General features: G+C 38.7%; 2 protein-coding genes across 37 annotated transcripts; one reads left to right on the top strand and one right to left on the bottom strand.

Moving 5' to 3' along the window:
* The first annotated feature begins 18,785 nt into the window (after positions 1-18,785).
* On the top strand, positions 18,786-86,006 carry LOC18438113 (uncharacterized). Of its 27 annotated transcripts, none has more exons than XR_016056786.1 (21): positions 18,786-19,193; positions 19,636-19,887; positions 23,924-23,999; positions 24,610-24,688; positions 24,773-25,101; positions 27,238-27,483; positions 27,609-27,742; positions 31,874-31,961; positions 32,939-33,013; positions 33,281-33,352; positions 34,290-34,355; positions 34,479-34,596; positions 34,696-34,792; positions 37,929-38,088; positions 38,176-38,224; positions 38,355-38,437; positions 64,744-64,964; positions 77,397-77,483; positions 77,827-77,902; positions 78,020-78,076; positions 85,530-86,006. XR_016056786.1 is itself a non-coding variant. In XM_011626594.3 (20 exons), exons 1-20 carry the CDS (start codon positions 18,957-18,959, stop codon positions 85,602-85,604), a joined length of 2,589 nt encoding a protein of 862 aa, XP_011624896.2. In that variant the 5' UTR covers positions 18,786-18,956; the 3' UTR covers positions 85,605-86,006. The 27 variants fall into 27 exon arrangements, 11 of the variants coding, with proteins under 11 accessions (XP_011624896.2, XP_011624897.2, XP_088724713.1 ...); XR_016056781.1 differs by having other exon boundaries at positions 31,882-31,961; positions 34,469-34,596; XR_016056787.1 differs by having other exon boundaries at positions 24,773-25,086.
* Positions 86,007-89,677: 3,671 nt separating this feature from the next.
* On the bottom strand, positions 89,678-97,697 carry MAP65-8 (microtubule-associated protein 65-8). 10 transcript variants are annotated; one of them, XM_088868595.1, is made up of 12 exons: positions 97,495-97,697; positions 97,052-97,116; positions 96,746-96,949; positions 96,271-96,528; positions 95,541-95,756; positions 92,164-92,319; positions 91,897-92,056; positions 91,644-91,795; positions 91,431-91,518; positions 91,286-91,359; positions 91,002-91,076; positions 89,678-90,267 (listed from the first exon to the last, which is right to left on the bottom strand). In XM_088868595.1, the coding sequence occupies exons 2-12, from the start codon at positions 97,109-97,111 to the stop codon at positions 89,920-89,922; spliced, it is 1,791 nt and encodes a 596-aa protein (XP_088724721.1). In that variant the 5' UTR covers positions 97,112-97,116; positions 97,495-97,697; the 3' UTR covers positions 89,678-89,919. The 10 variants fall into 10 exon arrangements, with proteins under 10 accessions (XP_088724721.1, XP_020525371.1, XP_088724722.1 ...); XM_020669712.2 differs by having other exon boundaries at positions 91,002-91,088; XM_088868596.1 differs by having other exon boundaries at positions 97,397-97,563.
* Positions 97,698-113,323: the final 15,626 nt, after the last annotated feature.

Genomic DNA, 113,323 nt, shown 5'->3' on the forward strand with positions numbered 1-113,323 from the left:
AGCTTCCACCCCAATTAAGCTCAAGTATCACCACATGCAATTGAGAGAGAAAGAGAGATTCTTTACATCTTGTAAATTTCTATTTTTTACACACATAGATAGAGAGAGAGTGTATGTGAGAGAGACTTTTAATAAAAGAAGTAAATATATTCACAAAAAATCAATGGGCATCAACACACTTCACATATTTTACATAAACCTTCTCCCCTTTTGGTTATTAGAACACAAGTGAAGTGGGTATCGAGGATTATAAAAAGTGAGGAGATGGGTTCGTTATGCAGGGTGGAAGGGGATTCGTTAAATACCGTTATATGGTGCAAGGAGCATAAGGTACCATGACAATTGAAGCAATGCTGTCTGCAAATTATGGACTTAGCTGTCTTGTTGAGAGTTTCATTCTTTCACGTCTATAGAGAAGCAAATGACCTAGCGGATGTGTTAGAAAAAACGATGCATCTCTATCGGATTTGGTGATTTCTGATGATATAACCAGGTTGCTCTGACCTGAATTTTGTAATGCTCTGATTGATTAATAAAAGTTTGGAAGATTGTAAAATAAAATAAAATAAAATAAAAAAAAGAGGAAAAAAGTGGGTATCCCCATATTTATGTAAGACTTCCATCATTTAGCTATTAAATGTAGGATAAATAAACCAATTATTTCTCTCTTTACAAATAAGTAAAAAATACAACACTTTCCAAAGCATTACACTTTCTAAAACACTATGGTACAAAGAACAACTAGTAGGTTGTACCTATAAGGAACAATAGTATAGGTTAATTCTCAACAATTAGATATTGATTGGATAGTTGAAATACATGTTGCGAATTAAATTTTATTATTTTTTGTACAAATTAAATCTAGATGAGATTTTGGACATACGTATTACATAATAGGTCGCCAAAAACAAGTATCTTCCAAATTTAAAATGAACAAAATACTCTAAAAATGATGGGGGTAATTTGGTCATTTAAAATTTTAAAAATACTTTTGTTTTATATTTTTGTATATGTGTGATGATGTCAAGGATAAGTACCTAAAAGTTTAGCTTAAACTGATTCATAGAAAAGAATATTAAAATTCAAATAGTCATGTGTATTTTCAACCATCCAATCAAAATCTAACGACTTGGAGATAACTAGAATTATTATTTATTGTAAGTACAACCAATTGTTAGTTTTATCTACACACACATATACATATATTCTTTAAAACCTTGACAACTGCTACCTACCCAAGTGAGATTTAGGACAAGTTATTAAAATAAGGGAAAGTATAAAATGAGACAATTTACCTTTGATAAAAGGTGGTCAAATTAATTTTGACCACTGGGTATGAAATTGAGTGGTTGCAATTATTCCATTGACCAAACTCAAACTTCAAAATAAATTTTCTTAAACTTTGTGACACATTCAAGCTATCAAATTTCACATCAAATGGTTGTAAGGAATTGTGGCCGCCATGTAGTTGTATACAATCTCTTAAAATAAATACAAGGAAATGATGGAGTAGGGTTGGGGCATCAATGCTTAAGGAGGCGTATGCCTCAAAATAACTTATCTCCCTCTATTTCCTCCACTATTAAAATATTAAAAAAAAAAAAAGGAGATGCGAGGACCAAATTCAACTTGTCAAATAATGTCCCTTGAATCTATAACATGAGAAAGAATAAATCACATATGTTATACATTATTTTTGGTGTACTTGTATCCCCAAGGCCAATAAGGAGGGATTCGGTACTAACCTGGTCCCGCCGGTGCCTAAGACGCCGCCAGACCACGGGAATAAGATAACAATAAGCCTAAAATTGGACAACATTTGAAAAAGTGTTAGAATGACCTCAAATTGCATAAGAGGGTAGTTTTGGATACCCTAAGGACACCCACAAATTTTTGTCATGTTCTGACGAGTTTTGATATAATCGAGACGAAACTTGGTTTTCAAATCCAGTTCCTATCATGCTGAAAATAAACTCTAAAACTATAGCCCTATTTTTTGGATCTCAAAATAGTATCAGACTACCTCCATTGGATCCGTAACGTCGAAAAACCCTCAGGTACCAAATTTCGGCTCATTCGAACCCTTTGAGACCATTTTGGGCCTAACTTACCATAAAAGAGTAGGTTTTTCTCATTTCGGGATGATTTTCAAATGCCCATAACTTGCTCGTTTTGAGTCCAATTAAGCTCAAATTTGGATATGAGCTAGATCTCGATAAACTGCTCGTTTTGACATATAGCATGCATCATGACGTAGCTCGAAATGAGAGAATTTTTAGAGAGAAAATGAATTTAAAACATGAAAATTCAGATTTTATAAAGAAGAACATCCAATTGTTTGAGAGGTCATAACTGAAGATCCCGGTGTCCTATCATCGCAAGTATGAGTATGTTACTACCATACTTCGAAGAGCTACAATTTGATATAGTTTTTGTCAATAATCGGAGGCCAGATGACACAATTTTGAAGTTGAAAATGGCATACTTTTTTGGTTACTGGAATCCCATTTTCCGACGACTTCCAAAATTGGAACGTGCTTAACTAGAGACCAAAATGGACGTAATTTATCACAAAATGATCGTGATAGTATCATCTTCAATTTGTTATCAAAATAAAAGCTTGGAAAGGCATAAATCATGTCGGATTGGTGATCGAAGAATCATAAGTTTATGAAACTTGGCCGGATTTTGGGTTCATCCTTAAAAATTTGTTTCAAGACTATCAAAGTGTATCGAAATGTATGCAATAGTTCAAGCATCGGTTCTACAACGATTGATCACCCGAATTATCTCCGTAAGCATCTGAAAAAGCTCTTGAGGCCTAGCAATGGCAAGAGGCCCCTCATGAATGGATGGTTTTGTGAAAAGTGCCTAGGGTATTTTGGTCCTTTGGTCAAAAAATTGGATTAATATTTTAATTCATAAAATGTGTATTTTTTGACAATTTTGATAGTTTTTTAGCATTTCACCCATGTTTTGTGGTTGCTCTATATAAAGAACTCAAGTCATTTGTAATATTTATCTTAGTCATTTTGTAATCAGGCCCTTGGAAGACTCTTTAAACCATTTTTAAATTTTTGAGCATTTGGAGTAAATTCTTGAATTCTTGCTCGTTCTTTTGCTTTGCTCTCAAGTTTAAGAGTCAAGATGAAAGGAGAGAGAAACATTTCTTAGAGAGAGAAAATACCCTTAGAACGCTTCACTCCCTAGAACTTCATGATTCCAACTACTTTAAGATTTCCAACTTCCAATCCCATACACCCTAGAACTTCTAACGTCCATACACCTTAGAACCCCTAGCTTCCAATCCTACTCTATACACCTTACACCCTACACCCTACTTTAGATAGTCTACCCCCTACCCTAAACCATACACCATAGTATCTTAGACACCCTAGCTAGCCTACACCATAGTCTATCATATACACCTTAACTAGCCTATACCTTAACCCATTACATACACCATAATTCTTATACACCATACCTCAACCTAACCCACCTAAGCTAGACACCTAGACCCTTAGACCTTAACCTTGACCCAAGACTTAGACCACTCTCTCTCTTTCTCTCTCATGTGCATGCAAAGGGACCGACGAAGGTGCACCTAAGCTCAAGCTCATTCTAAGTCCGCTCTCTCTCTTCGCTCTTCTTTCTTCTCTCTTCTTCTTTTTCTCTCTTTTTTCTCTCTTCTCTCTCTCTCTCTCCCCTTGCTCGGACCTGGGGTGAGTCCGAGCCCTCACTCTCCCCCTCTCTCTTTCTCTCTCTCTCCCTCTCTCTCACTCAAGCCCGAACCTGTGCTTAAGCAGGCCTGGCTTTCCTCCCTCTCTTTTTTTTCTCTCTCCCATCTCTCTCCTCTCTTCTCCATCCACCCCTGTCCCTCTTTCTTCTCCACCCATCCCTCTCTCTCCCTCTTCTCCATCCGCCCCTCTCCCTCTTTTAGATCCGCCCCTCATTTCTATCTTCTCCACTCGTCCCTCACTCTCTCTCTTCCCCATCCACCCCGCTCCCTCTCTCTTCTCCATCCGCCCCCCTCTCTCTCTTCTCCATCTGCCCTTCTCTCTCTCTTCTCCATCCGCTCCTCTCCCTTCCTTTTCTCTATCTGCCCTCATTTATCTCTTCTCCACGCGTCCCTCTCTCTCCTTCTTCTCCATCCACCCCTCTCCCTCTCTCTTCTCCATTCACCCCTCTTTCTCCCTCTTCCCCATCCACCCCTTCCCTCTCTCTTCTCCATCCGCCCCTCTCTCTCTCTTCTCCACCCACCCCTCTCTCCTCTCTTCTCCATTCGCCCTTCTCATTCTCTCTTCTCCAGCTGCCCCTCATCTCTCTCTCTTCCATCCGCCCCTCATCTCTCTTCCTCCATTCGCCCCTCATCTCCGCTATCCACCCTACCCTCATCTCTACACTACCCCATCCGCCCCATATTCTTATATCAGCCCTATTCGCTCTGTACTTTCTCACCTCGTCTACTCTCTCATCCCCTTGTGAGATCGGGCATGCCTTAGGCAGGTCCATCATCCCCTGACTCCATTCATCAATTTTCTTTCATTTTTAAACATTTTTCTTCTCTCCCCGAGTCGTGTCTTGATCTTGTGTTTTTTTTATTTTATTTTATTTTATTTTCATCATTTCCTTATTTCTCTCTTTTCTCGTTGCTTCTTTCAACTCTCAAACACTCAATTCGGGGTTATGTTGAGATAGTGCTCTAATATTTTGACTCTTAGATTGCTACTCTAACCATCAGCTCGTATAATGTAGTCGAGTCATAAGAGATATTGATTCTCTTACACTCGGTCACTCGGGTTGGGGTCATCCTGAGTCAGTTTTTTTTTAGAGTTCTAACCCTTTCAGTACTCTAACCACCAAGTCACACATTGTACGGGTTGTGAGGAGCTTTCATCCCTCTCTCTTTCATTTTCTTCTATCCCTTGAAGATCACATTTAGGGGGCTCTTTGATTTAGTAATATAGTTATAGGCTCAATCCTGTAACTTCACTTTCCAAATCCTTTGGGTACCAAGACTTCAAACCTGGTGTTTTTCTTTGTCTCCTGTAATACCTCTTAGGAGAGGTTACTTCAGGAGGCTGCCCATTTTCCTTGGGGTCATCCCTTTATTTCTTTTACTTCTTTTATTCCATCTTCCTTTTCTTCTCACAACTCACTTTCATTCTCTTCTTTCTTCTCTTTCTTACCTATTGCTCTTACCACTCTACCCCCAAAACTAGAACCATGAGTCCATAACACATCAAAGAGGAGTTTATTATATTTGGATTTCATTAGCAGTTTTCAAGTGAGAGTCTAAGTGAGGTGTTGAGCTTAGAGAGGGAGTTGAATTCAAACCACGCTACTAGACAGATGGAGGGCTTTCGTTCATTGATCTAAAAGAACAATAGCCCGGGCTTATCCCACGAACTCAAACCACGGTGAGGTAGGTGCTCTAGTCCATATCTCCATCACTTTAAAATCCTTTCATAGTTGGACATACTTATCCGCACGTGACACACGAGCCACACACTCCATGTGTAGAGAGAAGTAATACAATGTTGAGAAGATATGACACTCCATTAAGAGTTATCAATTTGAGAATTGTATAGAAAAGGAGAAACACAATACTTGTGAAAGCATATTGATTTTTATTCGTAAGGAAGTGATGTATAGAGAGCCTTAGTGCAGCATAGAAATTCTAAAGATATGTGGAAAATCAAAATTGTAATTTTTGGAGTGATGACATGAAAAAGAGTCTTTTCATGGTATAAATAAGGGAGAATCAAAATTGTAATGTTTGTTTTATGAATATGTGTAGAGTGTATGGACATTAGTTGATAAGTGTTAACAAGTTTTAAAGACCCAGTTTTTAAATACCTTGTGTTTTTTTTGCCTCCTTGTGCTTGTATGAACTACTTAAGATAGTAAAACACATAGAGATGTGGTTTGATCGAGGTCTATGGACATAGGTATCAAACACGAGAGATGGATATGGCTCATTTAAATATATGTAGCACGAATGGAGTATTTTGATGGAACTCAGTTTTAGTGCTCGTCCTCCCAAAAATGTTCAATGATATGGTGTGCTGCATGTAATGAGGACCTCATGTTAAGGTTTCCAAATTTTTTTAGGAAATATGTGTATTTTGAATTTCATCAGATTTTGATAACTGCCTTTTAGTCACATTTTATGTTGAATAAAATCATAAGATGGACTTTATGCTTTGTTTTTATGGCTATAACATGACTTGGTAAATAATTAAAGGTGTATGTGGTAAAATGATTTTTGAAGACTAAGCATGTTCTTTTGAAATAAGATTGGACCATTTATGTTGAAAAGGTTGGGTCTATGGATATGTTTTTGAGAAAACCTCATAGTCTTGCGAGGTCCACTAAGTCTTTATGAAAAATCATTCTAAACTACTATGCTACTTTGAACTATTGCTTGTGAAATATACCAAGTCAAGGAGTTTTGATAAAACAGAAAAACATTGAGCCTTGAAGGTATTTTATAAACTTAGGAGCAAGTAACTATGCATTGGTTATATATACTCATATGTCTTGACTCACGTTTTTATAAAACTATTTGTGTGACCTAATAGGCAGTTATTTAGAATCCTCCATTACCTAAGACCATAAACCATGGGAAATGTTAAAGGATGGCTATCTTGTTAGGCCTCCTCGACAGATGTGTGGATAGGATCACTTGGCTTGTAAGAATTTACAACCAAGACAATAGTGTGGTCGAACCTTTGTGGTTCAGAAAAGGTTTGCATATTGCGAAAGCAATAGCTATTGAGTTATTCTTGCATGATACTTATTGTACTATCTCATAACATAGATACGAGCATGCTAAGAAAATACATTTTATATATGTTATGTTTGAGTGGGAGCTGCTACAATCCCACTATTGTTTTAGCTGCTTAGATATTAAGATATATAGGTTTTCTATTATGAAAGATTCAGATAGTTTAACATTCCAATGGGAGTATCGACTTGTGTTTGGCGGGCCGGTGAACAACACATTATAACGTTGGGTGAATGTTGTTCACTTATAGAACTTGGATATGTGGCGCTGGTAATATGACTACAGAAGGGAGCTACTTGATTAAAGACCACCCTTGAGCAGCTGAAGATATGATCCCATGCAATGAGGGTACGTGATAGTCTTCTACGACAACGATTTCACGAGTCGCAATGCAGCATAAAAAGATGGATTATGGCCACGTTTGGGATGTGATCCAAGCAGCAAAGAGAAAGAGACTTCAGAACTCTAAATATTAAAATACTGAAAATTTAGAAAAAGGTTATTATTTTATTTTTCTCTCTAAATATGAAAATATTGAATATTTAGTTTTTGACAATTCATAAATCCATTTTGAGAAAATAAAATATCCAAGGACTTCTAAAAATGCATTATATTAATCTAAAAATGATTCAAGGTCAAATTAATTAATTCTAAATTAATTTGGTGGGATGATGGGATTTGGATCCCACTATGTTAAAAAAATATTAATTATGCTAAATCACTCCATCTTCTACTATGAACTATAATACATATCCACTTTCTCAAACTGACCAAGCAGTTCTCATGACCTACAGACCGTTGCATGGGTTCATAATTGGGCTACCAAAGTCAGCCAATAAGTGAAGAGATACAATCCTAGCTTATGGATTATGAGTCCTCCTAGGGACAAGTCCAAGATCGCACAAACCTGTTCATATACAACTCTATGGTGAATATGGGGTATCTCTCACACATTTACAACCTTAACCCTTTATTTCAATAGAGTAAAGCCTATATTTAAGTAGATCGGTCGTACCAACATCATTGAAGTTTACCTCGTTTGCAAAGAAGGTGGTGACACACTCGGCTTTAGCCATCTTAGGAACCGAAACCAAAGACTTCCTCATATCAAGAGTATAAAGCTTTAGGACTGCAGTCTTCCAATCCTTCAATTCAATTTCATAATCCCCAACTCCAAACACTTCGGTCTCCCCCCATAAAGATGTGTTGTTCACCCAGTCCTACGGGTCTAAAATTGCGGAAGCTATCCTTGGTGTTTGACATGTGAGCCATAGTAGTCAAGACACCAAGATGTATCATTGGGGTCAACTAGCAAAGTCTGAAATATAACGCAAACATATTCCTTGTTTTCCTCAGGCTTCCTATTGAAATTACAATCTTTAGCAATATGACAAGCCTTTTTGCATATGTAGCATTGTCTATTCTCTCCCTTTCCCTTAAATTTATTTTGATGTTCTTTCTCTCCCTTTTTCTTTTCCTTAGTCATCTTCTTGTTATTGAACTTTCCCTTACCTTCATTAGACCTAAATAAGGATAAGAGTTTACCATATGCAATGCTTTGGGTGCTAGTACATTGCGATCATTCCTCCTCTCCTCCTTGGCTTTTAGCAAAGCGATAAGCTCCTCTAGCCTAAGAGCGGTCTCCCTAGCAACAAGGGAAGATATGAGTACCTCCCAAGAAGTAGGGAGAGTATTTAACAAGTGAACCAAATGCATGGGTTCAATAGGCCGCATCTCGATCACCTCCAATTCTCAGACTAGTGCTCTGAAGGTGTGCATGTGGTCAGCAATCTTTTCTCCTTTGGCCATCTTTAGATCGTTGTATTTTTTCATGGCCAAGGTTTTTCTCATGAGAGAAGGATCAACAAATTCCATCTCAAGTCGATCATGCATCCCCATGGTTTTAATCGCCTCATACTCAGATGCATACAAGTAATGTATAGACATGAGTATATTATGCTTTGGGAGCATATTTTTATGCTCCCACTCAACATATGCATCTCTTATAGCCTGAGGTGCATTTATTCTAGGCTGAGATGGTGAAGCCTCAATGAGAATATTATTCAAACCCTCCTCATAGAGCGAATAGCCTATCTTGCGCTTCCATGAGGCGTAGTTTGTGCCATCAAATATTACAGTCTTCAAAATCTCAGCAATAAAACTCTTTGCTGCCATGTATTCTTGTCCCAATTATATGAAAGGACAAAAAAAAAAAAAAACTAATGACAAGAAGATATCCTAGCTCTAGTACTAATGAAAGTTGGATAAGTGAAATAGCACGTTGTATGTAGTTTCAAATTTTCGTTTCTTAATTGGCTAAAACACTTACAAAAAGGTCCAAATAAAACAAAATAAACTCAAAAGAAATTAAGGTGAAACACAAAATGGATTATCACTTGTTGCCACTTAATACAACTCTTTTTTTTTTTCCTAGACATAAACCTGATTTGATAATAAGAAACACAAACTACATCAACAAAAATTAAAGTGCCAAAAGATTACCTCAATTGGACTTGATACACCCCATTAGGGTTTTCTCTCCGATGACACACGAGATCAGGGTGTTTCTCATATATTACAAGTATGGGAAGCCTAGGCTAGGAACTCTTAAATGGTAAGAGCAATGTAGAATAATGTAAAGCTACAAACTGTGTGTATAGGTCATGCCCCTCTAAGGTCTATGCTTGGGGTGTGCCCCCTCTTTCTTTCAAGGGAGATCGTAAGAGGAATTGGTGTGAGGCCCTTTGAGGGGGGAGAGAGAGAGAGAGGGAGAGAGAGATCTAATTCTAGGTGTAGAGAATGGGACCCTCAAATGAGACTATTTATAGACTTATACTTAGGGTTAGGCTTTCTAGAGTTAGCCATCTTTATAGAGATTAGATCTAGACTATTGATCATATGAGACCTGTGAGGTAAGATATCTTAACCTTATAATTCATAGATAAACCATCAGGAGCATAAAGTATTTGGTTTCATTTCCAAATATAGCTAAGGCCAGGTTTGTCACCATCTTCTTTGCTAATAAGGTGACAATAAAAAACTATAGTGAAGTTGTTATGAATGGTCTTCTCAAAGACAAACTGTTACTATTGAAATATGTTTATACATCATCTCCCACTCATGAGAATGATGCTTTCCTATGACATACACGCTTAGGGTACATAAGTTACAAAAGAATAAAGAGTAAAGCGATTAAGAAAAGATAGCATTTTACAAACTACAAAGGGGATTTATCAAAAGTGTGTAAATCATGTGTGCAAAGAAAATTCATAAGGAAAAAGTTCACTGGGGCACAAAGAGCTTTTAGTGTTTTGGAAATCATCCATAGCGACATATGCGATCCCATGAATGTGGCAACCAAAAACCACATAAGATCTTTTATCACTTTTATCAATGGCCACTCGCGATAGTATGCACTCAAAATTCGAAGCCTTAGACCGTTTTAAAGAATACAAAGTCAAGTAAGAGAACCAAATAGATGATAGAGGCAGAGAATGCTCCCCGCATCTCTTTAGGGACGTCTGTAGAGCATGGTATTATTCATCACTACACCATACCTTCTACACTCAAGCAAAACAGAGTTCTCGAGAAACAGAATATGACAATGGTAGAGTGAGAAGTATAATGGGGCATGCAAAGCTCGCTCTTGACTTTCGACGAGAATCAATATTTACGGTAGGATATATCTGAAACCATGCACCCACCAAGGCTGCCCCTCTTATTCCTTATGACATATTCACTGGTCACACTCAATCCCTTGAGCACTTAAGAGCAGGGATTAAAAAATTGCCGAGTCGAGCCGAACTCTCCCGGTTCGACTCGGGAATCGCTACCAAATGCGTCGAATCGGCACAAAAAACGGGAATCACCCGTGTCCAGAGAGAAGCGAGCGATTCCCAATAGTAGACTCGCGATTCTGTCCGAGTCCCAGTAGTAGAATCGCGAGTCACCCGGAAGAACACGGTATGAACAGTGTTCTTCACGGGATTTCGATTATTTTTGTCTTTTTTTCATCGATTTCAACGTTTTCAGCCTTAGGAACGAATATTACAGGCTTTAATTCAAATTTGGAATCATTTTCACTCAATAAAAGGAATAAAAAACCACCGTTTTTTATCAAGAAATTTGGTTCACATAGTGAGTTTTAGGGTTTCCTCCATTTTCACGATTCAATCGAATTAAATCTTCATTTTTTGTAAAATTTCAGGCTGAGTGATTGTAAAAGTGTTGGCCACAATTTTGTGTTCATAATTTATGATTATCTTGGAGGAATATATATCAATTTTGAGTTTGAAGGCACGGATGCACGAAGAACAGGTAAAAACTCAGGTTTTTTTTTTGTTTTTTCCCCATGCGATCAAATCCAGTTAATATTTTAGAAATCATGTATTAAATTTATAGGGTTTTGATTCTTTGTAGCGTTGTTTATCATTAGATATATTCAATTTGATTATATTTATCCAATTTGAGTTGGATTTTATAGAAAATAAGAGTGATGTCTGTACACAAAACAGTGGACTATTTTTTGTTTTTTTTTTCTGCCATTTTCACGATTTCAATCAAAATAAAGCTTCATTTTTTGTAAAATTTCAGGCTGAGTGATTATAAGAGTGTTGGTCACAAATTTGTGTTCATAATTTGTGATTATCTTGGAGGAATACATATCAATTTTGAGTTTGAAGGCACGGATGCATGAAGAACAGGTAAAAACTCAAGTTTTTCTTCTTTTTTTTCCCCATGTGATCAAATCCAGTCAATATTTTAGAAATCATGTATTAAATTTATAGGGTTTTGATTCTTTGTAGCATTGTTTATCATTAGATATATTCAATTTGATTATATTTATCCAATTTGAGTTGGATTTTATAGAAAATAAGAGTGATGTCTGTACACAAAACAGTGGACTCTGTTTTGTCTTTTTTTTCCGCCATTTTCACGATTTCAATCAAAATAAAGCTTCATTTTTTTGTAAAATTTCAGGCTGAGTGATTGTAAGAGTGTTGGTCACAAATTTGTGTTCATAATTTGTGATTATCTTGGAGGAATACATATCAATTTTGAGTTTGAAGGCACGGATGCATGAAGAATAGGTAAAAACTCAGGTTTTTCTTTTTTTTTTCCCCGTGTGATCAAATCCAATCAATATTTTAGAAATCATGTATTAAATTTATAGGGTTTTGATTCTTTGTAGTGTTGTTTATCATTAGATATATTTAATTTGATTATATTTATCCAATTTGAGTTGGATTTTATAGAAAATAAGAGTGATGTCTGTACACAAAACAGTGGACTGTTTTTTGTTTTTCTTTCTCGCCATTTTCATGATTTCAATCAAATAAAGCTTCATTTTTTGTAAAATTTCAGGCTGAGTGATTGTAAGAGTGTTGGTCACAAATTTGTGTTCATAATTTGTGATTATCTTGGAGGAATACATATCAATTTTGAGTTTGAAGCCACGGATGCACGAAGAACAGGTAAAAACTCAAGGTTTTTTTTTTTTTTTTTTCCCCATGCGATCAAATCCAATCAATATTTTCGAAATCATGTATTAAATTTATAGGGTTTTGATTCTTTGTAGTGTTGTTTATCATTAAATATATTTAATTTGATTATATTTATCCAATTTGAGTTGGATTTTATAGAAAATAAGAGTGATGTCTGCACACAAAACAGTGGACTATTTTTTGTTTTTTTTTCCGCCATTTTCACAAATTCAGTAAATATTTTGCAACTAATGTGTTAAATTTATAGGGTTTTGATTCGTTATAGTGTTGTTTATCATCTCATGTATTCAATTTTTTCTGATTTATTCAATTTGAGATTGATTTTTGAGATTGAATGACTGATGTCTGTGAAGAACTGCGTTTTTTTTTTCCCTCAATTCAATCGATTTTAATTAATATTTTTATAATAATGTGTTAATATTATAGGGCTTTGATTTGTTTATCAAAACATGTATGAAATTTGATGTAATTTATTCGAATTGAGGTAGATTTTTTAGTTGGAATGGCTGCTGTTAGGTTGGTCTGCGAAGAACTGGGTTTTTTTTTTTTTTTATTCATGATCAATTTTTTTGAGAAATCGTGATTTTTCGAAAAATTGTTTTTGATTATCATGAGGAATTAAACAATATTTTTAATTTTTATTGTTAAAATTCTAGTTCAAAAAATTGCATGTTGATAGATTATTTATGCAAAAAAATACATGTTATTATATTTTTAATGCAAAACTGCATTTTTTAATTTGTTGTTAATGCAAAAAAATACATTAACAAATACATGTTGTTAAACTGTATTATATTTTTAATGCAGTTTTGCATTAAAAAAGTTTTTTTAATTTTTTAATTTTTAAAATTTTTAATACAAAAAATACATGTTGTTAAACTGTATATCATAAGGAATTAAAGTGAATATCATTGTAAAAAAATCGTGGCATGTTGTTATATTTTTAATGCAAAACTGTATTTTTTAATTTGTTGTTAATGCAAAAAAATACATTAACAAATACATGTTGTTAAATTGTATTATATTTTTAATGCACTTTTGCATTAAAAAAGTATTTTTAGTTTTTTAAATTTTTAATGCAAAAAATACATGTTGTTAAATTGTATTATCATGAGAAATTAAAGTGAATATCATTGTAAAATATCATGTATGATAATTATATTAGCTTGCAATTATCAATTTTATTATTAAAGTTTTAATGCAAAAAATGTATGTTCTTGATAATTGAGTTGTAGGCATGTTTGGAGCTTGCTTTTTTTATTATATTATCTTGCATATTTGTAATTGAAATGTATGAATATTTGGCATGTGTGACTTATACAGACTTTTTTTTATCTATAATGTTGCATAAATATATATTTTTCTCAGTAGGAACTAATTCATATTTGTCGAAATGAAGATTTGTGACAAGTCCATATGTATTGCCATTGTGAATTACTATACCTTTGTAAATATATTTTTTATTGATACTATATCAATGTAAATTTATTGTTCTTTATGTAGTGGCTGATATAGGCTATTTTTATCTATAATGTTGCATAAATAAATTATTTTTCCTAGTAGAAATTAAAATATTTTGTCAATAGAAGTATTTTGCATTAACTTACAAATATAACTTCATGAACTACCCCTACATATTATCACTACACATGGTGATTATTTTTTATGTTCAACTGTCAGGTTAATTTTTAACCTTTTACATTTTAAAGTTGAACCATGGCAAGATCTGCAGAAGACCCTGCATGATAACATGGGGTCAGACTTGACCCCAACAAAAAAGACAAAATTATTTGTAATTACTGCCAAAAAATGATAAGTAGTAGGGTACATAGGTTCAAGCAATACTTGGCAGGGTTAAGGGAGATATTTCTACACGCAATAGTGTCCCTAATAATGTAAGAAAGCAGATGGCAACATTTCTCAAGGCTACCAAAAGAAAAAGAAAATGCAAGGCAGATGATGGATGAAGAGATAGCTAGTTTATGTAATCCATCAAGCGGAAATGATCTAGAAGAGCAGTATTATAATAACTTAGAGATAGCCACAAGAATGAGTTTGCATGAAACATACTAGAGGGAACGCGAGTTTAGAATGCCAGGTGGTTATGACATGGGCATGCATGGTGGGCCTAGCCCAGACATGCATGGTGGGCCTAGCTCAGACATGCATGGCGGGCACAGCTCGAGTATGTATGGCGGGCCCAGCTCAAATATGTATTGAGGGGTTGGTGGCAATATGTATCAAGAAGAATCAGACATTGAAGAATTTGTTTTTAGGTTACCTAGGAGTGTCAGTATTGCAGGTCATGGTCGTATATACCCATTTCTCTCAAAGCCCAAGTCAGAACAGATGACCCTCAAAGCATGGTTAAAGGTACAATAAACATGTTAGGGAGATATGTAGGTAAATGGTTCTACGATAAAGGGATTCCCTTTGATGCAGCCAATAGCCTATATTTCCTACCTATGGTCAGTGCAATCCAAAGCGTCGGGCCCAGGGTAAAACCCCCGACGGTATATGAGCTCAGTGGGCCAATATTAGATGAAGAGGTGGAGGAAGTAACAAAGTGGATTGAAGAATATAAACAGAGTTGGCCAAGGACATGCATTACTCTCATGAGTGATTGTTGGTTGAATAAAGTTAGTAAAAAGGAGTTTTTAAACTTCTTGGCCTATTCCCCAAAAGGTACAACTTTTTTGTCTAGCAAAGACGTATCAGGGACAAAGAAGGATGCAAACTTCTATGTACGACTATATGATCAGATAGTGGAGGAGGTGGGAGATAAGCATGTAGTCCAGTTCATTACGGACAATGCGCGTGCATGTGTTTCTGCGGGCAGTAAGTTGATGGATAAGAGGAAGCATCCAGTATGGACCCCGTGTGCTGCACACAACATCAATATTATGTTAGAGGAGATCAGTGAGATCAAAATTGTGAAGGAGACTCTAGATGAAGCAAAGTTGGTGTCGAGATTTATATACAATCACTCTAAAATTTTATTTCTATTTAGAGAACACTCTAAGAAAAAAGAGATAATCAGACCTGCCATAACCCGCTTTGCGAACGATTACTTAGCTGTGGACTCCATTCGGGAATCTGAAGGTGCATTAAAGAGATGGTTTACCTGTGAAGAGTGGTTAAATGACCGCCTCTCGAAGTCCAGTATCGGTATAAAAGTGGACGACATAGTCTCAAATAGGAGGTTCTGGTCTCAATGTTCCAGTGTTGTAGAGGCCACTGCCCCTTTGGTCACGGTGCTAAGAATGGTGGATGCTGATAAGAAAGCTACCATGGGCATCTTTTATGAAGGTATCGAGAGAGCGAAATCAACTATTGAGGAGAAGCGTAGTTTTGCTAGCAAAGTGATCGAGATTATAGAAAAGAGGTGGAACACCAAATTTGGACGTTCAATTCATTATGCTGGTAAATATATATTTATATCATTAGAATGTTTCATTTTAAATCATTTTTTTATGAAATTGTAAATGACATTTTTCTATCTATATATTTTTTAGGTTACTACTTCAACAAAATTTATCTATTTGACACCTGAACATCCCCACAAGATTATGGAAGGGGTCAGATACATTATTGCAAGGTTGGAGAGAAGCCATCGAAACTAAGTAGCAACAATACAAGAGGTATTATTTAATGTTTGGGTAAGAACTTCATTGAGTTGTTATATTTGTGAGGAATAATGCACTAAAACGAAATATTTTATTTTTAGGTTGCTATGTATAGGGATGCTATAGGAATTCTCGAACTAAGATGGATCCAGGTTATCCTCTCGCTAATATTTTGTTCATTTATATATTTAATCTTATGAATTGTTCTTGCCCTTACAATGCTTTTTACATTTGAATCCAGCTGAATGGTGATAGATATATGGTACTGATGCACCTCACCTAAATAGGATAGCAATCAAGGTGCTCTCCTATACATGTTCTGCTACTGCCAGTGAGCACAACTGGAGTACGTTCCAATGGTTGCACACTACTAGGAGGAATCGACTTGCTTCGGAAAAACTTCATAAACTAGTCTACGTTCATTATAACTTAAACTTTCGAGAGTGACAAATAAGAAGGAAGCTTGAAGACTATGGACCGATAGACTTAGACACAATATTTGTTATAGACATAGCAGACCAATGGGTAGTAGAAGAGGAGGAGCCAGTGTTGCACAAGAGAGCGTTCCTTGAGGCTATCGGTGAGGAAGATCTTGAAGAAGGTGATGAGCAGCATGAAAGAGAAAGCAGTCAGCCAACGTATCCACAATTCGTCGGAGATGTCGGTGATATTGCACCTAATAAGGGAGAGTGGGAAGGGGGTTTAAGGGAAAATGAGAGACATGATGATTCCGAGGCCACCATATACCAGCCATATTATTCACATATCGAGTCCCAACAGCAACATGATAGGGATGAGCACGACAATGTAGGTGAGCATGAAAGATAGACAAGCTTCGGGGATTTTGGACTGGGAACACAACAGAACACTAATACTCAGGGATTTGGATATAGTCAAACGCCTGCTAATATCGATGATTCGTTTTTAGATCGAATCAATGAATTGTTAAACGAATTCAATCAATGGCACCAGCGTGACCAAGAAGAAGAACAACGTCGTCTGTCATTTTACTTTTAAATCGTATGTTACTAATTGTATGCTTTATTGTAATCCATGTATGTTGATATACTTATTCCATGATAATTCTATGTTTATCTTTCTGTGTGATGTAAATTAAATGATAAATAGTAGTTCATGCAGGAAAAAAACATATCAATATTCGCATATTCATGCAAAGAAATGAAAATTCTTAATGGAGTACCCTCATTTTTTATTGAATTCGTAAAAAATAATATTTATAATGAATTTTAATAATTTTTTCAAATTTTTTTGAAGCTTTATTCTGACTGATTCATCCGATTCTCGATCCGGATCGTCGATTCGCCGATCCGGATCAGTTTTGGAGGTGCCCGATCTGGGTCACCGATCCGCTTTTTAAACCATTGCTTAAGAGTGTGCGGCTATTTTGCCCATGTCTTAATCCCATACCAAAATAAGACCAAACTTAATTCCAAGACTATCAAATGTATCTTCATTGACAACCCTGATTATGGTAAGGGTGTCGATTCTACAACATTGCGAATGAGGTAGTAATAAAAAGTCGGGATGCCTACTTCTTTGAGGACGAGTTCCTTGAAGAAAAAGCTAGTCCTAAGCAATCCCATCTCTATGACATGACTAATATGTCTCATGAACCCGAACCACAACTTAAGAGAAGTAACCACATTAGAGACTACCAGAGTTCTTCACCTACCTGGGGGAATACTATGAGAGAGTTGGGGATGAGCCAGATCATGAGCCTACTACATACCAATAAGCCATAAAATTGTCATAAAAAAAACAAATGGGTAGAAGCCACAAAATATGAGTATAAATCCTTACCCAAAACTAAGTATGGGAGTTAGTGTCTTTACTTTAAAATCGTAAGGCTATTGGGTGCAAGCGGTTATACAAAAAGAAACTGAACTAAGAGAGAAAATTAGATAAAATACAAGGCTAGACTATTAGCCAAGGTGTTCGCCTCAAATGAAGGGATTGACAATGATGAAACTATTTCACCTGTTGTAAAATTTCCATCCGTTAAAATCCTAAAAGCGATAGCTGCCCATTTTGATTTTGACGTCCATGATGTGAAAACAATATTTGAAGGGGAATTAGAATAAGAAATATCATGAAACAACTTAGAGGGTTTCCAAAGAGAAAGGAAAATGGAACCTAGTTTGCAAACTTAGAAAAGCCCTTTATGGACTAAAACAAGCATCGTGAGTCACTGGGAGTGATGTCATATTTATACATCAAATTTCAAGAGACCTTGTCTCAGGCGAGGTTTATCTAGAATGAGGAATACTACTCCACTTATAATAAGGTCACTAAGAGTAATGTCATATTTATATCATCATTCATCAATGATTTATTAATAGTTAGCAGCTCAATGGCCCTTGTATTGGAAACACAAGAATTCCTTTCAAATTTTCCTTGACTTTCTAAGTATGCATTTTATAGTCCGTGACCGAATTTTTGAGTTTGTCCAAGTTTGGGCTGGCTGGCCGATTGCTGACCCTAGGTCTACATTAGAGAAGCTGCGGTTCACCACTATTCATCTCGAGAGCGAACGGCAGATCCGATGGCATACGTATACAACCGCACATCTCATCCGTCTCCCCACTGTACCTTAACTAAAAGCAAATGCTGCACACATAAATGTATGCAACGGACGGTGGAGATGAACAGTTTAACAGACATGACTCTATCCTAATCATGCCACGTCCATACACAATGTGACATTTACCGCTCGTTGTTTGAATTGACGGTGGATGAACGTTTTGTGCACGTTTCAGCTTAGCCTGCCCAGTAACTTTCGGCGCAGTCGAATTTCCGAAATATCACATGGCAAAAATTTCGGCGCAATTAAAAGTTTCGGCGTTCCCCGGCCTTCAAAGCCCAAACGAGAAAACCGACGTGAGCGTCCAAAGCTTCAAACTCACACCTTTCTCCAAAATTGCAGAACTAGGGTTGCCATCAATCAGGGTTTCGAAACCCTAGAAATGCTCCTTCTCTCCCCAAGCTTTCATAGGGAGCTTCATTACGGTTGCAACAATGTCGGAGATCCTAACTCTAGAGAAAGCTCAGGGTGAAGAGGAATGGGAGGCGCGAGCTCGTTCGTGGCTCTCCACTCTTCCAAAACGTCGCAATGTAGTGCTTTCCGAAGTGGAGGAATGGGTTTCCTCTAATGCATCAGTTCTTCCTGATCATGTTCTCACCATGGCTCGATCTGAGCTCTATCAACGTGTGCTTTCACTCCACAAGCTCATTCGTGAGCCAAAACTGGTTACAGTTAGTTTTTTCTCTCCTTATTTCTTTTGGTTTTCTGCAAATTTGTCACATTGTAACTTGAACTATACTCCTGGAACTCTTTAGTTTCTCCTCTATTTTGGAGGCAGGTGCCATCTCAAAGATCTCATTGTTTCCTAATTTTGTTATTCCATATCGACATTGTGAAGTTTCTGCACTGTAATAAGAATTATAGGGATGAAGTCCTGGTTAGTATTTTTATGCCGTTGCTGGCTAAATGAGGATTAGCACATTCTTGACAACACAGGAATCGGCACTGTAATGGGGTTTTTTTTGTTGCTGTTCTTATTAATAGTATCATTCCTTTTATTACAAGAATTGTAATGAAGAAAATACAAGGTCATTGACAGGGTGTTGAATCTGGAGTTGTTTATGAATAGCTGAGCTGCTAGGTTTATGTGGTTTGACATTTTCTTAATGGCAGATGAATGATCCTATTAAGGTTGGACCTCCTCAGCCTCTATTCCAGCGAACAGATCACTGGAGACCAATTTATACATGGTTGGAATCATGGGACACAAACGAGGTTGTTAAACCATCTGACATAGTGAACTGGTTTTCGGAGAACCCTGAAGTAAAAAATGAGTTGTACTCAAGGCATTCTAAGTACCATTTAATGCATTACATTCAGAGGTTGCATGCAAAATTATTGAGGAAGCAAGGAAAATTGCAGAAGGTATGAGTGGTTCGGTTCATCATACATTATTAATATTCTCCAATCTATATAGTCTTGATTATGGTACACTTTTCCGATATTCCTCAAGAAAAATTGCAGAAGGTATGAGTGGTTCACTTCATCATACATTATTAATATTCTCCAATCTATATAGTCTTGATTATGATACACTTTTCAGATATCTTTTATATTCTCTATTTTCTTTTGACCTGATCTATCCCCGAAAAAAATTAAGAGATAGAAAATGTAGGTAACATATGAATATCAAGATTTGGTAGAAAATTCATGGTTGGCTATGAATTAAGGTCTTTATGAATTGTGATTATTCTCTTTTTTCTTTTGAAATTCAAACTTTACAGTGAAATTGGACACTAAATTTGTATTACCCAATCATTTCATAACTGCCTCGCACATGATAAATGATGACCTTGCTACACGCCTTCAAGTCTATATTGTAGAAGACTCGAACAATAATAGTAACTGTAAGAATACATTGGGTAAAGTTATAAGTCCATCATATCTACAACATGTGAGAAGAGTAAAAATCATGCTATTCTGTTGAAGGAGACGAATGAGGCAAGTAGTAATTTGATAAATAGAAATGCAAGCCCTAAACAAAACCAAAATGGTTCCGACAACACAAACATAGAGCCGAAAACATTGCTCGCTAGCCATGAGCAGTTTGTCTGTATTCTTTGGCATATGCAACTTGATGTACACTCTTCCGCCCATTCAATGTAAGGTTACTTGTTAAAAAACTAGAACAACTCGTGGAATGTCAGTGAGTTCAATATTATTTCAATGTAAGTTTGGAGGCAAAGAGAAGAATTCGTAGATTGTTAGGGTAGCACAAAGTTTCAAATTCTTCTTATTTATTGCATAGTGGAAATACTGTTGTGATATGTTGGCAGTATTATTCAAATGCTTCTATGAATTTTCTTCAAGTGCCATCTATGTTTTCCTATTCCTACCAATTTTAAAGTGATGTGAATGCAATTTGAGTCTTATGGTCGATCCCATGTGGAACCACGCGATCCTCACTTTACCCCAACTGACCTTCATTTTGGTATATCACTTGGTGCATCCCCATCTTCATATTCTCCATTGTAGCTCCCTCCATCCCAGCTTAGGACGATATTACCCCTTTATGGGAGACATGCCCTCCATGCTGACTGCGAGCCATTGATACTTGAGCCCCCACTGCCACATAACCATCTTCAGGCTATCAAACCAAAATCAACTTATGACGAACACCTTTAGTGCATCTATTGACAGATCTTACCACCAGTTCTCCCGTTTCAAGCTGAATAGCCTCTTTCTTCTCCAAACTGTTGATCGGTGCCAATCCTCAAAAATAAATTTCCCATAAAGAAAGACCTATTAGAGACCTCATCTATCCTTGAACCCCTAGCAACATTGTTGCAGCTTGGAGCCTCCCATACCCAACTAGGCTCGGAATGACACTCAAAGGAATCAACAGCCGGCCCAAATGTTGTAAATTGGGAATGCATATTTCTTAGCCATTGTGAATCATCATTCAGATGAACAATGAGGTTTGTAGAAGGATAGGTGGCAACAATTGGACACCCTCAATGAACAAACATCCGCCTCCAAAACGTCACCAGGGATAGCTGATGATTGTAGATCTTCCTTAATGTGTTAGGTTTATTTCTTGCTTTTATTGTGTCTTAGCAGCCTTATGATAGGGAACCTTGGCAATATTATGAAAGGTCACTCTTCTAGAAGATCGTGGGCCCCATCGATTGGAAAATTGAGTCTTTAAACTGTTAATGACTTGTTTCTTTCCTAATTTGCATGTTATGTTTGCAAGTTAAGTTATTTTCCTAATTTTGTTTTTAGAGTCCAGAAGGTTTTTTTTCATTTTTTGCAAGGGTGTATTTTCTTAAAACTACGAGGGAACTAGTTACCTAATTTGAACAGAAACTAGAAAAAGTTTAGGAAAGTAGAGATAGCTTGAGTCCACAGGTTAAATGAAATGAAAAGAGAAAACCTTAGTGAATACCCATGTAGGCCTATGATCAGTTAAATTCAAGTTGAGTAATGATATTCAGTTTTCAGTTGTAGTGGGAAGCCAGGATTTGGTGAGAGATTCCTTAACTCTTTTTGCAAAATTCTTTTTGTAGAGAGAGTGATTAGACGACTCCAGCTTCTGATTGGTGGTCTCCCCCTAAAGTTTCAAACCCTTTTTTTTTTTTGTTGTGGGCAGATTCTCTAGAGCCCTCATTCATGGCCCTCGTCTTTCCCTTCTCGTGTGGCACATCCCCATCTAAGTTTCACTGCAACTAAATTCCTCACCCATTCACTACAACTAATTCCGCTACACATCTCCAAACCTTATCTAAACTAGCTCAGTTGCTATGCGAACCATATATTTACCCTCTGAAGCCTTCAACCTAAGTTTAAACCCTAGCTTTCCTTTCATATCAGGGTAGACTACCTGAAAACCTTGAAACGTAACTTCACTTATTACCCTAGTCATAATCCTTCCCATAGACCTATCCTCACTCCTACCTTTTGCATGCCTCCTATAATCCACCCCTACCAAAGGCTTCCAAAACCCAACTATCCTAATTTCTGTAGGAACCAGAACCCTCTATAACTCCTACATCCGAACTTAATTAATTCCCAATCTACTTAATCTATTGTTCAAAACTTCAGCTGCGGCCAGGAGGCTAAAACGCCTATGCAGGCGCCTTGGGCATCCTTGCTCCTAGGCGCCTGCTTAGGCAGGTGCCTCAAGGTGGGTGCCTAGGGTTGCTATGGAGCAACTTGGCCAAGGGCTGAAAAATGCCCTCGGCCAGGGGCAGTTTTGTTTTCTTTCCTTTTTTTTTTCTTTATAGAGAGTTACCCCCCTATTAAGAGGGAAAAGGGTTTGGGGGGACATTTTAGTCCCCCAAAACCCCTCTTGTACATCCTAGAGAGAGAATGAGGATGATGTGCTGATGTGTGTGTGTTTGGAGAGAGAGAGAGAGGACAATTCCCCACTGCGATTGATTGTGTTTGAGAAAGAGAGAAGGGCGGTAGGTGCTGGACCCCCAGCAGTCCTCCTAAGCAGGTGCCTCCGCCTTTTGAACATTGTACCTAATATCTTTCTTTCTAGGCCCAAAGAGAGAAGAGAGAGAGAGAGAGAGAGAGAGAGAGAGAGAGAGAGAGAGAGAGAGAGAGAGAGAGAGAGAGAGAGGCGGGGGTAGGCGGCCAGGCCCCCAATCTGCCTAGGCACCGCCTTATTGAACATTGTACCTAATATCTTTCTTTCGAAGCCCACCTTGTGGTTACATTTGTTAGTAGTAGCCAACCCCCCCCCCCCAAGTCATGCAACACAATATGACAACTGAAAATAGAAGGGCCCTCTCAAATATAGGACGCTCACAAGATGAGCTGTACCTCTCGCCCAAGAGCATCTTTTGTTGACACAACACACATGGGACTCAACTTCAAGTGGAGAGAAACGCCCAACTAAATGGCATCAGACCACACTCATTGTTCTCATTACAATCTCTTGTTCACCCACAATTTGCATTGAAGCCTCCTCTCAATCCGACATTCACCTCCCAGGGCTCTATCTTGGAATGATGAGCCATATCTAGAAAGGGGTCATCTTCTAGACCTTATTAGAGACAAACACATTTGCATATGTGCATTTTGATGATGTGATACAAATGATAAAGAGAGGACATAAGCATTATTGTGATGCAGTGTTGTGGACGAAATAATTGTGGGACAAGAGGGGAAACGGATCGATTCCATATATGTGATGATGATGTTGGGAAATTGGCATAGGAGGCTTCATTCCTTATAGTTGTAATATCTATGAAAAGTCATGTGACTATACTTTGTGAGTTGCATAGTCTTTTACTGATTTTCTTAGTTTAAAACAATTCTTTAATTTGTATAATCATGTTTGCCCTTTTATTTAAATACTGATACACAAATGCTTTTGTCATATACATAGTGAAGATTGAGGAAACTGCAGATGCCAATCTTATGCCAAACTTTTTTATATTGATGGGAGTAGGTTATTCAGCCATCCAAAAGGTCTCCAATAAAGCGCATGGGCAATGGTGCTGCAGCCCTCGCCATTGTGGAACCTGGTAGTGCTCTCTCATATATATAATGTGCTACTGTTCTCGTATATTTACATTGCTGATGTTCACTTGCATAGTTCTTTACATGCTGAGTTTTGTTGTTTTGGTTACTAGATCGTTCTTGTTGCTAATGTTGCTTAACGATTGGACACATAGTTTATACAGGCTTTAATGTTACTTAGACCATTGGATACATAGTTTATACAGGCTTTGCTTCATGTGATTATGGAGGCATTTTATTTTGAGAAGTTTGAGTGGGTATTTGTCATATTTTGCTGTCCTTCTTGATATGAGAAGTTTGGTAATTCATGAACTTACAATATTAAAAAATTGCTTTTTACGTTCAATAAGCAAGTATTGACACATTCTCAAGCGCATGGTCTATCTGAGGATTGGACATTGAAGTGTTTAACAAAGATTAATATTGGCGAGGTGTGGAAAATTGAATTTGAAATGATAGAATAATATAGATAAATTCGTTCCTTCTTCTCTTCACCACAATCATTCTTAAATAGGTGATTGTGGTATGTGATGGTTGTTTGTTATTTCTCTATCCTCATTTGCCCTAGCCATGACCTGTGCTTATACATAATTAGGATGGTTAAACTTGTTCCAGTTAATTGCTCAAGTAATGGATTGGAGGATACTGGATGTTCTTTATTGGGTAAAGATGAAGCCTTGCTTCGCTACGAACTGTAAGTTTTGACATCCATCATGTTTGTTCATCCACAATTGCATTATGAGTTTCAATGCAGGCTTACTGTTTTGTGTTTTTGCAGTTTATCTGATCTACAGAACCAGCTGACAAGGCTTCTTTCTAAACAGAAACAAGTTAATGATTTGAAAGATGCCTCTAGACAAAGGCCCACAGGAAATAATAATTGTGGGAACTCAGATGGGGTTCGTGAGGAAGGGTCTCCCAGGGTTAAGGCTTTGGCCATGTCTCAGCCCCAAGATGCAGGAACTGTCTCTTCAACAGGACAATCGAGGCTTAGATCTTCTTCAGATACAAAACAAGGGAGAAAAAGAAGGAGAACCAAAGATTATACTGGAGCAGTGACCCTTGCTTGGGCATATTGTGAAGCATCCTCCGGTACTGAGCCAAATGGTATTTGTAAAAGTAGTTCATAGTTTTATAATTGGGCTCTCCTGATCCTGTCTTGCCCATTATGATGAGTTTTGATATACATGTGTAGCAGATACATGTTCCCATTAGAAGTAGTTAATCGGAGAGTAGCACTGAAAATAATACCAAGAGGTGGTTTTTCCTTTTTTATGATGCATTATTCTACCTTGCCCATATCTACTTATCTGTTTGATGAAGGTTCTTTCCTCTTTGTACATGGATTCTGATCAATCCTCTCATCCGGTTTGAGTGGGGGCCAAGTACGTGTCAATTCACTGTTTTCCTTCTCTTCATAAATCATGCTTGGTTTGCTATGCATATGCCAATTCTTGTGAACTTGGCTGGCTGTCTCCTCATTGCATCTTAAATTTTACTCACTATAAGGTTAACCGAGACGATATCTTGGCAGTTGAGATACTCATGTTGTCTGTTTTTTATTCTTTTTTATGTTGTTAATTTTTCATCTATGAATAGATGAACAGCATTAATTTGACTGTTCACAAGAATTGACACTTCTATTTAAAGCCCCAGCTCCCCTAAAAGGCATAAGGCTTCCGCTTCCGTGCTCATTATGATAATGCTTTGAGGAAATGCTTCTTTTCATCGTCCTATTTTAGTGAATATTTGAAGGTCTGAGTGATATCAAATAGGCAAGGTTTAGGGGTATAAGCATGTGATTTGGCATCTGTAGAAGTAGAGCATTGAACACTCTAGTAACAAGGATAAATATGCTGATACACAAATTTTAAGAGGATCTTACTGGATGCAACAGTACATTCTTTATGTCCGAATGCTCAATTGCTGACCCATTGAGCACTTAAGCATTATATTTTAGATATCCAATTTGGAGTGCGTCTTTCTTGATCCCTCACTATCAAGCTTGGTGTTTGAAGCTTCATAATCAAGTGAGGTTAACTTGGGGCATGATGGAGAGTAGTGTTATTTCAGGGCTTTTTCAAGATCTTAGAGTCCTACAGCATGCTGCTCCCACAGGTTTGTTTAGTTTTCTTGCTAAGGTATAATTTTGGTGTATATCCTGTTCTAGATATGGTTGTTAAATGGGAAAGATCTTGAGGGTAGAAATCTTGCAATGCACTCTAATGAGTCATAGTGGCCATATTCTTTGAGTGATTTCCAGTCTCCCTCGTGTGGAAACGAACTCCCGCTGGCTTCCCACCTCTGGGTACCTCCACCAGAACCACCCGCTGTGTCAACCCTAGAACCAAAGGCCCATTAATTGGAAAGGAGCCCTGGTTCAATTGAAGCCAGCCATTTACTTGGTGCATAGACAGAGAGTTATTGAGTAATTTCATTCATGATATCTTTACGGGTTGTGTTTTGTATTGATGACTGTATCAACTATTGGACGATTGCAGTGAATTTTTGGAAAGGTATCCACATCACAGTAATGTTAAGGAACAAATATAACTGGTCGCTTTGTGCTAGAGTTTTTATTCTCATGAGGTCAATGGGTTCAAATCCACATGAGCCACCTATTTTATAATGTACAAAGACCCATGACTCTGTCTAACTGGTTGTCACGTTCATTAAATGTATCAGCACTCTATGTCAGCATCCCCACTGCAGGAGATACATGCAGGCAGTGTGTATATACCATGTCAACACTTGTGGAGTTAATGACATGCAACCCCAAGGGAAAACCCATGTGTTGTGGTAGCACTACTCTGCAGGCAACTGTCTTCCAGCATGCTGCAGCTGCTGAGTTTTCAACATGGGTGGCATTGTTACATTACATGCTTTAGTAGCTTAGAAAAGAATATAACATAAATTTCTTGTAGATTTCAAATTTGGATGGTTCTGAAAGATCTTTATACCTTCTGAACCTTTAGAGTTTCTGTATTTTATAGATGATATCCATTAGTGTGTTTAGAAATCTTGAGTTAGCATTTTCCTGGGGATTATCTTTTCTGACGAAGCCTGATTAGGAAAAATCTTGATAGACATCTATCTTACCAGTGTGTATATCTTATCCATGATTTGTTGCATATTTGGCCAATCTACAACTGATGATTATCATCGAATTTAATTGTCTGCTTATGCAATTTGATATTTGGAGATAGTGAACTTCTTTATCTAAAAATTGGCTATTTCTTTCAGGCACTCTTTTGAACAAAGGCCCCCATGTAAATTGTGATGATACTGGAACACAATCTGGTCGGGATGTCGAAGTTTGCTCCTCTACATCTCAGACGTCTTCAGCTGGAAACTCCGTACTAAGAGAGTATTGCAAGAACATTGCAAAGTGCGTGCAGGGGCGAGAAAGAGGCTTTGCTTGGCCATTGACACTTCCATCGGTTGGGTATGTTGGAAGACACCGGGAAAGGTGGATTCCATTTTTTGAAGGTTTGTTTTTTTTTATCTTTTTTGATCTGGAATTTCATGGATTAAAAAAAATATCATGGATCAACTGAAATTTCATGGATCCCAGAGATTAGCACAATACTTACTATCTTGTTACCCTTTAACAGGATGGAATTCTCTTGGCAGACAATTTCTTGGGCCTGCAGTGTTTCTAGAAAGGAAGGGTTATTCATCTTGGGTTCCCACTTGGAATGCATATACTTCAAGCGCTGCTGTTGCACAACCTCTTGGCAGAATAGATGTATGTCAAAACTCTACGATTGTATGAGAGGTTAACAGGAGTTTGACATCTAAATTTTTCACCGTTCTTGTTTCCTAGAATCTCTCTCTCTCTCTCTCTCACACACACACACACACACACACACACACACTCACACACACACACACACACACACACACTCACACACACACACATTACCAAGATCTCCAAACTTAAGAATCTCTTAGATTTGTTGTCTAAAGCCACCGATATAGTTGTAAAAAATAAAAATAAATTCTATTCAAATTCTGATTTTCAAAAAGTAATTATGGAGAAGAAATAGGAGTGAGTGAAAACCGAAAACTCAATAAGATATTTATAAAGGGATTTTATATTGCTAATTATCTATCAAAAATAGGAATTTCTATAATAGTATTTTGGTTATTCAGAAATTAGGAAATATCCGTTAGAAACTTTAGCAACTATATAAATTAAAATAACTTAAACACAAAATAAAATAAAATAACTTAAACACAAAATAAAATAAAATAATTAAATCTTCATTTAAATTAAATATCTTTGAAGTTTTCAACTAATCTTTGTAGGATCATGGGGCAAGCCTGCCTCTCTCTATAAACTCTCTCAATTATTCATCCCCAAAATCTCTCTCTATAATGTTGAGATCAAGAGAACATGTCTCTGACTCTCTGTTACTCTCTATCAACAACTCAGATACAAAGCATGTCTCGCCCTCCTCCCCATCCTCCTCATCGTCCCAGATGTTGGACTGACATCTACAATCTCTACCCCAAAACCCTCCGGTCCTCTCCATCTTTCCCTTCTCCTTTTAGATCCTTGCCCTCTATCACTCATCCTCCCTCCCGTCTTTCTCTTAAGCCCTCTTTCTCTCAGGTAGCAGCCTTCACTAAGCCGGTTACTGCCCCCCTCAACCCCCTCTGCTACAACATTGGCAATGGAAACCTCCACGTTCCGAAAGGTCTCCTTTTCTCCCCTTCTGCATCTCCATCTCTCCAAAAGAGACTGCAAAGTCGAAGCCCAAGCTCCTCGCGGCTCTGATCGGTTCGTTCCAGCTTGGGCATCATAATATTAGAGGGATCGAAAGAGCCGCACAAAAACACTGGGGGGGACCAAACATTACTTGCAGTCGCCTTGCAAAAGGTGATATACTCTTCTCCTTCCCCTCTGTGAGTATTACCCAACTTTCTTTGAAGGATTCCAATACCTTCACCTTTCATGGAGCCCGTTGCCTCCTTCGAGCCTGGACACTCAGTGAGGGGTCCATTAGGAAACAAAGGGTGTGGATTACTTTCAACCACATCCCTCTCCTAGCATGGTCCCCTGGCACTTTCTGGCGTTTAGCGAGTGCTTGTGGTTCTCTTATCTCGATCCACTGGATTTCGTTAGAAACCCTTCCGCTGGGTTCAATATGACTTCTGGTGGAAGTTTTGGACCCCAGCCTTATCCCCAAAACCTTGTGGATTGAAGTCGACTCTGGTATCCAAGAAGGCGCGACTGAGAAGAAGGCAACGACGGCCTCCAGATCTGTCTGCCACCATTGTCCACCATCGTGACCTCTAGCCCCATCCGTCGTTGGCTCTGCCGCTTCAGTCGTCGCCCTCATCGCTTCATTCTGACCCGCCTAGTGGTGAGCAGGTCTTCGCTGGCCCGTCCACTGTTGCTTCCCCTCCCCTCTCCCGCCAACTTGGAAAGGAGGCCAGGAGTGATCTCCTTACTCTCGCTCTTCCTTCTGGCCCACCTTAGGAACCGGGCAAGAGGGTAGCTGCCCTGATTGCTCGAGCGCATAGCATTTGTGCGGATAGAGGGATTCTTGTACCCATTTCTCCCCTTATTCTAACTTTTGCCAGCTAGTCCCCCTCGTTTGAGCAAGCCTTTATAGAGGAGTACCGACGAATCCATATTACAGTTTCCAGCATGAGAGAACGGAGCGACGTGTTAAAGCTTGAGGAGAGTTTGTGTCAAAACCATGATGGCAGATAGCTGGAGGACTTCGTAACTGTTCTAAGAGGGAGAACTGCCCGAGTGTGTCCCCGAACCCCAAACGACGAGGTAAGCGTCCAAACTCACCCCTGTCGTAAAATCTCTTCCTTTGTGGGTTCCTATCCATGCTTAGGAGGGCACGTGTGCGCACACTCACAAACATACTGCACGCACGGACCCTTTGTGGTTGTTTGAGAGAGGATTTTCTCCCGCCGTCCACACGAGGAAAAAATCAGGCCTCAACCACTCTTCTCAAAGAGAATGGTGAACAACATCCTTGATCCAAGCCATGTTGGCGTGCGAACCGGTGGGGGAAATAGCCTTCCAACTTCTTATCTCCCACACCCCTATATGGCAAGATGCAGCCCGTCACACTTAGGAGATACCTGATTTCCTTTGTTTCAGTTGTCAGCCCGTCAAAGACCTCGCCAAAATTATTTCTGAAGATTTATCAGAAGGGCCACCCACGGGGAAGGGGCTCCCACTAGTGAAGAATGAGACAGCCTGTTGGGTTTTGTGGCCTTTGATGACCTAGAGGACTTGTAAAAATAATAAGTTATAGTCCAATATGCACTTCAGTAGGAGTGTGTGTGGATTGACCATGATTGGGATGTTTATAGCCAGGTTATGTCCAAAACCCTTACCCTTGAGCATGTGGCACTATCGAGAAGGGTTTACAATTGGTTATCTCTTGATGAGATCGTAGAGATGCCCAAGGATGATGTTTGTAGGCCAGGAGAACTATGTGGTCTTTTGTGTGCAGTTGTAGGCTTGTGAGAAAGGGCCAAATCTTCAACAAACTTTTGCACGGCTTGTACATATAATAACCGCAGTACTGGGAAGTAGCCTTATAAAGTGTCACATGTACATATGCATAGAAGGAGCTCCCATTATACTTTAGTGATAAGTGTTGGACTTGCTCTTAAAGTGGGGAGGACTATAATCTACAATTCAGGATCATGGTTCCACTATTTATTGTCCAACTTTGAAAAGCCAATCATGGGCTCTTGCATTGAGACTTTGGGTCATGTGTCTTTGTTGGGTTGGATAAGAAGACAGTAGTGGATCATGGTTCTTAGGTCAAGTGGAGTGCCCTTATTGTTGCTAATTTTGATCCAATGGTACCAGTCCACTTCTAAAATATTTTATTTTGGTAGTAAAAATATTTTTGTGATTTTTGTGATTTTTGTAAATTTTTCAGAATTTCAAAAGTTTATTTTTACTATAAATTCATTGAAAAGGGTATTTTTGAAAATTTCATAACTACAAAGGGTACATGTGGAGAACTAGGATCTAGCCTCCACATGTGTGTGTCACCCGTGTAGCCTTGTGGGGCCCACATAAAGTCCCTAGGGTGGCACGGCCCATTTTTTTGTTTATGTGCCACTTTTAGTTAATAGTTTTAGTTAGTTAAAAATATTTTAAAATTAAAAATATTATTGATTCCTATTCAAGTGGAGTTATGTTTTTAAAAGGTTAAAACAATTAGGAGTTTGGTTTGACCGAAACTCTAATTATTTTGACTTGCTATAGATTTTGGAAAGATATTAGGAAGGTTTTGGATTGGTTAGAATTCTAATTTAAATAAAAGTTGGATTTGGATCAAATTATAAGGGGATAAGATTCCTAATAAGCCTCCCAAAATCACGATCGCTGATTTGTGGGATGGATGGCTCGTATTTGATCTCTCACCCCACAGATTTCCTAAATTCCTATTGGTTAAGCTATGTCATTGGATAAGCAATACCTAAGGAAGGATTTCTAAATCCAAATAGAAGGATTTCAAACTATTTAAACACCATTGAGCCTCTTTCTTTCAACACACGTACTTCTCTCTCCTCCATGCACCAAATCTATCTCTCTCTCTCTCTCTCTTTCATTGCCAATTTCATTTTTCTCTTTCCTCTTCTAAAAAGGGTCGTGCCACCTAAAATTTGATAAGACAATGGTCGTACATTGAAACCCTCATTAGGGTTTTGCTGTTTGGAGAAGAATAGGGATACACCCAATGTAGGAGGATTCTATGCATCTAAGCCCAACTCTAATTTGTTCCTAAGGGTTCCTACAAACCCTAGTTACGATTCCATGCTCTCTAAAACCCTAAAGTAAGAGATATTGCCTATGAAAGCTTCTTATCTCTGAAATTCCTGCAAGATCAAAAGGGTGTAAAGCTGTGCCATCGATTAGGGAATCGGGTGTGGGGTGTATCAAGACCTGTGAGGGCTACTCCAAGCAACATCTAGTAAGTTTTCCCAGTTGATTTAATTATTTTTCATTCTGGAATATATATTGTACTCAAAACTATAGTAGAATATTGATTATTGCTCCTGGATGGTTTTTATTTGCTTTGACAATAAACGTATTGTGTTTGGGGTTTTGAATTTAATTTACAGCAGTGTATAGCCCATATAAGTGGAAATCATATATTGAATAAAAGAAAAAGAAATTTTTTGAATTTAATACTTTGAATTCCACTTAGCCACTCCTTTTGAATCCAATGGTACACTTACCAAAAAGAAATATCTATCTCCCCCATATAAGTTTCTTCATGTTTAATCCAAATCCTATTTTTATTAATTAATCTAATATAGAGAAGAAATAAGAGAAAATTTGACAGTTGTATTTGGGTCATGCATAAGAAGAAAAGTTAAGAAAAATTTAGAAATATGAATTATTCCTACCAAAATAGGAACTACTATAATGATATCTAGGTTTTCCCAAAAAATACGAACTACTATAATGATATCTAGGTTTTCCCAAAATATAAAAATTTAGAAAAAGGTTAAGTATAAAAATTGAAAAACATAATATTGGATGACTTAAAAATAAAATAAAATATTGTGAATATTTCCTTTTAATAATTTAATATTTCGAAAATTAGTTTTCATCTAATTTCTTAGATGGAGCATCGTGTGACACACGTTATTGAGTGCTTATATTTAGGCCTTAATGTACTAGATTGCAATCTAAGGATGGGATAGTTATTTGATATGGCAACAAATTTCAAAGGAAAATTTGTTGCTGGTCTTATAATTTTTAAGACTGTGGCATGTTGTGAAATAGTAAAAAATCATGATCATTTGTTTCTTGAAGAAAACTTATCAGTAATCTAAATGTGAAAATTTCTATTCTTTTGAAATTAAAATTTTATATTCATAGCCAGCTTCCTGTTACAAACTTGCATTCTGGTGATATTTAATCTTTTCTAAATGCCTGCAGCAAAGTGTTCAAAAGGTTCTAGATGTCAGGTTTCATCCTGGTGGACTTGCTCAACTCGTGTGCAGCTCTAATGAGGTAAGTCTCGAGTTTGGCTTTTTTTTTCTTTCCTTTTTTCCCCTGTTCCTTGGTGAATTTTATGGCGTGATAGTCTATCTCAAACTGATAGTAGGCATCCAAAATCATAATATTTGTATCGGATCTCCAATATAAGACATTCTCCTTAGGTTACATTGCATAGTGGCAGACATTGTTTTGAACATTTCACCATACCCTGTTGTGCACTGTTATTAATGTGTTTGAAATGTATCTCTTAATTTACCAGGATCTGGATTATTGTTGCAGGCACCTAACGAGTTGCTGTTGTATAATCTTCTTGCTGGCAAGGCAATTGAACTGAGAGGTCATAACTGCCAGGTATATGGTCCATCTGAACTTTGTTGGTCAAATGCATTCGCATTTACCTTCTCTATGTTACTATCTACAGAAATTTTGTTTGAAGAAATAACACTTCAATTCTATTAATATGTGGAAATCATGAAAATAGAGATCCTTTGGATGTTTTCGGTTGGTTTATGGTTTCTGATGCATTAGGCAGTTTGAGATATGACTTCATCTGAGTGCTCAAGTTGTTAATGCATGGTACAGCTAGGCACTTTGTGATGTGGTTTTGACTGAATGTTCATATTCTGAAGTCCTAGATAGTGTTAGTTGATGGCAGTTGGCAGACATATAAAAGTTCTCCATTTAAGGACCTGGAACATGTCTAGAAATTCTTCTATGGTGAGGACCCCACATAGATCTAGAGATTTCTGTTTCTTGATTCAAATTATGCCTAGGACTCGCTTATAGATAGAAGAATAAAGTAACTTTATTGTAGGAGCTGAGTTTTATTTTTTTGGTCTTCGCAATTTAAAGTTGCAACTTACTACTTATTGAATTTTTCTCTCTTTGTGTGCGCATGCATGTTTATGTCTATGTAGTCAATGGACGAGTGGGTAGGACCCTTTGAGCGCTATGACTTATAATGTTGTTAATGATGACTTAGTTGTTTTATAATGTTGTTACACCTGCTGTGAGTTCCAAGTTGTTTTATTTGTAATCTGCATACTAAGTGATTATTTTCTAAGAATTTTCCTGTGAGGAAATTGGATTGAATTCTCATCTCTGTATGTTGGTGTTATGTCACTGTTGAGAAGGTTATTCTCCTTAAAGTTTGATGCTTCTCATTAGATAGTGAGGGCTAGCTTTATGTTTTTGCATTTATAATGCACAAGGATCTGTCCCCTGTTGTGTACCTTGTGTTTTAGAGAATATGCACCTTACACAGTTGGATGATCTGATTGATGGACAGATTCAAGCAGTGGAATATGCCGTGAAGGGTGCTAGCATCGTGTCTTGTGGCGCTAACTTGTTAAAGGTTGTTGCAGAGCTCATGTGCACTAGCATATTTTAATTACATAAAGTAGAAAAAGACCTGCATTCATCACATGGATATATGCATTTAATTAATTACCAATGACCTTTGTAAAGTTGAGTACAGGTTTGGGACTCCACAACTGGTGCATGCCTTTTTACTTTGGGGCCTCTTGGTAATGAGCAAGATGCCGCTGGACACATAAAGAAGATCAACGCTGTTGCGGTCAATCGCTGGCAATCATGTATATTGCACTTATCATACTTGCTTTTTCCACCTCCAATTCTGAATTTGCAATCTCTTTTGACTTGGACTTAAGAGATGTAGTTCTCTTTTTGCTCAGGTCTGGTCGTCACAAGTGGTGGGGAAGGGGATGGAAAGCTCCTTCTATGGAATGCCTTGAATGGAGAATTGGCTGCTGACCTAAATGTGAATTTGAGGTATGCAATGATCTTGGGTATGAATACACTGTGAGCATAATTTTGGCTCTTTAAATGTATGTCAGTCGTAATCATAAACTTGATGATGCACTGCAATGGTCTTCATAAATTAATGTGAGGTGTTCGCTGGTTCTTTTCCCTTATCAATGTTTGGAAGCCGTTTCCGTAAAAATAAACAATGTGTTGGATGCACATATTTTTATATTATACAAGCTATGTATAGATGTGTTAGGTAGGATATGCTTGGGTCTATATCCTTATCCTGAAATTCATGAAATGCTGAGTTTCATCCCTACTAGAACAATTATATAAAAAAAATGTTATGTGGCCTCATTTGGAATCCAAGCATTGAAAGAAGTGGCTATGTGGAATTCAAGGCTATCAAATAAAAAATTCTTCTTTCTTTATTATAGGATCTGAATTCCAATTACAAGTGCTACAATATACTGCTGTAAAAGAAAATTAAAAACCTAAATACAAAATAGGACCTTTCCTTTTACTGTCAAAATAAATAAATACCATCTATGAATAAAAACCAAATTTCTACTATCAATTTGAGTACAGATAATGTTCCTGGAAAATCACAGTACATATTTTAATATGACCAAAAAATAAAATTAAACAGCCAGGAAGACTTGCTCAATTATGCCTAAGGTCACCTCCATAGGATTTAGTACATCCTACACTCGATTTCCTGACCGATGGTGCACTTCAATCCTATTGGTCTCGCTGAATTTTTAGAGCCCAGAAGCTTTCTCTGGCAATACTTATTAAACTTTGGTTTTAGAGAGCATAGACACATAATTAGGGCATGCCTAAAAAAGATACTTCCCTTTTTCTATGGTTAGGCTAGTCCTCTCTCTACAACACCCTAATGGGTTAGGCGTGCCACCCTCTTTAATTTATCCATGGGTGACATGCCACTAATGGTTAGAGAGAGAAGAGAGATGGGCACCATAGAGATGAGAGAGAGAGTTAAGGCATGGAGGAGAGAGAATTAGGAGAGAGGTTGAGGATAGAATTAGGAGAGAGAGAGAGGCTCCAAAATTGTGGGTAATGAGAGGAGGTATATCTCCTTATATAGGCCACATGCCCCCCTAGGTATGCCTATCCAATGACTTATTTGACCAATAGGAAATTAGGAAAACTGTGAAGTGAGAGAGAGTAAATTAGAGCCATCCATACTACAAATCAGCCATCATGATTTTAGGAGGCATATGAGGAACTTTATCCCCTTGATATTTGACCCATATCCACTTCTAGTTAAATTAGGATCAGACCAATTTAAAAACTTTCTAGAACTTCCAAATTTATTTCTAATTGTAGGAAGTCAGTAATATTTCTTGGTCAAAAACCAACTCCCATAAAAATAGGCACACATAATCTTTTCTTTTCTTTTTTAAAAAAATTATCTAACTAACCTTATTTAAAAGAATTTTAGTTAAATCAAGAACTAAACAAATAAACAAGGGGGCTTGCCACCCCTATAGGTGACATGTGGCCCATATGGGCCCACGGCCCACTCTTGGGGTGTGGCACACATGCGGGGCTGGATACAAGGGCCCGACACATGCCCTTCCTTACTCATATAATTTTTAAAACTACCTTTTTTTTCAAGGAAATTACAGCAGGAATAATTTTTTAAAAATTCTAAAATTCACAAAAATATTTTTAATACTAAATATAAAATATCTAGAAGTGGACTGGTACCAATAGGTCAAAGCCAAGTGATTATAAAGGTACTCCACTCGACCCAATGATCGTGATACACAACTGTCTTCTCAAACCAAGCCAACGAAACCCATGACCCACAGTATCATGCAGGGGCTCATGATTGACTAGTCAAAACTGGTCAATAAACAATGGAACCATAATCTTAATATGTGGATTACAGTCCCCCCACCCCGCCCAAGAGCAAGTCAAGCGTGTATCTATAGTGCAAGGGGGACTCTCTTTATACACATGTATACGTATCCCTCTTTAGGGTTTCTTCCCGATAATGTGGTTGTCATATGTTCATGTCGTGAAGAAATTTGTTGAGGATGTAGCCCTCGCTCTATAAGCCTTCATTAGCACACAAGAGACCGCACAATACTCCTGGCTTACAAACTATCCCTGGGCACCTGTCCGACCTCAACAAAGGATGCCCCTCTGTAAACCCTTATTGATAGTGCCATTTGCCCAGGGGTAAGGGTTTTGGACATGACCAGGGCCATAGACCGCCTAACCCTTGGTTAATCAAACAATACATAATGTTCCTCTGTAAACCCTTATTGATAGTGCCACCTACCCAGGGGTAAGGGTTTTGGATATGACCAGGGCCATAGACCGCCTAACCCTTGGTTAATCGAACAATACATACCCCCTCTGAAGTGTATATTCTACTATAAATGTTTTTTACATGCTCTTACGGCCTTTAAAGGCCACAAACCCCAACAGGTATCTGGCTAGGACCCAACAGCTGTTACATGAATAACCCTTGGTCAATTATGATATTACCTTGAAGTCTTTGATTGATATGAGAAAGCATGGGGTGTAGATTTAAGGTTTTGGAGGTCTAGGTTTTTATAAAGAATCACATGCTTTAGCTTAAATACATTAAAAAACCTCTGGTTAAAAGCATCTGATGCAAGAAATGGGGCTTATTGGAGGGGTCCCCCAAGAAGGAAAGGGGGGGAGGGGCGTGGTGAGTACAGGTGGTGGTTGTGGCTGATAAGGTTAGTCAATCTCATATCCATATGGATATATGGGAAGCTACATTTACATAGCATAATTGTATAATTCCAGGTTTTATAGCTTAAAAATTTATCGTATTTTTTATTAGCTTAATAACAAGACTTCCTCTCTTAGGAATTCACTAGATATACAAATCCCATACCATATCCAAACATATATGTGCAAGGTATGCCCAATATCTGATTCTCAATCTGAGGCTTCTGTTAATCTTGTATTAGCAATTACCATTTGATTATCCAAACATATATGTGCAGGGTATGCCCAATATCGGATTCTCGGTTTGAGGCTTTCTGTTAACCTTGTATTAGCAATTACCATTTGATTCTTGCAGTTCGTTTTATTTATTTACTTTAAATTGTGTTACCTCATCTGTCCTGCCTTGTCTTAAATTTTGATGTAGGTTGAAAGACCGGGTTTTACCTTCCATTGATGCGATGGAGTTCTGTAGCCAAAACCTCCTTGTTTGTGGTAGTGATTCTGCATATGGCGGGCCAGCTCTTGTGCAGCTTTGGGATATTGAAGCTTCTCATGATTCAATTTCTTTCCCAGCAAATGACTCTGTATGTTGCTTGTAACTTACAACTTATTGGAGTTATGTTATTGCTTGATCACCAACATGCTAACCTTTGTTGATTGGGTTTTTGTAGTACATTACCTCGCTGAAAATAAATCCAGCTTGTACTACCATAATCACTGGTGAGTCTTCTTTCAACTTTTGTGAGTTTGTTTGTTTTTTGTTTTTTTGTTTTCCTGATTATTTCTTTGAATTCTTTTGTTTTGAACTTAATTTTGACCTTTTGATAATATGGTATCCCCAATGAAAAAGGTGCCGGGGATGGAACTGTTGGACTATTTGATATACGGACATGTGGGGGGATTTCTCGTCTCTCGGTTGGATCAAGTTGTGAGGTATGTGAAGATCATATTTCTTGTCTCGAATTCCTTCTATTTAATACATTTCATTCATACCATTTATGTTTCTATGCCTTTTTTCTTACCATGTTTAAGGTGTCTTTTACCCCAATTTGCTTGTTTACCATGGTAGTGAGGGCATGTGTGATTACCCTATATTATTAACACTTGAACCGATGGTGTTCAACTATGAATCAATTTGGGTCATATGATACAAGATTCTTGTAGCCAAAGGACAATATCGATGTTAAAAAATCACCTGAATACTATAGAGAGAAAACCAAGTTGTGGCACGGTAGAGAGGGATAGAGAGGAAGCCAAAGAAGAGTGATGTGACCCCTAATTTATTGACGAGCGAGGGGCTGCACTCAAAGATGTTATTTGTATTTTGTTTCTAGCACTAGATAAGGGTACAAATAAATTCAGAAATTACATAATTGTCCTTTACAATGAACATGAACTACGAATACTATAATAATTCACAACCATATACAAAATTACCGATATACCCCTGACCAATATGACTGACACATACAGTAAATATGTCTACTATTCGATCTTCTATGCCCATGAACCTTGCTTCAATTCTTTCCCGCAAAAAATGATAATCAATCTGAATATGTTTAGATCTATCATGAACTGCTGGATTTGCTGCTAAGGCTAAGGCACTCTTGTTACAACAAAACGCTCAGGATCTTTGAGTTTTCATGCTCAATGTGGTATCTGACTGCAAATCCATAACATCTCGGATATAACAGTTCCTAACACCCGATATTTAGCTTGAGCACTTAGACCTGGCTACTGTCATTTTTTTCTTACTTCTCCATGAGATGAAGTTTTTACCAAGATAAACACATAATTTGGAGATTGACCTTCATGAATCTGGGTCACCTTCCCAATCAGGATTTGACTATCCCATTGTTGTTTCAATTTGCAAACTCTTTACATCATTTTTATGGTAGACCATGCCATGACTCCATGTTCCTTTAATGTACCTGATTATTCTCTTTTTAGGCTTCCATATGAGATGAAGTGGGCATACGCATAAATTTACATACCTGATTCATTGTATATGACATATTGGGTAGTGTTAGTGTGAGATATTGTAAAGCCGCTCTAATTCTCCTGTACTTCTTTGGTTTTCTTGATGATTTCCCTTCATTCTTACTAAACCTCTTATTCATGGCAAGAGGCGCTCCAAAAGGCCTACAATGCACCATATTAGTTTTTCATGAAATTCTAAGGCATACTTTTGTTGAGATAACTTAATTCCATTAGCATCTTGATCTACTTCTATCCAAGAAAGTACCTTACTTCTCCCAAATCTTTCATTCGGAGTTTATTGTTGAGAAATCTCTTCACATCAGCAATCCACACATATGAACTCTAATGTCATCAACATATAGAAGCACAACTATAATATCGGCGTCACTTCTTTGGATGAACAGAGAGTTGTCAATTGCCTCTCTTTTAAATCCTTGCTCCTTTAATACATTATGAAAACTTTGAAACTGCATTCCGGATGCTTGCTTCAATCCATAAATTGAGTGATTCAATTACAGTTTACATACTTCCTTCCCTTGAATTTGCTTCACTAAATCCTGGCGGTTGCTCATGTAAACCTCCTCTCTTAACTCCCCATAAAGAAATGCATTCTTTACATCCAACTAGTAGAGTGGCCAATCATAGGCCAAGGGTAATGATAAAATAATGCGAAGTGTCACAATCTTAACAACTGGACTGAAGGTTTCTTCATAATCTACTTCGTGTTGTTGACCATTTGGCTGCCAACCTTGCTTTGAATCTCTCTATATTTCCATTTGATTTACATTGCACCTTATATACCAATTTGTAACCTACCATATGTTTATCTTTTTTTTTTTGAAACTGTTCCTACCACATTTTTATCTTTTGGTCTTAGTAATATCTCCCATTTATTGACTTGCATGGCCTGAATTTCTTCTTGCATAGCTTCAATCCACCTCTTATCCTTTGTAGCCTCTAAGTATGTTGATGGTTCTCTGATCTTAAGGATCTCACTCAAGAATAATTGATATTCATGAGTGAAACATCCATATCTTACCCAACTTTCAATAGGTTGTTCTTTTAATGCTAGTTGAGCTCCTCAATAAAGTGGCCACAACCAGCGTTCAAAAAGGCATAATATAATTATTATTTATTCATTAATATTCATAAGATTTGGTTTTGGATATCAAATATTCACAAAATATCAATTTCATCCAAAGTTTATGACTACTTGCAAAAGTATAAGTCCAAATCAGAAAATTTTCCATCTACAAATATGTAGAAATATCAAAAAAGTAAAACAAAACTAATACGGATATCAACACGTCACACATTGTACAAAATAAGAACCAATTATTCATAAGAGAATTTGATATAGGACCAATTTCATCGTCCATACAAGTTAATAATCAGTCAATCACAAAAAAAGTAGAAGAAATTTTTCAACTATAAACATGTAAATATATCTTAAAAGAACACAAAGTTAAAAAAAGAAAAATCAAATGATTCAAAACATAATACACTATAGCAAACAACTCAAATTCCTTATTCAAATATCATAATGGCATAATGCTCTAAAAATATCAAAAAGAAAATGATGTTGGCCCTAACCTCGTCTATTCATTCGCCAAAAGTCCTCACTATTGACCACTAGAAGCTCCGCATGCTACCACAAAGCATTGTATTTGATTTTGGAAGAAATCAAAAGAATCGAAAATTTATCGATCTTTCAATAAATCACAAAGTAGAGGTTTGTGGGTTCCAAGAGCTGGTCTGTGTGTTCATTTGTTGGTCTTTCTGATGTGCTCAGTTGCTACCCCACCGAAGCTCTTCTTTTGTACACAATGACTTCACGTGTTGTAGTTTTGTTGAGCCACTACTTTGGCTTGTATGCTGGTCATCCTCGAAAAATGGCACGAATTCTTCTCCTGGATTACAAGGAATGATATCTTCATCATCTCCACATTTCTCAGCATTGTCTTCAACAAAACTGTCCATCTGATGTCGACTTATTAAGAATGGTTCACTATCATTCTTGTGTTCATCACTTTCCTTTGAGCTCAGACTTTCACTTGCAATGTTATTCTTTGGAGGAGCAAACATTTTCAAGTCATTTAGGCGTGTTTGATAACAGGAAGTTAGGGGAGGAAGAAGGAACTTCCCTATAGCTGTACAAGTTCCGTGTTTGATGCGCAAAACGTATATAGTAAATAAGTTCCCCCTAGAACTTCCTAATTCCCTTGTACTTAAGAAAAAAAGTTCCATCTAAAATGATGGAACTTAAAATAGGAACTTGGTTCCTCAAACCCTATTCTGCTTCCTTCCTTATAGTTATATTTCTATTGTTAATTTATAGTTGTATTTGTATTATATTATATTATATTATATTATATTATATTATATATAGATATTATAATACAAATAAATATTAATAAAATAATTTATTATATTATATATTATATATATTAATAAAATAAATATAAAATACACTATATTATATATTATATTATGTTATATATAATATATGTTTTATATTTTATTGTATAATATGCAATATTTTTTATTGTATATTAAATATTATATATTATATAATAAAATAAATATAAAATATACTATGTTATATATATTATCATTTATGTAATATAATATGTTTTATTATATATTATACAATATAATAAATAGAAAATCCACTATTATATATTATATTATGTTATATATATTATATGTAATATGTATTTATATATTATATATTTATGTAATATAAAATATTTTATTTTATATATTAAAAATAAATATAAAATAGGGAAAATATCTTCATAGACCCTATTTTCAAGTTTCATTTCTTCATAAACCCAAGGTTTCAAACCCTATCTAGTTGCATAAGGATTATATTTATTATATCTTTAAACCCCCTAGACCAATTTTACTCATTTTTTACCTTATTTTTTTGGCCCAAACAAATTTTACAAAGACATCCTTTTTAAACCCCGCTCTCTCCACATTTCTCTCTCTCTCTCTCTCTCCAATCTCCCAAACCCCTCTCTCTCTATTCCCCCAACTCTCTCTCTCTCTCTCCCCCATGTCTCTCTCCCTATTTCCCTAACTCTCTCTCTCTCTCCCGGTGTCTCTCACTCTGTCTCTCCTCATGCCTTTTCAAGTTCCTAGGCTTCTCCCTTTTGCAAAAATCACAGAACCCAAGTTGTAAACTCTGTTTTGATATAGAAAAATGGTAATAATACTACTCTTCTCATTAATCTCTCTTGGGTTCTTCTCTCTCTTCTTTGCCCTCCTCTTCTCACTTTTTTGGTGCCATGATCTTAACTTCTCTCAAGGAAATTTTCTTGCATACTGACCCGACATTCAGTAGTTGGGATTTGTCGAATGGAGATTCAATCTGTTCATGAGCTGGAGTAGGCTGCGAAAGAGGCAGAATTGTCACCCTAGACATCTCAAGTTTTAACCTCTCAGGCTCTGTTTCACCAGAACTCTCATTAGACCACCTAGTTAACCTCTCAGTCTCTAGCAACTTATTTTCTGGTGACCCGCAGATCCACGCCCACTTCTAACCCTCCCTCTGCTCGCCCTCCTCCTTGGGCCTCTTTCTCTCAGGTGGTTGCCTCCACCAAGCTTGGTTCTATCCCCCACAATCACCCCCTACAATAGTCATGCCTCCGGATTTCTCCTCCCGATAGGCCTCCTCTTCTCCCTTTTTGCATCTCCATTCCTTCTGAAGAGACCTTGAAATCAAAGCGCAAGCTCCTTGCGTCCTTAGTCGGTCGCTTCCAGCCTGGTCACCATAACATCAGAGGGATTGAAAAGGCTGCACAATCTCACTGGAGGGAACCCAACTTCACTTGCAGCCGCCTGGCAAAAGGTGAAATCCTTTTCTCCTTCCCTTCTTCGAGTTGTGGCCAACTTGCTCTGCAGAACTCCAACACATTCACTTTCCGTGGAGCCCCCTGAGGGGGCATTTAAGAAACAACGGGTGTGGATTACGTTCAATCACATCCCTCTCCTTGCTTGGACTCCTGAGACTTTCACGCCCCTGGCTGCTGTCTGCGGCTCCCTCATCTCGATCCACTGGATTTTGATTGAAACCCTCCCCTTGGGCTCAATACGAGTTCTGGTGGAAGTTTTGGACCTTAGCCTTATTCCTAGGACTCCACCAAGCCACCCTTGCCAAATCCAAGGATGCTGAGTCTGCCTCTTGGACATTGGTCTCCAAGAAAGCGCGACTGAGAAGAAGATGACGGCGGCCTTTGGACCCTTCATTAACCTCTGTTCGCGACCGTGAACTTCAGCTCCAGCCGTCGTCGATCTCGCCGCCTTTGTGCTCTGCCCCGGCCCTCCTGACCCGCTTCCTGGAGTGCAAGCCCACCTCGGCTCGGCTACTGCCTTTTCCCCCCCTTCCCCTTGTCGACCCGACAAGAAGGCCCGACGCGATTTACTCCCTATCTCGCTCCCCGACCCGGGCCCATCTTTCTCGAATCCTCTGTCCCTCTCCCCCCTTCCCCTTCCATCTATCCTTGTACACCTGTCGCCTCCCATCCCTTCCCCAGGCCATGCGTTTACTATGGCCTCATCCCTCACTGACACCCGTGCACCGCCGTCACTGCTTGGCTATCTGTCCCCGACTTACATGGATGACACCCGTACGACGCTGCCTTTGCTTGACCACCGGTTCCCCACGCCTCTTCCTCTCCCTCTTCGGTCACCAAACGCCCACCTACCGCCGTCTTTGTCTCCCTCGACCGGCACCCCATGCCACCTGTCCTCCTCGATTGCTCCCTCAGCCCATCTGTCACCTGAGCCACCCCCGCCCCCCCCCCTCAGGCATAATGATGCCTCCTCCCGATCTCCCCTCCCTTGCTTTCCTTGTCGGGCTTGACCAGGAGCCGGATGCCCCCTACCTTCCTGACCCCTGCTTCAGCCTGCAGTGAAGAGTCTCTCTCCCCCCCGTGCCCCCCTTCCCCCTCCTCTCTTGTCCTACCCCTTCCCTCCCCTCCTCTCACCATCACCTACCACCCCTTCTGCCTCTCTGCATCCTCGCTCCCTCTCTCACCCCTACGGAACTTTTTGAAATCCCACACCTCTCTATGGACAGGAACTTCCTCCCCTAAGGCTTTGTCACCACCCAAACCTAGGACCTTTCCCCCCATTTGATACCGCTTCCTTATCCTCTTTACTGGCCCCCTACCTCTCCTACACCTCACCAGGGTCAACACCCTCCATTTTACTTGGCCCTTCACTCACCCTGGCCTTAATGCTACCCTTTCCTCAGTTCAAACTTTTCACTATCTCGCTTACCTCCTTGCCTTCCCCCCACCTGTTTCATCCTCCCTTCGAACCTGTTCGACTACAGTTGGCCCGTCTACCCACCTTCTCCTTTTCAGGAGACCACCTCTCTTTCGGACCTGCCCCCTGTGGCTCAAACTTCCCCCTAACGACCCTCATCTCAGGGACCTCTCTTTCGCATCCCTTCTCTCGATCCTGATCTGGTCTCTGAGCCTCCCCCCTCTCTATCGCAACCCCTTTCCCCCATCCCTTCTTTTGAACCTGACCCTATCTCTGAGCTTCCTACTTCTGGATCGCCAGCTTCATCCTTGGAACACCTTCCTCCTTTACCCCCCCTTCGGTCCTGAAGTGCCCGTCGCCTACAGTTGTAGATCTATCGGTTGGTCCTAGCCAGCCCAGCCCTTTTACCCCTAGCTCTGGGGAGGAAGACGCAGCAGGTGATAAGGAGTTGCGCATGGAAGAAAACATGAAGGACATGTACAAAATCATGGGTTTCCACCATGACGGACCAAAAGGACCAGCCCACAAGTTTCTAACTGCTGACGTGCCTTGCAGGTTCAAGGTGAGACCCAAAGGACACAGGGAACTTCTTAGTCTCTTCTCCTCTCCCTCTTTGCAGGACAAGCCCCCCCGAGACACCCCCTCTGTCCCTCTAGTCTCTTGCCTCATGAGGTCTTCTAAGCTGGCCTCCTCCCCCCACTCTTCTACTAATCCATGAAGTTTGTTTCATGGAACATCAGGGGACTGGGTCAAGAGGTCAAGAAGAAAGCTGTCAAAGACCTTGTTCTCAAACTCTCTCCTACTGTTCTGGCACTTGTGGAAACCAAACAACCAGAGCCCACCTTGCAGCTCATCCGCCAAATTTGGGGGCATAAACCTACTCAGCGGGCAGCTTTATCGACGATTGGAGCTTCAAGTGGCATCTGGGTGGTTTGGAACCCATTGGAACATACCCTCATTTCCTCTCACTTAGGGGATTTCTTGGTTACCGTTCTACTCTCTAGTATTCCTGCCGGATCCCTTTGGAAATTCACGGCCGTCTATGGGCCTAACATCTCCTTGCTCAGACCCAGACTCTGGTTCGAATTGGATCACGTTGCAGCTCTGCCACACCCCTTGTGGTGTTTGGGAGGAGACTTCAACGTCACGCGTTGGTCCTATGAGCAAAACTCCTTTACCTCCATATCCCAGGACATGAGGGATTTCACTGATTTCCTCACCAGGAATGAACTCATCGATAGCCCTCTTCAATGGAGCCAATTCACCTGGTCCAACCACTCTCCCAATCCCACCCTCTCAAAACTTGATTGTTTCCTCTTTTCCACCAGCTGGGAGGAATGTTTCCCTGGATCCATTGCTCTCGCCTTACCCAAACCAGGGTCTGACCATTGTCCTATCCTTCTGGATACAAACGCTGTGCAAAGAGGGCCTAAACCCTTCCGGTTTGAACTGGCTTGGTTACAAGAGACGCCCCTTGCTTCTGTAATACCTACTTGGTGGGCCTCTTTTACACCTCAGGTTAGGGGTAGAGCAGGGTACAAACTACAGACTAAAAATCTGCGCCTTAAAACTTCCCTCAAAACCTGGAGCAAAATCCTCCTCGGCAATTACTCCAAAACCAAATCTCTCCGCCTGGACTCTATCCAAAACCTTGACCACCTTGAAGAAACAAGAGCCCTGGACACCTCGAAACTTAACCTTAGGGCTCAAACAAAACTAGACTACTTGGCTACCCTTAAAAAAGAAGAGATCTTCTAGCACCAAAGATCTCGAATAAAGTGGTTAAAAGTCGGAGACTTCAACACCACTTTCTTCCACCGCATAGCCAATAGTCGCAGAGGGGACAACACAATCTCGACTCTCAGAGTTAACAATAGCCTTCTGGACCAACCAACACAAATTGAGCAGGACATTCTAGAGTTCTTCAAAACCTTATACACTGCCCCGGCTGATCCCAGGCCTAGAATGGCCGACCTAGATTTCTTGCCTCTCTCAGAAGACTTAGCTGGCTCGTTAGAGCAACCTTTCTCTGAGGCTGAAATCTTACAAGCTATTAAAGCCCTCGCCATTGACGAAGCCCCTGGCCATGACGGTTTCCAGATTGCACCCTTCAAAACTTTTTGGAGCACTTTCAGAATTGATTTCTTGAATTTCTTCGATGAATTTTCCCTTAGAGGAATCATCCATAAAGCTCTTAATGCCACCTTCATTGCCCTAGTACCCAAAGTTCAAGGGCAGAGGAAATCAAGGACTTTTGCCCTATCAGCCTCCTGAACTCTACTTACAAAGTTCTTGCAAAGGTCCTAGCCTTTAGACTCCAACTTGTACTTCCCTCTGTTATCTCTTCCTCCCAATCCGCCTTCATTCAAAATAGACAGATTCTGGATGGGGTCCTTGTAGCCAACGAGTGCCTTCACTCGAGACAATTAGTCAAGAAACCGGGACTGATTTTCAAAATTGACTGGGAAAAAGCCTACGACCACGTCGACTGGTCCATCTTGGATGAAACCATGGGGAGAATGGGTTTCAGAAATCGATGGAGGAATTGGATGAGAGGTTGTTACTCTCACCCCCATTTGTCCATCCTCATCAATGGGTCACGGAAAGGATACTTCCCTGCTCATAGGGGACTTTGCCAAGGGGATCCCCTCTCCTCATTTCTCGTCGCCGTTGCTGTGGAAGTTTTTTCTAGATCCCTCTCCTGCCTTTACCAGTCTGGCCTCCTCTCACGCTTCTCTACTACTTCTTAGGGGCCCCGGTGTCACACCTGCAATACGCAGATGACACCCTCGTCTTCCTTGATACCTCCTGAGAAGAAACCGACATGCTCAAACTCTTCCTCCTATGCTTTTAGAAAGCTACAGGGTTCAAGGTTAACATGATGAAATCCAAAATGATGGCAGTAGCCATGTCAAAAACAGAATTTGCCACTGTCATCCTTGACTGGGAGTGTAAAGTGGAAGACCTCCCTTCCACTTACTTGGGCGTACCTCTGGGCTTGGGGAAACCTAAAAAGAGACTCTGGTCTCAAGTTTTGGATAAGGTAGAGAGATGCCTAGCAACTTGGAAAGGTAGATACCTCTCCCCTGCTGGAAGAGTTACTCTCATCAAAGCGAATTGGCAATCATCCTAATTTACTTCATGTCCCTGTTTTAGATGCCAGTACAGGTGTCTAACCGCATAGGACAACTCTGGTCGGGACAGGCAGAGAAGATCAAGTTTCACATCGTTTCCTGGGATATTGTTTTCCTACCTAGAAAGCAAGGGGGTCTTGGCATTGGGACCCTCAGAAAACAAAACACTACCCTACGAGGCAAATGGTGGTGGCGCTTAGCCACTCAACCAGACTCCTTCTGGGCTCAGTTGCTACACAGCAAATACCGTATTCAAGAAGGTACATGGGTTCCAAAGAGAATACATAAACACAAAGCTTCAGGGGTGTGGCTGTCTTTAGCCTCCTCGCTGCCCCAGTTCAGAAGGCACCTTAGATTCCATGGTCAAGTTTTGGATTGACCTCTGGCTCGATAGTTTCCCTCTGTGCAAGGTCTTCCCTACCCTTTTCTCTCTCTCCTCTAATATTAACTCTTCCGTCGCCGACGAAATGCCTCTTTCAGGGGGACGGAGAACCTGGACTCCCTCCTCTCGTAGAAATCTCTCAGACAAAGAAAGCATGCTGTTCCAACAACTTTTGGGTGCCCTTTCCTCTCACTTCCTCCCGCTTTCTGAGAATGATAATCTAATCTGGAGCTTCTTCCCCTCTGGTCTTTTCACTGTTACCTCTTTCTACAAGAGACTTACCCAATCCCCAACCTTTCCCCTCAACCCCACCTCTATCTCGTCAAAAGTGTGGTCCACCATTGCCCCACCTAAAATTCAGTTCTTCAATTGGATCGCCTGCTCGCAGAGAGCCCTCACCATCGACCAACTCCAAAAGCGAGGTCTCTCTACACCCAATAGATGTGCTCTCTGTCTTTGTGAGGAGGAATCCAACCCTCACCTTTCATTCACTGTGAACTTTCCCACAATCTTTGGTCCCTCTTGCTTCAATTTTTTGGTCTTACTGGTCAGAGCCTTGATCCTCTATAACTTTGAAACCCAGTGGCCTCTGGCGGGAAAAACCTTATGGAAGGCCGCGGTGGCTGCAACCATTTGGACCTTATGGCTTGAAAGGAACAACCGTACTTTCAACGGTGCCCACCTTTCAGCACTTGCTCTCTTCCACAAGGTTGTCTCGCAGACTACCTTTTGGGCTTCTAACCACAAGACCTTCTCTGGCCTATCTCGGAACACCCTTCTCTCCCATTGGAATAATGGCCTCATTCACATGCCCTCAAAACCTTCAAGAGCGAGCAACTGACAGCCACCACCAGCTGGCAGCATCAAGTTAAACTTGGATGGCTGCTTTCTTGGTAACCCAGGCCCTTCAGGCGCTAGGGGGGTCTTCAAAGATTAGCCAGCGAAATGTTCTCTTCACCTTCTCTGTGCACCTTGGGACCTTTGACTCCCAAAATGCTGACGTTTCGGCCCTTCTTTTTGGCTTGAGATTTCGCAACCCTTCCTTGTGCACTCGTCTGATTGTGGGAGGAGACTCTTTGAACACCATATCTTGGGCAAGTGGCTTGTCCCCCCCACCTTGGCAACTGTCTTCCATTTTTGATAAAATTACCCACCTTTGTAGGGATACGAACGTTTTATGGAAGCATACTTGGAGGGCGTCTAACAATCTTGCGGACCTACTGGCGAAGGAGGGAGCTAGCTTACATATGGATTTCCAGGCCAGGTCCAACTCCTTTTTTGTTTTGGACCACAACCACTCTAGATAGCCCATCTTCTATCGCTCCAAGACACTGCTCAGCCTTTTATTTTTCCTTTTGTCACTGTAAATCTTGTCTGTAGAGCGAATCTTATAAGCCCATCTGCATGTATTCGACTGATGTATTTTTTACTGATTGCCACCCAGTGAGGGTGCTTTAAGTCCTACACCTTTTGTAATCTCTATCTTTCTCTAGTAATACAATGTTAACAATTATCAAAAAAAAAATTTTCGACCAAAATATCCTCGCTTTTAAGCCTTCACTTTCTGAACATCTTCAACAACTTGTTCAATGGAAGCTTGGATTGGGGCTTCTCAGGCCTAAAGAAACTTGAAGTCCTCGATGCCTATAATAACAACCTCAAAGGTAACCTCCCTTTGAGTCTTTCATGGCTGAAGAATTTGAAGTATCTTGACCTTGGTGGTAACTATTTCTATAAGACCATACCTCCAAGCTATGGTAATTTCTCAGAGCTTGAGTTTCTCTCTCTTGCCTGGAATGATCTAATTGGTAGGCAATTTCAACAATTTGAGAGAGCTTTACATGGGTTATTACAGTGATTTTCAAGGTGGAATTCCATATGAATTGCGCAATTTGCTCAATTACCATCACTTGGATCTCTCTAGTTGTGCTCTAGAAGGCCCAATCCCTGAAAGTTTGGGCTCTCTCAAGCTTTTAGACGCACTGTTTTTGCTGACTAATTCTCTCTCAAGTGCAAACTCTACTGCCTTACCAAATCTCGACCTCTCTAACAATGCATTAACAGGAGAGATCCCACAAGAGTTCTCAAACCTCAGAGGCCTCACTCTTCTGAACCTTTTCATGAATGAATTACATGGATCCATCCCTGATTTCAACAGGTTGTCAACTCAGAACTTCCTTATATAACTTCTTTCTTTCCCAGCAAAGAAGAACTTCCAATTTCCAGGGGACATTTACTTTCCAGTTATCAAACAGGCCCTTAACATTAGATGTCAAGAAAATAAAAGTTCTTTTTGTTTGGGGGCATTAGCATCTATAGCCTTTATGATCATTTGGGTATCTCACAAAAATTACATGTTTCTTCCTTAAGATCAAGAGTATTCCTTAGGCTACTATCCACACCAACATCCAAAACTCCTCAACATAATATAGTAAGGAGTTCTTCCAAGTAGTGTATGATTTCATCTAATGCATTAGTTGGAAGTGTATTTATCAAAAAGGTGGCTGTATGGAAAGCTTCAGTCCATAAAAAAATTGGAAATCCACTAAGAAATATAAGAGATAATCCAAGTTCATTTATATGTCTATGTTTCCTTTTTGCTACTCCATTTCGCTATGGAGTATATGGATAGGAAATTTGTTGCCCTATCCCATTTTACTTTAGGTAATTTTTAAACATTTGAGATGAGTACTCTTCCCTCCATCATTATGAAAGTATAAAATTTGCGTATGGAAGTGCTTCAACAAACAACATGAAACAATGTTTCAAAAAGCGGACTGCCCAACGCCTAGGCGGTTCTGGGGGCCTGGGTGCATTGTTTAGGCCTAGGCGCAAAAAAAAAAGTGGATATCCCTGGGAGCCCAGGAACCCGCCTAGACGGCTGCCCAGGTGGGCGGGGCGGAAATACCCCTCGTTGAAGGTATTTTTAGGTCATTTTTTTAATACTAAAGGTGCAAAATTGTGGGTTTTAGGTTCATTTGAAACCTAAAACCCGTTAGAGCCTATTTTAGAGAGAAAAACTCAAAAAAAAAAAAAACAATTTCTACTAGGCCGCCCAGGTTCTGGCCGCCAGCCTAGGTGTTGGGCAGCCTAGACCGCCCCAACCGCCTAGGTCCCACCTAGCACTTTTTGAAACACTGACTTGAAATGTCTAATCTCTTAAACAAATGAGATTCTTTATTAAGGAAGAAAATCTACGTAAATCTAGAGAAGTCATCAACAAATATCACATGAAAGAGGGAATTGTAAGGAGATGCAGTTGGTGTTGGACCCTATACATCAGAATGCACTAACTCAAATGGAGAAGAAGCTCTTTTACTATTACAAACAAAAGGCAAATTGGCATTGACATGTTTACCCAGTTGGCAACCATGACAAATAAATTCGCCAGGAGGATCAATGTTAGAAGAAATAAGCCCTTGTTTACAGAACTTATTTAAGAACTAAATATTACAATGTCCAATCTATGATGCCACACATTGGCATCCTTATTGACATGACTGGAGTTTGGAACCTCTAGCAAACATTCGCCGTGATAGTTGGTTCTTCAATAAAACACAACCAGGAGTAAGTATAAAGAGATATGATTCGCTCTAGCTAGTTGTGACACATAAATATGATTACGTTTGAAATTAAGGACAAAGAAAACATTTTTGAGATGTATAGGGCCTTCATAAGACTGAATGGTGACATTCCCAACATGTGTAATATGGTGAGAGGACCTGTCTCTGGCTATAATAGACCCATTACTTGAGTAAGGGGCAAGGAAAGAGAACATACCTGAACTTCCTGTCAAAATAGTTGGCTGCTCCACTATCAGCAATCCATGCAACTTTAGATGGAGATGTGACACCAAGACCCTCCATAAATGTATTCAACAGAAATATTTAGAGCAACACAACCTTAGCTATAGAAATATTTAGGGCAACATGCTGGTTACTCTCATATCGTGGTCTTGGGTATCCATCATTTCTATTATAATTGTTAGTGGCTGATTAGCTCCGCCTTTAACAGATCTGACACATTATACCACTATTCTGTTGACTGGAGCTCCTATTGTTTTGTTTTGAGAAATGTTAACATTGTATTACTGAGACAGTAATAATTACAGAGGTAGAAGGGACCGAGAGCACCTACTAAGAGTGACTCTCGGTAAAAAATACATCAGTCAATCATGTACAAAAAAAAAAAAAAAAGGGCTTATAAGTCCTGCCCAATTACAATGAATAACAATGATTTTTCAAAAAGTAAACAAGGGCTGAGGAGTGCCCGAGTCGAGAGGGGCTACGTAGTGCTCCTGTGGTCCAAAACAAAAAAGGAGTAGGACCTGGTGTGCTCTTCCACTTGGATTCTAGCTCCCTCTTTCGCCATGAGATCTGCAAGCTCATTGGACGTCCTCCATGTATGCTTCCAGGAGATGTCTATACCCCTGCAAATGTGAGCAATTTCATCAAAAATTGTAGTTAGTTGCCATGGGGGAGGGATCACCCCGCTTGCCCATGAGAGAATGTTTGGAGAATCTCCTTCCACAATTAGGTGTGTGCCCCAAGACGGATTGAACTTTTTCAGGCCCAATAAAAAGAGCCATAGCTTTTGCGTAGTGGGAGTCATTGCTGCCAAGATGCTCATAGTAGGTTAGGAGGATGTTTCGATGGTGATCTCTAAAGACTCCCCCAGCGCCAGTCGGGCCAGGATTCCCTAGGGAGCAACCATCAAAATTCAGCTTGATGCTACCTTATGGTGGTGGTTGCCAGTTGTTAGCTCTTGAAACTTTTTGTGGCTGGTGGTTAAGGATATTTTTCCATCGGCAAAGGAAAAAGTTCCTTGATAATCCTGAGAACGTCTTGTGATTAGCGGCCCAAAAAGAGGCCAGCTATATTACCCTGTGGAATAGAGCTGGTAAATGGAGTTTAAGTCCATTAAAAATTCTATTATTTTATTTCTTTCTACCCATATTATCCATATGGTAGCACCCACAGTAGCCTTCCATAAAGTTCTTCCAGCCAATGGCCAGTGTGACTCCAATTCGTAAGATATCAGGGCCCTGACCTGGAGTTCCTATTGTTATTATTGTTAGTTAGAGGTAGGATGTTGCGCCCAGCAGTTTCCATAAAATCCTCCTCTACTATGACCTCCACGTGCTCTCTCATTTCTTCCTCTGCCTCTACCTCCACGAAACCATTCCCAGGAGATGAGTAATTATTGTTGGTAAGCAAAATGTTATAGGATTTCGCACTTGATTGTTGTCCCGTCTTCTTTTTAGGGAACATAGCTTCATATTGAAGAAGTTGAAGACCCTTCAAGGCAATGTGCACTTTGTTGGTATCACTAACAGATGTTGAATCATAGCAAGTTTTTTTGAGGAAAGGTTAACCTGTATTAAATATTAGAAAATTACATAAGTAGAGCGAAAGAAGATGGCAGCCTACAAGTTAGGTGCTCAGAAAACAAACTAGAGGGAGCGAGAAGAAGAAAAGAAAAAAGAGTCGAGGGAGAAGAGGGAGACAAATAAAATACAGCGAAGGCAATAAAAGGTAAAACACTGTCGGTAGACTATCAGGCATCCTCAGTGGGGTTTTGGTCGATGAGCAAGAAGATAACCACTGTGGACCTGTTGCACTTTCTGCTACGAGCACTGGTACATCAAAGTGCAGGCTGACTTTGGAAGTGGCTTGAGTAGCACTGTGGACCTGTTGCACACTGGTACCTCAAGAGGCAAGGTAACTTTGGAAGTGGCTAGAGTAGGCTCCCCTGAGGGGTCATGCCTTGTATGCAAATTGGCAGCCAACAGTGGGTCAGCAGAGGTAAAAATGACTTTCTAGAGAGGGCTATCTATTACAACCCCAACTTCAGAAGATAAAAACTTGGGCAGGACTATCTTCTATAAGCACTGCTACTACGAGAGGTTGGCTGATTACAGAATAAACTGTAGTGGCCTTCCCTGCAGAGAGAAAGCTTCTGTGAAGGAATTGGCAGCCAAGAAAGAGATGCTGCTGAGCAGAGGGTCTTCAGTGGAGAGGTGAGTGGGTCAGCTTAGCTTAAGGTGGCCCACTAGTTAGTGCTATCGACTACCAGCCCATCCTTCAAGAAATTAAGGCTTGGGCGGTACTGCCTTCGATGAGTACTGCATCTTCAAAAGGCTAGCTGTTCTTCGGTGGGTAGACCAGAGGGATGTTGTAAAGATGATGGGATTGAAGATATCTTCTGGTAAATGTTGTCCTTTTTTTTTTTTTTTTTTTGAGGGTGGGGTGTAGGTAAAGGATGGAAGTTTTTTTTTTTTTGATAATGTTAACTTTGTATTACTATAAAAGTTGAAGAATACAGCAGAAAGAGGGAGGAGAGGATCGAGAATACCTAGGAGACAGGTATCTCAGTCTAAAAACTAAGCCAAAAACCCTATACAATCTATTTCCTTTTGAAGCGGCTTTAACCAAAAAGGAGGATACAAAAAATTGGGCTTATAAGCGTGCCCTGTTACAGAAATGTACAACCAAAAAACTAGTGTCCTTGGAGATCTCGAAGGTCCAGTGCAAAAATGGAGGTGGACCATTCATTGTCTTTCCAGTGTGGTCGTCGTCGCGCACCATCTTTAGCAAGAAAGTCGGCTAACTCGTTCGACGTCCGCCAAGTATGCCTCCAACAAACGTTGGTATCCCTGCATAAGTGGCAAATTTCATCAAATATTCTAGAATGGTACCTAGGAGAGGTGGTGGTGCCTGCTGCCCATGAAAGAATGTTTTTAGCATCTCCTTCCACCACTAAGGATTGGCCCCAAGATGGATTAAAAAATTTTAGGCTCGTTAGGAGTGCCAAGGCTTCGTTGAATTGTGAATCTCCATGTCCGACAAATTCTGAGTATGTCAAGAGAACATTTCGACTGTGGTCACGGAAAACTCCCCTTACTCCTTAGGGGCCCGGGTTTCCAATGGAACAATAATGGCAGTTTCTGGTGGAGGTAACCAGTTGTGAGGTCGCCTTAGCTTGAGAGGCTGAATTCGGATAATATTGTCCCATTGTCTGAGGAAAGAACTCATAGGAATCCCACCAAAGGTCCTATGGGTGGAGGCCCAAAAGGTTTCAAGTGATGTAACCTTATGAAACAGCCCAGAAACTTCATTTCTATGCCCTTGAAAGACCCTCTCATTTCCTTCAAGCCATAAAACCCATACTGTAGCAGCGATAGCTGCCCTCCACAAGTTTCTACCTGCTTTGGGCCAAGGACCTCCAGAATAAAGAAGAAATAAGTATTTTATCGAATGAGGGAGAGGACCCAATTGAGACAAAACAATTGTAGGATCAGTGTCCAAAGCTCGTAAGCCACACTGCAGTGTAGAAAGAGGTGGGGGTTAGACTCCTCCTCTGTCATACACATTACATCTGTTTGGGAGTGGTAGGCCTCTTTTTTGGAGCTGATCAAGAGTGAGGGCCCTATGACAGTCATCAATCCAATTGAAAGATTGAACTTTTGGAGCTATTGTGTTCCACACATTGAAAAGGGGAGAAATGGGATTTAGAGGGAAAGTAGGGGGCTGGATAAGAAGCTTATAGAAAGATGCTACTGAAAACTTACCAGATGGGGATAGTGTCCATACCAAAGAATCACTAAAGGTAGGAACACTGGGTGAAGAGCAGCCGATATAGTGGAGAACTTTAATGTTTCCTCTTCGAAAAGATTCCTTCGAAACGAGGGGTTCCAAGATCTACCCCCCCCCTGCCAAGACCATTTCATCTGCAATACTGGACTCTTTGTTGGAAGTGAGTTGAAACAGGTTAGGAAAAAGGTCCCTAAGGGGAGCATGTCCAATCCACTGATCAGACCAAAAGCGAACTCTGTTTACGTGTTTAGGATGGAAACGAATCACTTTCTTGAACAGAGCAAGAGAGGAGGCGAGGGATTTCCTAATTCCTGAAGCCCTACTCCGTGAGGGCCTTTCAGGAACCCAAATGTGGTCCGGAATGTTATATTTCTTCCGAAAAACTTGTGCTCAGAAGGAGTTTGGTTGGGTGGCCAATCTCCACCACCACTTCCCCAAAAGAGCCAGATTATGCTTTCTTAGATCTCTGATACCTATACCACCTTGGGCTTTGGGTAGTCGGACTCTGTTCCAAGAGATAAGATGATGCCTCGTTTTTTCAGCTTAGCCAGACCACAAAACGTTTCTCATCGGTTGATCCAGTCTCTTAGCCACTGACATTGGCATATGGAAAATGGACATTAAGTAGACAGGGGAGTTTGCCAAAGTAGTCTTGACTAGCGTAGAACAATCGGCCAGGGAAAGGAATCTTCCTTTCCATCCAGCAAGACGCCTATCAACCATATCAAACACTTGGGCCCAATGTCTCTTTTTGGGTTTCCATAAACCTAAAGGGATCCCCAAGTAAGTGGTAGGAAGGTCCTCTACTTTACAGTCGTAGGAAGGAATCATGGAACTGATTTCTTGAAGTGTGTGGCCCACTCCCATCATCTTAGATTTTTCCATAGTTACTTTGAAGCCAGTGGCATTCTCAAAGCATTTGAGGAAGATTCAGAGGTTCTTGATTTGTTGGGGGACCGCATCTAAGAAAACTAAGGTATCATCTGCATACTGCAAGTGTGATACCCATGGGCCTTGTGAGCTACAGAGAAAAGCCGAAAGAAGTCCTTCCTGGTAGAGACGAGAGATAGACCCGCTGAAAACCTCGGCAACTATGGTGAAAAGAAAGGGAGAGAGTGGGTCCCCTTGACGTAGCCCCCTCGAAACAGCAAAGAAACCTTTAGGGCTACCATTTATAAGGACCGAAAATTGGGGGGTGAAAATACAGCCTCTTATCTATTTCTCCATCGAGGGCCAAAGTTCATTCTTGCCATAGTCTCATCCAGTAACTGCCAGTACACATGGTCATAAGTTTTCTCCCAGTCGATTTTGAAAATCAATCGTGGTTTCTTGGATAGGTGCCTAGAGTGGATACACTCATGAGCAACCAACGCACCATCCGGGATCAACCTGTCTTGGATGAAACCTGATTTGGGCTGCGATATGGTGAGAGGAAGGACCTGCTTGAGTCTTGAGGCCAATACCTTGGCCAGAATTTTGTATGAAGCGTTGAGTAAGCTAATTGGACGGAAGTCCTTAAGCTCTTCAACACCTTCTTTCTTAGGGACAAGGGCTATAAAGGTAGCATTGATAGCTTTATTTTAGGTTCCCCCTATGATAGAATTCTTCAAAGAAACTTCTGATGTCAGGTAGGAAAGTACCCAAGAAAGATTTAAATGGGGCCATGGGAAAGCCATCTGGCCCCCGTGCTTTGTCTTTTGCTAGTTGATCAATGGTGCTTGAGATTTCCTCAACTGTAAAAGGTTTTTCCAACTCGTTGAACCAAAGATTAGGAACTGAATGGAAATCCAAAGTGCTCATCCTAGGCCTGAGTCCCACAGGGGCAGAATAGAGGGACATGAAGTAATTCAGGATGGCATTTTCGATTCAACTGGCTGGGTATGAAAACTGTTATCCACCTTAATTGTGGGTATCATATTCTCTCTTCTTCTACAGTTGGCTATACGATGAAAGAAGGCAGTGTTCTGATCCCCTACTTTTAACCATTTAACCCAGGATCTCTGGTACCAAAAAAGCTCTTCTTTCTTGATGGTAGCAAGGTATTCCAGCTTGGATTGGGTTCGTAACTGTTCTTCAGCGTTTGACAGGTGTCTGACTTCCTCAATTTTATCAAGGTCTTGGATGCACTGGAGCCAAGAGCTTTTTAAGTGATAGTAATTCCATGGCCGAGATTGTCTCCAATTTTTCAAGGACTTTTTGAGCAGCTAGATTTTGGTTTGTAGATTGAATCCCTCTCTACCTGAGACTTGGGAAGAGAAAGAATTCCACCAACTAAGGATGAGAGTCGCAAGGGACTGCTCTTCCAACCAAGCTAGTTCAAATTAAAAGGGTTTAGGCCCCCTATTAAAAGCTTGGGTATCAAGAAGAATGGGGCGATGGTTTGAGGTAGGTTTAGGCAGGGTAAGAGCATGTGAATCTGGAAAAGCAACTTCCCAATTCAGTGACAGAAGGAAACGATCCAGTTTGGCTTGAGAAGGCTGAGCAGAGTGGTTAGACCAGGTAAAGGCACTCCCGTGAGTTGGAATGTCTACTAGTTCATGTAGAGAGATGAAGTCAGAAAAATCCAGCATTCCCTGGGAGACATTGGTGTTGAGGTTTCTCTCATGAGACCAACAGGTGATGTTGAAATCACCACCCAGGCACCATGCAGAATGTGGTAAGGCTGTGACAAGATTCTATTCAGACCAGAGACGGCGGTGAAGGGAAGCTGAGTTTGGACCATAGATGGCGGAGAATTTAAGCAGCGCACCATCTGTTGTCCTGGATAGGACAGTGATCGAGAAATATCTTATGTGAGACGATAGGAGATTAAACTCAGTTGGGTTCCAAATAACCCAAATCCTGCCAGAGGCCCCTGTCGTTGGTAATATTTCCCATTGACACGACCTTCTGCCCCACACACTGCGGATGGACTGCAGAGTAGGCGCTGGTTGTTAAGTCTCTGTCAAGGCAAGGATCGATGGAGACAGTTTGGTAGAAAAGTCTCTCACCGAATCCCTTTTGGACTTCTGTCCCAACCCTCTAATATTCCAAGATAGAATCTTCATAAGTTAAGGGGAAAAGCAGGGGGGAGGTAGTCCTGGGCAACCGCCTAAGAGTAGGGGGGGTTTGGGTAGTGGTGGGAAGAGGCTAGTCTTCAGAAGCGAGATTGTCATAATTTATAGAAGAGAAGAGGTTAAATAGTTCACAATGTCCTTTGATATTCACCTTGAACTTGCTATGGGCGTCCGCCTGCAAGAACCGATGTGCCAGGCCTTCGGGTCCAAGATGTTCAAATCCCATAACCCTGCAGATCTCCTTCATCCTGTCAGCTTCTCGAATCTTATCTAGCTCACTAGCTCTCTTTGGGTTGCCTTCGTTCGAGCATGAAGAAGAGGGTGCAAGGGATAGTGATTTAGGAGCAATCACTGAAGGTTCAGAGGAGGAGGAGGACTGTCTAGGGGAAACAGGGGAGAGAAGGACAGACAGCAAGAGCTTAGGTTCCCTTAGTCTAAGATTAGGCGACGGAACTGCAGGAGACACTGAAATAGGGTTAGCCTGGGAGGGAGCAGAAGTGGGTGGTGAACCAAGAGGGTGCCCAGATGAAGCTGCGGGCTGTGTAGGGGTCTAGAGCAGTTGGACACGAGATAAGGGCAGGGGTTTAAAGGCAGAGAAGGAGGGGGGTGTAGAAAGATAAATAGTGATATGGAAAAGGTTGGGGACCAAGGTTCAGGGGCGAGGAAGGAGAGAGCTTGTAAGGGAAGAGAATCGTCATAGTCCTGTCAAGAGGAATAAGGAGAGAGGGCTGAGGGAGCCATGGTCCAAGAAGCTTAGAGAGGTGAGCAGGGTAAAGGGGAGAAGGATGGAGGGAGTGTACCGTGATGATGCCGAAAGGAAGAAGAGAAGGTTCAACTTCCATAGGCAAAGATGAAGCAAACAGAGAAGGGTCACTGTGGCAAAAGAAGGGAAGGGGTGGGAAGGTCAGGGAAAGAATAGAGGGGGACTCAGGGTGAAGAGGGCAAGATGAACCGACTCTCTCGACTATGGTATAAGCATCCTCAAATAGGCCCAAAGAAGACCTGCATGGAGGAGTCGACGGGAAGGAAGCTAGCGGCTCCTGGCTCGAGATGGATGGAGAGCACTGAGAAAGGGAAAGTTCACAAGAAGGCTTGGGTGGATCTTCAAGGTTGGGAAAGAGAGAGAGGAGGACGACGTTAGGTGGACCGTCAGGGGGGTGATGTGTCGGGAGGCCAAGTGGCAGAGGGAGAGACAGGAAGGTTTCTTGGGCAGAGCGAAGCATCATACGAGTGGACAGCACCTGCAGCCGAAGCAATGGAAGGCGGCAAAAAGGTGGCAGTTGTCTCCTCAAGAGAGCCTAGGACACTAGGGGAAAGGGGCGCCTGTCGCGTGGTCGTAGGGACAGACGTCAGGGCGGCTGGTGTACCTTTGTCCAATGAGTTCCTCCCCTAGTGGATCAGGTCAGCTACCGAGCCCCAATTCTCAGCCCTGACTGAGGAAGACAGGTCCTTAAAAAAGGTTGAAGGCCCAGAATCCTCTACTACCTCCTTACCGAGTCGATGGGTCGATGAAACCAGGGGACCCGATGGAAGGTGATAGTTGTTACCAACCCCATCGCCTTCTGAGATTGGGTCTAAGAGGGTAGGCCCAACAGAAGCGTTCGGCGTCGACTCTCTGACATCGCCATCCCCATCGTCCCCAGAGAGCAATGGTAGTATGTCACGCGGTATCCACTGGGAAGACCGGTGACCGTTGACTGGCCGGAAAACTTGGTCGGTAAACTCTCTTGCCAGGAAAAAGGTCATGGAGATTCCGGCGGTGGCGCCGCTTGGCTAAGCCAGATTTCCTAGAGACGATACTCCAAGAAAAGGAAGAAGAGCTTTCCAGCAATGAGTGCGAACTGCTATCTACCAGATTATCCGAGGGGGGAGAAGGTAAAGGATGGAAGTTATGAGAGTATAAGTGGAGGAGGCGTAAAGATGGAGAGGGTGGGGGAAGGATATGAAGTTTAGAAGAAAGATAAGCTGGAACAAAGTTTAAATGGGGGGAAAAGGGGAAAAAGGATATGATTGAATAGGTAAGCTGGGGGGATTAGAGAGGAAAGATAATGTGAATGTAGAAAAGAGAGAGAGAGAAAGAGAGAGAGAGAGGAGATGGGGGGATTAGAGAGGAAAGAGAATGTGAGCAAAAAAGAGAGAAAGAGAGGTGAAGCTGGGTGAGATGTGGGGGAGGAGCAAGAGAGGAGGATATAGTAGCAGAAGAGAGAGAGATGGGGGGATTAGAGAGGAAAGAGAATGTGATAGCAAAAAAGAGAGAGAGAGAGGTGAAGCTGGGTGAGATGTGGGGGAGGATCAGGTGAGGAGGATATAGTAGCAGAAGAGAGAGAGGGAGAGACATGAGGAGAGATAGATGGGTGAATAAAGTCATAGAATTACTTATCTTTGTTGTTGCGGCAGATCTAGGTTCTTCATCTCTTGTTGGAATTCTGTAGCGAGCTTTATGTTCCTTCTTTGTAATTCAGCGGCCACAGCTACTGCAATGGGCGATGACATCCGCCAGAAAGGTGGACATGGGAAGGAGATTGAGAGAGAATAGTGTATAGGGGGGAGATATGAATAGAAAAATGGAATAGATGTGGCAGAGTGAGAAAAATTGGTGGTGAGTTAACCGTGGTAAAAAAAGGTCCCTTGGGAGAAGGTAGAGATGGGTTTAGAGGGTGACTGTAAAGAAGAATAGAAATATTGCTAATAAAAAACTAAAATGGGGTCCAGGGATTTAAGCTTAAAAACCATGTCCTTTTGCTTCCTTTTTTTTTTTCTCTCTCTGCCTTTTTTCTTCTTTTTTTTTTCCCCCTTCTCCTTTTCCTTCCTTTCCCTAGTGAAATCACATTATGCTTACAGACCAAGGATTGCTCCTTCCCTGGCCAATCTGTCTGCCTCCGAGTTAGCCTCTCTGTATATGTGGGTAAAGGACATCTGACGAAGGGAGTTGCATAAATAAAAAATATGATAAAAAATGGAAGAAAACCTCCATGGAGGTGATCACAGTTGTGTGGCTCCATTAATGCTGTTGAGAGAATCTGATTCCAACATAATGCCTTCTGCTCCATGTGCTAACAGAAGCACCTTGTTGAGGCCCACCAGAAGGGCCTTAGCCTCCGCGTAGGTCGAGTCTTGGTGTCCTATGAACAAAATCATAGGAAGTTAATCACATATTCTTTTGATTTTGGCCAGGTATTCAGATATGCACGTATCTTCCTTGTTACAATTAAGAAGTTATTGTCTCAAGTGCATTAGACTTGTTTGAGGCAGCTTGGCATAAGAGTTTTGTAATTCTTTCCATAAATTCTTCAGCACGTCTATATCGACCATTTGTGATAATATATTTAGTGAAAATATAAAATGACAATGTATTTATGAAAATATAAAATTAATCCACCCAATTAATCCTTAGGCCTTCCTAACTGGAATCAAGCTCTTTAATAATTCTTGGGGTAGAATTTTACAAATCGACGGAGATGCCAAAAACATCATAAAGTGGGGTTCTGGTAAAAGAGACCCACCTTGGTACTTGGGTCATATATTTGATGAGATCGATCACTTATGCAGGGACTTGGAAGTCACTTGGAGGCGCACCGCAAACGCAACGGCAGACGCACTTGCTAAAGAAGCGGCCCGGCAACATATCTAACAGGATGTTTAATTGTGTAAAAGGGCATCTTTACTAGCCCTAGCCGTCTTTTGTTGACTTCTTTTCTCTACTCTTGTTATAGTGCGCGAAAAGGTCTAAAGCTCTAAACTACCCTTTTGTCCGCTTTTGTACTTGGGTACTGATATAAGCCCCCTCTCTGTTGTAAGCCCACTCTGCTGTTGTGTAAGTCTTTGTAGTACAGGTCTTTGTAGGTCCTCCTCTCAGGGACCATGATGCTGTTGAGGACATGTATGGAGGCCTCACAGTATCGACAAACTCATGTAAATTATTTTCATTTAATGTTAAGTTAATTTCTATCAAAAAAGAAAAAAAAGTCACCCAATTAATCCTTGATCCTTGAGAAGCCAATCATCATATTTAAGGTTAAGGGTTACAATTTTTCACGCTTCCCTTCTGTACGCACTTCTTCTCTGGCGATGAACTGTGGTGGTGCCTTGCGCGATCCACCAATGTTTTTTTTATTTTTTGGGTAATTCAGTGGGAAAGACAGACCCCTATCCGTATTTTCTTGTAGATTAGGGAGTTTGCTTTTTTTGAAGTGTCAATAGATGGTGTCAGCAGAATTGGAAACCACATCGTGGTAACTAGGTATGGAGGTGCTAACACCATGACCCAGCTCCTTTCCTATAAAAGGCAAGTCAGTGGGGATTTGGGCCCCTATGCTTTTGTGAGAATGGAAGACGAGACTTCATGCCTGGGGGGCGGTGGTTTTACCACCAAGGCCCCATCCCATTCTTGATTCGATCCATCAATGTGACCCATCAATTGTAGGCTTTTGATGAAAGGAATCATAACTCCTTTCCATACAATGAAATTGGAAGAAGAAAGTTGATGGTAACTTTTGGGAAAGTAATATTGAGGAGACTAGAAGATTCGATGGGATCGAATGAGTAGAAAGTAATGGAAATAAGGTGTTACTTCTTCTTTTTTGTCCCTTTTGTCATTCCTCTGTCTTTTGGAAAGGAAAAGGAAATTTTCTGTTCACATGAACAGTAACTAGGGTTTAGTATTCACGTCAAGATAAATATTTAGGGTCAAGAGATTTGAGAAAAGAAGAAATTTAGGGTTAAGAGAAACTCTAATATCGACAATTAGCGCTAGGTAGCTATAGGTAGCTTAAGGAGGTATAATCTAAATAATAATCAACAAGAGAAGAGATGAAAAGAGAGATTTTGGTACCTTTGATCAATGGGTCACACTAATGGTTGTACCTTGCTTTGATACCATATTAAAATATCACCTTGAATACTTGAGAGAGAAACAAGTTGTGGTACGGGTAGAAATGGATGGAGAGGAAGCCAAAGAAGAGTGATGTGGCCCCTAATTTATTCGTGAGTGAGGGACTGCACGCAAAGATATTAAATTCAGAAAGTACGTAATTGTCCTTTATAATGAACATGAACTACAAATACAATAATAATTTACAGCAATATGCAAAATTATGAATACACCCCTGACCACTATGGCTAACAGTAAACATTTGGCTTAAGAGCGTCAACCTTCTATAAAGCCTGTTACCACCTTGAAATGAATGGCTACATTTGCCACGGTTCAAAACACACCAGAACAATGACTTCCACAGACTCAAATTTAGTTCTTTTCTGATGATATTGTTGGAAGTGGCATCCAACCAGGAGTATAACTGTATGAGAGTTCTTGAGGTTTGTCCTCACATGTAGGAGTTGATGGCATGTGATGAATTGTAATTATTATTTGCCATCAATCTGAGACAATCCACAACGTGTGGAGCTATTCATATGAGCATTTGACAAACAAATAGGAAGAGCTTGAAAAAATTCCCAACATGGAAGCAGAGCTTGACAGAACACAACCCAAAGCTAAAGAAAGGACCAGCTTTTGGAATTGACAGTTCAACCTATCCAATACATGACTTTGTCACGGACAAGTATCTTCACGCATGTCATGTCTCTTAATACGTTATTGTTAACACCATTGTCACTTTTTCATAATCTTTTGGGGGTGTTTATGCCAATGTACATACAACTAATCCTTTTCTTCTATGTCTGGTGTGAATCCCGTGCTTCTAATCTGATCTGCTTGTACTCTAGTTTATTCCAGATTTACGTTTACTTTTGAGGCCTTTATTGGTTCTTGTGTTGTTAAAGACCTATTGGAATTAGGATATTGCTTTGATTGTTTCAGGTGACATCTGTTTCATTCAGCAGTTGCGGTAGATACTTCCATGCATCAAGCACGGGGAACAACACATTGGTATGGGATACGCGCATGATCTCAATGAAATGTGGCCAGATGCCTTCAGAGAGGCCCATCCCTGTCAGTGATCTGAGCTTGATGAGGCCTCTACATTGTTTGAGCCATGGGAAACCAATGCCAACTGCAGAACATGCTGGTCAACTTCCAGGGTGAGTTATTTATCATAGAGTGCTTATTTTCTAAGGTCACTCTTTGACCAATGACACCTGATTTTCTAAAAGTGACAGATAATGGAGTCTAAATTGTTGTATGAAATATTAAGCTTTTGTTCACGGAGAAAGTATTACAATCCGACAGATATAGAGAAACCGTAGTCCATTGTGTCATCACCATCTACTGAAATGATGGATGGTGTTAGAGAGATTCTGGGACCTGTCAGAACAAGCATGAACCTGGTGGTGCATCCAACTCTCTCCATCACCATTCATCATTTCATTGGATGCTGATGTTCCAGTGGACTATGGTTTCTCCATAGTCCATCGAACTGTTGCACTACATACCAGTCAAATTTCTGCTTATTCTTAGGTCTATTATTACTTTCTTTGTTATTCATCAAAAAGGAAAGTTGCTTTCTTGCTCATCATAAATTTGATTGTTGCTGTAGAAAGACTTCCCCAATATTTTTACGATGAAATATTTGCTTATACCTGCAGTTTTTGAGAGATGGGTCTTTTTTCTGTAAATATTGGTGTGAATTTCTTAACTATTTTGACTTGCTTTTGCTTTTTATTTTTTGTTTTTGTTGAGTAGTTCATCGGTGATTTACTGCCTTATAGCATTCTCCTACAGGCAGTGACTATGTATAGTGAATGCTATAAGGAAGAATTCTTGGAGAAAGTATACCATAACCTATAATCGTACAGTTTCTGGTAAAAAATTATAGCTTGTTTGTCCATAAGTAATGGATGGTGGTGGAGAGAGAGAGAGGAAGCCTGTCCGGGGGGGGGGGCTTGGCTCTGCATCACTGCCCATATTCTCTATGGAGTGATAATCCTAAGGAATATGATTTTTACATAGTCTTCAGGATTATAGTTTACTTTCACTTGGATATAATTGTTATTGTTATTTCCTTTGAAAAGCGAGATGTACATTTAATAACTTATAAAAATGGATCACAAAAAAGCCAAATAGACTTTTTCCTAGTTAAGAAGGTAGATCGTTAAAGACTGCAAGGTTATCTCAGTAGAAAGTTTGACTACCCAACATAGGCTCGTTGTTATCGACGTCTCCATAAAGACATGGAAGAGAAGCATTGAAATTAATAGATGTCCAAAAACTAAGCGGTGGAATTTAAAAATTGAGAAAACAGACTTATTTATGGATAAATTACTTAAAGAAGGAAAATAAAACTCTGAACATGAGGTCAATTGGAATGAGATGGTTGACTGTATTAAGAAAGTAGTAAAAAACGTTTTTGGTGAATCTAGAAGGAAAAGAAATTCCGATAAAGAAACTTGGTGGAGTGATGAGGTTCAGAAGGCCATTAGCAAAAAATGATGATGATATAAAACTTGGCAGGGTAATAGAAATGATCAAACTTAGAAGAATATAAAAATTCTAAGAAAAATACTAAACAAATAGTAAGTGAGGCTAAACTTAAGGCATATGATAATCTATTCAGTAAACTAGGAATAAGAGAATGTGAAAAAGATGTCTTCAAATTGGCAAAAATGAGAGAAAAGGTGCAACGATGTAGACCATATTAAATGCATTAAGAGTAACTATCTAGACCATATTAAATGCATTAAGAGTAAGGATTAACGGGACTTGGTGAACAATGAAGAGGTTAGCGAAAGGTGGAGAACTTATTTTAAAAATAACAAACACAATGGGAACAAAGCGATAGAAGGAACCGCTGGTATAAAAAGGCGGAGGTCATAGATACATTCGTAGGATGGATGTCGAAGTGAAAGAAACTTTGAAAATGAAGAAGATAGGAAAGGCTTTAGGACCAATTGGTATCTCGATAGAGATTTGGAAATGCATGGGGGAGAGTGGCATTGATTGGCTGACCAAGCTATTCAACAAGGTGTTGAGGACAAAGAAAATGCCAGACGAATGGATGAAAAGTACTGTGGTACTTATTTATAAGAACAAAGGAGACATATAATTGTGCGAACTATTGTGGTATGAGCCACACTACGAAGCTTTAGGAGAGAGTGATTGAGCAATGACTAAGGCATGAAACGAGTGTACCACAAAACCAATCCGGTTTTATACTAGGGAGGTCAACATCCGAGGCTATTTTCCTACTTAGGCAATTGATTAAGAAGTTTAGGGCGAAGGGAAAAGACCTCTACATGATTTTTATTGATCTAGAGAAAGCTTATGATAGAGTTACCTAAAGATTTGATGTGGTGGGTGTTGAGAAAGAAAGGAATCTCCAAATACTACATCAACTAGGTGAGAGATATATACGATGGAGTGCTAATTAGTGTACGAACTAGTGGAGAGACGAGTGAGTTTCAATGACAATAGGTATGCATCAGGGGTCTGCATTGAGCCTGTACCTCTTTGTTTTAATTATGGACGACTTAACTAGGCACCTACAAGATGAGGTACTGTGGTGCATGTTCGTAGATGACAGTTTTGATCGTTGGAGACCCGAAACAACGTCAACACAAAGTTGGAACTTTTGAGGGATGCTCTAGAATCTAAAGGGAAAATAAAATTAAACAACTTCATCTTCTCCTTAATGTGAAGTTCGGTATTCAAGTCTTTTAGAAGAGTTGATGTTCAAGAAGTCATTTACATAGGTGCAAGGCTAGAAATGGTTATAACTCTAATTCGACTAGAAGTTGGACTTGGGTCAAATTATAAAGGGATAAAGCTCCTAATAATCCTTCCAAATTCATGATGGCGGATTTTTGGGATGGATGGCTTAGATTTGTTCTTTTTCACCCCACAAATTTCTTAAGTTTCTATTGGTCAAATTGTGCCATTGAATAGGTAATACTTAATGAAGGAATTCTAATCCAAATAGGGGAAGAAATTTTTTCTCCCGAGTCGCTCTCTCTCTAGACACATATTTATGTCTCCTCCATGCACAAAGTCTCTCTCTATCGTTCGTTGAAAATTCGTTTTTCACTTTCCCCCCTTTCAAAATGGGTCATGCCACCCAAAATTTGATAAGACAAGGGTGGCACATTGAAACCCTAAATAGGGTTTTGATGTTTGGAGAAGAAAAAGGGGTATACCAAGCTATGGGAGGATTCTATGCCTTCAAGCCCAGCCCCAATTTGTTCCTAAGGGTTCCTACCATAGTTAGCAAATTACTGTTTTAAGTGCGATTCTTTCAAAAAATTGGAGTTTTTTTTTACGAACATTTTAATTTGCGATTTTTTCAAAAGAGCGTAAAAAAAACACTTTTTTTCATGAAGAAGTTTAAAACGCGATTTTTTTATATTTACATAAATTGTTTTAGAAGTTCTTCAATGTTTGGCAAGGAAATATGACTTTGATGATTTCGCAAAAATTTCTCTCATGAGTCGTTGTCGTCATCGTCCTCCTTGCCATCCTACTCTTAGTTGGGACCAGATCTACTCTCTCTACCCCAAAACCTTCCCTCCATTTCCCCCTCGCAGCCAGCCCTCTCGTCCTGTATGACCTAAGCAGCCCGAAGTTGAGTCCGTACTACCACCTGAGGCCACTTTTTCAGAGGTGGTGGCCTCAACAACATCACCTTCTGCTCCCGTCGCCCCTCCTAACTTGTTTGGGATGAGTTTCTCTCCTTCTTCCTCCCCTTTCCTTCCTTGCATAATCTTTACCCCATCTCAAGAAGCTACCTAGCTTAAGCTAAAACTTGCCTCATGCTTGGTGGCCACTTTCCAACATAAACGTGACGATGTTAGAGGCATAGAGCGGTGGGCCAAGCTCAACTGGGGAGAACCTACTCTCACTTGCAGACGCATCTCTAGTGGGGATTTCCTCTTCTCCTTCTCGTCCCGTGAGCAAGCGTTGCATGCTCTTCACAATCCTTCTCCCTCTTCCTTCAGTGGAGCTTCCTGCCTACTCTGAGCGTGGTCCCCCTCTGAAGGCTCTTTCAGAAAACAGCGTGTGTGGTTGACCCTCTACCATATTCCTCTTCACGTGTGGTCCCCCTCTACCTTCAGGAAAGTGGTGGGAGTTTGCGGTGACTTGATTTCTATTCATTGGAAATCGATTGAGACTCTCCCTCTCGGCTCCATTCGCCTGCTTTTGGAGGTGCTGGACACCAACCTTTTCCCTTCTAGCCTCTGGCTTGAAGTTGACGGTCTCTTCTTTGAGGTTTCCTTTCGTGGTCGAGAGCTTCTCCCCCCTCCTCTCTCTTCTTCATCAGGCGAATCCAGCTCCGGCGACTTACCCTAATGCATGGACAACTGTGACGCGTAAAAACCACCTCTTCAGGAGGCGCCCCCGCCAGGCCTCTGCCTCTTTTTCGAGCCTTAGGATGCGACCCCAGGCCATGGATCCCAAACCTCCAACCTCTGGCAGTGCTGTCAACAGCCTCCAGTACAGTTAGGGTACGACTATGACATTGAGCCCACCAACCCTCAGCCGGCGCGAGAAAGGATTGATGTCCTGACAACCGTCAGAACCGAAGTACGTTCCTCTCAATCTGACCTGGCCTCTCTCCCCCCGCATCGACCCGGGAAAGAGCCCTTCAGGAATATCCTCTTGTACCCGGCCCATCCTCCTGGTTGGACCCTGCGAAACCTAGTCCCTCCTTTTGTCAGGACCCGGCTCGCCAGAACTCGTCCCCTGCTATATTGGCCTCTGACCCCTTACTTTCCTCGGGTGCCACGTACCCCGGTGCTCTGCATGCCTCCGACCTTGCATTTACTCCCGCCGCCTCTCCCTCCTCCTCGACTGCCACGTCCCTTTGCGTGCAGCCCTCCCCTGGCCACCTGTCGCCCTCCCCTTTTTTGATTCTGCTGCGTGGGCTTCCCATTTCTCCTTTGTAGGCGTCCCCACCTACCTCCTCTTTTCCATCCCCTAACACATCTCCCTCTCTCTTTTCTCCCCTCGATGCTATCTCTTTGCCTTCCCCCTCTCGAGTTCTTGGCCTCCCCCCCTTTCCCTCTCCCTCTCAAGTTTCCTTATCGCCTTTGGCGATTTCTTCTTTTCTCCCCCCTCTCCTGGCTTCCTCTATGCGTCTGCTTTTCGGCCATCCACTTCCAGGACCCCCTTCTTCCTCCTTCCTCTCCCCCTCCTACCTACCTTTTTCTTTTTCTCCCTCTCCATCGATGGACCTACCTCCTCCTCACTATGGCATTGAGGCGGTACACTCCACGGAGCCTTTCCCCCTTGATCCTAACTCCATCTCCCCTCTTCTTGCCCTGCTCTTTCCGATCGTTCCGCACATGGTACACATTTGTAGGGTTCACACCGTCCACTTCAACTGCCCCTTCTACCACCACTCCCACTCCCACTCCCACCATCTTTTATCCTTTTCCCCCCCTGTCACCTTCTTTGCTTCCCCCTACCCCCTCTACCCCTTCCACCCCTTGTACCCTGCCATCCCTGACCACCTCGCGGTCTCCCCTCTTCGCGCTCGGGATAAGGGATTGCCGAACCGCCTTTTTCTTTAGCCGAGCCTCTGGTTTTTGCTTCGCAAGGCCTCCCCTCCTTTGCCTCTCTCTCTGCCCCACCTTCTCTCCCCTCTCCCTCTTTTGATCCTCACTACCTCCCCCCTTGCTCTTTGGATACACCCACCCCCCCTCTTTATATCTTTTTCTGAGCCCTCGACAGACCTCCCTCTTGACCTCTACCCTTCTTTCTCTCCTCCTCCATCTCCTTCTTTCTCTCCACCCCTGTCACCTACTGAGCTGTCCTTTGTTCTGCCTGAAAACTCTGGCATGCCCGTCTCGCCCCCCTTGGTGAGGGAGATCGACGAGGGGTTCGATGGGGATGGGAATGATCGAGAACTGGAAAGAATTAAGGATCTTTATCGCATTATGGGATTCCAGCATGACGGCCCTGAAGGACCTGCCCACTGTTTCCTTATTGCTGACGCTCCGAGTTGTCTGAGGGTGAGTTTTAAAGGACAAAGGGCACTTAACCTTTTTTCCACCATCTCTTACAAGGGGCTCCCTTCGGATGGCCTCCCTCCCTCTCTCTCCCCCCCTTGAGGCGGTATGCTAGATTAGCCTCTTCTTCCTCTCCTTCTCCTACACCATGAAGATTCTCTCATGGAATATTAGAGGGTTGGGACATTCCCTCTAAAAGGGAGGCGGTCAAGGACTTGGTTTTGAAACACCATCCCACCCTTCTTGCTCTCACTGAAACTAAGCTACCCGAGCCCTCCCTTCACCTCATCCGCCAGGTCTGGCGTAGGAGGCGATGCCAATGGGTCGTCCTACCTGCGGAAGGGGCTTTAGGGGGTATATGGGTGATATGGAACTCCACTGAGCACCTCCTTCTTTCTTCCCATTGTTCTCTTGTCTCGATCCTCAAATGGCTTGCAATGGAAATTCTCAGCCATTTATGGGCCCTACTCTGTTTCCCGTTGTTCTCACCTTTGGACAAAATTGGACTTTGTAGCCTCCCTACCCCATCTAGTCTGGTGTTTGGGCAGAGATTTCAATATTACTCATTGGTCTCATGAGAGAAACTCCAGCTCTAACATCTCTCAGAGTATGATAGACTTCTCGGACTTCATCTTAGAAATGACCTCCTTGATATCCCACTGCAAGGAAATCGCTTGACCTGGTCCAATCATTCCCCCCATCCTATTCTCTCTAAACTCGATAGATTTCTCCTAGCTTTGGATTGGGAAGAACTCTTTCCAAGATCCCATGCCTTGGCCCAGCCTAAACCCACTTCAGACCATTGCCCTATCCTTCTTTGCCCCAGGCTTTTAGGCAGGGTCCCAAACCTTTTAGATTTGAACTAGCTTAGCTTGAAGAAAAATCCTTACCTAACTTTATCCCATTCTAGTGGAACTCCTTTTTTGGCCAAGCCTAGGGAAGAGCATGATATAGACTCCAAACTAAGATTCAACTTCTCAAAGCCTCCCTTAAGACCTGGAGTAAGTCCATCCCTGGGAATTACTCGCAGGTTAAGTCCTCTCTCCTAAAATCAATCCATGACCTAGGCCGTATTGAGGAGTCCAGGACTCTAACAACCCCTAAATTTGACCTAAGAACCCAAACCAAACTTGAATGCTTCACCACCCTTAAAAAAGAACTTTATTGGTTTTAGAGATCTAGAGTCAATTGGCTCAAAGCAGGGGACCATAACACCAGGTTTTACCACTGGATAGCAAATTGCCGTAGAAGAGACAATACCATTTCGACGGTCGAGTCGAATATTAGCTATCTGGTACAGCCTGAAGAAATCGAATCAGCTATTTTAAACTTCTTCCAAGCATTGTACATTACTCCACGCGGTCCCAGACCTACAATGGCCGACCTAGACTTCCACACCTTGTCGAAAGACCAGGCTATTTGGCTGGAGCATCCTTTCCTAGAAGAGAAAATACTAAAACGTATTGATGACCTAGCCAAAGATACAGCTCTTGGGCCAGATGGGTTCCCCATTGCCCCATTCAAAATTTTTTGGGAGACTTTTTGCTCAAATTTCTTGAGTTTCTTCTTGGAATTTTTCCACTGGGGAATTCTCCACCTTTATCGCCTTGGTTCCCAAGGTTGAAGGGGCAGAGGAACTGAAAGACTTCCGCCCAATCATGCTGCTTAACTCTACTTATAAAATCCTGGCCAAGGTGCTGGCCACAAGACTACAACAGGTTTTGCCCAATATCATCTCTTCTTCTCTGTCGACCTTCATTAGAGATGGGCAAATCCTAGATGGAGCTCTTGTCGCTTACGAGTGTATCCACTCTAGGCATTTGTCCAAAAATCCTGGCCTCATTTTCAAGATCAACTGGGAAAAAGCGTATGACCATGTCAATTGGTCCGTACTAGATGAAACGATAGCACGTATGAGATTCTGAGAACGCTGGAGGAACTAGATGAGAGATTGTTACTCTCATCCACATTTCTCGATCCTCATAAATGGAACCTTGAAAGGTGTCTTTCTTTCCTCAAGGGGACTGCGCCAGGGGGACCCTCTATCCCCTTTCCTCGTGGCCATCTCAGCTGAAGTCTTTAGGCAATCTTTATCTCAAGTTTACCAGTCAGGTCTCCTCACAGGCTTTAAAACTTCTCACCAAGGCCCATTAGTGTCGCTCCTGCAATACGCAGATGACACTCTGGTATTCCTAGATGCATCTCCTCGTGAAATTGATAACTTGAGGCTCTATCTGAAATGCTTCCAAAGGGCCACGGGTTTCAAGGTTAACATGGTAAATCCAAAGAAGATGGAGGTAGCTGTCACCAATGGCAAAATCAGAGAGCTTATCCCAGATTGGGAGTGCAAAATCGACAACCTTCTCACAATCTATCTGGGGCTACCTCTCAGGCTGGGAAAACCGAAAAAGAGACAATGGTCTCATGCGATTAAAAAGGATGATAGGAGAGTGGCTGGGTGGAAAGGGAGATACCTTTATCAAGTGGGCAGAATCATTCTGATCAAAGCAACTTTGGCCAACGCCCCTATGTACCTTATGTCCCTTTTCCAAATTCCCTCATCTGTGGCAAATCGGCTTGACCAACTCATGAGAAACTTACTGTGGTCAGGACAGGCAGAGAAAACAAAATTTCGTCTTATCTCTAGGGATAAGGTTTTCTTACCTAAACATCAAGGTTGACTGGGAATTAGGCTCCTCAGAAAACAAAACTTGGCTCTATTAGGGAAATGGTGGTGGCGCCTGGCTACTCAGACGGATGCCCTCTCGTTTTAGGTACTACGCAGTAAATATAAGATCCCTGATAGTACTTGGGTGCCAGAGAGGAGACCTTGGAGCAATGCTTCAGGAGCAGGGAAGTCATTCACCTTCTCCCTTGCTTTGTTCAAAAAATTCATCAGGTTTCACCCGAGAGAAGAACACGGGTGTGATTCTGGTAAGATCTCTGGCTAGGACACACGCCGATAAGGGACCTTTTTCCCTTCCTTTACTCCATTGCGGCAAATAGAGATTCTACTATTGTAGAAGAATTGATGACGGAAGGATATCGAAAGTATGGAACCCCTCATTCAGAAGGAATTTATCGAAGGAGGAAACTAATCACTTCCTCTCCCTATCTGCAGCTTTGCACCTCTCCTTCATTCCTGTACAAGGGAGGGACCTGCTTTGCACCTCTCCCTATCTGCAGTTTTGCACCTCTCCTTCATCCCTATCTGCAGCTTTGCACCTCCCACTTTCCCCCCAAACCCTTCTTTTGCCCTATCCGAGGTTTGGCAAACTATTGCAACCCCTAAGGTTCAGGCCTTCAACTGGATAGCGGCTTCTCAAAAGGAACTTACAGTCTATCACCTCCAAAAGAAAGGGATTCCCATCTCAAAGAGATGCTCCATGTGTTTGTGTGAGGAGGAATCCAATCCCCATCTATTCATCCATTGTAAAGTGGCACACGAACTCTGGAGCATACTGCTTCAACTGTTTGGTGTCTACTGGGTAGCACTTATGACAGTCAAGAACCTTTTTTGTCTCGGATTACGCTTTCTAATGGCCGAAGGATGGAAGAATCTTATGGAAGGCTGCCATGGTAGCAACCATTTGGGTGATCTGGACAAAAAGGAATGCCAGAATTTTCCAAGGACATGTTAGCCTCGTCCCAACACTCTTTCATAAGGTTACATCCTTAGTGACCTTTTGGGCCTCTAACCAACAATTTTTCAGGGTATCTCTGCGAATTCCTTCATAAGTCAATGGGGTAATCTTATACTCCATCGACCAAGGAAGAAGCAAAGATCTTGCAAATGGCAGCCACCTCCAAATGGAGCCATTAAACTTAACTTTGATGGATGCTCTCTGGGGAACCCCGGTCATGCAGGAGCAGGTGGCTTCTTTAGAGATCACTAACGCAATATTCTTCTTCTTACTCCGATTATCTTGGTTTCCAAGACTCCCAACATACCGAATCAATGGCTGTTCTCAGGGGTCTTAAATATTTCGATCATTCTTAGGGGCAAAACCTAATAGTGGAGGGAGACATGTACAACATCATTACATGGGCAACTAGGAGGTCCCCACCTCCGTGGTACCTGGCTTCGATTTTTGACGAGATTGCATGCATCTGCAGGGTTACGGCTGTCTCATGGAAGCATATATCGAGGACGTCAAACAAGCTCGCTGACCTCCTGGCCAAGGACGGGGCCCAAGGCAAAGATTAACCCCGGTCCAACTCTTTTTTTGCTTTGGACCACAGAGGGTACTCCAAGATACAAATTTCCTTGTATACAATTATACAAGCAACTTTATAAGCCCTTTTTTTGTAAACTCATTGTAAATCATTTGTATAGAGGCAACTTAATAAGCCAATTTTTGTATAGGGTCAGTTGACCTATTTTTTACCAACAATCCCGTCTAGAGGTACTCTCGGACTAACCATGTACTCTCTTTCTTAACAGCAATACAAATGTTCACATTTCTCAAAAACAAAAGAAAAAAAAAAAATTTCTACTAATCACCTCTAAAATTTTGTTTTTTTGAAAGTTCATTTTACCTTTTTCTTGTTTCATGAAATTTCCATTTTTATACCTTCTAGAAAACAATATTTTTTTGGGAAAAAAAAATTTCCCTGCAAAAGAATATCTCCTGTTAGGGTTTATTATCTTGTGCGTGCTAGGGTTTATCATCAAGTTACATTTTAGATTTTTTTTTTTTTTTAACCCTAAAACGGGCTCGTTGCATATTGGAGCTTTCTAAATTTCTCATGTTATTTACGATTTTTTTACTAATTATTGAATCATTCTTTATGATGCTTGATGGGTACATAGAGAGAGAGAAAGAGAACCATATGATAGAGAACAATCTCAAAGTAATAAGGGGTAAATAGATTAGTGAAAAATAGAACCATCTTAAAGAAATTAGGGGTACATTGATTAGGAAAAACAGAGAGAGAAAACAACACAGATCAGTGAAAATTAAGGAAAAATTTAACATCTTACAGAAATTAGGGAAAACAGAGAACCATATGATAGAGAGAACTTTCAAAGCACCGATTCAACATTAACTATCAAAAATCCCCAAATTTAGCATAACTCAAACGTTACATTAGGGAAAAATAAATTAGGGAAAAAATACACGTTAGGGCCTTTCCCTAAACCTAATTTAACAATCCGTCAGCGTCAGAAAGACAACACCAACACCATGATTTTGACGCAGTGCATGCATCTGATTTTCTTCACAGAGGTTCACCATCTGCTTCTAAAAGACAGCATCATCTTAAAAACCTCTGCGTATACCTGTGCCTGCTCTTCTGTGCTCCTCTCTGAGACATCCATAATCACCTACTCCCCCTCTCTCTCTCACTTTCTCCATTTCTCTGTGTGCACACAACTCTCTCTCACTCTCTCTCTCTGCATTCGTTTCTCTGCATCCACTTCTCTCTTCTCTCTTTGTGCATTCTCTTCGCTGCATAAAACAAGCGATAGCTTTGTACAACTCGCGTCCTTTGTCTTTACATCACGATGGGTCAATAGCTTCGTCTTTACACTTACACCTTTATTTTGCATCAAGTTTGAGCAATCTACGGCCTACAATTTAGACCTACTTTTAATTTGCAGCTCCATCTTTAATTTGAGTAAGTGAAAATTTACTTTAAGTTCAATACATCTAAAATTAGTTGTGTTTCCTCAAGTGTCAAGTGAATCGTGTTCCCTCACATGTATCCTAGTTCAAAATTTCTAATATTTTAAACTTATCCTTTTTTTTCACTCCGAATTTTTGAGCCTAGTCCGATATATTTGCAATATCTTTATATAAAGTATTTTTGCCGATCCCTATTTTTTACCCGATTTTTTCATCCAACTTTTAAAAAAAAAACGATTTATTTCTGATTTTATGGTGAGCCAAATTATTGATAGTCCCCGACTTGCTAACTATGGCTCCTACAAACCCTAGTTAGGTTTCCATGCTCTCTAAAACCCTAGAGTAAGAGATATTGCCTAAACTTCCTATCCCTTCTATGAAATTCCAACAATATCAAAAGCGACAAAGTGTGCTATCAGTCAGGGAATGTGGTGTGGGGTGATCAAGACTTGTGAGGGTAACTATGCACCATCAAGAAAGTCTTCTCAGTAGGTTTAAGTATTTTTCAGCCTTATTTCAATATTTCTGTGAATTTCCAGGAAACATATATTATACTCAAAACTATAGTGGAAGATTGTTTATTGCTCCTCGATGGTTTTTATTTTTAAAAATAAAAATTACAGCAGTGTATGGTGGCACATGTAAGTGGAATTCAGGTATATTGAATAAAAGAAAAAAAAAATTTATTTAATACCTTGAGTTCCACATAGCCACTCCTTTCATACAACAACATCCATTGTTGTTATTCATGAATTTATTATATGAACCAATACTGCTATCTTTTAAGTTGAGGCGCTGCTGCATTACTCAGGTGCAACAGTAAAGAGTTTGTTTTATTTTTTATTTTTCTTTTAATAGAAGCAGTGATTGGTGTGCTCATCTCAAGATTGTGTTACTGAGTTCTTGATTCTTATTATGTTAAATGTGTCATGTTATTGCCCTGCAGATTTGTGGATGAGGGGGACCAAGGTGTAAATGATGCTCGTTGGCTTCATGAGGCACCAATATTAGTCACGGCAAGTGGCAATGGGAGGTCTGTGTATTTTTCTTTCCTTTTGATGATTTTGTTTTCTTCTCATATGGAAAATATCAAACCAAATGCTTGGAACACCTGCTTAAGTATTACTGGTGCCCCACAATCTTGGAATAGTAAACCACTACTTGCGTTGATCTTATCTTTTTCCTAAGTGACTATTTTAGCCTCTGCTAAATAAGCAACCTTGTGCATCAAAGTAATGGTGAAAGAAAAGGAACAATCCATGCATTGCTTTGATCGGGAGTACCTACATGAATTGATGTAGGTGTTCCAAGCACTGTTTTCGAGCTTTCCCTTCTCTTTTGAGGTATATCAGCTTGATCATTTATGGCACTTGCAGTGTTGCAATGTGGGATGTTGCACTTGGGCAACCTTGCATCCGGCACATGAGCAGCCACACTCGGTGTGCTAACACTGTGCGTCACTGAACGTTTTCTTGCTTTTGTCTAATATATTTAGTTCTACTCTTCAACATAGGCCTTTATAACTGTTTGTTGATGTGGTCTTGGGTGAACTGAAACTGAAAACTGTAGGTTGCTGTGGCTCCAAATGATGAGTATATCTGTAGTGGAGGAGACGATCAAAAAGTGGTGAGTTTCCTTTAAGTATTGATTGACTTATACATATGGGCCTACCTCTATGGAGGAAAACATCTACAACCATTAGATTCCTAACACTTTGATGTGGATAGGACAACTGGCAACTTCCAAGGTACCCCCAGCCTAGGATCCACAGGTTGTGGGTTTTTCCTGTATAAAAAATTCATGCAATTAATAGTTCCCATAATATACACAAACACATTACACATAAACACGTACATATGCCCTTAAATACATACATATGTTATAAATTCATCCTAATGTTTGATCGATTGCTTAGATCAAACTAGTGTGACAAAAGGATTATCTTTTTCTTGAAGCATAAATTACAAACTTATTGTAAGTTTGTGATTAAACCCATATAGACGATATGGTTAAGCTTGATATGGGGATTTGGTTCAGGACCTGAATAAATACGAGGATTTCCTAGGAGAGAAGCCATGTAAGATGTTGAGAGGTGGGATACCTGATTTCTAATAATTCGAAACTAGATAGTTCTTCATATGGTTTTATAAAAAGGTTAATTAACGATAGTGCCCTTTTGCCAAAACCACTTTTCCAAAAAAAAAAAAAAGCAAAAAATGTATAACATTGTAACAAGTATTTGAAGCACCCGTATTTCATGAGTGCCTTTTAGATAGTATACAGGGAGCAAAATAAGGGTATTTTAAATACCCATTTTTTCAAGATTATCATCATCATCATCATCGTAATTCGATCACCAAAACACTTCTTGAACGGGGAGAGTCATTGCGATGAAGGAGACAACAGGAGAAGAAAGAACTCATCAATTGACATAGGCTTTCAAGCCACCGAAGACAAGCAAGAAAACGAATGTGCGTTAGCGCAACGGATTTCGTGTTACTCGTTGCTTGTTGGCTTTCGAGCCAGCGAAGACAAGCAAGAAAACGGATGCGTGTTAGTGCAATGGCTTTTGTGCTAGGCTAGCCTTGCCTCTTGCTTTCAAGCTGTAGTTTGCTGGGCGCACTAGCTGCGAAGAAAACTACATGCACGAGAGCCTTTTCTCAATTATTTGGGTCGGCTACACGAATCCTTGTCCGTCGTTCTGCTCTATCCCTCAATGAAGCCATAAGTTCCCATATCTTTTCTCACTACTTTCAATCATGCCCTTTTGGTCCTATCTCTTGCCCTTTTGTAACCTTTCACGGGAACCGATTCACACCTCTTAGCAGGTGTTATACTGGGTCTGCGTTGTTCATGGCCAGTGCACCTAAATCTACTTTTTGTTATCTCATTGCCTATTGGAGCCACACCTAAATTCTTTTGAATGTATTCATTTTGAATTCTATACCGTCTTGTCTTGCCTCTCATCTATCTCAACATCCTCAGCTTAGCTACACTCACCCTATGGGTTTGTTGCACATCTCTTCTTCTCCCTCACAGCTTTGAAATATGTGGGATCTTCCTCAATTTCTTCATTTTCCTAGATTATCGATCCAAGATATCGTAAGTACGTACTTTTTGGTATTTCTTGACTGTCAATATTAACTGATTCCTTGTCTCTACTCCTATTATTATTAAACTTGCATTTCATATACTCTGTTTTAGTCTGGCTAATTTTAAAACCTTTAAATTGTAGAGCATCCTTGCAAAGATCTAACTGTTGATGCTGCTTCGGGCCTCATCGATCAAAACTATGTCATCCGCGAACAATATACACCACAGTACTTCATCTTGTAGCTGCCTAATTAAGTCATCCATAATTAATACAAAGAGGTATTGGCTCAACATTGATCCCTGATGTAGACCTATTGTCACTTAAAACTTACTCGTCTTTCCACTCAATACTCACACACTAGCTAGTGCTCCCTCGTACATATATCTCTCCAAGTCAATATAGTATCTGGAGAGTCCTTTTTTTTCCAACACCCACCAAATTAAATCTCAAAGTACTCTATCATAAGCTTTCTCTAGATCAATAAAGACCATGTGGAGGTCTTTTCCCTTCACCCTAAACTTCTCAATCAGTTGTCTAAGTAGGAAAATAGCCTCAATTGTTGACCTCCCTGGTATAAAATCAAATTGGTTTTCTGATAAACTTGTTTCATGCCTTAGTCATTGCTCAATCACTCTCTCCCACAGTTTCACAGTGCGGCTCATAAGTTTGATCCTACGATAGTTCGCACAATTCTATATGTCTCCTTTGTTCTTGTAAATAGGTACCGCAATACTTTTCCGCCATTCGTCTGACATTTTCTTTGTTTTCAACACCTTGTTAAACGGCTTGGTCAACCAGTCTATGTTGATCTCCCTTTTGTACTTCCAAACCTTTATCGAGATTCTATCTGGTCCTAAAGTCTTTTCTATCTTCATACCCCATATTTTCATGTTATTAAATAAAAAAGAGCCCTTAAAATCTAGGTATTTAAAATGCCTTTATTTTTTGTTTCAGGAAGCTATGAAATATGGGTATTTCAAAATGTACCTTCATTTAAAAAAACAAGCACTTTTGCTAGATGGAAAGTCGTGTCATTTGCCCCTCAGACAACCACTTGATGATATGCATATCTGGTTTCAGATTGTCAGAAAACTACTGCTAAAAGCATCTTACATGGTTTGTTTTCCTAGAAGACCCTAAATACAAGCATAGATTATTTTTTGTTTTTGCCGCTAGTATTAGAAAAACATTTATATACCTATTCCCATTTCCTCCAACTGCCAGATCTATTTCCTTTGTAACTTGGGACAAACCATCCATTTACCATTTTTAGTTTTCTTCAGGTTTTTCCTTCCAGTATTGCTCTTGTTTTGGTTGCCAGCAAATTTGTTGTGAACCAGCATCCGATTCTTTTTCTCGGGGGAAATTTATTAAAAATATGAACTATTTGACATTTTACCTAGTTCTCCAACACATGATCATGTGTATTTGATGTAGTCTAAGATCAGTCACTCTCTAATCTTCCATTACAAGATATAATAGCACATTTCTAGAACACTTTAAATGATCAGTCACTCTCTAATCTTCTATTACAAGACGTAAAAGCACATTTCTAGGACACTTTAAATTCAAACAAAGCTAATCACAGTAGCCCAGAAAAATCAACCTTAATCCCTTATGTTGAAACAATGTAGCCCAGAAAAATCAAACTTCCAATCAAGAAGGTGCACTTAGGTTGACATACAACTTGTACTCCCTCAAGATCTCTATTACTTGCTATAGGAGTACTAGATGATTGTCTCAGTTAATACTACATATTAGATTATCATCAAATTATACGACCACAAATTTATCAATGAATGGTCGTAAAACTTGGTTTATTGGATGCGCAAATGTGCTTGGTCCGGTGGAGAAACCAAAGGGTATGACTAGCCACTCATAATGACCCTCACGAGTTTTGAAGGCCATCACCTCTAGGTCAAATCTGATTGCATGCACTCTTGAGGTCAACCTTGGAGATAATCTTAGAGCTACTCAACATATTCAATATGTCATCAAGCCTAGCATGGGAAACCTATAATTTACGGTAATCTTATTGATGGTATGGCTGTCAATACACATTCTCTAACTACCATCTGTTTTTGGAGTTAAAGAGTGCAGGGACAGCCTCGGACTCAAACTTTCTTGTATAAGTCCTTTCCATAGCAGTCCCATAACCTGATTATGCAACTCTTTATGGTTTGCTGGACTCGTCCAATAAAGGGCGAAGTGTGAGAGACTGTATCCAAGAATGAGGTCTATACAATGTTGTATATCTCTCATAGTGGGAAAGCCATCGGGAAGCTCTCCTGGAGCAAGTTCACTAAATTCCTTCAAGAGGAAGTGACCCTCTCTCGGAATTGGACTCTCTACCTCTTCCTTAGTCACAAGAGGTAAGACTAGATGATGCTCTGTTTAATCTATCCTCAATCTGCTCTTTTTTATGATGCCATCTAGGATCCTCATAAGAATTTTCATCATGGTCTCCATCTTCTATCATCTAGTGTTTAACTCTTCACAGAACCATGCACGCTCAGATTTTGTGAGACTTTTGTGGAGGGTCAAGAGGAAGCGCCACCCTAACACCCACTGCCTGTGCAGTCCATGCCAATTGCTCCCTGATCTGTTGGAGGGAGTCATAACGTTAGTCAAGTCTTTGTAGAATGGCTTGTTGCCAATCAGACCTGATCTGACCATGCCCATGGCCTTTGCCCCAACCATGACCCTGTTTCACATTGCCTTGGTTTGTCATGGATCTGAACTCGCCTAACCCTAATATAGAACTTTCCTAGACTTAAGGAAGGATACTTCCTATGCTTTAGAAGGCCACTTGAGCAACGTTCCTAACCTGAGAACTCTAGGGCTGCAACCAAAAACGTCATGCACTCTGTTAACCATAGGAAAACAGTTAAAAACATTAAGAAAGAGTATATCACAAAGTTGGACAGCATCTAAGGGGCATTATGGCAGAGGGACAACACCCTAATGACCTAATGGAGACCTTAAACTCTAGGACATATCCTCAGCAAATTTAAAAAGGATTCTAGCCCTAGGACAACTTGCTCGGATATCAAGTTGATGAGACCTAAGATGAGCCACTTTATAATCTTTCATTACGAGACCATAAAATGTGTTTTGAGGATCTTTAAATTGAAATAAGGCTGATCTGCATTTTCTATGAGCAGTCATCCACAAAACCATATGAACAAACTTGTGTAACATGCAATTTTAGGAATTTATTTTAATCTCTGGGAGATGAGATTTTGAATCCTTAGTAGATTGAAGTATATCTGTAAACAAAATTAGTGAAATAGAAATTGATCCCCATCCCATTTTGAAGCTAGTTTAGAAGTCGGAGAGAAAAAGTTGGTGTAGAAGGACTTTATATTAATTCCCTAATGTCTCCCCAACGAGTACTAGAATTCGGATCCTAATGGGGTGTAAAAATAAATTAGGGTTTTGGATTTATGTGTTTCAAGTGATTTTATTGAGGGTTAATCTTGAACTACTTCTAAGGTTTTAGTGGGTTCTTTATGGGAGTGGTTACTGATTTGGAGGGTTATAAAAGAGCCAAAAAACTAGAAGAAAAACACAAAAAATAAGTGAGAAAAAAATGAAGGAATAAGAAAGAGCACTAAATAATTCATGGAAAGAAAAAGGGAACAAGGAAAAGAAAGGTAGACAACAGAATTTAGGGGAAGGGGAGGAAAGAGATAGATGGGAAAGAAAAGAAAAAGAAATTGAGTTTTAAAAGCCTTCTAGGAGTTTTTCTTTGTCAAATATCTCAAAAGTAAAACATCATAGGTGCTGAACTTCCCTTTTTTATTATTTGTCCTGAACATACATATTGACATAAAGTACCCTTCACTAAAATAATATAATGAAAGACTAAACTACCCTTGAATTCTCTAAAAAATAAATAGAAAGAACAAATACCATAGTTTTCAATCTCCAAAAAATTTCAAATTAAAACTTTAATAGTATGATGTCCTTATCAGGGTTTTGATGAGCTTTTTGAAGTCAAAGCGAAAGATGGTAAAATGTTAAGTAGTTCAATCTCTTAGCTGAACTTTATAAATTGCCCCCTTTTTATATTAATTGGTTTCATATTATTCTGAATTTAATCTTTTTCTCGATGAATGATGGCCATCATATGATTCTTGTCCCTATGAACTGATTAATTGAGACCTTAATAACTTCATGATTGAATCCCATGGTTGCAAATTAATAACTTATGCGACAGAATTAGGTGCCTGCTAGTTCCGAGCCGGCTCAGTAAACTGGATGATCGGTACCAGTCCATTTAGTTTGGCCGTACGAAGCTGGTAAAATTTTTATAAAAATAACCAAAAGCTTTAAGAAATGATTTTATATTGATTTGTGAAGAAAATTGGACTAGTCCTTTAGAAATTTTTTATTTATTTTTATTATTTATCCATTAGATATTTTGATGAAACTTTATTTTTGAAATTGTTATTTTTTATTTTTCATGAAATTTTCATGAAGAAATTATGGAAATTCAATAGTTTTTTAGAAAAATAAAACAACAACAAAAGATTTGCAATCTAGGAAAATATTGTTGACTCGTGCATTACCTGTTGTAGATTGAAGATTACACTCTCGAACAAAAAACCTAACGAAATCTAACAGCCCCCCATCCTCTCAAAAAAAAAAAATGAAATATATTACTTTTAAGAAAATCCAAGGTTTTCTTCAGAAAAAATGAAACACGATAAAAAAAATTGAATTCTACGAAATATTGTTCTTAGTCATGCAATGCCTTTGTAGATTGAAAATGACACTCTCTACAACTACAGACCTAATGAAATTTTGCAAGAAATGAAATAAATCATAAAAAGAAAATATATATGATTTTTCTAAAATTCCGAGGATTTTTGCTGAAAAAAATAAAAAGGGAAATATCTCCATACACCATCTTTTTAAGTTTGATTTTTACTCGAGGTTTCAAAACATATCTTGTGCCATATAGATCCCATGTATTATATCTTTTAACTTCTTAGACAAATTTTACCCCATCTTTTTAATCCAAAAAGGAATTAAAAGACTTCTTTTTTTCTATTTCTTACTAAACTCCCTTATATTTCTTTTTGAAGCCCTTCTTTTTCTCTTCGTGTCTTTTTCCCCAAGCTTCCATTTTTTTTTAATATTAAAAAAGTATATTTTTTTAAAAGATATTTTTCAATATTAAAAAAAAAAAAAAAAGGAGAGGTGTGGGGAGAAAAAAGGGAAAGAGAAAGGGTTTTAGAAATGAATAAAAAAAAAATGCCTCTTGAAATTTTGTTTGGGTTAAAAAGATGGGGTAAAGTTAGTCTAAAATATTAGAAGATATAATACATGAATCTCTTTGTGGCACGATATGTTTTGAAACCTGGGGTAGAAATGAAACTTAAAAGAAGGGTGTACGGAGATATTTTTCAATAAAAAATAATACTTTTGATTCTATATCTTTTATAATACATTTTTTTATTGGAGAAATTGTGTCACATGTGCATTAAAGGGCTCCAATGTGGATATTTTTATACAAATTTCATGAAATTTATTGGAAAAATCGGTAGAAAAATTCATGAAATTTATTGGAAAAATCGGTAGAAATGATGGGTTTTGAGTTATAAAATGAGCAGTTCTTGATGTTTTGATCGTGTGTCAATATTGGCTTTGATCCAAAAAGTTTTTGTGGATGTGAAAATTTGATGAAAAAGGATTGCAAATGGGGAAGAGTCCACAGGTTTCCAACTTGAAAAAAAAAAAAAAGGAAACAAACAGCATAGTTCTTTTCTTAGACTCGCTCGAGTCCCCATTTTCTTCTTGTTCTTACCAGTCCTGATCTTACTCGGGGCGGTTTCAAGTCATATCAGCAAGTTTTAGAACACAGAGAAGAATGTGAGAAACTTTTGTAATCCAGTCCTGTATGCTATTGTTTTATGAAGTTCCTATTATGCTTGCCGATGCTTTGGAGTTTACGATGGAAATTATTTAATTTTACAGGTCTTGTACCATGATCTGAGAGGCCGATCACAATCAAATTGGCGCTTGACTCATCCTCTACTCGAGATGGATTAAAATTTCCCAAGTCATGATATCAAGGAATCAAGTATTTATAACTTCTCACTATGGTTTGACTAAGAAACCAAACTGTTCGCCACTCCTCGGTTCTTTCTTCTTGCTTGTGGATTCCAAAACATGAGCAGCAATTATTTTTGGATATAGTTTCTCCTTTAATTGTATTTAAAATAACATCTCTAAAAAAACCTGTACAAATGTATTATTTTAGTGTTAAATGAGAAAAACTGCTCATAGATCGAGTGGAATTTATGGCTAATTAGATAGTGAAACTCAGGACTTCTTTTATGATCGATGTGTATTTGCAAGAGTAATTTCCCTCTCTTGTGCACGATATTCAGACAGTTATGTAAATATATCAGGGAAAAATTAGCCAATTGTGGCTTTTCCCTTTTTTTCCAATATCATTCCTCAGATGGATTTTTCTGTCTTTTTTTTTTTTTTTTTTTTTATGACAATCTTAAGACAATTGACACTGAATTGTACCAGAAGAAAGGATGTTTATTTTCCTTTTGAATATGCTGATTTTTCTAGGCATTTGTTGCCTTCATGAAACCAGTATTTAGGGAACTTGGTTGTTGCCTTTATGAAACCAGTATTTAGGGAACTTGGTAATTCGCTTGGGAAGCATGGTTGTCAAAGGTCAAAAAAAAAAAAAAGGTAAGTCGGTGGGGATTTGGGTCTCTACTTTTGGTGAGAATGGAGTAAGAGATTTCATCATAGGACTCGTTTGTATTACGCCAAGGTGCTCCAGTCCATTCTCAACATGGGTGCCAAAGTAGGGCCGTGTCTTATATTGCTTTTACCCGTGGACCTTTGGACATTGAACTATTTGGTTACAATTTTAAAATAGACAGACGTTAAATAACCAAATAATTAATCTTGACACACAAGATCAACGTGGTAGTTTGGGAAAATTTCCCCAACTATCCAATTGTTTGTTTGGAACAAAGAGAATTTCTTACTTAGGCTTCATGAAAACAAAGCAAAACTTTCGCGAATTTTGTTCGGAAAGCCGTTCTAAAATAAATTTCATAAATTGACTATAAAATTTGAAGTTAAAAAAATGATACAGGTCTTGTAAATCCATGAACACTTATTTTTAAGGTAAAATAGACAATTTAGATAATTTGTTAGGGGTGTGGTTTCTAGAAAGTCGCAACCTTAAACAATCCAATTAAGGTGCACTTCCAAATTTTATCATAACATGTAATTTTGATGAAAAACATTCTTAGGATTATCTCAAAATCTATTTTCATATTTAATTATAAAAGTTTAAACTCCAAAAATGGTTAAAATCAAGTAGATCTATAAACATAAAATTTTTGAAAATGGACGGTCTAGGTAATGTATTGCAAGATGCATTATTTTTGGGACTCAAAATATTTCTTCTTTTTTTTTTTCATATTCATACATCTCGATGTTGAGATGATCAATTAGAACTTTTTTTAACATTAAAATAACCTTTTGTGACGGATTTTTGAGGAGCACATGTAATTATACATTTTAAGGTTGCAACCTTAAATAAACTTTTTCCATTTTGTTATAGGGTGTGGTTTCTACAAGGTTACAACCTTAAACAATCCAATTAAGGGGTACCTCCAAATTTTATCATAATAGGTAATTGTAGTGTGAAAAATTCTTAGGATTATTGAAAAATCTATTTTTGTATCTAACTGTAAAATTTTAAACTCCAAAAATGGTTAAAATCAGGTAGATCTTTAAAACATACGAAAATCTTGAAGAAGGTCTAGATAATGTATTGCAAGATGGCACCATTTGTGGGACTCAAAATCTTTTTTTTTTTCTTTGCATATTCATACATCTCGATGTCAAAATGATCAATTACAAGGTTTTTCAACATTAAAACAATATTTTCCTATGGATTTTTAAGGTGCATCTTTTATTCTACATTTTAAGGTTACAACTTTATATAAACTTTTTCCTTTATTATAATATATATTTTTTAGGGCTTGAAATCTTTCTCTATTTTTTTTTTACAACTTCGTGATTAAGATCGAGGTGATCTATTTGAAGGTTTTTCAATGTCAGAACTGCTATTTTAAGTGGGTTTTGAGGTGGGGCTTTACTTATACAACCTTATCAAAACATTTTCATTAGTTTAATTGTCATCTTGCTTTCGTTTACGGGTAAAATATATCTTTCTACTTCATGATTCATGGATACAAGTAATTTGTCACTTGTTTTTGCTTTTGTAATATACGAGGTTGCCCACACATACTCGTGCATCAAGCCAGTAATGTGTCGACCAGTGTTCAAACTTGCGGATTTGGGCACCTAGGCATTTTGAGTGCTTTGGCGCCCATTTTGAGTGCTTGGGCGTCCACTCAAAAGATAGGGTGACCTCACCAAAATTGAACCCCCTCGCCCCAAACATAAAAAACAGCGAAGTTAATAGGCCATAGTTTTAAGCTTTTGAGAGTTTTTAAGGCAATTTTAGAGCCACAAACTCTTTGTTAAACAAACAAAAATGTAATACTACAACCACATAACAGATTTACCAATACAAGTGTCAAGGAGATTGCAACTTGTAAGACATTAAAATGCTTGAAATTCCAAATATAATTGCAGGAAACTAGAAGTCTAGACTAGAAACGATACACAAAGTCAACTTGAAAAAATAAACAAATAAATATATCAAGTCATCAACCAAACATGTAAATATATCGTAAAAAAATAAAAAATAAAATAAAATAAATAAAAAAAGGTAAAAAAAAACACATGATTTGCAACATAATATGTTGTAGCAAAATAAAATCAAAATCCTCTTTCAAATATGATAATACTTTAAAAATATCAAAATCATATCGATGTCGGTGTAAATTTCGTCTATTGGGTTACCAAAAGTCTTCAAAATCAACTACTAGAAGTTCTAAATCTACTCACGAACTACTGCTTTTGTTTTGGAAAGAAATTACATGAATCAAAATTTTATCGATTTTTTGATAAATCACAAAAGAATAATTTTTTGAGGAGTTTTTCCCACCTTAAAAATCACAGTTTTTGTTTTTCGGGTTTAGAATACCCCCAAAACCCTCTTCCCCCTCTTTTTTTTCCCGAGGGGGGGGGGGGGGGGGGGGTCTGGGGTCTCGTTGAGGGTTTTTTCACCCATCCACAAAATGTCAATGGCTGGCACGTAGGCGGCGCTTTGCCCGCCTTGACGAGCGCTCAGAGACAGGCCGCATAATTCCACCGCCCAAAAAATTTGAAAATGACTTTGGATTTACAATGTTTACTTGCTGCGAATTTCTCTACTCTTACTCCTCGTAAAATAGCTAACAAGTCCACATAAAGTTAATTGACTCCCGCTAGTTTCAAAGAACTTCATATGAAGAAAATATGAACCGTGTGAAATTCTCCATGAGGTCAAATTAGGGGTGGCAGCAGGCCGAATGGCCCGGCCCAGTAAAAGTAGGGCCTGGGCCAGGCCCGGTCCAGTCCTTTTTTTTCTTTATTTCTTTTGGTGGTAGATTTTACATGGCCTGGCCCTCAAGGGAATAGGACTGGGCTAGCGCTGGCCCAGGTCCAGCCTATTGCCAGCCCTAGGTCAAATGTTATCCTGAAATTATTTATAGAATCTGTGCCCGCCACTGGCTTTTTATATTATTCAACCATTGATTTTACCTCCCAAGAAATGGGTGGTACTTCGGATTCCAAAATTTGATTTTGGTCATCGACAATGTTGAGTGAATGACTAAAAAAACAAGTGATTGAAAGATGTCATGATGTGGCACCCTTACCCCGACTGATTATGTTTTGAGCCCGTTCTTTAGTTCACATAGAATTATTGAGATCTCATGTAAGGTACTAGGTAAAGAAGTTAATCATAGCTTATCAATATTAAAAAGTTTAGAATTGATTCTTCCTGGGTCGATGCCCAAGCGGTCAAAGGGTATGGACTATAAATTTGTCGGCTATATGTCTACGCTGGTTTAAATCCTAGCCCAAGAATTACCGACCAGGAAGATAGAACCAATTCCTCTTTGAAAAATATATGATCTGGAGGAAGAAAGAACCAATCCTTTTTTACTCTATTTTTTCCACATATGATATTTTTAACAACCAGGATTCATCTAAGACAAAGAATAATGTTAGGAAATGTTTCCAAAGTTTCCTTTTCTTTCTAGGCAGAGAACAAAGCCACACTGGCTTTATTATAATACAAAAATTACAAACTCTGGCATAGCAAACTGCCAAGTAAATAACCTTCTTTCACATATTTCATGAGAAACTTACCACTAACTTGTGCTCCTAGAAAGGGAACTGAATTCTCAATGGGAGGCTTCCGGGCCATCTAATGTTCTCCAAAGGAAGGAGACAATGGGGCTGAGCTTGTTGGAGAGACCTGAGTACAACCATCATCTCTGATATGAGAGATGTAAAGTGAGTTTAAGAGCTTCTTTGGCCTGTTGGTCTTCTTAACTTCCTTGATGAAGGAGATGCCTTGAGTTGCAGAGGTGATGCCATTTGAGCCCAACTGTTGAATTCCCATGGATAGCCGCCTGTTTAGTGGTGTGGCAGCCCCAAAACTCCCATTTATGCTTCTGTTTGAGAGGCGTCGAGCACTTGTGCTTGGCCTTGTGCTGAACATATTCTCTTGTTCGACTGCTGCAACTGCCTGAGCTTGTAGTCTCTTCTTTTCCTGCAAATATGGAAAAACCATCCATCTGACTAGAAAGCAAACCTAATCACTAAAATTACAACTAAAATTAGTACTTATAGCTTCAAATTTGGGTGCTCATTGATGTCTTAGCGGGGAATCCAAGAATGTCAAATTTTGGACAAGTTATTCAATATTTAGAATTCAAGAAAATTTCAGTCCTAATGCTTCTGTGTCAATGCTCAAAATCTCACTTTGGCTACATATGGTTTTGATAGAATGGTCATTGGAGATATTACCTGTACACCTCCCTTTCCTAGCACCCAAATAGGAAAGGAAGGGACGCAGAGTGGTAGTCCCACACATTCCTACCCTCTAGTGCAAATCAATAATGGGTCTGTATTATATAATCCTCATGACCACATGGAAATGTGGTTGTATGGATCACCAATGTCTTATCTATTGGTTTGACGGTGATGGAGGCAAGTGGGACCCACCATTCAAGTCACTTCATGTTCTGGTGAGTCCCCCTGCTGTTCCATCACCATCCAAACCATCGATTGGAGGCTCATGATTAGTAGGACTACGATATATTTCCCATAAGTCATAGAGAATAATAAGTTGATAACTAGCCAGTTTTCAAGGATAAAGTGCAAGAGTATTTCCTTGAGTCAGTGTGTGATTTTTATAGGCCAGTATAGGATATTTGGTTATCCGAATTTCCCAAGTTAAACAATATTTTGTAAAGAAGAGAATCATGGAATGCGTTAATTCACCCTTTGCCTCTGTTTCTCCTCTTCCTTTTCTTGTCTTGACAAATTGTACTCATCTAGCATGGCCAGCAAGGGTACCTGCACAAACATCTAGCACACAATATCAGTTCTATGTCATAACTAGCATTTGGAAAAGATTATGGCACTTAAATAGTAATTATTTGAGGGATACTTAAATGTCTGTCTGTGTGTGTGAGTGAGTGAGTGAATGTGAGAGAGAGCCGGTTAAAGAGTATATCGCAATTGTTATTTTGCTATTTATGAAATAGAAAGGGAATGTCTCTCACATCATCATACAAAAATACTTTCTTCCTTTCATGCTCCCACTGTTTAGTCTTCGCTATCAGCAGATCAACCAGAGCTGCATTCGCATCACAAACAATCAGTCCTCCAACCCATTGACAATTCCCTTCTAACATGCCATATGCTTACCAGGAATTTTGTTAACCATGATCCTAGCACGCTCCGCACGCTTCAAATTCTTATGGGCTCCTCTGCTGACCGAGTACCTGTTCTCATCCTGCAATTATCATCAAAGACATGAAATAAGGCCAATGATCGCCCTGTCTTGGAATGCCTATCTCTCTGTATCCGAGGATGGGGATGGTGGTGTATCTGAAAAAATTGATAGGTCAGAAAACCAACTCTATTATATTCTTCCAACCAACGTTCTTCTTTGGAGGAACTCATCCACTTTTCCACCTTCTCCATTATATCATTTCTACTTAATGCCTCTTCTCTAGCTTTAGCTATCTGTTCATCCATACTTGCAAGGAGATCAGCATGATCGATTGCACCTTTATCATACACAAAAATTTCAGGAAGGGAGTATGGTTCAGAGTTCATAAGGAACGCAAGTTTATCAAATATCCATAATTAAAAAGTTCATAAAAAATACCAGAGTTTATTAGGTTCATTAAATTATCAATTTCTGATTGAGAGGGTATCTCCATGTGAGTTCTCCTGCAAATATCATCGAGCTCGTTCTGTTTCTTAAGGAAAAGCTCTTTCATTTTACTTGCTTTTAGCTGGTCCAATCTCTTCACTTCAGTCTCAACCTTCAAAAATTCACACAATTGAGCTATGAAATCAAACAATTTATTTTCTTCAAAGACAAGAACTTTTTTGATAGATATTGAATTAGAAAACCCATTAATGTTAACACCTGGTTAATAATATCAAGAGCAAGACTTCCAGGATTCGATATTTCTTCAGCAGAGACTGATACGTAGTTAGTGACATGAGCAAATAATCTCCGATCTTGGGGGGGTGTGTCCATCAGGTCCCATAAGTTTGTTAGTGCCTTTCCCAGTTTGTGAAGCTGCAAATTATCACCAACGAATTGGTCACAAGTTTTGTTTAGTTGTAAATATGCTACTATTCACTGGAATATGGGGGAAAAAAATAAAAAAAATTCATAGCACATTTCCATAAATTAAATGAGTGGATGATGATGAGCAAAGAGTGAGGCCGGTCATTAGGATCATATTCAGTGGGTTTCAGTTTCTCTCCATAACAGTCCATTGTTACAATGGATGTTCATGATCTAATGGACTTTGGTTCTTCCATAGCTTAGACAAATATTATTGTTTCCCTTTCTTAATTCAGTTCACTTGTACAGATGTAGATGAAAACCCATATTCAAAATTATAACTATCTGCAACTATGTTATATAACTTCCTTTATCCTTTTTTGTTGAGTAATAACTACCCTATAGAAATTTTATCATCTTTCAGGGTTGATGTTTGTTGGTAACTTGAGGTCTAGTTAGTTATAAAAGTAACCTTGATTACAAGAACGAATGTGTTGGTATGAAAAGCACAAGTCTAGTCTCTGGTTAAAACTAAGGAGCCTAGCGTCTAGTTGGAAAGCATACAAAAAATATATATCACTTGAAATCCATCTTTTAGAAGTGTGGTTTCCATGAACCTTTGAGTTCAAGACCACCTGTCATCAAATAAGCATATAGGAAAAATGCAATAGGGCTATGTTCTTTTTAACCAATTTATCAAGAGGCGAAACTTGTTCATATATCTCCATCCCTTGAAAGTCATGGGAAACTCATCATCGAATCAAAGTTCTCAATGAAAACATTGTTTTCACTTAAAGCGAGCCACTCCATTCTTCCTTCCAGATTTGCCACTGTATCTTCTCTAATGTCTGGCCAAAGTTATTTCCCTGAAAGTTTTGAATGCAACACTTTGAATTTTGATAATAAATATAGTATCAAACATATCTAGATTTCAAGATGGTTGAATCTCTATCATTTGACTCATATTTTGGCCTTCAGAACTCCTTTAATTTTAAATTTTAAGTAGAAAAAAAATTCCATCACACTTAATTCTCTCACTAGAGGGTTAATAAGGGCTCCAGTGGATCAAGACCAACCATAAACCAAGTAACAAGATGAGACCTTTTACCCACAGTTAGGAGATATCCAAACCAAAGTTTCATTGATTTAATCAGTTCTAGAATAGTTTACGAAAATTGTATTCTTGCACGAACAGTTTCACAAGAGACCCTTCAAAGAGAGGAAATCTATTGAAGAATAATCAGGAAGAATGAGAGGGAATCACAACTATTTCTCGCAATCCTATTTCATTTGATCTGTTGCTACTTTATTAATTTAAAACATAACCAGCTGTCTAGAAGTAATAATTTACCTAAATTTGATAAAGTCAAATTGCAAACTAACCCAATCAGCTTGATAAACTACTAAGAAGTGAGATAAACCATCATTGCCAATATGCATTACCCCATGAAGTCAGGATCCAAATAATAGCGAATAAGGACTTGTGTACGTACTAAATGTATGTGCAAACTAAATAAATGAACACGAGTTTCCTACTTCCTGAATTACTGAAATGTGCATAAATAAAATACAAATATAAGAATATACAAGCAGCAATGCAACTAAACATGTGCATGCATATACATATACATATATATAAATAGTAGTAAATATACACAAGTGTTTAGGTGCATTTCAAGTCTCATTTCAAACACTTCTTTACTACATTTTTAATAAAGTGAAAATTTATCTAATTCCCACATCTCTTCGCCTACTTCTTTGCTTCTTTTTTAGTTCCGGATTCCTAATCTACTTCTATTGGTGGTGGTACCATTTCTTCCTCATGCAATTCAAGTTTTAGTTGTTCATTTTTCATGTATATTTGTTACCAATTTCTTTTTAGTTAAGGTTTCCTTTCTTTTATGCTTTCTTTTGTATGTTTCCTTTCCTATTCTGGAGTTTAAGGAGACCCGTTAACAAGTAGCAAGATGGAAAATAAACCTGGAAAGTCGTCCATCATGTTTCGCTGTTCATACTACTCATTCCTTTCAACCATCTTTAGAAATAAGTTACTAGCAATATTGAAACAGCTCATCATGCCTCATTTAGTAAAGATGGAAAGGATGTCATCAACTTTATATATAACTTAAATTCCAGATGTAACTATATTGAGCTTCTTTCTTGTTCATTGGTTTGGAATTTGTTGTATGATAAATGTTATGATAGCTTCTTTTTGTTGAGAAATATGCTGTTGTGGATTCTGCCTAACCTACCATGAGCTTCACCTGACAAAGAAGATGTATAACATACTATTGGAAAATTTGCTGTAAAGTTTTGTCCAAAGCAAGATCTAAGGCAGGGGTGGCAACAGGTCGGGTTGGGTCAGGGTCTGGCCAAACCCGGACTCGGACCCGTAAACAATTATGGGGCCCGGGCCCGGGCCCGGACCCAGACCCGGCCCCGGCCCAACCCGATTGGGCCCGACCAAAAAATTTGAAAATATATTTAAATATTATATTAATTTATACATGTATTATTTAAATATTATAACTACAAATATATAATTGTATTTAATTAAATATTATTCATGTATTAGTAAAATGTTATATAATAAATATTAACACTATTCAGGTCGGGTCTACATTTGGACCCGACCGCCGGGTCCAATTGTTTGACCCATACCCGGACACGGGTCAGGTTCAGGCGTCGGATCCTAGGGCCGGTCTGGGTCCATTGCTACCCCTAATCTTATGCTGCAAAGTAGGCTAGTAAAATTCAATATGACACTATTTTTCATAGAGTGGGGATGGTGGAAAATGGTATCTTCATGATAATTTGGCACAAAGATGCATTAGCATCTTTCAAATTGTAAATATGCTAATATTAGCAAATTGTAAATATGCTAATATTAGCAAATTGTAAATATGCTAATATTAGAGAAAAAAAAGAAAAACAAAGGAACGAGATAGTAGTTTTTATACGCAAACATAAAACATATCAAGAGGAAAAGAATAGTAAGGATTACTACCAAGGATACTCGGGGACAAATCATGTTCCCCTTATTGACAAACAGAAGAAGAGCAACCTACCCCTAAACAAGCCTAGCTGATGCATGGATCATATTGAACAATACAATTTACTCACATAATCAGAAGATAAAAAAAACGATATCAACACAAAAAGCGTGATGCATATTGCTCCATTCAGCAGGTATAGGGGCCTCAATTAGAGGACGAATACCTCAACATTACCTTTTCCAAGCGGTTCTCCTTCTCCTTTTTGAGTGAATCCACAGTGCTGCTGAGACAGGCCAAAATGGTATCACTTATGTTCTTTGATTGCTCTCTCGAAGAGCCATCCAAGCTTGGATGGACCTCCAAAATGATCTTTGATGAGTCTATTCCCAAGGTAGCAGAGAGTTCGCACACACATCGAATGTACTCTTCAACTTTCTCAAGTCTATCGCTCTTATCACCCAAAACCCGCAATATACCACATAATAGCATGGAACAAGGGAACACACAAAAGAATATTATGAGGCAAGATTGCCTTGTTTTTGTGCAATAATTGAATCAATTTAAGATAAAATTCCCACAAAAGGAAAGTATGAAGCAAGATTATCCTGTTTTTTCTGATTTAAGAGAACAGTAACGTGTGAAATAAAAGTCTCCACCACGTAAGACGTTGAAGGAAATTTTTTTTGAGAGATTTTCTTGTTTCAGTTGGCTCTAAGAGAAAACATTGAGACAAAGATTTCTCAAATTACAAAATTTTGAATCTAGAATATCTTACATATGTCCCCTCTAAAAGAGGCCATTTGAAAAAAGATCACCTACAAAAAAATTTGAAGAAAGGTAATCCTGGTTTGCTTTGTGCATTCTAAAGGGGCCAATCGAAAGAAGAAACCCCCACATATTACAACTCGGGAAAGTTTATCATACAAAGGTTCTGTCTAAAACAACCCAGATCATTGCTTTTTACCTTTTCTTTGCGAAGCTGCTGAAGCTCAGATTGGTACTCCTCTAGCTTCTTGAGAGAGAGATCAGTCTCATCAAGAGAGAGATCTTGTGATGAAACTTTAGATGCAGGGTCCCCTGCAATTTCAGCTGAGATCTTCTGTATTTGGAGTTGGATGTCTTGAAATTGCTTAACTCTCTCTTCCTTGAGCTTTTGGAGTTCGCGAAGGGCAGGAGTGATTGAATTGAGCTGCTCTTTAAGTGTCCCACATATCTTCTCTGGCTGTGATCCATAGATGCAATAAAGATAAATTATTATTATTTTTTTATAAGAGTACTTAATTTTATTGCTCAAAGGAAGATTACAATAAGCTTAAAGAAAAATAACATCAGAAACTATAAGAGATTGCATCGCAACTCCTCTCTTAGCAAGATAAGTTGTTTCTATTATTAATAGGTGTGGGAGACAGAGAGAGTTAATTGAGGGAGTCCTTTCTCACCCTCCATGAGAAAGATCTTTCTCCTAGAGAGACAAGAAGATGGGTGAATTGGGCTTGTGAATCCGCGAGCATTTGGTGCAGGCGCGCTCTGGATATGTTGGCATTGTCCACTTTCCTCTTGTAAACATCCAGGCATTCCTGTTCCAATTCAAGAAGGACTTTGTCTCTCTCCAACTGGTCTTGCCCCACTTCATCCCATATTAGCTGTTTTAAAAATTTCAATTCTTAAACTCAAGACCAACCCAAAATCAGAGAGAGAGAGAGTAATGAAAACAATGAAAACCCAATACGAATCCATGTTAAAACCTTCAATTCTTGAAGCAGGGATCCACAGGAGGACTCCAAGAGCATTGATTGGTTCCGCATCTTAGCTGAGGTTGCAAACATGTTCAATGAAATGTGAGAGATGATATGATTTTGTTTCTGATCAAAAAGAAAGAATTCTTACACAGGGTGGCAGGACAACAAAGGAATCCATTCCATGATGAGCTTTGGAGAGTTAGAGAGAGAGATGTTAAGAAGATGGATATTCGTTTTGCAGACAATAAGGAGAAGAGGTTTTACGTTTACAGAGAGAAACCTTAACAATATGGAAATGGGTTTTGCAGGGAATGAGGATGAGAGCTTTAGTGTAGAGATAGAGAGAGAAACCTTAACAAAATGGAGATGGGTTTTGCAGAGGAGGGCCAGGAAATGAAAGTGGGTCTCGCTTGAAAGAAAAGAGAGTGAAAGTGGCGGGTGATGCGTACCAGTGAACCAATTCCAATCTTTGAGTTCAAGAATTCAACTCCTCTCTCTCTGGGGCCCCTTTCCCTCCTGTCATCTGAGAATTTGAAATTCTCCACCTTTCTCTCTCTTAAAATAAAGTTACCGTTTTGCATTCAAACTCATTCTCTCTCTAAACTTCTCATCCCTCTCTGAATTTTTCGTCTCTCTTATGTATTTGTTAGGGAAAAAGTTTATACGAGGTAGCAACCTTATATGTAGAACTACAGATGCACCTCATCTTGAAATCCAGATATTTGATTATGAAAAATAAAAAGATGTTAAGTCTCATAAATAGTGTATTTTACAACATATTATCTCTACCGTCCATTTTCAAGATTTTCATAGGTTTATAGATCTACTTGATTTTAACTATTTTTTAAATTTAAAATTTTATAATTAGATATAAAAATAGATTTTGAGATAATCCTATAAACATTTTACATCAAAGTTATATACCATGATAAAATTTGAAAGCGCACGTTACCTCTACCGCTGTGGATGCATCTGAATGCTAACTGCACCCATTTGGAAAGGGGTTTTGATAGGGCTACAGGCCTATAAAAATAAGTAAAGCCTCATATTAAAACTCCTCGAAAATTGTAATTTAATTAAGTACTGAAAAACTTTTACATTACAGTTCAAGTATTAAAAAACTTTTATATGGATCATCTCGGCTCGAACGTTATGGTTGTGAAAAAAATTATGATTTCAAGTTCTAAAAATAATGTATATTGTAACAAAATCATTTAGATTGCTCTTTTTCGTTCTAAAAACAAGTTTTGATAGATATGCAAGATGTGTAATATTTTTCAAGTTCCAAAGTTTACGGTCAAAATTAAAAATTGATTTTATAATCATAATAGATATTTTTGTTGCCGAAACTACTTTCCAAACGAGGATTTGAAATGAGACTTTACTTTATTTTCATAAAGCCTAGGCGTTCGATAAACTTCAAATATGTGCGTATGGATAAGTGGAAAGCTACTTCTTTCCCTCCTGTCATCTTCGAATATGAGAGTCTTTTATGCCAAATATACACATTCCTCTCTCTTCATATAAGTTACCGTTTCGCAGTCGAACTCTCTCTCTCTAAACTTTTGATTTCTCTACATATATCTGGATGGATGTGTAGGCCCACCCTTCCTACCGGCCCATTAAAACTAGGTCATGTGCCACGAAATGTGGCCCGAGGTCTGCGTTAGGGTCAGGCAACCACAGCTTGAGGTGTAGCCCGGGCTTGGACCAGGGCCAGCCCAACCCAGAGAGGGTTAGGGTCAGCTTGGGCCATGGACATTTGGGCTCTGTGACGGCCGGGCCAGGGGTGTCCCTACCCATTGCCACCCGTCTTGAACACACACTCTCTCTCTCCACCATAAAATGTACTCTCTTTCTACCATCCTCTTCCCCTCTCACACTCTCTTCTCTTTACTCTATGTTCAGAGTACTTGTGTTCAAAAAATGTTTAGAATACTCTCTCTCTCTCTCTCTCTCTCTCTCTCTCTCCTTCGTATTGCTTAGTATGAAAGTGAATGGAAAATGGGGTGCATTGAGTATTGCTACAATTATAAACTGAATTTCATGATGGGTGAGGGGTGGTTACAATAGATGCCATCCATGCACACGTGTGCTTGGCGTGGCCAAGTTCATATGGTGGGTCTGGGCACGTGCATGATTGGAACACGAGATATTCAAACCTCATTTTCATTCCTATTTTAAACAAATATATTTGGGATTGTATACATCAGGATGATTTACATTTGAAATAGGGTGGTCACAATTACTTACAACGATCCAATGTGAAAATCTAATAGCTCGGGTTTGTTACAGAGTTCGAGAAAAATTCTTTTGAACTTTAAGCTTGAGCAATGAAATAAATGCAGCCCCCCAATTTCACATCCAATGGTCAAGATTTATTGTGACCACCTTGTACCAAAGGTAAATAGTCTCATTATATTATTTCCTAATACAATTTTCTGGAAAACAGTTTGATAGGGCTACAGTCCTATCAAAATAAGTAAATCCTCACCTCATGACCCATCAAAAATTGCAAATCAAGTATTGGAAAATCTTTATATCGATCATATCGGCTTGAACATTATGATTGTGAAAAAAAAATAGGATTACAGGCTTTAAAAATAGTTTAAATTGTAAAAAAGTATCTAAACCGTTTATTTCACTCTAACAATAAGTGCTCACAGATCTTGTATATCTGTACCATTTTTTTAGTTTCAAATTTTATTGTCGGTGTTGGAAATAGATTTCAGAGCGATCATGGAGATTTCCGTTGTCGAAAGTGATTTCCGAACAAGAAATTGATTTGACACTTTATTTTGTTTTCATAAAGCCTAGGCCTTATAAAAACTTCATCCTATTTTCATTTTTCTTTATTTGTTTTATTGATTAAATAAAAGGGTTTATTTAAATATATAGTACACTATAAATTAGTATAACCAAAAATGGTTGCGACTCGAGGACAAATAATGTGGTTTTTATTTAAAACCAGTGAATTCATGAATCTGACTTGAAACGGATTTGGATTTGGAACAGATTTGGATTCATGTAGCCGAGTTCAAATAGTTCGAATAAGGCTTGGATAATGATAACGAAAGAAAAAAAAAAATCTTGACGTACTCGGATTCATGTAGCCGACCTCAAAAAATTCTCCAACCACTTTTTTTTTTTTTTCAAAAGTTAAGTTTCAGTTAGATAATTCCAACATCAAATCGTAACTTTAAGTTTTGGAATAAAAAAGCGGTTCGAGGACTACTTTTCTTTTTCAAAGCTTAAGTTTCGGTTTGAGAATGTCATCCCTGGACCGCTTTTAAGTTTTGAAAAAAAAAAAAAGAAAAGCGGTTCGGGGATGCTATCCCCAAACTGCTTTTAAGTTTTTGAAAACAAAAGTAGTCCAAGGTCCCTGAGCTACTTCTCTTTTCTTTCTTTTTTTTTTTAAAAACTTATAGTTGCTATCCGAAGATGGAATTCTCAAACCGTATTTTTTTTTTTTGCCAAAACTTAAGTTGACTTAAGTTTTGAAAAAAAAAAAAAACGGTATGAGAATTCCATCGTCGGACCACAACTTTAAGTTTTTTTTTTTTAAAAGGGTAATTTTATCAAAAAAAAAAGTCGTGTTGACCGACCTTGATTGTAATTTTCAAGTATAAAGAGAGCAAATCATATTTTCCTAACTTATTTAAGGTCCGTATGTAAATAACTCAAATACTATCACACGCATAAGAAGTGACATCTTTTACATAGGGTATGACATCATCCGAGTATAACATCATCTGTATATAACATATTAACAACTAGTAGAATCGTATTATTTTTTTAAAAAAATTATCTATTCTATATGATAAAAATATAGCATGCAAAAAAAATATTAATATTAGGGTAATGAGTGTCAAATAGATTTTGAGTAGGTTTAGCAAATCATCATCTTTCCCGATTATTTGGCATCAGCTAGTAGGTTTAGTGAATACTATAGACATATTTCCACACCCACCAAATAAAGGATTTGAAGCATCGGGAAGAACGAAGGACAAGAAAAGACGAGAAAGGATATCTATACGAAAACCAAAAACATAATGTTCCTAAGTAAGCCTCACATAACACAATGCCAACTAATGTTCCCTTGATCTACGAGTTCAAAAGTCAACCTAGTTAATGTCCAATTTTGAAAAAATGAAAACAAAAAGAAATTTGATATTTAGGTATCTACTTTTATTTTAACATTAATTGTATAAACTTCCAGGTTATTCAACCCACTTTAATTTTTTATATAATTATACATTAAATTCAGAGCATTTTATAGATCAAATGTCATCTATGGAATATTCACATCACACATTTGACAAAATTACTATATTCAATGAATGTATCCACAATTACAATTATCTTAGCTATAATTTGCATCATTTTCCATAACTTTTATATCATCATTTGTCTAACTTGTCATTGTATGGAATTTATCCACCTTTAGTATTACATGTGGGGGAAACCTAACATATGAGATGTGTGTTTCTTTAAGGTGGCAAGGGAATGAGAGCAAGTGGAGTAAAGGCCAAAAAGGAAAAGTAGACCAGGATGCTTGGAGTGAGGAGGATACCAAAAGTACAAAAAAAATCAGAGGTGGCCCATGAGCTTCTCATAAAGAGCAAAAGTGGAAGGTATCAACAATGCTAAATTAGTACAAACATATTCTTAAAATGTATGATATATTGAAAGTGGTGAGGTTTGTATAAAGGTGTCAATCTTATACTATTGAAGTAAGGCGCACTTTAAAAGTATGACAAAAAAAGTAGTTTTGATACTGAAAATCATTGTAATGACATGAAAATCGATTGTTATTCCTAATTATGAAATGTAAAGCTCCAAAAACAATGCATATCGAGCATATATATATATATATATATATATATATATATATATATATATATATATATATATATATATATATATATATATATATATATATATATATATAAACACTTAATTTTTTTGGAAATAGTCAGTCCAGATAATGTGCTATAAGTTATATTATTTTTATTAATTGAAATCTTCTTTTTTATCCATACATCTCGAAGTTAAGATAATCAATTTGAAGGTTTTCTATCATCAAAAAATTTTTCAATGGGTTTTTAAGGTGCGTCTCATTTCAATAGTGTAAGGTTGATATATGATATAAATTTTTTTCTATAAAGCTTTTTGGGACCCTTAGTAGCCTCTTTAAAGATGGAAAATAAGTTGGCCCATGTTTTTGGATTTTATGTGGGATATGAAGTGTCAACCTCAAACTTCCCAAAAGATCAGGTTTGGTTAAGTTCAATTTTCAAGCCTGGGCCTACCCCAAATCATTATCAAATGAATCAACAAAAGACTTAAACCAAAATTTCCTCAAATGGTTCTGGTAGGAATTAGTATGCAATTATTTCACTCTTTCTTTCAGATAAATGTGGTTTTTATTTCCATTTTAAATTTGAAATTTGTGAAAGTCTTGGGAGGTTTAGGGGAGGGAAAAAAAACAAAAAAAATGGTCCGCATGGTATGGTGGCAAACATGACCTACGAGCTTATCACTGTCCAAGCAATCGGATGGACGGCGATGGAGAGAAATAGGGCCATTCAGTTGGTTTATTGAAAGGAAAATTGTTCCATGCGTCATCGCAGCGGGTGCAAGAGCCCTTTTACTCTTCAACGTCCATCTTTAAGATAGATGTTCTGTAAAATGCATAGCGCCAAATCAAATATGGACGGTGTCAAAAACATTTCCAAAACAAAGCACATTCTAAAGTTCAAGTTTTTGTCTTTGCCATATTTATGATCGGCTTGGCTTAGATGATGAATCCCTAAAATTTTAGATCAAAAATTCATTTTTAAGATAAATTTTAGAGGGGGCTGCACATGTACATATGAGTCAGCTGACTCATATAACACCCATCCTTATTGAAATTTTGCAGTTGGGACTAACTTTCTCCAGCACTGTCCAACCTGACGATTGTCATGACCACAAGGACCATATTATAGTGGCCCTTACATAAAGCAATAAAAATTTAAAAATTAGAAAAGTATACAAATAAACCATTTATTTTTTATTGAATCCATGGGTAAAAGTTATTTCCAAAAGCAAAGCAATTGAGAGGAATAACAGGCTTATTTGTGTTTATTAGGGTATACATAAATGAACTCAAGTAATAGCAAGCCAATATCCATGGGCCCAACTATATGTATTGAGCACCTATAGGATAATAAAAATTTAACAGCTAAGGAAGCTCTGGAACTTAAAAGAATTTGATGAGGAAGTTTAGGTAGTGAAAGAAAATCAATTAAAAATGGCATCAATACCATGGAAGGTAAAAAAGTATTGGAACAAATTTTGAGCTATCAATCTTACTTATTTTATTTTTGCAAGTGTTAATATTAAAGGTGAGTAAAGGAGCACATGACATTCACATATTGAAAGAATGAGAAATTTATTTACCAAAAAAAAAAAAAAAGAGAAATTTACTGAAAAATTCTAGTTCATTTTCAAAATTGAAAATAAATCCTTATTTTACACTGAAATCCCATTTTTTACCATCACACACCAGTGAAAAATATAAAAAATGATTCAATAATATAAATAAATAAAATATTCCTAAAAATTCAAGGTCTTTTTGCAAGTCCTAAATTTAAACTATAGAAAAAATAATGTTAAAATAAACTATACGCTCTTAAACAGAGGGACCTCTCAAGATTTAAAAAAAATGAAAAATAAAAAATAAAAAAAAAATTCTAGATTTCCCTTAAAAGAATCCCCTTGACTATGGATTCAGGAGGCTAGACCACCTAACCGGACTCTCTTTTGTTTTGTTTTGTTTTTTTTTTTTTTTTGAACAAGACCACCCAACTAGATTCGACCACCTAACTAGACTCGACCACCTTGTACGTGGTAGGCAGAGAGCAAGCTCTTTCACACTAACTTGGTAAATTTTAACCAAATTTACTGTACACTGGTAAATTTTCACTAGTTTTGGTACAGTCATCTATTGAAGATACATAGTTCTTGCAGGTTCATAATTAATGGGTTTATGAGTTCATGTCACCTCCATGAGGGTCCACTTTACCAAGTGGGTAGCCTCTCTCTCTCTCTCTCTCTTCTCTCTCTTATATCAGGCTGACCACGGAATGGATAGCCATTAGATACTAGCCATTATAAACAGAGGCAACAAATCAAGGTTTTAAAAATCCGCGAACCTGACTGGAACTGGCCGGTTTGGATTGGTACTCATTGGGGCCGGTCTGATTCTGCCTAAGTATCAGGAACCGGCTGGTTCTAGCCAGTTATCTGATGCGACTGTCTAGTTCTGTCAGAGAATCGCTCCTCCTTTATTTTGCAAATAAATTTTAAATTCTTTTTGTTCTTTAATTTTTAAAATTTTTTATTCATTAGTTCACTAGGCTAGATCGCCGATCTGGACCACCAATCTGTCGATTTGAACTGATGACTGGTTTTCCAAAGGGGTGATCTTGGTCACCGAACCGTAAGCTTATATGTCTAGTTACGAAAGGTACACAATGGGAGCTCGACTGATCTTGCTATTAAATGTCTAGTTACGAAAGGTACACAATGAGGCCATTAACCTTTAGTGCCGGAAAGTTGTAACCCCAGTTCTTCAGACGTGAAATTGGGTAAGTGGGCATGTATTATCAATTACTCTCAAAATTTTAACTAATAAATCTATTTTTGAGATGGATTTTGGACTTAATTTTTAAGGACATATAATCTCTGACATTTAGACCATTGGTTTTCATTGAAGACCTACTTGCATCCAATCTTTAAGATGGATGCTTTACACTGAATATGTAATCATGCGGTCCAGCCCGCATGAAACAATTTTTCAAAAAACAATTTTCAGACTTAATGAAAACATCGTCACATTTCAGGCGTCATACTTTCCATATGATGGATTCGAGTGATAGCACTCTCATTATGTAGAACCTCGTTAGTTTATGTCTGGATGCTTGGACTATGGCCTTTAGGAGCAAATACACAAAATGCAAATTTGCAAACCAACTATACAGGGGTTATCTTTGCTTTCTTGAGTGACCCTCTGAGGATTAGGTCAAAAACCGCCCAATTCTTTGCTAGTTTTCTCTGGTCTCAATTTTTTTTTGTTTTTTTTAATGTTGGGTTTCTATACTATGAGATTAGTTACCATTGTTTTGAAGAGGTTGTAATCATTTTAGCCTTTAGATGTCAAATTGGATGGCTTAGGATATGTCACTAAGTTTGAGAAATTTCTTGTTGAACTTTGACTTTAGTCAGTGACACACTTACAACTACTTGCTTTAAAATTTGGCAAGTAGGAGTAATTATGACCCCCTTGTACTAAAAGTGAATGGTTTTTTTTGTATAATTTTCCTTTTAATATACGATACTTGCTCCAGCAATTAACCGCCAGCTTGGAACAACGGACAGATCTAGTTTTCCCGCACACACACACATAGATCCTTGGAAAAATTATGTCCATACAATAATACTTCTGGTATTGCCATATGGACCAATTTTTCCCATATTTTATATGGAGGTCATACTCTCTTACTTTTTTTTTTTACTTTTTTAATTTTGACCCGATTCAATGTCTGTAAATCAGACCACTTTTTTTTTTTTTTTTTCTGGTTTGTAAGGTTGTCCATTAGCTTGAAGTATATTAGGGGTTGGTCCATTGTTTTGAATATTTGACCACCCTATAGCGAGTGTTCCGATGTTTGGAACATTCGATCAAGTGGCCTACGAAATTTTTTGAGCAAGCCTAGTGGTCTGATTTTCCAGATATCCTACTACTCGTTGAACTAGTGGTATGATGTTATAGACATCGGACCTCTTGCGGTCTACTGCCACAAATATCGGAGTTCTCAAAACTTAAATAAGAATTTCAATGTCTGGAGCGGTCTGATGCAGACGATATCGGACAATCCCAAAGTAAAGTTTTAAGGTAGTCCAGTGTTCGGAACATCAAACTAATCCCTAATATAGCGCCAACCCATCGGATAGCCCACATACCAAAAAAATATATAACATTAAAATAGAAAAGCGGCCCTATGTTGCAAACATTAGACCCGAGGAAAATTTTCAAAAAAATAAAAAATAGGGCAAATTACAAAAAATCCCCAAGACCACACTTTCTATGCAACTTACCCACAACCTAACTTTTTCTCACTTTCTTCGCCAAAACACACTTTCTATGCAAATACCCCCAAAGGAAAAAAGTTTATTTTTTTAGATGGAAATGCCCTTCCCGTACACAAAAGTCATTTTAGCCAGATTTAACGTTGACTTTTGGACCCCAGTAGTACATTGTCAGTGCGCATCATCGCATCACCGGACCTCCTTTACAGAAACTCAAGTGTCGGACCGCCTTAAGACAACTATCGGACCAAAACTGAGTACTGCTGGACCGCCCTTTACATAGTACCAGAGCCCTAGAATCCAATAACATCTACTGCCGGATAGCCTTTTGCAACTGTCGGACCACAAACATCTACTGTCGGGCCGCCCTTGGCAACTGCTTGACCACCCTTTACAGAGTGTTCTACTGCCGGTCATCACTTACACATATTTTGGTGGGATAGAGGAAAGAGAGGCTGTCGGACCACAAACATCTACTGTCAAGCCACCCTTTGCAACTGCCAGCCCACCCTTTACGGAGTGTTCTACTACCGGTCATCACTTACACATATTTTGGTGGGATAGAGGAAAGAGAGGCGCGGGTAAAGTAAAAGTAAGGGATGGTAGTTTAGGTATTTTAGGGAAAAAAGTGAGAGAAAAAGTTAGATTGGGTGTAAATTACGTAGAAAATGTAGTCTTGAGGTTTTTTTGTAATTTTAAAATTGGACCATAACCTAATACTACAAAATTATGACAGTATGGGCGTAAGTTCTCCTATATCCTTTTTCAGTTGCATAAGGTATCAAATGGATAATTAGATCATTCATTTATGTCTTGGAGTTGTCTAGAAATATTGACCTTCAAATACTTGGCCTAAAGATTTTTACCACGGTTCCCTTAAACACTTTGTTAAATGCAAATCTAGCTTTAGTAAGACTCGGAGAAAACTATCATGTAACATGTTTCACGTGTGATTCCATTCCCATTTCGCCATGCCTCCTATTCATGTATTTCCATACATGAATATATGTAAGGAATTTTACAAGGATTACATTTTATTTGGATCTCTTTTCTATCTTTTTTATGGCCTTGTTATACATGGTTAAAGGGGTTGTCTATACAGAGATCATTTATTTACAAAGAGGTCACAACTATTCACACTCATTAGATGTCAAATTAGATGATTTAGGGTGAATCATTCAATGACACTCTTACGACCGCCCATTTTGAAATTTATGAGATAAGAATGATTGTAACCTCCTTATACTTGGATTCTCATATTTATTTTCGATCCCTTGACTACACATGCGTATAATTTTTTACATATATCATGCCATTTGTATTAACATATTTTTCTTCTAACTGTAAATTTTCGTATCTTGGGTTTTACTAGCTAGAGGCACATTTCGACGCCCCTTGTTTTTAGGTGCACGTACCATTGTGTTTATGTGTGCGTACTATCCAACCTATTTACTTGAAAGTTAGGATAAAGATTGAGGTAATTTTATTAGTTATTTTCCGATTGCAACTATGATAGAGTCTCAAGTTTTCTGCAGAGAATTCTATATATATTGATTATTATTTAAAACATACAACCTCTAAGTATATACATTCAATGAATGGTAAGAATATAAAGAAATCATGAACACCTATACTATATAACACGTACATTGAAATACAAGAAATTACATCTATATTATGAAAATACTTACCATAAAATACAAGATATTGCACCCATCCTTCCTATGCATATTGACAACAGTATACACCTTCTATTCTGACCCGTAGATAATATACGTTCTCCCTAACAACCTTAAACTCAAAATGCTTCGAAGAGAGAGCAGAAGGAGTTTGGACAGGTGAAGCGTGCAAAACACTAAAGGCCTTAAATTGAAAAAGAGCCTCTAAAAGACCAAACAATAGCACAACATAAACCCATTAGATATGCTATCTGATTATATACCCTCTTCATGAAAAACCAGTATCAAAGCATACATATAGCAAGGAGTAATTGGAGAGGGAAGAGAAACTTGTGTCAATATTTGTGGATCATGCTCCCAATATGTATACCTAAATGATGAATCACACAGTGAGCATCTCTCTTTTTCTCTATTGTCAAATAGAAGTGCCAGTTTATAAGACTGAAAACCTGGTATTTCTCAGGCTCAAAGCTGGTAAATATGGAAAACTCTTGCACAAGATTTAGAAAGAGGCAGCCCGTAAGGAAGAAGTAACAATGAAGAAAAGGTGAGGGGAGGGGATGGGCATGTCATGAGGAGATGAGCAGAAGCCAGTCGAAGGGTGAGACGATTACATATAGGGTGTGGTTTGTACAAGACCGAGGTCCTAAACAATTAATGGGGTGCACCTTCAAATAGTATATGCTTTCCCTAATAAATTAGTGGAATACGCAATAATAAATACCTTACATTTTAAAAGAAAATAAAACCATATTTATATTATGTGCTTTTGTAATTGAAATGACCATATATAGTTTAAATCCACCATGTCATGGTGTATAAGGCTTTTGGACATCCCATTCTAAAGATCCAAACCGATTAACTTGATTTTTAGCGAATCTTCCTTTTCATCTCCACCACTTCCACCCTTCTCTCCTCTCTCTCTCTCTCTCTAGTGTAATAGAGTGCATGCTTAAAAGGGAATTCAGTCTCCTCAACTCAAAAGACCAAACTACTTTGATAGTAATCTTTATTAAAGGTTCAAGCTCCTCTGAAGAGTTAGTCAAGGACAACAAAATGTTTGTGGATGAAACAAGGCCAAGGGCCCAACTGGTTTTATAGTAATTGTGATGAAGACTGATGTGCCCCTCTCAAGAGTTTAGGCTGGGTAACTTAAAGGGGAACCTTTAAGCAGAGAGCATTTTCAAAGAAAAGGAGACTAGTGTCACAAACTATGCTTCATACACACATAAAGCTTTGCTTCATTTTGAACACATGGATTTGGGAAGGTTTCTCACCAAAAATGCCATTGGAAATAGCCCTGCCAATTCGTCTCGTAATGGAGCTTCACAGGTTCAATAATTAAATTTAAATGCAATCATCCTCCTCATGAATATGATTTCGAGCCTGTGTTGTGTGATGGTTCCAAAGACCCACAAGTTTTGAGACCCCTCGTGAATCCTGATGTGTGTTGGATTTGATGATTAGCCAAAATCACCCACATAAAAAATATCATATTATATGGGATTAAGATTGATATTGATAAGTTTCTTAAAGGAAATGGAATTCCAAAAGGATTATGACTCTGGATATATCTCTTGGTTCTTAGTTATATATAATACATAGGAAGTTTCAGTGTGAGCCCCTAATTATATATATATGATATGAAAATATAGAGAATTTGTGTGCCCTATTTGGGTCACCATATGAAAAATGTGGCTTTCTCTAGAGAGAGAGAGAGAGAGACAAGGGCTTCATGTGCATGAGAGGCAAGGCCTTCCTTTAGAGAGAAGAGAGCTGCCTATGGAAAGAAACTCCGCGTTGTGTCTCATGTAGATTGAGAGGCTGATTTTTTGTAGAGAAGCGGTTTCCATGAAAATTTTGGGTGGTTTCCCTTTTTAGTGAGAAAAAATCTCGGTTTCTCAAGGTTCTCATCTTGGACATTGGTTTAGCTGTGGAATGGAGATGGTCTCTTCCTGTATAGTGGTTTAGCAGTGGAATAGAGATAAGAGATCGACGGGTTTGCCGATCGGGAGACTGGGTCTAAAAGGGTTTACTCGACTAGGTTTTGTCGACTGTTAGAGAGTTCTTTGTTTCAAAATTTGTAATGTAACTTTCATTTGTTTAGTTGATTTGAGTTTGTCATGCCCGTGGATATAGCCTTCTTGAGGTGAACCACATAAATCTTTGTGTTTTTATGGTGTGTGTGTGTTTCATGCTTTATTTCTTGTATTATGGCTCGTGCTCTTTCTTATTTTGTTTCTAGCTGGATAAATACACGATCTTGGTATGATCCAACTTTTGGGATTCTTGTTTCCGCATCTAAGAGGGTTCTTAAATCCTAACAATGTGCTCAATGGAACACATAATATATGAGAACTATGTCAAAATGCATACATTAATATTGGGTTATCGGAATTGGAAATTCTTTGCTTTGAGAAGTTAGAAGAGTTATTTCTTTTTCCAAATAAAAAAATGGTCCTTTCCCAACAATTCACAAGTTAAAAGAGTTATTTCTTTTTTCAAATAAAAAAATGGTCATTTCCCAATAATTGCATATTTTTTTTATATATATACGTGAAAATACTCCCCAAAAAGTATTTTCACGCACAATAAACATGCCCATAATAAGTGTATTAAATTATTAAAAGGACATGTTTTCTATGAGTCATGGACTCACATGTAGAAATGCAAGCCCCTTAATAATTTATTTTTGAAATAGAATTTGATCCTAATTTTTTGGGAATATATAATCTTTTAACATGGAGATTATTACTCTGTAAAAATAAATAAATTTTAAAAACTAGAAATATTATTTTTTGGAGAAAATATTTGAACAGTTGATTTTACTTTTTTCTTTGGAGGACTATTATTTATGGGACCCAGTTTTGGTGGACGGTGTAGATCTCTGAGCCCTTCTAGTAACAGGTGCGGGCTTGGGAGCACCAAACAATTTTTCTTTTTAAAAGGGCGAGGTTTGTGTAATTTGTCCTCCTTATACTATAGAAGTAAAACGCAAATTCTAAAATTTGCTTGGAGATATAGTTTTGGTGTTGGAAACCTTATGATAGCTTGAAAATATATTTTTATCCCTATTTATGAAATTTAATGTTTCAAAAGAGATATGGATCAATCAGATATATAAATACTTAAAAATATTGAAAATGAATGCTCTATATAACTTGTTACAAGATGCACTATTTTTAACTGTCCCCACTCATTAAAGGTTAAAAATCTAGAAGAAGTACAAATTCAAGATATTATAAAAAAATTCTTAAAGAGGTGCCTAAACTGATGAATTTTAAGTAGTAAACACTTTAGTCATAGAATTGTTGATTCAACCACCTCATTTAGCTTTTTAGGTTGTTTAAATATTTTATTTACAATGATGGAAACATCCGTCGTTTGTTAAGGGTTCCTCATACTTAGAACTAGTGTTGTTAGGATTAGATTGACCATCAGAGAGACAAGGGATTTGGTCTATCAAAACGGGCCGAACCGCTAATTGAACTAGTTGGACCAGATTTTTAAAAAAAGAAATAAAAATAGATATAATAGTTTTAAATATAAAATATGTTTAAAATTTTTTGTCGAACGTTATTTAACTAGTTGAATAGGTTAAAACCAGCTAGTTCGAGAGACCAAAACCAACAAAATATTGATTTTGACGTGTTTAACCATTCTCGGTTTTTATATTTGACCAGACTGGCCAAAGCTCTAATCGATAGTTCGACCTGTTGAATCACCAATTCGATCCGGTCTTGAAAACTATGCTGAAACCAAGAATAAGTCAGACATTTCCTAACAAAATAATTATACAGGCACCTAAGTGAAGTGATTTTAGGAATGAGCTCAAGGCTAGGTGGTCAGGGTGATGGCTTGTTAAGCATGACGCATTGAGTTCCATTCATACCACGGGTACGAGATCCATCCTCATTGAATTACCTCAAAAAAAAAAAAAAAAATTTTGATTTTTAAAAAGTAACCGTATTATTGGTAAATTAGTTGATTTACAACCCTAATTGATTTTTACGTGGACAATCCATTTTATTATCTTTTTCCAAAAATTGTTGTTATCTGTGATTGAATTTTATGAGCTGTACTATTTTTATGCATTCATTACGTGGAGCTCGACAAAGCTATCATCTACCGTAAAAAAAGCATGTTTTCACCACCCACAATTTACTTCGGACCCGGTTGCTATGCGGCCAAGCCTGCATGTGTAGAAATGCAGGCCTCTAAATAAATCTGTATTTGAGATGGAATTTATTACTTAATTTTTAAGGACATGTAATCTCTAACATGGAGATCATGAATATGAAAAATAAAAAAATTTTTAAAATTAAAAATAATAATTCTAGTAAGAAAACATTTGGACCGCTAGTTTCCATTGTTTTTTTGATGGAACACTATCTGGACTGCATATGTAGAAATGTGGTCCAGCCCGCTTGAAACAATTTTCCATTTTACTTTACCTTTTTGTTTTTTAAAATCATGTGCATAGTTAGATCTCTTTTAACTTTTGCTTATAATTGGATCTCGTTCTACTTTACATGAATTATGAAACTATTCGTATGTAGAGCTTATTTAAGAATCAATGGTTTTTTTTTTTTGTTTGGATAATTCAGCGGGGAAGACTGGCCCTATCCATTTTTTCAAGTAGATTACATATTTAATAATCAATGATTTGTAGTACATAGTGCTCAGCATTATGTGTTGATTTTAAAAGTTTGGAATTCAAAAAAAATTACATGGTTTCCAAAATTTCAAAATAAGTAAAGCATCACCACAAAACTCATAAAAAATTGTAATCCTGATGTCATAAAATTTTTAAATCAATAATCTCAGTCTTGAATATTATAGTTATGAATAAAAAAGAATATTGTAACACATTATCTAAACCATCTACTTCACCCTAAAAATAAGTGTTCATGGATCAACAAGATCCATGCCATTTTGTGAGCTTCAAATTTTAGAGTTGGTGTTGGAAATTGATTTTAGAGCCATCATGAAGATTCTTTCTTTTTTAGTTTTGTTTGCTAAATCTTTTCTCGCTCCCATTGAAACTAATATGCTAAATTTTTTTTTTTGGGTGATTTAGTAGGGAGAGAGTTCCTACTTTTGATAGGAATTGAGCATAGGACGTAGCTTTGAAATCGTCAAGCGCCCAATCTTTTCCTACTTCTCATTGTAACTATACATGGGGCTTTCCTTTTTTGTTTTGTTTGCTAAATATTTTCTTACTCTTATTGAAACTAATATGCTAAATCTTTTCCTACTACTCATTGTGACTATATATGGGAGTTATGTCTTAGATGTGGCAAGTGAATTATAAAAGGAAAATCGTTTCATGCGGGCTGGACTGCATTTCTGCACTATATGGTCCCAGTGTATAAAGCATCCATCTTAAAGATAAATGCAAATAGGTGGTTCATTTAAAAACAATTGAAATTACCGGTTTAAATGTTTTCTTCATAAAATTATT

The sequence above is a fragment of the Amborella trichopoda genome, chromosome 6 (genome assembly GCF_054954075.1).
Source record: "Amborella trichopoda isolate Santa Cruz 75 chromosome 6, AtrichopodaSantaCruz75HAP2 v2.0, whole genome shotgun sequence".
Taxonomy (NCBI): Eukaryota; Viridiplantae; Streptophyta; class Magnoliopsida; order Amborellales; family Amborellaceae; genus Amborella; species Amborella trichopoda.

Excerpts from the sequence above, each read along its gene's own strand:
- LOC18438113 (XM_011626594.3), top strand. The coding sequence starts at position 18,957 with ATGTCGGAGATCCTAACTCTAGAGAAAGCTCAGGGTGAAGAGGAATGG. Across the intron at positions 27,484-27,608 it reads GTGGATTCCATTTTTTGAAG|GATGGAATTCTCTTGGCAGA; the intron begins GTTTGTTTTTTT and ends ACCCTTTAACAG. Across the intron at positions 38,225-38,354 it reads TTGTACTACCATAATCACTG|GTGCCGGGGATGGAACTGTT; the intron begins GTGAGTCTTCTT and ends CCAATGAAAAAG.
- MAP65-8 (XM_020669710.2), bottom strand. The coding sequence starts at position 97,132 with ATGTTTGCAACCTCAGCTAAGATGCGGAACCAATCAATGCTCTTGGAG. Across the intron at positions 91,519-91,643 it reads GGTTGGAAGAATATAATAGA|GATGAGAACAGGTACTCGGT; the intron begins GTTGGTTTTCTG and ends TGATAATTGCAG. Across the intron at positions 90,268-91,001 it reads AGGAGAAACAGAGGCAAAGG|GAAAAGAAGAGACTACAAGC; the intron begins GTGAATTAACGC and ends CCATATTTGCAG.